Source organism: Microtus oregoni, unplaced genomic scaffold (genome assembly GCF_018167655.1).
Source record: "Microtus oregoni isolate MIOR12 unplaced genomic scaffold, Mior012 000073F_000, whole genome shotgun sequence".
Lineage (NCBI taxonomy): Eukaryota > Metazoa > Chordata > Mammalia > Rodentia > Cricetidae > Microtus > Microtus oregoni.
Window position 1 is genome coordinate 3,546,794 of NW_024543980.1, and position 144,179 is coordinate 3,690,972.

The window sequence follows — 144,179 nt, forward strand, 5'->3', positions numbered from 1 at the left end:
AGTGCCTAGAAGGCAGGGACAAACAAGGTGAGTTCAAGGTGTAGTAGTGTACACCTTTAATCCCAATGCCTAGGAGGCAGAGACAGGCGGATCTCTGAGAGTGCAATGACAGCCTGGTCCACAGAGTTATTCCAGGTCAAAGATACAAAGAACCTGTCTCAAAAAGCAAAAAATAAAAGTAAAAATAAACAAAATAGAGGATAAAATAAAGCGCACAAAGATGGAAAATACGCAGAGAATTTTGATACTGTATGCTATTATGCTCTCTTTGAATTATTTGAATGCTGAGGAAAGAGCAACAGCTGCTAAAAGACATTTATTTATAAATGCTGCTGAACTAATCCAACATAGATATTTTGAAAATGCCTTGACTTTGAAATTTGGATCTAAGGACATGATGCTTTGGAAAGGAGTTTCTTATTTTGTTTTCACAGAGGATGAGACCCTGTTCATTTCTTCTATTCCGATATGGTATGATGGACTACGCCCTCCTGAAGGGTTGCTGTGAACATCTTCAGAAAATTGCTTCGCTCAACTGCCAACTAAGATGAAACTAGCACACAGGTTATACCATGAAAGACCTCATTAATGATACCCCCATTCAGCAGGAAGCAGTTTGGAGAGAAAAAACTGTGCCCATGTTCCCACATATGGTTTATAAACGTTCTTTAACATTTAAAGGGGGATATAATATAGATATGAATAATTTGTATTAGTATAGATTTTGCTTTATTGATAGAGATTTAAGGTCAATTTTGTTATATGTATATGCATATTTCTGCTATTGATTAAGATATTGTGATTGTGTAGTTCATTAAAAAATGTACTGTATAATTAAGAAATATAGGTTAATGGATAATCATCAGTAATAGTCAAGCTTGTAGTCATGTTAGTTAAGATTTTCTAGATATATAGAGATATATTTCAGATAGGCATTCTTCATATCTCTCAAAGACTGCAGAATATGGCATTTAATGTTTTAATAACTTAGGACTTTTCATGACAATGAGACACTCTGCTCCTGGCAGCACCAATCTACTTCAAGAAGAAGATGGGTATCGAAGAGGATCCTTATGGAGTTGGATAGCCATTTGGGTAATAAACTGCTCTTGCCTGGACTATTGCATAAACTGGACACAGAGAACCCGCAGAGAGAGGACTACTGAACTTGCCTAAAGGTGAGATGATCTTTTGGGGTTCCTGATTCATGAAGGAGTCTGCAAGACATTCTGCAGGACACAACAGATAGTGACTAAACTGACTTTGAATTTTCCTGCTTCATGGAAATGTCTGCTGGATACTATGGGCCTGAAGGCTGAAGATGGATGCCCCAATGGTACAGAGGAACTTTGGGTGACTGTACAGGCAGCAAGATGTCTCTGTCATTTCTAGAGTTTTAAAAGTTGCTTACTTTTTGTTTGCTTAGGTAATATTGTATTCTTCTGGAGTCTTTGATGGAGTTGAAGAATAGATAGATAGTTATAGTTTTCCATTGTTATGATAAAAGATAAAATAGATATAAATATTGTAACTGTAATCTTGCTTGATAACTGTTTTGTTATATGTAATTTTGCTATGTTAAAGTTAAAGCCTTCCTTTTTTTGTTTAAACAGAAAAAGGGGAAGTGATGTGGGAGTGTCATATATCAATCTGTTGATTTCATTGGTTAAGCAATAAAGAAACTGCTTGGCCCTCATAGGTTAAAACATAGGTGGGTGGAGTAAACAGAACAGAATGCTGGGAGGAAGAGGAATTGAGCTCAGACTCGACAGCTCTCCTCTCTGGGGCAGACGCCTCAGAGAGAGACGCCATGCTCCCATCTCCCAGGCAGACGTGAGCGATGAAGCTCTGACCCAGGATGGATGTAGGCTAGAATCTTCCCGGTAAGCCACCTCGTGGGCTACAGCTGATTATTAGAAATGGGCTAGTCGAGGTGTGAGAGTTAGCCTAGAAGAGGCTAGATAGAAATGGGCCAAGCAGTGTTTAAATGAATACAGTTTGTGTGTTGTTATTTCGGGGCATGAGCTAGCCAGGCGGCCGGGGTGCTGGGGACGCAGCCCCGCTGCTCCAATTACTACAAACATTTGGATGCAAGACCTTATGTAACAAACAAAGGTGATATATGAAGTATGTAAATTGAATATAAAAGTGCTACTCTTAAAGAGTTGATGTAGAGTATGGCTAAACATGCATATGTACAATCTATTAGAAGAACTTAATCTGGCAAAAAAAAGAATTCATAGTACTGCTGATGGTTTGACTTTGATTTAAATGCTACACTTGTAAAACATATAAACTTGATAAGCAAAATTTCAGGGCAACAAACAAAATTTCAGGCATGTGAGCCAATTCTCCCCGACTTGTGGGAAAATCCTCTTCGATGACAGTTTTCATCATGGCTCTGGTTCACCCATCTCGGCTGCACTAAAATTTACTAGGTCTAAATTTTATGTTTAAAGCATTTTCTGGAGAAATGGCCAAGCAGTTGGCTTCTGTAGCAGAGGATCTGAGTTCGAGTTCACACAATTCACATGACAGATCACAACCACCTGTAACTCCACATCCAGGTGATCTGACACCCTCTTCCAGCCTCTTCAGTCACCAGGTATCATATGGTAGATATACATACATGCAGATACATACACATACACATAAAAATAAGAAAATCCTAAAAGGGGAGTTATTTAAATTGTAATTCAAGTTATTTTTAAAACAGGAAGATTGTTCAATCTAATCGTCTTGATTAGACTTACTATACTCTATTATTTTACAAATGAATGTGAATTAATGATATTTATACGCTGACAACACACTTTCATCTTGCTCCTTTTCAAACTCATGTTGATGCTAAAAGGTCTTTGCTAAGCCAGGTATGGTATCTCAAGACTTTTAGAAGGAAGAGCAGGATGGAGCTCTGTGAGTTTGAGGCCTGCCTGGTCTACGTGATGAGCTCCATGACAGTCATGGTTATGTAGAGAGACCCTGTCTGAAAATAAATAAATAATAAAAAAAAGTAAAAAATCACTGAGAATAGAATGCAGCAATCATCGTGGATGCAACACCAATCATTATGGTTGCAAAAGCAAACATTATGATACATGTAGCACACCCTCCTTAAGACTACATGAAAGTTTTGGGTACCTTGTAATATTCTTGGAAGTTTCTATAAGTAAAAAAATCCACGCTAAACATCCCCCACTGTGCAATGATATGTAAAACCAAAAAAATACTCCTTGAACAAAATCCATTTGTCAGTTTGTGAATTCAAAGTGTAAGATATCAACTGCTTGTTTCTGTACCACTTACATGGATCAATAATTGTATAGGAGTAAAAGATGTGACTCAAAGAAAATGGCTTTGAACACTCATTTGAACAACTTTTTCTTATTCTACATTGAAGTCACATATCTGGCACATATTTGTAAATCTAATTCCACATTATATTATTTATTGATTGATTATTCTTAGGTAATTTCATTATGCATATAATGTATCTTAATCGCATTCAACACATATCTCCCTTTCCACTCCAACATGCTAGAATGTTGATTGGCTTGATCTTGTGCAACCATTGTGTAGGTAAACATAGTTGTTCTGAGTTCATAAGTACAATAGCCATGTCTTGTCCAGAAGCTAGTATTTCACAGCATTCATTCCCATCCTTTTGCTTTTATATTCTGGTTGTCCTCTCTTCAGTGATTTTCTCTGAGGCTTGCGTGGTTGATATAAATGTGCTATTTATGGTTGATTTTGCAACAATCACTTATTCTCAGTTGATGTGGGAGTCCCATAACAAGTAAGGCTAAATGCAGATGGTTTCACTGAAAATCTTTGAAAAAAGTTGGGTTCAAAATATCATCATTCAAAATGGTCAAGAGACTACATCAAAGCCTGAAGGTTTATTGAGTGTTGTGAAGAAGGCAATGAGCCTCTAAACTGGGAGTCAAGAACAGCTGATGGCAGAGATGTATAGAGAACAGGAGAAGGAAATTGTAAGTTGTACATATTAACTGTTGATACAGTCATCTTTCTTTCACATTTAGCTTCCCAAATTCTTACAAAGGTTTATAAAGTTTTGCTCTGGGGAATCTAATCAATCCAATGGGGAGGAAGATGCTATTAGCATCAGAGATTTCCTAGTAAATCAGTCAGATCAGTTTCTATTGCCTCCCATAACCAAAATATTCTACTCCTATATACCAACCTGTATATTGTAGTCAAGTGAGAGATCATCCAATATGAGAAGTATGAAAGAAAGTGAACAAAACAAGCAAACAAGAAACTCAGGGAAAAGACTAATCAAAACTAAGAATACTTCCAAGCAAAGGTTTATCCATGTCTTCAGAAAGAAAGTGTCATATTCACAAAACAAGAACAAAATGGCAGTAAGAAGATTTGGAATACACTAAGAAGTTATTTAATTAAATATCTAAATATATAAGTAGGCATGAGGACAGGAGTTAAGATTGTTGTAATAGGAAGGCCGCTTATTGGTTCCCAGCTGTTTAGCCCCGAAATACTGTGTATTAATTAAATCACTGCTTGGCCTATTAGCTTTAGCTCTTTATTGGATAACTTTTATATATTAATTTAACCCATCTCCATTAATCTATGTATTGCTATGTGGCAGTGGATTACCAGGTAAAGTTCCGTTAGTCTCCGGCAGTGCTACATCGCTTCTCTCTTTTCTCTGCCTCCTTTCTCCCAGGATTCAACTTAGTTTTCCATGCCTAGCTCTGCTCCCCTATAGCTCTGCTATAGGCCCAAAGCAGTTCTTTTATTTATCAATGGTAATCACAGCATACAGAGGGACATGCCACACCACCCTATAACCCATATAAATACTGAGCAAATGTGGCAGCTCAGCCACAATTACATCCGAGTGGAGACAGAGAATTCCTGGAGGAAGCAAGCTAGCAAGGTTACCTATATGGGCAAGCTCTGAATTTGATGGAAAAACCCTGCCTCTGTGAATACAGAGAAAGAGTAATTGAGGATGATTCTTGACATCAACTCTTGCCTACACATGGAAACTTGCAGACATGCACATGTGAACATGCACTCACACACATGCAGAAGTGCTCATGCGCGCACACACACAGACACACACACACATACACACACCACTACCACCACCATTCATACAAAAGGATGCAAAAGGATGGAAGCAGGGCTGGAGAGATGGCTCAGTGGTAAAGAGCATTTCCTGCTCTTCCAAAGGTCCTGAGTTCAATTCCCAGCAACCACATGGTGGCTCACAACCATCGGTAATGAGATCTGGTGCCCTCTTCTGGCCTGCAGGCACACATGTAGACAGAATACTGAGAATACTGTATACATAATAAATACTATATATAATAAATACATAAATGTATACATAATAAATAAATCTTCAAAAAATAATGGAAGCAAAAATAAAAATTTGTTGAGAAAATACAAAATAGAGCAAAAATCATTAAGGATTATAAAGATAGGAGGAAGATATTTGAACAACTTTGTTAATTTGTCTAAGGAAACTAAAATATCTTAAATCAATTGATCTTACTTTGAAAAACAGTTGTCTTTTTATTTATAGTTTGGTTACTTAACATTATAGTGGTAAACAGTTTAAAAATTAAATAAGTTATTAAGACTTAGCAGAAGAGTAACCGTTGTCCCTCTATCCTCCTTCTTCATCCTCTAAACACAGAATCAGGAAAAGCAAAGGGTAAGACGTTGTAAACACTACAATAGAACAATTCCTCTGATTAAGATACTTATATAATGTTTGTGTGTTGATATATATTTACCATATTGCAATGTATATTTGTACAGTGTTTATATTTGGAGGTCATTATCCTCATCTATTACACAGTTGTTTATTGTCTTAGTCTTTAAGTTAGATAGATATTTACAAAACAGTACTTGATATCAGCAAAACTTGAGAGAGGAGGCTAAAGAGATGCCCCAGTGGTTAAGAGTGTCGGGTGCTCTTGCAGAGAACCAAGATTTGGATATCTGTACCCAAAATTTCAATATCAACATCTCTTAATTTGGATAGTAAGGGACTCACAACTGCCTATGACTTAGGCTCCAGGGGCTCTGACTCTCTCAGGACTCTGTGAGAAGCTGAACACATATGGACAGGCAGATAAATATACATCATCTTTTCAAAAATTGATTTCCAACCTAGATCTTACATACAATGAAACTGTATTAAATATGAGAACAAAGTAAAGCTGCTGACAGTCTTAAAATCTTTGCTTTAAAAAAAAAGCAAAAAAAAAAAAATCTTTTCTTTTTGTGTCCTTTCTCTGGAAATGACTGGATTCTGTGTTCACAATAAATAGTAAACCAAACAAAAAGAAGACTCAAGGCAATAGGACAGTCAGGAAGAAGGCCAACGTTTGAGGGATGGAAAGGAGACTGAGGGTGAAGCATTTTTGGCACAGAAAACAAAAGTGAATTTAAAAAAAGAAATATGTTTCCTCCCAACAATGAAAAAAAAAAGATCAAGTGAGCAGAGGAGAAAAAAAGGGTGGCTCCCTAATTTATTTAATCTCAATCAAAATCCCACCTGATTGTCTTATACGAATGGAAACCGTGATTCTAAAACAAACACTAAACAGTAAAGGATCTAAAGTAACCAAATAAAGTCTGTGGCAATACCTCAGTCACTAAAATGTTTGCCTTACATAAACACAAGTTGAGACTCCAGCATCCATGAGTGTAGGGTGTGGGGAGTGCGGGAAGCCTGACATGATGGGACATACTTGTAATTCCAGCTCTGGAACAGCAGAGATAGGCAGATCCCTGGGGCTCACTGGTCAGCGAGCAAGTCAATGAACGATCCTGTCTCAAAAGCAGAGGTTGGGACCTGGGAAACCACAGTAAAGGTTGTCCTCTGGCATCCATACTCATTTGCTTGCACACATACATACACACACATAAACATGCACAAATGCATACATATAAAAATAATAATAATAAAATAACCAAATAAGCTTCTCCTATCCTGCTGCAATCAGCCCAGCAGGTGTTAGTTTGTTGTTGTTTTTGTCAAAGTACTTTCCTGTGCTCAACCTGTAGCCTCTGAGAATATCCATCTCCATTCTAGCCAGGGAACCCTCCACAGACCCAGCAGAACAAAGGTGCTTCTAAACAGCGTTTACACTGAAACAACTCACAGAATTCAAGATGAAGTATCAAAGCAGACAATATCAATCACCGAGCAGGAGCTGGTCCATATCTGGGGAGAGGGGTAGCATTTCCTTCTTATGTTTCTGCTGAGACATCAAAAACTAACCAAACTGAAGATGAAGCAGAATACAATAATGTCATTAGTTAATCAAAGAGAGTCTCAGAAGAATAAAGGGGACCTGGAAAAAAGAATTCCAAGGAGTTCCAAGTGCAAATGTGATGACACAGGTTCCAGAGAAGGTTGTCATGGCAAGAAGTGCCAAGCCATTCCGTTTCAAGACCGGCAGTCTCAGTCAACTACATCCAAACCTTGGCACTACAGCTACTCCATGCCCTTGTGTTAGGTGAAACCTTACAATATTTCTGAATTTAGAAGATCTCAGACATCTTAAAATGAAGAAATCATGCAGCTGCCAAGCTAAAGAGACCTCATTTCATGAAATGAATAGTTAATCAGCACGCCTATCACTTGAGCAGTATCTCCACAGCCCAGCTCCTGTCCATCTTCTCCAGATGTTACCTGATGACAGAGACACTCTTTCCTCTACTCGAGGCTTTTTGTCACTTATCCAGTCTTCCACTCACAGGGCTTACCACCGGATCATGGGTGTGTTAGATGGAAATTGCAGACCTTCAATGGGTGCCACGTCTTATCCTCAATATGACAATATAAGACACAGCAATTCCACTTTCGACACAGCAATGGAAGCAAGTTTGGAGGAGATGACTGCCATGGATGCAGCTTCGTTGAGACGACAGATAATCAAGTTGAATAGACGTTTGCAACATTTAGAGGAGGAGAACAAGGAACGAGCCAAAAGGGAAATGGTCATGTACTCAGTTACTATAGCCTTCTGGCTGCTGAACACCTGGCTTTGGTTGCGCCGCTAGAGGTGACCTCAGTTCTCAAAACTAATGTCTTGTCATCTAGGAATATAGAGCTTGCAAACTTCTTTTTTGTTTCTGTCTTTGCTTTGCAATGCCATTTCTACAACCCATGCCTCCTGCTAATGAATTTCTTCCAGGAAGTAGGAAGGGAGCAGGCAATGGAGATATAGTCTGTCACTCAGCTGTATTTACTTGGGACCAGTTCTGTATTGATGGGATGTCCAGTTCTTGTTTTGAAGGCAAGAATTTAGTCATGAAGCATACAGTTTAAGCAGTTTATTTAGCAAAGTTAAGCTAATCAAACACTCCAAAGAGTATAGAGTGGACTTCCTCAGAGTAGAACCCACCGAGCTCTATTTTGATAAAGGTGTTTATGAATATTTATGAGGCTGGTGGCACAATTGTAAACTAAGTAAGGAAATTTTCCCTTCCAAATCATGATGGGCTAGGTCTCTCTTCTATGGTAGTTTTCGAATGATCTTTCCAAACCCAGGGGTCAAAACTGCAATGCCAGTGATATATAATGACAGCAGGTCTTTTGAGAATGCACATGTGTGAAAGAACGTTTTGTTGCCTTTCTGGAGTGAGAACAACCTAACTGGAGCTTCAGGGATTCTTAACCACAAAAGCTTATCCTGATCATCAGGAGACACAGCCACCAAAACATAACAGGAGTTTTTCTCAGTTGCCCCATATCTAACTTCTGGCCTACCTCATATCAGTAATATCAATTGTAAGAACTCTTCCTGTGGGTTTTGTTAGGGAGATTTAGTTTTTTTTAAGCACTTGCTTTTGTTTTGCCTCACCAATCTATACAACTAACTGAGTGGGACAGAAAGTACAGAAACAATAAGATTCAGAAAAGCAGCTGTAAAAGAAAAACAATATTTTGATCTCTTTCTCAGATATTTTGAGTGGTTTTCTTTTTTCTTTATTTTTCTTTTGTTTTTTGTTTTTCAAGACAGGATTTCTCTGTGTAACAGCCTTGGCAATCCTGAAACTAGCTCTGTAGACGAGGGTGGCCTCGAACTCACAGAAATCCACCTGCCTCTGCCTTCTAAGTGCTGGGATTAAACGTGTGCATTACCCCGCCCAGTGAATTGCTCTTATTAAATATTCTTCCATCCAACTTTTCAATATTAGCACTTTTGAAATTCTGATGTGTTCTCGGGTTTAATTTGTCTTTGAGAAGGAAGGAAAAGAAAAGATAAATGAGATGCAACTAAGGAAAGCATACATCTAAATTGAATTATTTTTATTCATAACATATAAAGATATATTCTTTTTCTTCTATTCTGCAGTATTAGCAACTAAACTCAAAGCTTTGTTCATGTCACACCGGTCCTTCCTGAGATGAATTCCTGGCTATTGGGTTTGGGGATTTTGTTTTGAAGTAGAGTATTGCTATGTAGCTCAGGATGGTCTTGAGTACTCAATCTTTCTGCCTGTTACCTAAGCAATAGAATCATAGGCATGGCACAGATTTCTGGGACTAAGGATGAAGCCCAAGGCTCTATTCATGCTGTATCTCTAGTTCCTAAAGAACACAATGAGAAGGATAATTTAATTATAAATGAGAAAAAGATTCAGAGATATTCACTTTAAAATACACAATAATGAGAAATAAATAAATAATAGAAAATTGGTAACTTTACTCACTAGAGAAATATATCTTAAAATCACAGCAAATGGCTGATAAGAGGTTCAGCTATTAAGATCGCTTGTTGCTCTTACAAAGGACCGAAGTCCATGTCCAAGAACCCACATGATAGTCAATGACCATAAGTTACTCCAATTTCAGAGAATCCAATGTCTTCTCTGGTCTCAGTTGGCAGGGAACAAACATTGTGCGTAGACATATATGTAAGCAAACACCCACACATAAAATAAAAACAATAATCTTTTAAAGTGAAAGGGTACCTTAACTACCCTTCCCCTATAAGCCAATTAATGACTACCAGCAATTGTCATTATAGTACCCTCATCCAGTAACTGATGGAAGCAAATGCAGAAATCCATGGCTAAACACTGGGCTGAGCTCTTGGAGTCCAGTCTTAGAGAGGGAGGAGTGATAATATGAGCAATGGGGTCAAGACCATGATGGGGAAACTCACAGAAACAGCTGACCTGAGCTAGTGGGAGCTCACTGACTCTGGACTGACAGCTGGGGAAGCTGTATAAGACTGAACTAGGCTCTCTGAATGTAGGTGACAGTTATGTGGCTTGGGCAGATTGTGGGGCCACTGACTGTGGAACCATTATTTATCCCTAGTGCATGAGCTGCCTTTGTGAAGCCAGATCCCTATGGAGAGATACCTTGCTCAGCCTAGATAAAGGGAGAAAGGCCTTCCTTGGTCCTGCCTCAAGTGATGTGACAGTCTTTGGTGACCCCTCATGGAAGGCCTTACCTTCTCTGAGGAATGAATAGGTGGAAGCAGGGAGAGTGGAAGGAGGGGAGGGAGAGGGAACTGGAATTGACATGTAAAATGTAAAAAGATTGTCCTGGTAAAAAAAATGACATCTTGAAATTTGCATGCAAATGGATGAAACTAGGAATTACTATCCTGAGTGAGGTAACCCAGACTAAGAAAGAGGAGCACGGTATGTACTTACTAATAAGTAGATATTAGACATAAGGCAAAGGATAATGAGCCTATAGTCCACAACCCCAGAGAAGCTAGATGACAAGGAGAACCCTACGAGAAACATACATAGTTTCCCTTGGGAAGGAGAAATAGACAAGATCTCTCCTGATTGGGAGGGTGGAATGGGGGTAGAAGGGAAGGCCCAAGGGGACAAGGAGAGAAGGGGAGAGAGGAGAACTTGAGGGAACAGGATGGTTGAGATGGGGAAATAACACAAACACACACACACACACACACACACAGAGAGAGAGAGAGAGAGAGAGAGAGAGAGAGAGAGAGAGAGAGAGAGAGAGAGAGAGAGCAAGGAAAAAGGTATCTTGATTGAGGGAGCCATTATGGGGATAGCACAAAAAAAAAAACCCTGGAACTAGAGAAATTCCAAAGAATCCACAAGGATGACCTCAGCTAAGACCCTAAGCAATAGTGGAGAGGGTGCCTGAACTGGCCTCACCCTGTAGTCAGATTGATGACTATCTTAAATATCACCATAGAACCTTTATCCAGCAAGCAATCAAGTCAGATGCAGAGAACCATATCGTAGTGTAACAATGAAAGGGCCTGCTTGTTTGTTGGGGTTTTCTGTCCTGCCCAGTTCTCCACAGCTGGTAAGCCCCAAAGAAAATCACATAGAGATCTCTATAAGTTATAAAGCTGATTGGCCCATTAGCTCAGGCTACTTATTAGGTTCTTATAGCTTATATTAACCCATTATTCTAATCTATTTTAGCCATATGGCTTGGTACCTTTTTCAGCTGGCAGGTCACATCCTGCTTCCTCGGTGATCTGCGCAGGACTGGGAGGAATCAACTTCCTCCTTCCCAGAATTCTCCTGTTCTCAATGCATCATTTCTACTTCCTGTCTGGTTTTCCCACCTATACTTCATGCCTGGCCAATCAGCTTTTTATTTAAAACATGATTGACAGATTACAGACAATTCCCCTGCACCACTTCCCCCTCTTTAAAAAAAAAAAAAACAAAGAAAAATATTCTTAGTCCATTTTGGGGGAACGTGGGCATAGTATTCCAGGCTACTTCCAGCTGGCTGGGGGGGGGGCTGATAATCTTATGGGGACCCAAAGAAAATTTAGAGTTATGATCAAGTCCTGACTGAAGTATCCTGTGAGTCTTGATCATCTCAGGCAGCAGTCTTGAACCTGTTCTGGATGAAGAACTCAGACATCTGGGCCATCTATTCCTGCCAGAGATTTCTAAGGTGTTCTTCCTTGATCAAAGCTGATTTTTCTTAACTCTGAATAAATCCACAGCCTCTCATTTTCTGTGGAAACAAAAGCAAAATCTCTTCTCCAAATTAACATACCTTTTGACTTCAATTTTGAAGTCAAGGTATTTTCAAAATACCTATCTTAGATTAATTCTGCAGCATTTATAAGCAAATATCTTTTTGTAGCTGTTGCTCCTTCCTCAGCATTCAAATAATTTAAAGAGAGCATAATAGGATACAGTATCAAGATTCTCTGTGCATTTTCCATCTTTACGTGGCTTTATTTTAACCTCTATTTCTTTTATTTTTACTTTTAACTTTTGGCTTTTTGAGACAGGTTCTCTGTGTATCTTTGTCCTGGAACTCACTCTGTAAACCAGGCTATCCTTGAATTCAGAGATCTGTCTGTCTCTGCCTCCCAGGCAAATCCTACTGGTGTGTGCCACCATAACTGGCTACTCTCTCTCTCTTTTTTTTTTTTTTTACTCAGAGAACTTTAACCTTTAGCCTGTATATATTTTTATCACGCTGTAAAACATTTAGAGGTTTTCTTCCTCTTTGAATCTCTCTTTATTATATATCTCTCTTTTTCTGACCACATTGGTCTTTAATTTGTTAAGGAATATGGAGAAGTGTTTTGCCACAACTCTATGGCATTTTAAGGTGCTTGCTATCAAGCAAGCTGCAACAGTGTGTCCATAAACAATACTCAAAAGCTCCTATGGCATTTCAAGGTCCTTGCCAGGAAGCAAGCTGCAACAGTGTGTCCATTGCTCCATAGTCAGGACCACCTGCTTGAAAGAGTCAGAGTTTTCCCTGGCAGGAAGGCCCAGAAAGATAGCATTTTAAAAGCGAGCAGCTTTTTTCCTGCTACAGCTGAAAACTGAAATGCTTTACTCTAGGCTTTACCTACCTTTCTCAGGCTTTCTGTGGATGCAGTTATCCACATGGGCACCATTTGTAACATGAGGTGTCCTGCTAGTTGGGGTTTCTGTCCTGCTCAGTTCCCCACAGCTGGCAAGCCCCAAACAAAAAAGCAGGCCCCTTCATTGTTATAGTGGAGTACTGGACAGAACTCCCAAAATTCAGCCAGAGAGGGAGGAGTGAGAATACAAGCAAAAGTGTCAAGACCACTATGAGGATACTCACTGAAACAGCCTGCCTGAGCTAATGGGAGCTCAACAACTCCATTCTGACAGTGAGAGAACCAGCATAGGACCAAACTAGGCCCTCTGAATGTAGGTGACAGTTGTATGGCTGAGGCAGACTGTGGGAACACCGGTAATAAGACCAGGATTTAACCCTACTGCTTGTATTGACATTCTGGATCCTATACCCTTTGGAGAGATACCTTGCTCAGCCTAGATATAGTGAGGAGGGTCTTGGTCCTGCCTCAAAGCAATGTGTTAGACTTTGATGACTCCCCATGGGAAGCAGTACTCCTCTCTGAGGAGTGGATGGGCCTGGAAAGGAAGTGGGAGTGGGAGGAGGGAAGGGAGTGGGAACTGGGATTGGTATGTAAAATGAAAAAAGAGAGCTTCTAAAATAAATAAATTTAAAAAAGTAAAATAAAAAAAGGTGAACACACACACACACACACACACAAAGTAATCAGCTGGGCAGTGGTGGCACACACTTTTAATCCCAGAACTCGGCAGGCAGAGGTAGGCAGATCTCTGTGAGTTTAAGGCCAGCCTGGTTTACAAGAGCTAGTGCCAGGACAGGCTCCAAAGCTACAAAGAAAATCCCTGCCTCAAAAAAACAACAACAAAAAGTAATTGTGAAAAACTACTTATGACCACTATTGTAACAAAAACTAAAGATGTTTCCCAATACCCAAGATCAGTATGAATGTAAACCAAATGAGCTGCTAAGCGTAGATGAGAACAGAAAGTGGTACTGTCATTCTGGAGAACCATTTAGTAGTTTCTTATAAAAATTCAAGAAGAGCTACCTGCTTATGATTTGTAGGCACTTTCCTAGAAGAAAAAGAAATATGTGTCTAAAGAGAATGAGAGCTCATAAAAGCTGTGTCATTGTTAAAATCTGAAAACAACCAAAATGTCTCCTGGAATTGGAAGAAATGAACCAATTATGCTAGATCCATGCACATACTTCTAGTCAACAAGACAAATGAACAAATGGCAGACAAATATTACATGACTGAATCTCAAAATACTATGTCAAGTCAATGCAGTTCAATTAAAAAACCTACAGATTGCAAATGCACATCTATATAAAATTCTAGACAAAGCATGGAACATAGACCAGTGTGTCCTGTACATGTGTGTGTATGCACTTCGGGAAGGGAGTAGTGGGAATGAACCTAAAAAAAGCACAAGGGAGATTTCTAGGATGATAAAGTGCTTCATATCTAGACTGTGACATCAATTTATCAAATTCCTTCAAATCATATGCTTTAAATTGCTCTACTTTAATATATGCAAAGTATACATCAATGAAGTTGATTCTCTTAAAATCAATGTAACTCACCACATTAATAAAACAAAGGAGCCCCAAACCAGATGATTATATCAGTAATACAGAAAAAGCATTAATTAAAATTAACTATCGACTCATAGTAAAAATTATCAGCCTCAGAAGAACAGTAAACTATACTGGAAATTCTGTTTTACAAAGACCCTAGAGTAAACATGACACTTGAGAGATACTAAAAGCTGTCCCTTGGAAATGGATGTAGATATTTTCCACTTACTAGTCTATTTAGCATTGTAGTAGATATCCAAGCTAGTGTCATTAGGAAATAAAATGAATATGATTAAAATAGAAAAACTAAAACTTACAGATCTGTGCCTGTAGAAAACCTCTAGTTCATTTTTAAAAAGTAAGTTTATCAACATTAATACAAATTTAACTCCTCCTGTATTTTTATATACCAGGGAAATCCATTACAGAGTGAATTTTTCAGTTAATGCAATGTACAACATCATCACAAAACATCAAATACCTAAATTCTAATCTAAAGGATGAGATGTAGTAAGTAACTCTACACAGAAAAGTGAAAGAGAGGGAGAGAGTAAGAGAGAGAAAGTTAAATACTACACCAGTAGAAAGATCCCAATTATAGCACATCAGGGAATGCAGTAAAATCTGATTACCACTTTTCTCAAACATATCACTGAGATTCCAATTAAAATCATAACTTTCTCAACAAAATTAAAAATGGAGTCCAAAATTTGTAACAAATGCAAAAAGCCTAGAATAGTCAAAGCAATATCAGATCATTGACTAAAGTAGCCATCAAAACTGTAGTTCTGATGATAAATACAATGTGGTATTGTGACAAGAATAGGCAAATAAAACAGGAAGACAGAATAGCTATTGCAGAAATACAAATAAACAGTCAAAAACATTAGATTTATTATGAAAGGTGTTTTGCACAGCAATGGGAAACATCTTTTCAACGATATTGGAAAAAAGTATTGGATTAAATTTCTATGGTCCCAATAAGGAGCAGAAGGAGGGAGAACATGAGCAAAGAAGTCGGGACCATGAGGGATGCACCCACCCACTGAGACAGGGGAGCTGATCTATTGAGAGCTCACCAAGACCAGCTGGACTGTGACTGAAAAAGCATGGGATAAAACTGGACCCTCTGAACATGGCGAACAATGAGGGCTGATGAGACGCAAAGGACAATGGCACGGGGGTTTGATCCTACGTAATGTGATGGCTTTGTGGGAGCCTAGCCAGTTTGGATGTTCACCTTCCTAGATATGGACGGAGGGGGGAGTTCCTAGGTCTTACCATAGGGCAGAAAACCCTGACTGCTCTTTGGACTGGAGAGGGAGGGGGAAAGGAGTGGGGGGAGGGGGAGAAGGGTGAGAGGAGGGGGGGGCGTAGGGTGGGAGGAGGGGGAGGGAAATGGGAGGCTGGGAGGAGGTGGAAACTTGTTTTTTTTTTCTCCTTTTCTCAATAAAAGAAGAGAAAAAAAACCAAAAAACTGAAAAAAAAAATATCATGACTAACACCCAATTTAAAAAAATCAGTCTCAGGAATGTCATAGATTCAAAAAATATATAAAGCTTTTGAAATAGAGAAAGATTTTAGGAAGGGCAAACAAAATTAGCATTTATTATTAAAGGGTTGATAGATTAGATTACATTAAAAGTGAAAATATTTAATTGTAGTGGTTCACTTACAGTTCAAACGTTCAGTCCATTACCATCATGGTAGGACAAGGCAGTGTTCAGGGAGATATGGTGCTGGAGAAGTAGCTGAGACTTCTACATCTTGCAGGCAATGGGATGTTGTCTGTCACATTGGGTAGTATCTTGAGCATAGGAGACCTCAAAGCCCATCCCCACAGTGACACACACTTCCTCCAACAAGGCTACACCTATTTCGACATGGACACACCTCCTAATAATGCCACTCCCTATGAGATTATGGGGATAATTATGTTTAAACTATCACAAATAACAGAAGACTTGTATCCAGAGAATTTATAAAAAATCCCTGTGTAACAACTCTACCCAATGTAAAAAGTGAGCAAGAGTTGAACAAATAAATCACCCAAGTGGATATTTAAATGACAAATACACATATCAAAAGTACTCAAATTATATATACCACCACATTTAGTAAAGTGCTACTATTAAAATGTTAAATATTAAAAATATTTTTAAGTGCTGATGAGAATGTAGAACAATAGGCACTCCCACCTACAGTCTGTAGGAATGTGAAGTATAATGATCACCATGCAAAACTGTTTGGAATTATCTACTAAGGATGACTTCGCCATAGCCCACCACCTAACAATTCTGTCTCCACATATAATCTAACACAAAGAGTGTATATGTACCATCAAGTTTCGACTGAAATATTTTTATCAAGGTTACTCAAAATAAAGCACACAACTGAAAACATGAGCTTACTAACATGGGGTTGTAGATGTAACTCATTGGTAGAGAGTGTGTGAGGCCCAGTATTCTATCTACTGCACTGCCATAAGGTAAACAGAAGTTTACTTATGGATTAAAATGGAGGCATGAAAATGAGGTTTAGATAAAATGATGCAGGTCACTGAAGGACAGCGGCAGGCCATGAGGGGTGGCCAGGTCCTACCGCCCAAGGCCTCTGTGGGTCCAAGGAGGGTAGGAGGCAGTGGGTGAGAGACCTTGGCCAGTTGGTGGGGTAGCAGGTTCCATGAGGAGCCACAGCAGGTGGGAGATGGATAGGCATGCCATGCAGAGAGAGGTTTTGTGGTGCAGAAGAATTATCTGTATTCTGTCAATCATGTATTTTAATAAAACACTGATTGGCCAGGCAGGTGGGTCAACCAGACAGGAAGTAGAGGTGGGGCATGAGAACAGGAAAATGCTGGAAAGGAGGAAGCCCATTCCTCCCATTCCAGCCCAGACCACCAAAAGGCAAGATGTAACCTGTTCAACTGAGAAAGGTACCGAATCATGTGGCTAACATAGATAAGAACAATGGGTTAATATAAGCTACAAGAGCTAATAAGAAGGTTGAGCTAATGGGCCAATCAGTTTATAATTAATACAGACTCTGTGTGATTTTCTTTGTGGCTTGCCGGCTGTGGGGTACCGGGCGGGATGAAAACCCCAACAAGCACACCCCTCATTGTTACAGGTTTGGGTACAGTTTAATCAATGGGTTATGGAAGAAAAGGAAGGGAGAAGGAGGATGGGAAGAAGAGAGACGGAGGGGGGGGAGAGAGATAGAGGAGGAGGGAGAGGAGATGAGGCAGCAGCCACCACTTCCAGAGAGAGAGAGAGAAAGAGAGAGAGAGAGAGAGAGAGAGAGAGAGAGAGAGAGAGAGAGAGAGAGAGAGAGACTGGCAGAGAGAGAGAGAGCTCACAGGCTGGAAGAGGAAGGAACATTTGCTTGCCTGGGCAAAAGCAGGGAGTGGGTGGGCTTGTCTCTTAAAGGGACAGGATAGACCATTACATTTCCATCTCTTTTTTTTATAATAAAATGGCAGGAGGTTAGGCACCACAGGTTAAAGGAATTGTGATGGCTGATTCTCAAGACTGATTCCTGCTTATTTGTGGGCATCATCTTGGAGGGTGGAATCCTGAGAAAGCTGGGTGCTGGTCACATCCTGGGGTAGCTGGTCTCTTTATGCCTGTCCAGGGTTTGTGGTATGGAAATGTCCAGTGTCTTTTAGGCCTGTTTAAGGTGGATCCTTCAATTCAGCTCCCTGTAAATCACAAGAATGTTTTGGGTTTGTGAAAACATAAGTTTTAAACAGCAGCATATTTATATCAGAATAACTGTGAGAGAGGAGGGGGGAGGAGGCTACAGCCACCTCTTGCAAAGAAGGACAGGGCAGAGAGAGAGCTTATAGGCTGGAAGAGGAAAGAAGATCCATTTGCCTTGGCAGAAGGGGGAGTGAGCAGGGCTTGTCTCTTAAAGGGACAGGACAAGTCTGTAGCAGTTCATAACATTCCCATCTCTTTCTTATAATAAAATGTTATGGTTTAGATAAACACTGCAGCTCCCCCAAGGGGCAGCAGCAGGCCATGAGGGGCAGATGGGTCACACTACCCAAGGCCTCTGTGGATCCCGGGCAGGTGGGAGGCGGTGGGTGAGATACCTCAACACATTGACAGGGCAGATGGTGAGAGACAGAGATGGATAGGCATGCCATGCAGAGTGAGTATTTAGTGGGTTATGAAACTAAAGGGGAGGGGGAAGAGGGAGAGAAAGGGGGAAGAGGGAAAGAAGGAGAGAGGGAGGGAAAGAGAAAGAGAGAAAGAGGGAGAGGGAGGGAGGGGGAGAGAGAGAGATAGAGAGAGGGGGGGAAGGAAGGAAGGAAGGAAAGAAGGAAAGAAGGAAAGAAGGAAAGAAGGAAAGAAGGAAAGAAGGAAGGAGAAAGAGAAATGGGGAGAAGAGGAGAAGAGGCCTCGGCTACCTCTTCTGAAGAGAGGGGGCATACAGAGAACTCATAGGCTAGAAGAGGAAGGTAGATCTGCTTGCCTCAGTGGAAGGGGGGAGTGGGTGGTGTTTAGTCAAAAGTGAGATCCCAGCCCTCTAAGATCCCTATATCCAAAGAGTCTGGAATGTAATATTGAGTTAGACTCCAATTCCCAGCCTGCCAAGTGTTTGGACTCCAACTCCCAGCCTGACAAGCACTGACCCCTCCCTGAGAAGGGTCAGGACCACTCCCACGGGGCATTTAGACTTGCACCAGAAAAAGGAACACGTGTTTGGGTAGGCTCCTCTCCCCACCATGCTGTCTCAGTACACCCAAGAGTGCCACATTTATTAAACAAGGGCATTTTCATTCAGACTAATCTGGTTTAATTGGAGTTCATTGTTGGCAGAGTGGCTTTTCTTAAGATTAAACCAAACAGGTCGGACTTGTATCTTAAAGGAACAGGACAGACCATTACAATACCTACAAACAATATGAATAAACCTCACAGATACTTTTAAATTAAAACTTTTTTATAGCAGTTAGTAATTAAACTCAGGCCATTGAGTACGGTAGGCTCATGCTTTACCACTGATTTACCTTCACAACACTTCTTTATCTTTTTTCCACCCCTCTCTCTTTTCCTGTATTTATTTATTTGTAACAGAGTCTCATAAAGTTCAGTCTGGTTATTAATAATCAAGAATGATCATCAATTTCTTTTTTCCTCTCATTTTTATTGACATGTACATATATATGATGAATTTTAATTGTTTATATCCCTCAATTCTCCCTCTATCCCTATCTCTCTCACTAAAACTTTTCTTCTCAACAAGTCCCCCTCTGACTTACTTATCTTCTTTTTGTGTGACCCATTGACTTTAGCTAGAGTTGTTTGCCTGAGGTTATTTACTAGAGCATGGCCAACTAATCTCTAGCTACATCACTAAACAAAATGATACCCCTCCATGAACAACCATAAGTAGTCTCTCAGGGAGGGATGGAGCATTTTGGGCCCTTTCCCATGCATGGTGAAATTTTGAAGGATTCACAACAGCTACAATGAGTTTATGAGTCTAATACCTATGCCATGTCTAGAAGACTGTGGTGAGCCCACAAGTATACAGTAAATGGCTGGCAGATCTATTAGACTAATCCACACAAAGTGTATACGTACATGTTCACACAGAGAAACCCGTTCAGCAGAGTTGTGGGGACTTATCTTTTGGAAAAGTTACTGTTAAATTTGTTAAAACCCTGTGAAGTCATAATTCTTCCCTTCAAAATGGGATTCATTCCCAAAATATCCCAGCAGTATCACTTCTGTCCAGGCAAAAGAATGGCCTTCCATGAAGCCTTAGGGTGATAACATTCACTCTTTGTTTCAGCAGTCAAATCCACATAAACTCAATCCCTCACAATTATCTTTGCCAACAAATCGTATAGGAATTTCAAAAAAATAGGAAGACAGCATCTGGGTTTCAGGGACTTTTAGTAACTTTATCTAATGGTTTGGAATGTCAGGTATTTCCCCTTGGATGCTGGCCCCTCCTGGGTAGTGTCACCCCGTTCCTGGAGTGCTGCTTTGTCTGGTTTTACCCGCCCTTTTTTGACTCTGAAATGCATATCATCATTGTCTTTGCCTATGGAATTTTTTTAACCATAACTGTAAAAACTAAAAGCTTGGTGAAGATCACCTCCTTTTCTTCTTCTCTTTGTTTCTTCTCCCAAAGGAATAAAGAACATGTAGAGGTAATGTACATGAGTTGATTTATTCTGTTTACCCTCAGATCCAATTAACCAGGTTTTCACTTGCCATAGGAAATCTTAGCTGGCCTTGAGGGGGTGCCGGGGCTGACACCCAAGGCCCTTAATAGAAGACATCTTTTTGCTGGACATTTCCTCAATCCTTTGGCTCTTACTTTCTCCCAACCCCTCTTCTGATATGTCTCTGAGCATTGCTGAGGAGCTACAGTTGTCTAATTTGAGGCTGAACACTCCAGCATCATTTATTTTCTGCACTTTAGCCAGAAACAACAGTATTATATTCCAACCTAGGGACAATGACGTCCCAAGCCTTGAGTTCTTAAATAAGATTATAGATTCAGGTCTTGGGGCGGGGGCAGGACTTGGGAATAGGCCTCAAATACAAAAAAATGGCAGTTTGTGATCCCCCCATAACAGTCATGACACTATTGTACTAGAATCTACATCTTGTCTGTTGCTATTGCAGCTTTCAAGTTTCACAGTTGAGTAATATTTACTCATTCTTCTACCTCAGCAGCCTGCATAACATCAGACCTTCAAGTTCTGATCTGCCTGTCTCAATAACCTTAGTGCTGAGATTACAAGAGTTGGCTGCCATGCCTAGTTTTATGCATTTCTAGGGATACAACCCAGGGCTTTCTGCATGCTAGATAAGTACTCTCTCAACTGAGCCAAATCACTAGCCATTACTTTCATTTTTGAGACAGGGTCTTACTAAGTTTCCTAGACTGGCTTCAACTTGAAATCTTCCTGCCTAACCTTCTCAAGTTTCTAAAATGATAGACCTTCACCACTATGCCCAGTTCAGCCAATTTCCAGCAAAATAAGTCAAACAAAAAATTATAAAAGTCTACTTACAGAAACTTCACTAACAGTCTTAGTGACTGCTAGTCTTCGAATTAAGGTGACAGTAACCTAGGAGTGCCCATAATGGTTGAGTTTTAAATCATATCATTATGTATCAATCACTGGAAGGTTCACTGATGTTTGGAACACAGACAATCTATACTAGGAAGTGCCATGGAGGGGCAGTAAAATCTGGTGACCCAACAACTTCATTCTGCATTATGTTACCTATTAACCATTTCCTACACAGAACAATAAATGGACATATATTTAAATGTTCACTATAATGCTGCTGGTGATAAAAGAAATGAGGCATAGGCTCCATCACTGGAAACAGGCACCCCATAAAGTCCAACCCAGAATTTGAAGCAACATGAATAAACATTAAAAACAGTGCTTAATTTGTAAAAAGAAATAAAATGAGAACTATCTAACACTGTACAACTCATGTAAATTAAACATTATCTGGACAAAATAGGGTACATTTATCAAAAATACACAGAAACTGACTGCATGGTGTACATTTTAAAAAGCAAGGAAAATAAAAATACAGAATGGGGGGCTGGAGAGATGGCTCAGTGATTAAGAGCATTGCCTGCTCTTCCAAAGGTCCTGAGTTCAATTCCCAGCAACCCACATGGTGGCTCACAACCATCTGTAGTGAGGTCTGGTGCCCTCTTCTGGCCTGCAGGCACACATGTAGACAGAATATTGTATACATAATAAATAAATAAATAAGTAAATATTTAAAAAATACAGAATGGTAAATAAAAGGAAAATTTTGGGTGCTGGTTGTAGTGGTTATAGTGCAATTATTTCACATGTACTAGAATATAAGACTCTAAGTTCTATTCCCCAGTACTGCAAAATAATAATAGTAAGGGGCTTCGGATATAACTACAAACAGATTATTTGCCTAACATATGAGGATTTAGCTGAACTCCTAGGACTACACAAAAGGGAAGCAGAATGGGGGAATGTATGAGGGATGAAGGCAGTATCAGATGGACATCTTCAGCAAACAGTCAAGGTTACTACTCCTGGTGGGACACATTCATATAAATGTGCTTGTAGATACCAGGCACTTAAGGACATAGCTTCTGTGGTACTGCCAAATGTGTAACTTAAAGTTAAACAGGAATCTTCTGGGCAAAATGAGGGGTAGTCAATGAAATAACTGTTCTCTATTCTTCCAAAATACCAGTCATTACAGACAATGAAAGGATTGTGAATCTGTTTCACGTTCAGGACTAAAGATCTGGTAGCTAAGAGGTGAACTGCAGATGAGATGCTAAAGTAGAAACAGGACAAGTCAGGTGAGTATAGAAATCTGAAGGAGGCATGTATGGCACCCTCATGTTAATTTTGCTTTCTGTCATGTACACATGATACAGACATCTGGAGAATTCAGAGCACATGGAAACCATCACACTAAAATTTCTGGTATAAACAAACTAGGAATTTTACCAACTCCAAGTCTCCAACTTCCCAGCACTAGGAGTCTGAGGCAGGAAGTCTGCCACAAGTTCCAGACCAGCCAGAGACACATGACAAGCCCATATCAAAAGAAAAGAACCCAAGATAAAAGGTGCAGGTTCTGGTACTCACAAAGCTTTCCAACCATCAGCAAAACATTAACTTCCAACTGTTCCTGGACAATTTCATCAATCCAAGAGAGCAGTCATCCTTCACTCCCTTCTATCCAAGCTCCTGAAAACCTGTATGTCTAGAGAATTGCTTACTGTGGCAATTGTGTATCAACAGAATTGGACAGTATATGGCTTTCTGTAACTCGTTTTCCTCAGTGAGCATGATTTTAAAGTTCACCCCCATTGCAGTCTAAATTTCTACTGTTCTTTTTGTTTTCTAAGATGGGGGACTCATGTCGCCAGTCTGACCTTCATCTCCTGATCCTCTTATCTTCATCTCCTACCAGACCCAGTTTATACTTTCTTTTAAGGCTAAAGTTTATTTCAGTTGATGGGCATTGGGGTTATTTCTATCACTTGGCTATATTGTAAATGTCAACATCATTGTTAATATGCATACTAGTATTTGACTTTGCTTTCAATATACTTAGGAGCGGCAACTGGTTTTTGTTAAGAATCACCATTTTTGCAGTTGTACCATTTTAAGTTTTCACTAGCATTTTTTAGTGTTTATATTTTGCAATATATTTTACGTATACACGTGTGTATCTCTCTACAGTTGTGCCTCTCACTTCTAGACAAAGCCACCAAACATTTGGTCTATTTTTTCCAGGGGTCTCACAGAGACAAAGGGGGGCAAGTTGGTGAAAAAGTGAGTCTCTGATCATTTGCACCCTTTAACCCTGTGTTTACTCATACCATTCTGATAAATGTGCCAAGTGTCTTGGACTTTCATGACAGCGGCTGAGTGTCTACATTTAACTCTACTTTGCTACCTTCTCCTTGGAGAAGCATCATATTGTAGACCATTCCTTCCCAAGGTCACGTGCTCAGTAGCACATCCACCAGAGGCTTTTTGAGCTTCAGAGTTGGAGGGTGTTCCATTAAATTCATTAATCAGGCAATAATGAATGTCACCCCCCATCCCCAATTCGTGTTGAAACTTGAGATCAGAAGTGTAAAAGTAGTAAGACTTTAAGATTTCAGGGGATACTAGGGTAAAATAAGTGTGTTAACAAGTGAAAAGGACATGAACAGGAGATGGAGTTAAAAGAGTACCATGGTCAAAATATGTCCCTTTTAAAAATTCCTGTTGAGACTCAGTGTGAAATACTGAGGTAGGTAGGTAGGTAAGTAGGGTATTCAGAAGGTTGACTATGTCACAAGCACTCCATGCTTATGGACATTATGGTTTTCTTTATGTGAAAATTGTGTTCAACTCTCTTTTGTATTTTTACCACATGAATAAACACCAAGAAGGTGGCTATCAGACAACAAATGTTGATGTCTTGGACTTATTCCCTGGAGTTGTTAAAAAATAAATTGTCAAGTCTTAGGTGTTTTGTTATAGCCACATGAATGGACTAAGAAAGTGATAACTGGGCTGGGAGGAGATTGTAGTAATGGCTCAATGTACTTTGGAGGCATGGTTAGGATCCACACCTAATACTACAAATATAGAAAAAAAGCGTCACTTATTCAGTCAGAAGAACAGGGGGCATGAAGCTCCAACCCACTATATCATGATGGTTTGGCATCTAGCCACTTTCTAAGCCAACCAGGTCACCCCACTCCACCACCACTTATCAATTAGCATATAAAAGACTGACTCAGTGCTCTAGACTCTAGTGACCTTGGGTAGTCTTGTGTGAGGATAGACCAACTACAATAAAAGATGCTCCTAGCATCCCTATTATTCAGTAGAATACAAGGGCTTCAGACACTGTACATACGTCTGAATATGTATTTCCTGTTATATCACCATATTTGGCCATACATAGAGCATCCATTCAGAATTGCTCTGTCACTTGGGAGAAGGAAATGAAACCTAGGGTATGAAACTCTTCACATCTGTCTCCGCAGGCAACACTTTGTTTAGGGATAGGCAAACAACTTCACAGAATTTCAAAACACTCTCCTTTTGAACACTATCAAAATAGTTTTATAATTATGATTTTAATTAAATAAATTCATGCTGTAGAAGCCATTTATCACACTTAAAATGTTGTCAAATACCTGAATAAAGCCCCCCCCCCTCTTAGAAGACCAGTGGCTTGGGAACACAATAGGGGATGGAATGAACTGGGATGTAGGAAATATAACCTCCCAAAGAACAGACAACACAATCTTTTAAATTCTAAGTCATTAGCTTCATTTTTATTGAATTCAGCACAAGATGACAAAAACACATTATATTACCATCATTGGCAATTAGTTGATTACATAGACATTTATCTTTAAATCACTTTTACTCCTTTTCCATTTTTAAGCATATTAATGTAAAATACATAATTTCTTACTAAAAATCTCCAGTTTATATAACAATTAATTAATACCCCTTTAAAACTATTCCTCTAGTGAGAATTTTAGCTTCACTTTCTACTTTCTAAAAATATTCATAACTGTAAATTTATTTACCAAAAGAGTAGGCAAATAACCCATATTATTAAACTTGTTTTTCTTCGAAGCAAGTTCCATTCTCTTCTTCCTTTCACCATGGAAAGTCATGCTTGAGCTCCTCAACTAAGCTCCTTCTCATTCCAACACACAGTTGTTCTTCTGCTTTCAGAAGGGATGATCGGCAATAGTGGACAGTCCAGTAAATTCTAGGGCGAGCTTTCAGGGAACTAATGACGGAGTGAGATGTTGAAACACATAAAATGTTCAAATTCTATTGAGACTGGAAAGTCCTTCATAAAAGTTTTGGGGCAATGATGTAGAAAGAACAGAAGTAAACCAGGCTCCTGTGTAGATAGAAAAGAAACCAAAATGAGGAGAAATGGTGAGGTAGGGGAGCAGTGTGCTAAGGTGTTTTACTCTCTGTCAGCAATAACAAATAGAAAACATTTATGATAACACAGTCTTTAAAAGTTGAGGCAAGAAGAGGACGGATGACATCACATCTTATCTTTGATCTCTTTAGCTGACAAGGTTGATGAGACTATTTTGGATGAAATCACAATGAAACCATTAATTGCTAAGGTGATCAGCTTCATGGAGGTCCTTTCGTCTATTCTTTTCAATGAGATAAGTCACACACTCATTTATGGCTCCTAGAAAAGTGACTCAGAAATATTAAAGATAAAATGTTGATAAAGTGGTTAATGGAGAATCGCTTCCAGGTAGCCTGAAACCCAGCAGACAATGTAGCTGTTCCCTTATAAACACAGAAATCTACATTGTATGCCAGGTTCATGCCCCAGACCTGGATGTTCAACCTGCAAATCATTCAGATTATTTCAATGTAAATGACTGTTTTAACCAAGAAGTTAACATTGATATCTGTCTTATTTACCACAAATAAAATAAAACAGAAGTAAAATTTACTGTGATTTACTTGTAGGTGAAATTTCTTCAAATAATGCTATTGGCTGTCATTCATTATGTAATCTTTAAAATGCCCTTTAAAGGTAAAGAGATATATGGAAGTACAGGCAGGGAGTTAGAAGGATATAATGTTAGGTATATGATACACAGATAGCTGAATAGAAAAGTGTATCTTCATGGAGGATAAGGAGGAAAACACACAGAGGCCTCACCAGTCATAAAACTCTTGAAATACAATGAATGATGGAAGATTCGACTCTGAAAACTGTGTTGTTCCAGATAAAGCTATCATTTCATTAACCTTGTTCTGGGTATCATAACTGACGCTAGATGATGCCACCAGAGACCCAGTAGCCAGATGTAGCTGCTGATTACCAAAGACAGGATCTACACTGGTTACTGAGTCACAGAGGGCACCCTAATCCTTCTGAGAGCTGGACAGTTTGTGGCCTTCTTAGAAGAAAATCTGTGGAAGAAAAGATGTCAATTACAGAAATTAATAAATCAATACCAAGAGTTTTCAGCTGAATATTTTTCTTGGGTTGTAAAAATATGTAGCTCTCAGGGTTCCCCGTCCTGTGGGAAGTTCAAGGAACCCCCCACCTCCATCCAGGTCTAGTAAGTTGAGCATCCAAACTGCCTAGGCTCCCACAAAGCCAGTACGTGCAGTAGGATCAGAAACCCAGTGCCATTGTTCTTGAGTTCTCAGTAGTCCTCATTGTCCGTTATGTTCAGAGAGTCCGGTTTTATCCCAGGCTTTTCCAGACCCAGGCCAGCTGGTCTTGGTGAGTTCCCAGTAGTGATTGCTTTTCGGACTGAGGGGGGGGGGACTTAATTAGGGGAGGGGGAGGGAAATGGGAGGTGGTGGCTGGGAAGAGACAGAAATCTTTAATAAATAAATAAATTAAAAAAAATATGTAGCTCTTAACTACCTCTAGATTCACTTACTAAATGTCTAAAACATAAAATTATTAAAATGTAACCGTTGCAACAATATTCAAAGTAGCACCTCATCTGTTTGTCATTTCCAACCTGTTCCCCTACAAGAGAATACAGGTCTAAATTACTAGCTAGTTTCTTATTGATCCAGCCATTCATTTATCTTTCTAAAAATACTTGTTAGGACCCTTTTCTGTATTTCAGTCCAGGACCCGAGGATACAATATTGAAAAAAGATCCCTGACTCTTAGAACTGAGAATTAAAGATGACAATAAGGGTAGAGAAAAACAAGAAAAGAATCCAGCACAAATGCAGCTAGTTCATAGAATAATAAATAGTTGAAATCAGTGGTACTGTTTCTAAGGTAGCTGAGCAGTGTGTGACTGACTGGAAGAAGAGAGGCATACATACATCTAGAGAAAGGGCCCTGAGGCAGTGTGTGTGTGTGTGTGTGTGTGTGTGTGTGTGTGTGTGTGTGTGTGTGAGAGAGAGAGAGAGAGAGAGAGAGAGAGAGAGAGAGAGAGACAGAGACAGAGACAGAGAGAAAGAGAGAAAGAAAGAGGCAAGTGTCTAAGGCATCAGGGCAGGAAACGATCCAATGATTTCAAGTAAGGCACTCTATCTCTGCTTTTGATCATCACAGGCAATCACTGTTTTCTACATTTAAGGTCATTATCAAATGTAAATATAAGCACATGCACCCTAGAGTCCTGCCTCTTTTTTTATTTTAATAATCTGCAGCATTTATTTAGAAAGATTTAGGAGGGTTCTCATCAGGAAGAAAGCTCTCAAAGGCTTACAACTTTCAAATAATACAAGTTTAATGGGTCCCATGGAAAACTTCAAAAAATCCAACCCGTTGCAAAGAATATAGGTTGTTCACCACAAACAGATAGAAAGGTCCATTGCTGAACACAACACTCATTGAAGATGGAGAGGATCCAGCTGTTGCCTACATACAACTCCAATACTCTGGTGTCTATGACACAGAAAGATATTCTGCAGGCTAGCAAAAGAGAAATCCAAACACTAACGCAGCCACAAAACCTTGATCTGTCCTGGGTGTAAAATACATGCTAGGGCAATGCTGCTACAAATCTTGTGGAAATGAACATCAATGCCTGATTTGACTTAAGATCCATTCTAGGAGATGGAACCTGTGCCTAATACTGCTTGAGTGATCGAAAACCAGAGACTAGATAAGCCAGACCTAGGGTAAAACAAAATATTACTAGTCTGTTTTAAAGTACTGATAAAATGACTCATAGTGATAATCTGCTATATTCAGGTATTATTCAGCCATGACAGAAGTTTTCTCCTGCAGCAGACAGAAACTAATACAGAGACCAACAGCCAGACAGGGAGAGCCTCAGAACATACAGCTCTACTGGGTTGTCTTCAACAAATTCCTCCCTCCCCTCAGAGCTCAGGGAACCTCATGGAAGAGGAGGCAGGAAGAATGTAAGGGCCAGAGAGGATGGAGGACACCAGGAAAACAAGGCCCTTTAAATCAATTGAGCAAAGCTTACAGTAAGCACAGGGCTCAGTACTAGGTAGGTCCTCTGCATATATATTATATCTTTCAGTTTAGTATTTTTAAGGGACTCTTGAATGTGTGAATGAGTGGGTCTCTGATTCATTTGCTTTCCTTTGGGGCTCTTTTTCTTCTGTTGGTTTGCCTTGTCCAACTTTGATGTGATGGTTTTTGTTTTATTTATTTTGTCAAGCTTGGTCGTTATCTTTTAGAAGCCTGTTCTTTTCTAATGAGAGACAGAAAGAGTGAGTCTGAATAAAAGGGGATGTGGGGAGGAACTGGGAGACAGATGGATAGGTAACTAATTAGAATATATTGTATGAAAAAAGAATCTGTTTTCAATTAAAAGAAAAAATTGGAGGGGAGAGCATGGAGGTGTATTTATTACTATCTAACAATAAAATTATTCAAAATGTAATTAGTCCTATTGTGCTTAAAATTTCAAACAAAGGATGATAAAATTTTTTCCTTTAAATTCATACAGGCAATGCATGATAAACTATAAATAAAACTTTACTCAAGTTTATTTCATGAGTAACTAACCACTAACAAATGCAAAAGTGAAAAGAGTGATATAGAATTTTATGTAACAGTACATTTTAAAAGTTCATAAAATTCAAAGAGAAGAAACATTATTAAACTACAAAGTCAAGTTACATAACATTATTACCTAATAATTAAACCCCATATGAGAAAAAACTGTAATCAAGGGATCCGCTGTCTGAATCCAACACACACCACAAAGAGACAAAACACAAACAATTAACACACAAAAGTCTCCATTCTGGCTGAAGACCATTAGTTTGTGGTGGGAAAAGAGAATTTAAATGGAGACAAAGACTCACAGAGAGCTTGTTTGGAACCCTATTACTTGCAGTTACCCTAGCATTTGAAAAGCCTACACTCCACAATTAAACAGGAGCAACCTACAGGCTGAACTAAAGGCGAAGTTGCCAGATAGAACACTACACTTCCAAAGTTTCCCTAGAAATGAAACAAATACTGCTTGGAGGGTCATTCAGCTAAAACGAGAATAGAATCACTCAACCTCTTTTGAAAGTTTCTTTCCTCAGGCAATTCTATTTTGCCTTCAAAAAGTGTCTCCAACTTTAGAAATGACAGCTCTGGGAAGAAATTTTGATCCTGAAGACTATATGGGAAATAAATGCAGGAGGGCCAGCTACTAGCACAGCACTAGCAGAATGAGACTTTGAAAGTGTTCAAAGGACTTTTTAAAAGTTAAAAAAGAGCTTCTAAACACTTGTTAGTTCTGTGATTTTTCTAATCCTAGTGGGTTTGTCCCACATCTGTCTCCAGAAGCCACCCTAGTGGCTTGTCACACGTAGAATTTGTGCTTCCAGCCTTCCATTAACTAAAGAATGCAGTCAATTTCTGTCCCGAACACATTGACGGCAATAAAAGAGCACAAGTCAGTCCAGTTGTTAATTTAAAAGTGAATAAAAATGTCTCTCACTAGATGGGCTTTATATTAAATGTTCTTTAAAAAATAGACATATACAAGGTGAAGGGGGACAGACAAAGGGAAAGAGAGGGAAAGAAACACACTTGATTATGGGTGATTGCAATTATGACATTCCATATGTTTACATATATTCACACTCATCAACTGCCCACATGAAATGTGCTACTCTTTGTCATACTTTAATAAAGCTGTTTAAGAAAACCCATGTGCCTCTCCAATGGTAAAGAACAAAAAGTCTATTTAACCCTGAGTATAGACCAGTATAGCAATGCATTCATATACAAACAGTGTGCCACAGGGCTAAATTATTCTGGAGGAGAAATCAACCTTTTAAATACAGGTGTCTAATTAAAGTACATTCCTGTGAACTTAGATTCTTTCTGCATTACGATAGAGCCCTTGACTGAGGCTATCACCATAAGCAGGCACGTGGTGGCAGCCGGTCTCACTACGGCATACCTGAGGTCCTGTGACTACATTGACCAAAAACATTGATACCAGCTGATGGTCACTTGATCCTCACATCTCTCTATTTAGTAAACTGTTCTACAAGTTTGAGGTAAACATTTTCTGGGACATTCCTGCTCAAGACACTTTAAAAAAGACAATCTCTGCCAAATAATTCTAGCCTGAACAGGCCTGGGAAGGGCTGGGTTGGCACAAGATCCGAAACACGATTCTAAGGGTGAAACCTCTTCCAGCTAATAAAGACAGACTCAGACTAGTTCTTAAAAATAATACTTAGCAATTAGATACATGCTTTTAATACTTATGAGTAGAAAAAAAATCAATTTTTTAAACAATTACAGGATGAAAACATAGGTGGGTTTTGCTCACAAAATACACTGAGAGAAAAATGATAGCTGTTACTTCAGTGACACAGTTTTTTGTGTGTGGATAAATTCCAGAAATTAACTGTCTTAAATCCATTTTCTTCACTCTCTCCAATCTGGAGAAAACATTTATGGCATTTTCTAGAAACAATGTTAGCAATATGTAAGGCAGTGTCCTTAAAAGGGGAAATAAAATTATTTGCATCCCATTAATGATAAGAAAATAAAGACATGAAATAACCGCTTTCTGAACCTTTAAATAGAAAGAATAAACAAGCAAACAAACCAGTCAGTTCCTCAAAAAATAAATACCTTGTATTTTGTTTAATTTCTGAAAATATCTAACATCATAGGCTGTAGGCCTCACTTACAATATTAACCACCAAGCCTGATTTTGCCATTGTTCAACTTTTACATCATCCAGTATTTCCCATGGTGCTGAATTTTTAGTGCTTCTGTAACAAGTTCTACTCAGCTCAAACAAGCTAAAAGAGAAGCAAGTGGTAGGCCCTCTGTGTGCTGGTTGTCCAGCTCCGCCTGCCCAGCACTAGGCCTCCTCACAGATGGGAAGAAGAATGCTTCTTTAGGGCTTGCTCACTGATAGGTCTGTGCTGCTCAGAAACAAAGTCATGCTAGTTGTTTAGAAATGTGGCTCCCTGTGAGAACACAGGTGCTTTTAGGTAGTAATCAAGTCTTACTCTTTTCCAAGTCCCTAGATGCCAGAAGCATTTTGTAAACATTTTTCACCAAAGTCAATCAGGCCAGTCAACTATAAAATGTCTATAATAATAACACACTTCAAAGAAACCACACACAGAAAACCCTGAAACCCCATGGATGAACATCTCCATTCTGGATAGCACCCATGTATGTCTTTGTACACGTAAGAGCACTGAAGGGTCCTAGGGTCAGGCAGGGAGAGCTATTAGAAAGCCTCTTAACCTTCACTACAGCCCTTAGCACAACCATGGAAGCCTACCAAGTCAAGCCACACCATATGCACCAACAGCTAGGGTTCTGTGGTTTATTAAAATCTAAGTCTATACAAATGGCTCCTACCATAAAGGAAAAGAAGGAAAAATGAGCTACCTGATGGAATGTGAAGATTTGGAAGCACCAAGTCAGATAATCTGAAAAGGGTAAAAGGCTAAATTTGCATCACCATACACGCAGACCCTATTTGATAAGCTGTCAGCTACAACATGCAATGCTCAGCGAAGAGGAAAAGGGAAGAAAATGTGAATTCTAGTGTAACAAGGACAAAATGTGAAAGGTAATGAGACTTCAAGGAGCAGTCGTTTATAAACTGCAGGGAAGGTGAGAAAGACAGGAGTACACAGTCCGAACTTATGATCAAGTATTTGCTGCCAAACTGCTTGAGGCTGGTTGTCACACAGTGAAAATGAATCCATTTCTTCAACTGGTCAGAAGAGCAAGTATTTTGTTGGAAGCAGCTCAGTACAAACCAAGGACCTTGCCACATCTTGCAACCGCATTCTTCTTCTGCCCTCAATTTAGTTGTAGAAGCGGGATTGTGTCCCTGCTGACAGGGGAAGGGTTTTCAAAGCATATGGCCAGTTCTATAGAACACAAACAAGCACTTAGAGAAAACCACTAAGCCAGTTAAAACTCAAAAGTCAAAATTAAGATTAAAAAAAGCAAAAAAATCCAAATTAAGACTAAGAAAAGTAGGGCTGGTAAGATAGTTAAGTCTGGAAAGTACCTTACCATAAAAGAATGAGGACTTGGATTTCGTTCATAGCACCAAAGTTTGAAAAACAAGCCAGCAGCAGCAAGGACAAAAGCATATGCTGGGGTTCAGCTGTAATCGTAGCAATGGAGAGAGACAAAGACAGGTGGACTCCTTGGGCTTGCTGACTAGCCAGCCTCCTCTACTTGATGAGGGCAAACATAAGAAGCTGCCTTAAAACAAGACAGATAGCATTCAAGGACAACACTGGTGGCTGACCTTTGGCCTGTGCACCATATGAGATGAAACATTAGAGGAGGCAAGGATGAAGGGAGGGAGGAAGAGAGAAATCTGTTTTCAATTGAAAATCACCTATTTTTATGTTGCATAATATGCAAGATAACAAGGAAGGCAGATACTAAAAAGGATCACTACTAGTGACAAACTACAAGGAGAAGGGATGACAGTGCAGTAAAACCAGAAACACGGATAAGGGAAGCAAGGTCTCCTGACACTCCTCAGTGGGGTCATCAGCTTCCTGAATGGCTGCTCTTACCTATATAGACGATGAGAAAACCTGAAAGGCCGGAAAGAGGAGTGACTTTGATCAATTTAATGAAAAAGTTTAGAGTCTGGAGACCACAAAAAAAGGAAGATTATTTCTAAGCCTAGGGGAAGACAAGAGATAAAGGAAGGAAGTCTTTCTTCCTGTGCAGAGGAACAGTAGCCGACTTCATTACTAGGATGAAAGGGGAAATAACACGAATAAAATTGCTATTTATATTGTAAGTAACACAGGGGAAATCTGGTTCCTCTTTCTATGAGGGGAAAAAGAGGTCAGGGGAGGTATGCCTTGAAAGGATTAGCTAAAAGTAAAGCTGGATGCGACTGTTAAAGTGCCCTAGGGTAAGAGGGCTGGGATGTAACTCGGCAGCAGTGTCCACCTATCATGTGTGAGGCCCTGACTTCTAGGCCCAAGTGCTCCCTCTTCCTGAAAAGGCTCTGCATTCTCCTGAGCCCCTGGCTCCAAGCCTATAACCTCATATCCTATCAAGACTGTTTCAGATTTTCATGGAAAATTACAATTTGCTTTCTGACATGGTGTCTTTTGTAAGCCTTAATCTGATGATAAAATGGTGTAATTTGGGGAACGAAATAGGAGGAAAAATTCCAAACATGCTCATTCTTTTACTTTCCCATCCTAACAGTGGTAGTGCATACAGGGAAATCCAAGATAAACTGGAGAGACCTGTCATGCCCGTCACCACATTTCTTCCAGAGCTGTCCCTAAGAAACTGGCAGGGACCAGAATCATTAGTGATAAAAGAACTGTAGCAGACTTGACCAAAATGAAACAAAGCAATAAACTTCTCCTTGACTGAGTTTCATATCTAGACAGAACCTAACATTCTTTGTTCACCTTTATTACTATAGCCCCTAATGCATTTTTTTTAATTGAGAAAAGGAAAAATAAGTTTCAGCCTCCTCCCAGCCTCCCATTTCCCTCCCTCTCCTCCCACCCTTCTTCCCCTCCCCCTCCAGTCCAAAGAGCAGTCAGGGTTCCCTGCGCTGTGGTAAGTCCTAGGTCCTCCCCCCTCCGTCCATGTCTAGGAAGGTGAACATCCAAACTGGCTAGGCTCTCACAAAGCCAGAACATGAAGTTGGATCAAAACCCTGTGCCATTGTCCTTGGCTTCTCATCAGCCCTCATTGCTCGCCATGTTCAGAGAATCCAGTTTTATCCCATGCTTTTTCAGTCATAGTCCAGCTGGCCTTGGTGAGCTCCTAATAGATCAGCCCCACTGTCTCAGTGGGTGGGTGCACCCCTCGTGGTCCTGACTTCTTTGCTCATGTTCTCCCTCCTTCCGCTCCTCATTGGGACCTTGGGAGCTCAGTCCAGTGCTCCAGTGTAGGTCTCTGTCTCTATCTCCATCCATCACCAGATGAAGGTTCTATGGTGATATGCAAGATATTCGTCAGTATTGCTATAGGATAGGGTCATTTCAGGTTCCCTCTCCTCAGCTGTCCAAGGAACTAACTGGGGACATCGCCTTGGGCTCCTGGGAGCCCCTCTATGTTCAAGTCTCTTGCCAACCCTAAGGTGGCTCCCTTAACTAAGAATTGTGCTTCCGTGCTCCCCTATCCACCCTTCCTTTATCCCAATCATCCTGTTTCCCCAAGTTCCCCCCATCCTCCCCTTCTCACTTTTCTCTCCCCATCTCCCCTTACCCCCATCCCACCCCACCCCCAAGATCCCAATTTTCTCCCCAGCAATTTTGTCTAAGATGATATCTCAAAGTTGTTTTGATTTGCATTTCCCTGATTGCTAAGGAAGTTGAGCACGACTTTAAGTGTCTTTTGGCCATTTGAACTTCCTCTGCTGAGAATTCTCTGTTCAGTTCAGTGCCCCATTTTTTAATTGGGTTAATTAGCATTTTAAAGTCTAGTTTCTTGAGTTCCTTATATATTTTGGAGATCAGACCTTTGTCTGTTGTGGGGTTGGTGAAGATCTTCTCCCAGTCAGTAGGTTGCCTTTGTGTCTTAGTGACCATGTCCTTTGCTTTACAGAAGCTTCTCAGTTTAAGTAGGTCCCATTTATTCAATGTTGCCCTTAATGTCTGTGCTTCTGGGGTTATACATAGGAAGCGATCTCCTGTGCCCAGCTCCTGTAGGGTACTTCCCACTTTCTCTTCTATCAGGTTCAGTGTGTTCGGGCTGATATTGAGGTCTTTAATCCATTTGGACTTGAGTTTTGTGCACGGTGATAGATAAGGGTCTATTTTCATTCTTCTACAAGATGATATCCAGTTGTGCCAGCACCATTTGTTGAAGATGCTTTCTTTCTTCCATTTTATACTTTTAGCTCCTTTATCGAAAATCAGGTGTTCATAGGTTTGGGGGATAAAATCCGGGTCTTCTATACGATTCCATTGGTCGACTTCTCTGTTTTTATGCCAGTACCACACTGTTTTCATTACTGTAGCTCTGTAATAGAGTTTGAAGTCAGGGATGGTAATGCCTCCAGAAGATCCTTTATTGTATAGGATTGTTTTGGCTATCCTGGGTTTTTTGTTTTTCCATATAAAGTTGATTATTGTCCTCTCCAGATCTGTGAAGAATTTTGATGGGATCTTGATGGGGATTGCATTGAATCTATAAATAGCCTTTGGTAGAATTGCCATTTTTACTATGTTGATCCTCCCAATCCAAGAGCAAGGGAGGTCCATCCATTTTTTGGTATCCTCTTCAATTTCTTTCTTCAATGCCTTAAAGTTCTTGTCAAATAGATCTTTCACTTCCTTGGTTAGATGTACCCCAAGATATTTTATGCTGTTTTTGGCTATTGTGAATGGTGAAGCTTCTCTGATTTCCCTCTCTGCTTCCATATCCTTTGTGTATAAGAGGGCGACTGATTTTTTGGAGTTGATCTTGTATCCTGCCACATTACTAAAGCTGTTTATCAGCTGTAGGAGTTCTTTGGTGGAGTTTTTGGGGTCGCTTATGTACACTATCATATCATCTGCAAATAACGAAAGTTTCACTTCTTCCTTTCCAATTCGAATCCCCTTGATTCCATTATGTTGTCTTATTGCTACTGCTAAAACTTCAAGCACTATATTGAAGAGGTATGGGGAGAGTGGACAGCCTTGTCGTGTTCCTGAGTTAAGTGGGATGGCTTTGAGTTTCTCTCCGTTTAATTTGATGTTAGCTGTCGGCTTGCTGTATATAGCTTTTATTATATTTAGGTATGACCCTTGTATCCCTAATCTCTCCAAGACTTTTAACATAAATGGATGTTGAATTTTGTCAAATGCTTTTTCAGCATCTAATGAAATGATCATATGGTTTTTTTCTTTCAGTTTATTTATATGCTGGATTACATTGATAGATTTTCGTATGTTGAACCAGCCCTGCATCTCAGGAATGAAGCCTACTTGATCATAATGGATAATTTTTCGGATGTGTTCTTGGATTCGATTTGCCAGTATTTTGTTGAGGATTTTTGCGTCGATATTCATGAGTGAGATTGGCCTGTAGTTCTCTTTCCTGGTTGAGTCTTTGAGTGGTTTTGGTATCAGAGTAATTGTGGCTTCATAAAAGGAGTTTGGTAATGACCCTTCTGTTTCTATCTTGTGGAATACATTAAGGAGTATAGGTATTAGATCTTCTTGGAAGATCTGGTAGAATTCCGCATTGAAACCATCTGGTCCTGGACTTTTTTTGGTAGGGAGGTTTTTGATAACCTAATTCTTCGCGACTAACAGGTCTATTTAGATTGTTCACCAGGTCCTGATTTAACTTTGGTATATGATATTTATCTAAAAAAGTATCCATTTCCTTTACATTTTCCAATTTTGTGGCATATAGGCTTTTGTAGTAAGATCTAATGATTCTCTGAATTTCCTCTGTGTCTGTTGTTATGTCCCCCTTTTCATTTCTGATCTTATTAATTTGCAAATTCTCTCTCTGCCGTTTGATTAGCTTGGATAGTGGTTTGTCAATCTTGTTGATTTTCTCCAGGAACCAGCTTTTTGTTTCATTGATTTTTTGTATTGTTTTCTGTGTTTCTATTTTGTTGATTTCAGCCCTCAGTTTGATTATTTCCAGTCTTCTACTCCTCCTAGGTGAGTCTGCTTCTTTTTTTTCTAGAGCTTTCAGGTGGGCTGTTAAGTCTCCAATGTGAGCTTTCTCTGTTTTCTTTAAGTGGGCACTTAGTGCTATGAACTTTCCTCTTAGGACTGCTTTCATAGTGTCCCATAAGTTTGAGTATGTTGTTTCTTTATTTTCATTGAATTCCAGGAAGACTTTAATTTCTTTCTTTATTTCTTCCTTAATCCAGCTATGGTTCAATAGTTGACTGTTCAGTTTCCATGACTTTGTATGCTTTCTGGGGGTAGCATTATTGTTGAATTCTAACTTTAATCCATGGTGATCTGATAAGACACAGGTGGTTACTAATATTTTTTTGTAACTGTGGATGTTTGCTTTGTTACCGACTATGTGGTCGATTTTCGAGAAGGTTCCATGAGCTGCAGAGAAGGTATATTCTTTCCTATTTGGATGGAATGTTCTATAGATGTCTGTTAAGTCCATTTGATTCATTACCTCCACTAATTTTCTTATTTCTCTGTTAGGTTCCTGTCTGATTGACCTGTCCATTGGTGAGAGAGGAGTGTTGAAGTCTCCTACTATTAGTGTGTGCGGTTTGATGGCTGCCTTGAATTTTAGCAATGTTTCTTTTATGTACGTGGGTGCTTTTATATTAGGGGCATAGATGTTCAGGATTGAGACTTCATCCTGATGAACTGTTCCTGTTATGAGTATAAAATGCCCCTCTCCATCTCTTCTGATTGATTTAAGTTTAAAGTCAACTTTGTTAGAGATTAGTATGGCCACACCTGCCTGTTTCTTAGGTCCATTTGCTTGATAGGCCTTTTCCCAGCCCTTGACTCTGAGTAGGTGCCTGTCTTTGTGGTTGAGGTGTGTTTCTTGTAAACAGCAGAATGTTGGATCCTGTTTTCTTATCCAATCTCTTAGCCTGTGCCTTTTTATAGGTGAGTTGAGCCCATTGACATTAAGTGATATTAATGACCAGTGGTTGTTAACTCCGGTCATTTTTTTTTAGTCGTAGAGTTTGTGTGTTTCCCTTCTTTGTTTTGTGTTGGTGAAGGGTCTCTAGATGTCTGAGTTATTGTGGTCATTGTTGGACTCCTTGGTTAGTGATTTTCCTTCAATTACTTTCTGTAAGGCTGGATTTGTGGCTGCGTATTGTTTAAATTTGTTTTTATCCTGGAAAATTTTATTTTCTCCATTTATAGTGAATGAAAGCTTGGCTGGGTATAGTAATCTGGGCTTGCACCCATGGTCTCTCAGTTTCTGCAGTACATCTATCCAGGACCTTCTGGCTTTCATGGTTTCCATGGAGAAGTCAGGTGTAAGTCTGATAGGTTTACCTTTATAAGTAATTTGGCCTTTTTCCTTTGCAGCTCTTAATATTCTTTCCTTATTCTGTATGCTTTGTGTTTTGATAATTATATGGCGAGGGGATGTTTTTTTTTTTGATCCAGCCTATTCGGTGTTCTGTATGCTTCTTGCACCTTCATAGGAAAATCTTTCCTTAGGTTGGGAAAGTTTTCTTCTATAATTTTATTAAATAGATTTTCTGGACCATGGAGCTGCCCTTCTTCTCCTTCTTCTACTCCTGTTATTCTTAGGTTTGGTCTCTTTATTGTGTCCCATATTTCCTGAATGTTTTGTGATGAGAGTTTGTTGGACTTGCTGTTTTCTTTGATCAGTGTGTTTATTTTCTCTATGGTATCTTCAGAATCCGAGAGTCTTTCTTCTATCTCTTGTATTCTGCTGGTTATGCTTGTTTCTGTAGTCTCTATTCGTTTACCTAGATTTTCCATGTCCAGACGGCCCTCTGTTTGTGTTTTCTTCTTTGCCTCCATTTCAGTTTTCAGGTCTTGAACTGTTTCCATTATCTGTTTGATTGTTTTTCCTTGGTTTTCTAGGGTATCATTCACTGATTTATTCAATTCTTCAAACTTTCTGTTATATTTCTCATCCATTTCTATAAGGGCGTTTTTTACATGCTGTTTAAGGGTGTCAATCACTTTCATGAAGTCAATCTTTTCTCCTTCCTCTTGATTAAGGGGTTCTTGTCCTCCCGTTGTGGGGTCGCTTGTTTCTGGTAGCTTCATGTTGCTTTTCAGCTTGTTGGGCGAATTCTTGCCTTGACGTTGGCCCATCTCTTCTTCCAAATGCTCCCTATGGATCTTCTTTTACCGGATTAGGTCTCCTTGCCTACCAAATGCTGTCTCTCCCCAATGTTGGCTCTCCCAATGCTGGGTCTCCTGGCGCCGAAAGATCAGGCCTCCGTGCTGGTTGGGCAGCTCGCAGACAAAGCGCCTACCCCGCTTGGTGCAGGCAGGCCACAGAAACAAAGGAACTGCTGCCCCCCGGGAGCCCCGGGTACTCGGACCCAGCGCCCAGATAGGCTGGGCTGGGCGATGCCACGCCTCTCAGTTTCTTAAACTTACTTGCCCACAGAACTCTCCTCATGTCTCCTCAAAACATGTTTGCTTAAGTACCATCTCCCAGAAAGCTTATTCCTTAGAGTTTATCACATACGGTGATGACAAGTTTGGATGGCAAATTATGTAAGGAGTACTCTGGAGGCAATTTCCTCAAAACCACAAGTAGGAAAATGTATGAGACAATGAAGGGCATTTAAAGTGGCAGGAACCTGGAAAATAAATATGCTATCAACATAACCCAGATGCAAAAAGATACCAGGCATGGTCAATCTTCCAGGGAAAAAAACTTCAACAGCATCTGCCTTTACCTATGATTTTGTGGATCACTTGAAACCAATTATTTATTATTTAGTGTCCTTGTAGGAAGAATTGGAAATGAGCTGAGAGTCTTGACCAAATAGTCAATGATACAAGTTTGGGAAAATAACAAGGTGTATATAGCAAGTAGCAGGAGAGAATGGTGAGCTTTCTCACCAAAGAAAGTGACACAAGGGTTCCATGATCCAGGAAACAGCTTGGCATTTCCTGTGCTTGTTTATTCTTCAATCAAAGGAAAATAATACTGATCTACATGACCACAGAAAGGCTTGCACACAATGAAGTAGGTACCTTACAACCTGAGGCCAGCTTCCAAAGCAGCAGCCTTGCTGCATAGGAGCCCAACAACAATGGTGTGTAAGTTCAGGTTCATAAGGCAAGCAGGCAGCTGCTCTACCAATTTGGGAATGGAGAGAACATTTTGTTAAAAAATACATTCATTTAAATGAGAAGGGAGTGGTGAAAGATGGGGGTGGTTACAGGCTACATTCACTGTTCTACTTTGGATGCTCACCACAAAAGTTCTATTATTTCTATACCAAAACCATTGAAACTCTATCAGGTTTTCCCTCCCTAAGAGAGTGTAATCTTGATTTTACCTTCCATTTTACTATAATGATGATCTTGTTTTCTTCGGGTTCTTCAAAAAATCAAGGAATAACCAACATGCAATAAACCACACATAATTAAATTAGATAATCAGGAAGTCTAGAAAATAGGATCACCCATGAAACAGCAACATAAATAAGAAAGTGAAATTACCCACTAGATCTAGTTTCCTTGTGCCCCTTTGCAACCCTCGCCTCTTGCTATATATACGCTTCTGTTCTCTGCTTGATACAATAACTTTTCTTTCTGTCATTAACAATTTCTTTGCATTTTCCAGAAATTTATGTAAGCAGCATTATATTTAGTATATTCTCATTTTATTTAAGGTAGTAACTTTTTCTATTACTAAGCAGTGGCCATTGAAATACAGTGATGTATTTTTCCATTAAGTTGCAGTTGGACATTTGGGATTTTCCTCTTCTTGATCATAACTAATAAAACTGATATGAACATTCAGGTATACATGGCTTTCTTATCCCTCTAAACAGGACAGATCACATGGTAAGTGTATTTTGACATTGTAAGAAATTCCCAAATTGTCTTCTAAAATATATTTACCACTTCACATTCCTTCATAAATGTCTGAGAGCCAAATCCCTTCATTCTCAACTTCCACTTGATAGTCAGCCTTTTACATTCCAGCTGTTCAAATAGTATGTAGTTTTCATTTACATTTTCCTAATTACTAATGATGTTAAACACCCTCGTGCACTTATCTATGCAATATGGGTATCTTCTTTAGAGAAATGTCTGTTGAGATCCTTTGTCCATGTTTTAATTTTGTTGGCTTCTTATTATTGAAAAGGTTACCACGTTTCACAAGTGGTTGAAGCAAACTCATACTTTACAGAACTTATAGTCCACAAGTAAATAAAAATTCCCACGATATTTTCTAAAGCCCATGTTCTATTTATGATAAACCTGAAACTCTTTCACAGCTTGAAAAGAACTTAACTATTTACATGACCTAACTATTTATATGACTTAACTATTTACATAACTACTGCTACAATGATCAGAACTTAATTAGTGAATGAAGTAACCCTATATACTACATGGTAGCCCCCAAAACCTCTTTGTTACTCCTTAGAAAATTACCAGTTTTCATCCATAAGTCACATTTCATTCAAATCTTTGAACTATATGCACGGATCCTAATGATTCTATTTTACAAAATAATAATTTCTTCTATTCAAATTCAGGCCCATATTAAAAAGCAAATAAGGTTAAAACCAAGTTACACTGTTTGTGTAAATGGTGGCAGATGAGCATGTGACATGCAAACAAGAACATGAATTCCCAATGGAGATTTGTTAACAACAGCTAAATGTGAGGGCAGTTCTAGGCATTGCTGAGAGAAAACAGTCCTGGTTCTGTTGTGTGGCACCACCAGGTTGTCGCTCAATTGTTACAGTTGATGTGGGTTTCCTTTTAGATGCCTGGAAAATGACTCTGCTGACCACATCCACATTCTGAAATACTTTTTGAGAACTTGTAACCAAACTGCAGGAACTGACTCATTTTTGCAGTGCCCAGCCACCACACAATCGTTTCAAAGAGGCTCAAGTCGAAGGCAGAAACACCAAAGTTTCAGAACATAGGCAGAAATCTGTCTGGATTTTTTTTCATGGGAGGAGGGGGAAACCCCAGGGCAAAGAGAACAAGGATTGAGTCCAAGAGATTAAGATTAGGTCTTGGAGGAAAGTGTGAGCAACAAAATCCTCATACACAAAATGTGCAAGAAGTAATCTAGTTCTAGAAAGTAGATTCAGTGGAAGATGTACACAGGGCGATTTCATACAAAATGGTGCCTTTAAAGCCATTCTTGAATTCCTCACTCTTTTCATTTCCTCAAGCAAAGTGATGTTCAGTCATGAGTACTCGCTTGCTTCATAGGCTATAAGCAGTAATGGACAGCATAGCATGCCCAGGACACCAGGAAGAATGAAGGGCTGGCACTAAGCCCCTGGGACTCCCCTACCTCCTCCCCTGTCCATTTCTCCATCTTCTTGGCTCTGTATGCAACACAATCAAGATGGGTGTGCGCATAAAGCTCCAAGGCTCTCTGTATTCACACTGAGTTCCTGAGTCAGCTCAGGGAAGGAAGAAAGGCAGCAAATGGAGCCCTTCTCCTGGACACCACACTCTTCCCAAAGTACTCATTTCTCCTTCCGCTCAAGTGAAACAGATCAGTCACTTTCAGCAAGAAGCAATGATGATATATGGCCCAATTGAACCAAATTTTAAACAACAAAACCAGCAATTCTTTTATGCAGGTGAGCACCTTGCTAAAAAAGAATATAAGGGTTAACAGGAATACATCACTAGCTAGTCCGGCCAGATGATAAGAAGTTTTGATAAGGGATCAGGTATCAGGAAATAAGATCCCCTTAAGTAAGATCTATGAGTGGCTATCAAGCCCCATTTATTCTAAGTCTGGTGTCCACACAATGGTATTTATATGCTTTATGTCTGGTCTCACGCTTGCCATGCAAACTCGCAAGTGTCACTAACTGCCAATCTTTAATGCACAATCAAGACTTTTGGTATTAGATTATAAAATAGACAATAGGGAGTATTTATGGCAGTTACTACTCTACCTTTAATGAATTGCAAGTATATGTTTTCAATATAACTGCAAGAAAAGTTATAAATTCTTACCCTTCCCAACTGACCAACTGCCTTCATTTTCCTAGGTTCCCTTTTTGTCTCCAGTTGTAAAATCAGTAGGATTGTATAATTTTCTAACCTGGGTTAAACAAAATTTTCTAATAAATTAGAGGGACTTTACTAATTGACTGAATATAAAATAGAACTAGTAAAAAAGCCTAAGTTGCAAACAAAATGTAAAAAGCCATGCCCTATGGGAAGAGAGTTACAGGAAACATACCACCATTCAATAGTCAGGCCCTCACATCTCTCTGAATACATGGGATACCCACATTGAGCTCTTTCATTTTTCTTTACTAGCTTTAGAAGACACATCACAATTAAAATCACAAAAGAAGCATTTTTATCAAAAGAAAGTCCTGTACAATTTGCACCCACTTTGATTTTATAAGGTGCAAAGACGTTTGGCTCTCCAAGTTCCCTATTGCCAATACTACCTACCCCTCCTCTAGTTAGTTTCTACCTCATACCTTTCAGCGCTATCTTACTATGGAGAACAGATTCCCAAATGGTTCATCTTGATGTGTCCATTGCTGTTCTCCTTTTTTGATTCCCAAACTTCTCTTCCTCCAGCTACCACTGTGGCTGTGTCAGATCTTTCTATGGGTTTCTCTGCACAAATGTCACTACATCAGAGGCTTTTCAATCAGCTCTAACCCCGCAGCACTCCCTATCTGTCGGAGTTGGTTGTGTTTTCTGACATAACATTTACTAACTAACACCTGCCACATATTTATTTCTTCCTACCTACCATGTAAGCAAGGACTTCATTCACTGCTGTGCTCTTAGACTGTGAACACTAAAATGAACCTTTTTCTTTGTGGTATCTCTGCCTATTAATTCTCCTCCATACTTACCAAGTCCAGTTGGCACCTGAAACAACTTTTATTAACACCTTACCAAAAAATCCAAATTTTAAGGGTCAGGAGTACAGGGTCAAAGAATGATCCGTTTAGAGAAATTGTGCATAGAAGATAGAATAGCTGCTCTATAACCTCCCCACCACTCAGGGGTAGAAACATAAGAGGGAGTATTAGGGTATGGATGCCAAACAGAATGTGGGAAAGTAAGAAACACTGTGTTGACCAATTTGTTTGCTTAACTTTGATCTACATTATCTTTTTATCCCATTGGACCATGTGCTTACTTGGAATGTGGACTTCAAAAGTCACACCGAACTACATATTCTCGTCAATGTCTTTGTGGCTAAAAAAACACAGGTCATTCTCTTTCCTTGAGACTAATTTGAATAGCTATTTTTAAAAGATCTGTGGGTAGGGAAATTCATGTTAAATTTACTACTTAATTACAAGGAAAAGTAAATTGTCTTCGAGAGAAGTATTCCCAATGGCAGAGTGGCGACAAGTAAGACTTTCTCTGGAGTGTTAGTAGTCTTATATCTTCCTCTCTCCACAAAGAAAAAAAATATCACTCCTTCCTTACTTGTCACAACTTTACTAGATATTAAAAAACAAATAACCACCACCACAACAAAACAACCAAAAAACCTTGAACTTAATTGAGGTCAGAATCAGAGTTCAAGTCTATTTTAAACTACTTTCTAAGATATCTTTGGGGGGGCTCTTGTTAAGATTTACTAACCTTTATAGAAATGGTTTGAAAGTTTAGGTGTTCTGAAATCACATTTGGCCAAAAAGAAAAGAAGTCAATCAACCCACGCAGCTCCCAAGCTTTTTCTTCCATTTAAGCAAGGAAACTAGTTGACAGAATAAGCTTAAAGACTTGGTGTCAGTCTGGGAGAGGTATATTGCCCCCAATGACAAGTATCAAACAAAAGACCTTTACTGGGGGAAAAAGGACAAAGGAAGTTTCCAGTTTCTACTTCTCTCTCTAACCCCATTCCAAGGACTCTTATTCTGTCCTTTCTTTCCTTTTGTCTTCAGGAAGAGGATGAAAGAGGAAAAATAAAGATAAATGAATGAGCACAAAAATGATGGAATGAAGGCAAGCACCATTTCATAGCCTCCTGGGGTTAGGCCCAGTTCAAGACCAATGAAAAGTTTTAGATAATTCCAAGTACTCATGGACTTGGTTGGGTTGCCCTCACACACCTTCTAAATCAAATTTCAGCAAGTGCAGTAAGAAGAAACTATTAATTTTCAATCTGAAAGTTAACTCCTGGTGCAAACATGAAGTTTTTCTTTTAATGGGCATCAGTGGCTGCTTCCAAGTTCTGTTCTATAGAGAAAGTCTTCAGAACTAAGTGGAGATAAAATTAAAAGACATTCATGAATACAGATTCTCATTCACTAAACCTTCCTACCAAAAGTCCATCCTAGGATAACAGTACTCACATAATTCTCCCCTCCACCCCCACCTTCAAAAGAAAGCTTGAGAGGGAAAAACAGGGGAAGTTAGATGAGTAAATGTATTAGTGATTTAGATCAACTGAAAACAAGGAATTCCCCTCCTGGATTTCAGTGGCCTAATTAAAACTCATAAAACACCCATGACTAAGACCGTTCCTACTGATTTGTGATATAAGAAGTAGCAAAAGTCAACTGTGTATTTCAATATTGAGAGACCCAGGCCGGAAAGATGTGATGCTTTTTAGACAGAATTAAGAAGATCACTGCTTTCAGCTTCAGTCAACTTTAACTCTGCCTTTGAACCCAAAGGACTTCCCATCTAAGCTATCAGCAGTCTATTTGGATTCAGATTCTGTTTCTACAACAGACAAAGTGGCCCAGAGTAAGTGCCTTTGTTTCTCTGTGCTTTAGACTCGTCACTCATAAAGTAGAGGAGACGGTGGCACCAACAGCTAGCTATGAGCATCAAATGGGGTACTGCCACTGGAGTACCCACAGGAGCAACTACTCAAAACATACTAAGTGCACAACAAATGGCAATCAGAAACTTGTTGCTATTTTAGTTAATGTGCTGTGCCCAAAGTCAAATAGGTTAGCATAAACCCATAGGCCATGGCTTAACCCGAAAGGATTTGGGAAAGACAAGTGCGTGGGGCACCATTACTCCAGGTTCCCTAACAGGTACACTGCTATGTACGACCAGGTGGAAACACCAGAACTCTCCTCAGGCTCTGTGGTTTACAGAAACCAATGGCGTCACTCAGGTACGGAGGGGCAAAGTACACTTAAAGCACAAGCACATTTGATCCCCAAGCTTGGGCCTCTTACAGAATAAAAAGTTCAGATTTGGAGATAATTTTTGCACGCAGGTAACCAGAACTGTGAAAGCTCTCAGCAAAGTATTTCTCTACCTACATAAATTCAATCAAGTTTTCTTTGTTAAAAACTAAGCTAAGGTCTTTATATGTGTATGGGAGGAGGATATCAAAAGAGTCTCTTTTAAACAATATGTTATCCATTAAAAAGAACAAAGGCAGAAAAGCTACAATAACACCAATAATAAGGTCCCCAAGCAGAATAGCCAGGTGCTTCAGGAAAGAATTCTTTTTCATGGCAAGAAGGAGACAGAGACGTGCTTTAAAATGAAATCTTAGTCTGGACACACTGTAGCTTAGAAAATTTACATTTCTTTTCTTTTTTTGGGGGGGGGGGGTTCAAGACAAGGTTCCTCTGTAAAAGCTCAGGAACTCACTCTGTAGACCAGGCCAGTCTCAAACTCAGAGACTTGTGCTGGGATTAGAGGCATGTACCACCATCCAGTCTCTGAAAGGTTCAATATATATATATATATTTTTCTTTGTAGTTACTTTTTTCTTATTTTGATTTGAGATTAATAGTTTTAAAGTGGTTTCAAACAAAATAGATGTTATTTACTATAGCTAAGAAAAGCAAATGTTTCGGTTGCTATACTGACTTACAAAAGCATCAAATTCAACTTCTATATGCATCAAATCTGTTCCTTTAGAAAAATTAAAGGAAAGGAGCTATAATGATGTATTTACATAACAACATAATTTACAGCTAATAGCATATATGGTATGCCTTACTTATGTCTTACATTAGTCTACACACTTTAGAATGTATAAATTAGAATAAATGGAGTAGTGAGAGATTAAGTTATAGCATGGAATCCTAAGGATTTGAACTAGAAGATGCTAATATTAAATCACTTCCATTTTTAATATATAGTATAATAGCAGTTGTTTTATATTGACTATTTTCCAAAGAAACAAGGGCAGTTTAGTAGGTAAGTGTTGATATTTTACCTGAAATACATGTTCTAATTTTGCTGCCCATCTTTATAAATTGAAAGTAGTTCATAAAATGATTTTACTTTGCATGTTCTCCTTAATATTTACTCTTCTTGATAGCAAGAAAATAAATGGCCAATCATCTCATTTCTAAATTTAAAAAATATGTACCTAGTAAGTCCATTTGAAATTGGTTCAGTTTCCCCTTCTGAATAAAAACATCTGTTCTCCAAACCTTGACCATGAAATCTACATGGTTTGTTTAGGAGAAATAAGTTTTCAGAACTATTAATAAAATGGTAATAGCAAAAAAAAAAAGTTGGTGTCAGACTAAACACGGCACTCAGGAGGCAGAGACAGGCAGATCTCTGTAACTTTAAGGCCAGCCTGGTCTACAGAGCAAGTTCCAAGACAGACAGCCAAGAGATACACAGAGAAATCCTGTATGTATCAAAAGACAAGGAAGACAAAAGACAAAAGACTAGGAAGAAAGGAAGAGAGGGAGGGAGCGAAGGAGGGAGATAGGGATGGAAGAAGGAAGAAAGTCAGCAAAATTTCCCCCCCCCCCATCTACAGTAGTTTGAAATGAGCATAAGGGAAGTTAAAAACAGAGATCAAAATACATATCTAAAAATCTTTTCGTCTGTTCAAAGCAAAGAATACCAGGAGTGGTTGGCTAAAATGTCAAGCAAGGACATAAAATGCACAATATGCCAAAAGGAAATAAGAGCTATAAAAAAAACCTAAGTGGGGATGGAAGGACAAGAAAGTAAAACAGGGGAGGGCTGAGAAGAATTTTTTAATCACTAGAAACACATAGGTACAAGAGAACCACCTTAGACATATTTTTAAGAAGCACTCCTTTTCAGGATTCAGTAATGCCGTTAAATTTCCTGGAGCCACTTACTGTGCCCAGCATAACTCCCTGAGGTGACCATTTCTCCCTTCACATTCTAGACCTCCTTCTGGGTTAAAAAAAAAAAAAAGTCCCAGAAAATAGCAATGGAAGAATTTTGTTTCTAACTGTGTAAGTAAATTCCCTTGGGATTAAAAAAAATGTATTTTTTTTTCTCTTAGTTTTTACCAACTAAAGAAGTCAGGTTGATTCACTGATAGAGGTTAGATCCCTTGAACTCCCATAATCCCACCACAGACCAGTTTAAAAAAAAACATTTCACACAGGAACATAGTAATAACCACAGTGATGATATTATCACCTTCTGATGACACTAGGTATAGGATAACCAAGAATGAAGAAAGCAGGTGATACACCCCTCGGACACAGCCAGGTTTCCGTGTTTGTAAAGCCTTGCTCTATTATTCTCTTCTATGTCATTTCGGGCAATTTGCTTCACCTCTCTATGCAGTTTTCTCTGCATAAAATGGAGTAAAAATCTACTGGCATTTCAGTTAATACATGTAAAATATTTGATACTAAAATATATCTCCTGGGTAACTATCAGGAACTGACAAGCACTGTACTAGATGCCAGGGATATATTTAGAAAAGTACCTAACACATAGCATGAGTCCAATAAATGTTAATTCAAGAGTCAGAAACCCTTTTCTGGCAGGAGGCACTCAGATTATTATAAATCTTACAAAGAGGGTGATTACTTAATATATGCACATATGTATGTAACTACAGGGGAGGTCTGGCATTCTATTCTAAAAGCAAGTATGCAAATATTTCTGTGATAAAACATAAGGACCCACTGAGCTAAATAAAGACTACAAGTGGCCTCCTGTAAGCTCAGGTCAGGACTTGCTATCAGTTTGTGACAAAAACGTTTTCCCTCACTAGTTAGAACCATTTGGATTGAGAAAAAAAATGGTAGAATTATATTTATTAAGTAAGGGATAAACCTTACTGAAATCTTTCCCTCACTAATTCTTAAGATACTATTGGCAAAATAAATTGCCAAAAACATTGAATAATAGAAAATGGGAACAGAAAATGCCTTCAGGCAAGGAATATGCACAAGTGAATAATCAATCTAGGGACATTATTAGTCTAAACAGTCTCTTGCTGATACAGTGTTTCCTAGATTCTCAGTCTGCCAGTTCACTTCCATAAACAGGTCTCAAAAACTCTTCTTAAAGTATGTTGAGTAATTTTTTGATGTAATAATGCAATCCTGTCTATTTCATGGGAAAAAGACATAAGCTAGTAAAGCTGTGCTAGCAGATGCACAGTTGGTTGAAAAGCATGTTGCAAGAACACAGAATCTTCTGTAGTCAGCCTAGGGAAGAGGAATACTATGCCAAAGTGGTAAGCCACCTACCAAAGAATTCTCTTCACATTGCATTTGAATGTTAGCAGCTCTTGTAGAGCCTACAATTTCTGGTTCAAGATATTCTCACTGCTGCTCAGCGCTCAACAAAGATGTGCACAACTTCATGTACGCTGACTTATTACTCCATGTTGGTACTTATCTCTCCCAACTTTTCTCATAAGATTTTGTATTTAAGTATTGCTATCCTCAAGACCTATATTCCATGGTGATCCCATACACAAAGGCAAGTCAAGGAGACATGAAAGGAATACAGTGTTTCCTACTTATGACACTTCATGCTTTCCCCTTCTCCTCCTACTCAAAGAGACTGCAACAGAAGGTTTGAATGACATTTATGAACTGAGATCTTAAAGCTAAAGATCAACACCCAGCTACTCAGTTGTCATAGGAACAACATTGCAAGGCTTATCTGAGTTCTAATAAATAGCCATTCATTTCATTAGTGATTAAAGCCCCCCTTCAAATAAAGCTTACACAGAGAGACAGAGACAGAGACAGTGATTACCTCAATAAAATTTAATCATAAGTCTCTCAAATGTCTTTCACGTTGTTTTGCAAACCCACAGATACATGTCATTAATATATCTTACCAAATATACCAAAATACCAATACTTTCTGTAACTCCAGGAAAGAACTTCTTTTAGATGTATTTTTAGATGTATATTTTAGATGTATTACATGCTTTTAGATGTATATTTAAACATAATACATTGAGAAAAAGATGACAAAGTAAATTTAAAAATGAAGCTTTTGGTAATTCTTCTGGGACATACTTTGTAACATTTACTATCCCAATTTACATTATATCCCATTTTTATCACTCACGACAATGGCTTCTGATTGCCTAAAGAACATTTAAAGGTTTTATAGTCTTTTTCCTATCCAGCATGTATTTAGCTTAACATTAAATCATCATGTCTTATCCAAGTATTTACATGAAATCCAGACATGAAAAATAAGTATTACTCCCTGCATGCACACTAGCAGTAGAATATAAATTATCTAAAAATATTGTCATGCTTTGTCACCATTTGTCTGTCTCTCAAACCTATAAATTCATGTGTGTCAGGAGGGCATACTAAGTCAAATGGCTTGTGACACTCACACAAATTTGTGATGCCAATGTACTGATTTGTGGCTGGGTCTGCACCTCACAGTCATGCTTGTCTTCCAATTTAAATGAACGTCTTGGGAGCTACTTATGAGCTGTTGAAAAATGATCTTCAAACCCTCAAAGTATGTAAAGTGTGTGTGTGTGGGGGGGGATTTACAGAATCTACTGTACTCATTTTCCTCCTCCCCATCCGTACCCCACTCAACTAACAGCGAGCCTGTAGTTTTGCTATCCTGTTATAACTTGCTTTTTTAAAGTTGGAAATTTTATAATTTCAAAAGCAGCGGAATGAGAACCAGAAGTCAAACATGTTTGCCCGACTTTTAATTTAGCTGGAGATACTTAACACAAAATAAACAATATTACACTCTTTAAAATTCAAAGCACAATTCTGTTCATAGGACATAATTACATGTTTACATTCATAAATGAAGATTGCCAAGAATACCTATATAATTACTGACACTTAAAATATTTTCTCTCTAATTCTATGTAAGTATATATCACATGATTACTTCAACTCACCAATAAGAAACTGGCAAAAATCAAGCAGCCACCCACTATCTAATCTTTGCTTGTTGTGCTTAACCTTTCTCTACAATTTTTTTATTCAGCAGAGCCAAGCAATCAAACATTCACATTTAATATAAAACTGTGCCATCTTACTGTTTTTAGGAATATAGGTATTCAAAGGCTATTGTCTTTTTCTGAAAACCTTAAGCATAGGAAAAGCTCAGACTCAAAATCTGAAAACTAAATTTCAGGTTTCAGAGAAAGGAAGCCAAACACAAAGGCACTACACAGCTAAGAGTTGCTCATTACCAACTTCAGATGTTATGGACTATATGGAAATAGGCACCCTTTTGCTTTATTAATATAATCAAATAGAAGAATTTCAAAATTGGTATATGAATGCAAAGCAAAATCCACGACCATCAGAATCTACCACTCACAATCAGATGCTTCAACTTTCATTTTGTAAAGATCTAGACAAAGCACTCGACACAATGGAGAGGGAAAGGAGCAGACTAATTCTGAAAGTATCTCTTCAAATTTCAACTTGCTAGTCAGAATGAATGAAAATTTTTATCCATGGAAAGTTCATGCAGCAACTCAGGCCAACAGCCCATTGATTTTATACATTCCTCCACTGAAAAGGAGCCCAGGTTCAAAAATTAAGACCTAGTTACAGTACGTATTTGGCTGCACTTGTAACATTCAGCTCATTTTTTTAATTACCTGGTTCCTTCTCAGCCTTTATGCTATACTGTAGGGCTGCCTGCTTTTAAAATTCCTACCTTTCATGTTATATTTTCTGTTCTACACAATTGTTAGGAGTCTGTGAACAATTTTGCAATTCTCCCACACACCATATGATATTTATTAGGGACAATGCCACTTTTCACTTACCGATTCTGGAAAATGCAGTGTTTCCTGGTGACAGAACACTGCAGCTTCCGTTTGCCCGAAACTCGCTCTCAGCTTGGTAAATCTGATTATAAAACGGCTTTGTTCTGATCACACGAGGAGCTTTGCCTCGAAAAGTTTTCTAACGACTTATCTGCGTTTCATTCCTGTGACAAAATGAATCAGACAAAGGGGAAAGAGGAGACAGGGAATAAGTCCACACAAGTTCTTGGCACACATTTTCAGTTACATTTTTCTCAGTTTAATCAGTAAGCTACATTAAAGTGACAGTTACCAGTTCAGGAAGCCAGTTTGATCAAATCAGCCACAAGTAATCTGAGTGTCTTACACTGGTGTGCAGACCCCGGGGCAGCAATTACTTCATCATCTATCATAGGAGGAATCAGTAGACAGATCCCACCTGCACCCTACCCATCTTGAGCAGTAGTCAGGGGCTGAGTAGACAGTGGACAAAATCGCCTGACCCGGGACTTCTTATACGGACCCACCAATTAGCTGCTGACCAATCACAACTAACACCTAGTACCTAAGTCACATGACAGGGCAGTCCCTATGACTGTAGGATTTCTGAATTACTGGGGTTATACAAAGGACACTCATTCAGGAAGGGGGTGGGGGCAAGCTGAAACAGAAAACGCCCTGGCTCCAACAATTCAAGCTTTAAAACAAGTAACACCCTAGCTTCACACAGACAGAGAAGAAGCTGAGACCCAGGCAGGCTAGAAATCAGAAGAATGTCTGGCATGTATTAAAAAATAATCCCAAAGCAGAGGCTGAGTTTAAAAACGCACTTCAGCTGCAAATGTACGGCTCATCCTGCCTCTGTCAGACTCGCTGAAAAGTTTACGTTCCAAACTTCCTTCTGTACAGTTCTACAGAGCCTCGGAGAACCACTGTAAGGAAATGGGGAAAGGGCATAGCCTCTCTTTCCTTCCCTTAAAGGGCCCAAGAAAAGATCCTAAGGCAAACATGTTTTATTAAAACAGTTGTAAACCGTAAGCAAGTTTAAGTATCATCAGAACAAATCCTTATGCTAGCTACAAATCATATCCCCCTTCCCTGTCCATTTTGTTCTGTCCATACAAAGCACACTCTTAATAAATAAACAAGCCCACTTCGTGAAGTAGCTGCCGATTCATTCTTAATACCTCCAATTTCTCGTAAATACCACCTCGGGAAGAAATTCAACCACGAACAGCCTTCCATTTCTCCATTCTCTGAAAATGGTACTTACAAGTGTTCCTTGTTCGGATCTGTCCATTTCCTCTCCCCCTCCACTGACATTTAAAGTCAAAAAATGTGCTTAGCTTCATCTGTCCAAACCAGACACCCCATTTTGCTCCAGCAAAGCTGCAACAGTCATTTCTCCGAGGCAAGCCCAGAGCACTGTGCTGCTTGCCATTCCCAATTTATGGAAGGAAGCATATGTCAAACAAACCAGGTGATGACTCACTCCGCCTCCCCCGGCCACATTTTCCCCAGAATGGGAGGGTAGTGTAAGCACAGCCGTTTGGATATGAGTCAGTTTTATTAGACTAGCGGTGGCAGTTGATCTGACAAGCTCACTTTTTTTTTTCTTTTCTAACGTGTACATTTAAAGATCACAATGCACGTTCTAAAAGATTTCAAAGTCATGTAAACAAGAAAGCTCCAAGATTACTTTTGAAGCCTCAGTGAAGCTCTGGCCCCACTCCCTAATATGTAATGTTCCAGAACCATGTGCTGTCAATTTTAGTTCACACAGTGGGGAAATGTGCAGCCTGCCTCACGTCTTCACCAGTGGAGGAACCCGGTTTAACTCTCATGTTGGGGCCCATGTGGCAGCTTCTTCAGGAAGTGGTCAGGGACGTGAGAGACATGTAAGAGGCTTTCGCTTTCGTATGCACTGCAGTTCCTACTCTAACTTGAGTCACTCACATAGAAACACAAATGTGACAATGACCCCGCCCCGCCCCAACATCTCAGTCTTTTAATATCAACTTACTTAAAAGCCAAAGGCAAAAACTTGAAAGTCACCAAATGGTCTCTGGGAAAAATCCCAAATAAACTGCTTAAAAATCAACTTTTCAGTAAAAGGTTCAGTAACTAGCATGATGGGAGTGGCATTCCATGGAGTCAATTGGTACCAGGTATTACGTAGACAGGAAGAAGTGGAATAATGAGTGCAATTCCCTACACACAAAAAGTCTGCAAGGCTCATGCAAGCAGCTGAACTACAGTTATCTCTTTTCAGCATACTTCCTTTAACCTTGACCAAAGTCGACAACTGCTTTGACAGAGGCTTAGCATTTACTGTTGATTAAATCTTGATGGATAACTAGTTATGTTAGGTAGGACATACATTCTATTTTTACAACATAACACAATATTCAGATATAAATTTTCCAACTCATAGATGAAGACACAGAAAACATACACACACTTAAATAATACTTTTTAAAAAGCTAATTCTAAGGTTGATCACTCACGTTATTAAAAATCCCCCCGAAAGACTTCACTGGAATAAATACCACTTTAAATTTTCATATAGAATCAGTATTTAGAAATTAAATTTAAACAGACTACTTGGAAGTGTATTTCCAATTTATACTTTTCAAGTCTATTTTAACTACAAGAGCATTTCTCAACTAGTTTTTAAAACTTGTTCATATTTCAGCAGGGATATATTAATCTAGCCACTGAAAAACAGTTACCTCCCTATGGTACACAGACAGCATCAGGTCTATAATTACATAGCTTCCCATGGAAATACAGAACTTTAATAACATCATACAACCAAAACTCTGGTATCTGAAGAGACCTTTAACATCTTTTAAAAGTCTGGAGAACGGCTAGTGTTTCAGTCCTGATTCGCTCATCCCTAGCTGTGCTCCTGAACTGAAAAGCCTTGGAAACAGTGTTTGAGACACACCCAGCAGAGTTATTCTGTCATTAAAAAAAAAAAAAAAAACACATAAAACTACTTAATATTGATGATGAACACCTGACCAAGCCTTCACTTCAGCAGAGCATTTCAGTATCTGTTTGTACTTTTCCCACCACATTTTCTGGGATCTCCTAAAGTCACTGCAGAAGGGAGCTAGGAACCAGATGGAACCAGTCAGAGAAAGGTCATTCAAAATCTCCCGTCACAACCAAGCATGGTGGCAAAAAGCCTGCCATCTCAGTGACTGTAGGAAGCGGGAAGGTTGTAGGACTGTGGCAGGAGGATAAGGAGTTAGTTCAAGGCCAGCCTACGTGAAACCCTGCCTCAAAATTAAAACAAAACAAACAAACAAAAAAACAGAACTCACATTCTAGTTGGCCCAGATGGGTCAAGATATTAGCACTGTTACCAGCCAGGAAAAGATAACTGAGTCAAGGAACTGGCAGGATATTAATAGCCCGGTTGAGGGCAGAGCAGAGCGCTGTCTGTTACCTCCAAACAGCACCCAATAAGGATAAAGAAGAGCACAGACCCAGGAAAAAGTACTCATGTCTTCTCCTTTGCTTTATGTTTTTTATCATAAGACCACAACACAAAAGCCCACTACATTTACCCTAAAGGAAACTCGGGCAGTTGGGTGGAAAGCCTCAGTATACATTCTCTGTTAGATTAGCTTTAATTAGAAAATTGTACAAGAAGCTGAATGCTTCTTGTGTAGCAAGAAAATGCTATGTGTAGCAGTTTAACCACTGCACGAGGCCTCAGGTACCAAAAGCTAACAGTTTCCAGTCAGCGTGTGACATAAAGAATGCTAACAAGGACAGCAAGCACCTGAGGTGTGAGCGTACTGTACAAGTAGGCAGATCCTCAACTACCCTGCTCTGTTGAAGGTCAAGCAACTGCTCCAACTTCTCTTTAACATGATGGGGGAGAAAGAGCAGAAGGAAGAGAGGGTGGTTTGAATTACAAATGAATAGTGGGAGAAGGCTCAGACTCACACCTTTGCTTGGCAGCTTGGGTCAGAGGCACAGATCTCTTTAAACTCTGCACTAAAAGTTGATCTGGAGAAACAGCATAGAGTTGCCTCTCTGTCAGCAACTCAAATTACCAAATAATCTGACATTGTCAGTTCCAGAAACCTCAACTATAGTTCAAGATGAACACAGACAGTCAGAGATCCAATACTGGCCCTGGGAGAGCAATGCCTGAAGGGATGTGAGATTTACTTCCTTTCTGTATTTCATCACCTGAAGAATGGACGTAAGCAAGAAAATATCGGGCTGAGGAGGGAGGGGGACTTGATTGGGGGAGGGGGAGGGAAATGGGAGGCGGTGGCGGGGAAGAGACAGAAATCTTTAATAAATAAATAAATTAAAAAAAATAAGCATAAATGTTGGAATTTTAAAAAAAGAAAATACAAGAAAGAAATAGAAATCGCTGTATCCATAATGCTCACCACATCACCATGGGTAAGCAGCCACCCCCAGTAGTTGTTTTCCACTCCAAGGGTAGGAAGAACAGCCTCAAGCTTCTGAGTGATACTGTTCATTTGAAGGCAAATAATGCCAGGTATGATGACACATGCCTATCACTCCCTGCCCTGGGAAGCAAAGGCAGGAGGCACACAAAGTTCAATAGTACCCTGAGCTACAGAATGAGATTCTGTCTCCAAAAGAAAACTCACTGTTTAGCAAAGTACTCTGCTTTGAGAGCTCATTAGCTTCGTATATAGTTTATATAAAATTTCCACTATCAGAATCTCAGAGGAGCTTGCCTCCATGGCTATGCTATGGGAACAACTCTACAAACACGCACACAAACTACACAGATTCATGTAAGACACTGGGATCATGTCTTGATGAGGGCTGGACTCAGTTCCAAGCTTTTCGTGTCATATAAGGAACTGCCTGTCTTCTTGAAATGATTTTACACAGAAGCCGCATACTTCACTCAGAAAATTTTTTATTACTTATCTCCTGCCCCACCCGTTTAAGAACGATCTGACTCATTTCTTTGATGACAACAACATCGTGGGTGGGAGTGAATACGAGAGTGGGTAGGGTAGGAGGAGAAGGGCGGGAGAAGAGGAGAAGGAAAGAGGAAGGAGCCAAAAGCTGAATCACAGCCATGTGAGTAATCTTAGGGTTATTTTTCTTCTTCCTAAGGATATAAATCAAATTAAGCTTGTTTTGCTATGAGTGAAGGAAAGAGAATATAATAATATCATGAATCAGAGCAATTACCAACTATGTGACACTCACTAAAAATTAACTACAATCACTGTTTTCTCACCAACTGTCCGGAAGATGCAAGAGCATTGGTTAATCAATACAATTTGACAAAAATTCCACAAGTTTGAACTCATTGACAACCTTCTTCTCTGAAAAACATTCCATTTACACATATATTTCAGAAAAAAAAACTTTATATCAGAGCCCACTGTAAGATAATCTTTGGCCCTTGGGAGTTAGTGAGAAAAACACAAGGGCAATACTGGGTAGAGACCAGGTTACACGCTATGTAGTCAAGACCAAATTCAGAATTTATAAGAACAATCACTCAGAAAATGATTATAGCTTCTGAAAAGCATCCACTGGAACTGATGAGTGCACTTGTAAAGCAAAGGCCCAGAAGAAAGCGGGCATCTTTGTAGTAAGAAGAAAGTTACCATAGGAACCTTAGACCGAAATACAGGAGTCCCCAGGAATGAATGAATTTACTAGGAATAATTAGATAAAGATGGACTGAAGCCAAATAAAAATCAAGCATTAAAAATGTATGCAAGACTATTACATGGGAGGGGGATCAGCTCTCTTGGGCATACCTATAATCTCAGCACCAGGACACAAAGACAGGAGGACTCCTGAGTTCAAGGTCAGCACATATATACAGCTTTTCTTTGTTAACAGAAAAGTGGATAGATTAAATAAAAGTTTTCAAACAAACACATTAATATTTTCTACTCTTGGGTAAAATGGAGTTATTAAAAAGTTAAAAGGGAATTTTCCCTCTTAGCAATGTTGAGTCTGGAACCCAGGTATTCAGGCATGCTAGGCAAGAGCTCTATCACCTAGCTGCTTGCTCTTGTTTTTGCTAAAGCACGGAGCTCACTAGACCTAACAAGACAGTGTTTTCTACAAATCCAGTCCCTTACAGAATGATCTAGAGAGCTCAAAAAGGATGGCGCTTTCAAAGAGCAGTCAGGGTTCCCTGCCCTGTGGGAAGTCCAAGGTCCTCTGCCTTCCTTGGAGAGGGAGGGGAGGGGGAATGGGGGAGGGGAGGATGTGAAAATTTGTAATAATAGTAATAAAAAAGAAAGAAAGAACAGTGCTTTTATCATATTGCTAGCTTTTCCAAAGTTCATTTTTATTTATAGGATAGTAATTTTGTACTAGTACCATTAATGGGGTCTCTAATAAATTATTTCAAAACAGCTTCGAATATGCCAAGGCTTTTAAGCTTCTTGGGTTCTTTGTACTGTTCAATTTGGAAATTTTAATTAGTAATGAGTTCTTTGTGGATGACAATTTATTTGTATATCCGAGTTTACCTATCAGCAAATCTGCCTGAATAATAGCGATAAATCTTAACCAAGATAAACTATCTATTAATGTTGGGTTTATATAAAATAAACCACATCTGTTCTCAGACTGGATGACTTAGCTTCCACATCCTCAGCCTTCAATTCAATGACTCTTCCAAGTTACTAGGACTTATTTTTCAATCAGCATTCTCCAAACTCATAATCTCAAATTTCCTATGTAACAAAAACAATATTCTCCAGCCCAATTTTGCCACATCTTGTTCTGTGCCTACTGTAAAGCCTAAAAGAAATTTCCAATTCATATTTAATTCTCTCTCTTTCTCTCTCAAAGGAAACAAAAGGTTCTGTAGCTGAGTAGATGGTTCAGTTCAAAGGTACTTCATTTGCAAGCACAGGGCCTACATTCATTCAGAGCCCATGTAAAGAAAGTCAAGCATTGTTGCACCAATAGGTAATCGCAGTGCTGAGCAAGCCAGAACACCTGGCTCTCTAGGACTCACGATGAGCATGGTCTAGCCTAGTCTACTTAAGACAGCTACATGCCAGTAAGAGTCCCTGCATCAAAAAATTGGATGGTGCTGGAGAAGTGACAAGGCCATCCTCTGGCACATGCACACGTACCTGCACACACATACATGCACCATGCAGATGTTCTAAATATTAACTCAAGGGGTAAAAGTACCCTAAACAGAAGAGCCCTTGATTGAGCACTCTGTTTAGGTACTTTCTGTTCCCTAATCCACTAAACATTTGGAGTGGGAGCAAGGGTGGGTACAGGGGCTGCCGAGCATTTGTCAAGTTGTGGGAATCACAAGTTTCAGAGGCACCACAGATTTTAAGTGTTTATAATCAGTCATTAAGTACGGAATAAGAGAGACGAGAAAAAATGTAGTTGCAAAGACATCCTGGAAAGCAGGACTCTGCTCAAGGACAGCGGATGTGCAGGAGGGAGGCCTACAGAGCACAGGACAGAGAGGCATTCCAGGTTTCCCTGAGGGATAACTTTGGAACAGAGGCTTCAGGAAGAAGTGGGTAGTAGAAGAGATGAGTGAACACAGACAGGTCAATTGCAGGAGCCTACTCTTTACATCTCTGATAAGGCAAAATGAGAAGTTAAGTCAGAGCAGCCTTGGAGGTATATTGGTACATGTTTGGTTTCCTTCCAAGCTCATCTACCTTCTATATCACAAGTCTGTTTAAGACCCTCTCTTCAGACTTAGGTAATTTCATCTCCTGTATGGCTGCTTATTGTTGCTGCTGCCACACTGGCCAAAGGGAGTCAACAACCTCAATGCACGTTTTATAAGGCAATGCCACAAAAAGCTTTGTTGGTAATATAACCCAGAATAATCTAATAGGTTATGGCTATAGACTGAAGTATCTAGCAAACCTTAAACTGCAAGTGGTCAGCAGAGCTGTGAGCAATCAGTGAATGGTGCTTAGCTTTACTAAAAAAGACAAACTCTGAGCAAAAGCACATTGATAACTGAAACTGAATACTACTTCAGAGACACAACAACCAAAGCAGCATACATTACTTGAAGACACCTAGGTATATGACTTATTCAAATCTGTCTCATGAACTAGAGATTGAACATGTCTCCATGAATGACCTTGAGGACTCCAATAAGCAGGAATAGCACTAAGGGGTACCTCCCAGAGAGTTGGCAAGCACCAGGTAGGATCCATCTGTAGCTATACAACAAAGTCTGAGCAGAGGTTTTGGTAGCTGAGGACATCAAATCTTTCCAAACCAAGCATCTTGAGGTCCAGAAAGAATGTACTGCACATGAAATTAACATTTTTGACTTTAAGAATGCTATATTCCAGGTATTGGCTATGAAAAGCAGCCTCCAAATTCTTAGGTTAATATCAAGGACACACATACAAAGATGGGGTACCTGAATTAGTTAACCCCAGATAAGGACAGTCAAATGGGGTTCAGAACACAGAATGCTCAGGCCAAATGCCAGCTCTACTCAACCCTACTACTGACTATAGGATGTGTAACCTTGGAATTTTCCAGAATTAGAATAAAAACTTTTCAGGAAAATCACAAAAACAGAGCAGAGGAATGTTACATATCCTTAGAATACCAACAGTACTATAAAATTTGAGGGCAAGAAAAGCTAAGGTGCTGCCAACATAGCTATCAAGAAGATTAGAATCAGAATCACATTTTAGGAGAAGGCAGAAACTGGAAATAGATTATATGCTTGCCCCAAGCCCTTTTTGTCCCCATCACCTCTGAGGTTATCTTCTGGAACTCCAGAGGGACAATGGCATAAAACACTGTCTACTGGATCACTGAAGACATGCTACCCTGCAGGAAAGAAAATTGCCCTATGAGGATTCTCCACTATGAGAAGAGACAGACTGAAGCAAGCTTAGCAAGAACAAGGAGTGGGTTTAGAAAGTGAACCAAGCGAGGCTATCAACTCTCAAATTTTGCCATCTCTGCACCTTGTCGTGGGATTTTGGAGCCTCTTGAAATTACACACAGCTATTCAATGAAGTTGTGTTACTGTGTAGGTACAGTATCTTTTCTTTCTTTTTCTTCCATTTGGTTCTTTGTTTTGCTTTTGTGGGTTTTGAGGCAAGTGTCTATAGTGTTGCTAACGATAGTGTACTCTAGGCAAGTGTCTGACCACTGAACTACATCCTTAGCCCTATAAGTTATAGGTGCCATAAAATCACAAGAGCATACACACATAAAAATGGATAAATAAATCATTTTAAAGGAAATGTTTTTAACAACTGGCCTATAGTAAAGGCATGTGATGTTCACAAAGCAGTGTCCTTATAGTATGATATAGTTCTGTCTCTGCCATCTCACTGGCTTTTATGCTCACTAACAATCTCTTTAGAGCTTTGTGTTATCCAAGGCTTGGAGGCAATTTAATAATGGCCTTTACGTACCTCATGCAAATTATACTGAATGCAGACTTGGTCACTAGCTAATTATCACCTCATGACAAAGAGCTCTAGGCAAAGTGGAAGAAACCCAACAGATGACTGGAAAACAGCTTGAGAAAAAGTTCATCATAGCCAAAAAAACTTTTTTTTAAAGGCAGCTCATGCCTAAATCCTTAATGATAGTAAACTTCAGTTTCTATTCCTTGAGATTTGTCTTCCAGGCACCTATTTCCAAGGCACACTCATAAATTCCAAATATGGCATTACGTCCAAAATAATACAACTAAAGATCATACTGCTACCTTCTAGCATTTTTCTCAATAGAAGAAATGGTATTCTTAAGTTTTAGAAAGAACCTGAAGTAAATAAATGCTTCAAGTGTCTTTATCACTTCAATGAACACTCCCAGGCAGTCATAAAAATACAGCACCTTCAATAAGGATGCCTAATAATAGCAGCTCATATGCACCCCCCCCCAGTACTTAGAAACGCCTACCCTAGTTTCTATGGTGATTCTCACTCCTCTCCCTCATTCCTCCCAGCATATTGTATAATTTATTGGGGAGCCATAAAAGACTGAACATTTATAGTTTTTCATAATATATTTTTCTCTCAAAATTAAGAATTTAGGTAGGCCGGAGATCTTTCTGAGATACTAAATGCATAAAGGAAGTGTAAGAACTCTAAACTGATTTTTCTAAGACCCTTCACATTTTATACTCGGCTTTGACTTGAGCCATTTTTAGCGCTTCCTAAATGTAAAGTTTAGCTGCTGTAGAGTTGAAGTCACCAGTGAAATATTAATTACAGTTGAAATCTGACATTCTCTCCTATGTTCCTTAGGCACAATAAATTCCCATGATTAAAAATACATTCCATTCCTCTAAGTGCAAATTCAGTCTGTCAAACTGCATGACACCATAAAGCTGCTGAAATTCTGAAACTCAACCCACTAAACATTCTGAACAGCCCTTCTCTAAGGAAAAGTTAAAAAAAAATCTACTGTATCCTGTACAGCCATCCACATCTGAAAATTACACAAGGGTTTTTTAAATCATCCCCAATAAAACTGCTGAATAGTAAAGGACAAATTCTCAATCTAAACTTACATCTCCACACTTGTTGTAAATGGTATCCAAATAAAAATTTCCCTTTTGCTCCTAAGAACACAAAAGATCAAAGATCTCTGTAAGAGCCCTGTAAGCAGACACTGGCATAAGACTCTGGATACTGTAGGTTGTATCTTTAAAAGGTGTCAAAGGAAAGGAGATGAAATGCTATGATCTCCACCCACTGCCACTTAAGACTTACTGCCCACGCACTGTACAGCCCATGCCAGCATCCTGCATCCACCCTCTTTCAATCCTTCTACATTAGACCATGGAAACTCAGGATGTGTGGCCAGAGGCTCCTGCTTTGAATCCAGCTGGTCTGCCACGTGGCGTGGCCATGACCTTAGACACACTTCCCCTGACATCCTGTGAGTGGGCTCAAGTTGGAGCCAGACTATCCCACTGTACAGCCCGCCCTGCTCCTGGAAATGCAAATCCTCACTCCCTAAAAGATTCCATTCTCACTTCCACAACCGGGCTTCCTGCCCCCAACCCAGGAACAACAGGTCTTTGACTATCCCTCACCACCCTGGGAACACCTAAAACCATTTCCCCGTTCACTGCTAAGGGTGGGATTTCCATCTTACTTGAAACTTTGAGAGAAGCTTATTCCCAGATACCCACTAAACTATTTTAGTTATGGTCACAATAATCACATCTAAAGAAATTATAAGCATATTTAAAACTCCAAATCCCAAACAGGACTCTCTATATAATTTATGTACAACCAAGCTCTTCTCGTGAAAGAGGTACCTGTTCATTGCCAGAGAGTGAATCTGCTGGATTGGATTTGTACAGAGCATCATCTCCATGGTCCTTCTTCTAGGCTGGAATGAAAAGATTTCAGAAATTCTTAACTTTGCCTGGGCTTGATTGGTGCATGCCTACAGACCCAGCTACTTGAAAGGCTGGACACAAAGATCCTAAGTTCAAAGGCTGCCTAGGCTAGAGCAAGGAGGATCGAGTCTCAAAAAAAAAAAAAAAGGTGGTTCAATCTTCAGTGAGGCATTAGAACAGAAGGAGGGAGAGAGAGAAAAAAATCTCTGTATAATTTTTCACTTTGAAAAAGTCTCTCCCTCCCCCACCATGTGTGTGTGTGTGTGTGTGTGTGTGTGTGTGTGTGTTTGCTCTGAATGAAATAAAGGGCTTTTTGGCATGTTTGCTTTTTTGCAAGAATTCTACCACTAAGCTACACTCCTGGTCTCTTTGCTTAAATGAACAGGTAAGAGACATTAAAAAAATAACAAACTTATCCATTCCAGTGAGGTTTTTAAGGTTTTGTTTCATGGGCTGATGGACTAGGGATGTTTGGGGATAGCAGTACCCACAGCTTTACCCATTTTTTTTAAAATGTAGATTGTAGAAATGCTTTTCAAGCAAAGATGTAAAGCTTGGGAGAGTTAGAGTCAAGGAGTAGTTCATGTCCTCCATATGTCTCACACCATTGTCAATCTCCCAATCAGCACGCTCTGTCCCCTGTCTTAACCAGGATTTACAATTACAAAACCTGGAGCAATTACATGAGGGCTCTGCAAAGTCAACAGTAGCGGCAGCCCTAGGAAAGACAACCAGAACTTGAAATACCAACAACAATGTGTGTGCCCAAGTCCAGGCTTAACACGCTGTTGCCAGACACTGGCTGCTGGCAGAGGGAAAAAAGATGAGCTGCCCAAAGTTCTCTGGCTCTAGCCATGAAAGAGAATTGCTGATATTTGTAGCATCCATTGCTCTCCTTCCCCCTGCTGTCTCAGGCTTCTATCCCCAAGTATTCCAGCGGTGTAGATGACAGCCAGCCCCAAGAGAAGTCTGCAAGGCTAAAACAAAACCTTTCTCTGGGTTCAGCAGAACCATGGTTCCAAGAAAGTGGGGCTGAATCCCATTATAGTTTGTTGTCCAGTCATTTGGCTACAGAAACGTAGACACTGTTGTGCAGTTCATGCCAGAAGACAGCAACTAAAGTCCAAAGTTTCTGGTCAAATGCCAAAAATATAAATAATTAAAAATTAAAATTAAAAAAGATGGTAGAACTGGAAGGATCTCAAAAAAATCATCAAGAAGGAGGAGCTTAGGAAACTAACCACCCTCTTAATTGTTTATAAAGCCCAAGGCCTAGATCTCAGGCTTGGACATGTAGTTCTCATCAGAAATAACCTACCAAAGAATTGGCAGTGAATTGCTGAGACTCCAGGTTGGCCATCAACAGCAGACATGCAAATGGTACTGGCCACAGCTTACTGAAGGTAAAATAGCCATTGCTCCTGGGGACTAATAACCCTGTCAACTGTCAACTGTGGGCTAAAATGAAAACACAATCCTCTATAAGATCTAGTCTCATAACATAATACTCAAAATATCCCAGATGAAATTAGTATTATTCAACACAAAAAGATAACACATGCCAATCAGAAAAGTAGAAAGATATAAGGAAGAACTGTTGAAAATTTGAGAACCTAACAACCAAATAAACAAAATCTGGCAGATCTAAACGTTAGCTCATCTGAACAGTAAAGAGATAAACTATCTGAAACAAAGCAAAATAAAGGTTCAAATGTCAGAAGGTCTGCCACTTTGCACAGGAGAGAGGTGGAGAGAAAGGATACTGTGCAGTTCAGTTGAGAAAAAAAAGCTGACAATATATTGACTGAAAATGTTTCAAAGCTATATAAACCCACGATTTCAAAATATATTATTATTACCTTATATAGGATAATCACAAAAGTTGAATTAAATTAATCTATAATAATCCCAAAGAAAATCAAGTTGAAAACTAGATGAGGCTAACAATTGAGTTTTCTATTGCACAACTCTATTTGAACAAATCAATATTCTACCCTCAGTTATACAGAAATAGGAAACTACCAATAAACTGAACCTATTACTTATAAAACACTCAAACCAACAAAAACAGAATATGCATTCTTTAAAAGGAAAACAAAACCCTTAACAAGATAGACTATGCTTTGAAAACGCCTTATAAATTCAAGATAATTAAACTAATACAAAGTATGGCTTCTGTTCATGATGAACTTAAACAAAAACAACAGAAAGGCAAAAGGACAATGTCCAATTACTTGGAAATTAAACATACTTCTAACATATGGGTAAAGAAAACAATTTTGAATTGAACAAAATAAAAATATAGCATGTCAAAATGTGATACAGCTAAACTTGTGCATAGAGGGAAATGTATAGCATTAATTCTTTCTATGTGAAACAAAGGAAGACCCCTAAGCAATGATCCGAGTTTCTACTTAAGGAAACTAGAAAGGAGCAAAATATAGTTAAAGCTAGAAGGGAAGAAGGGAATAATCAAATAGTAATAACTAAGAGCTGAGAACAATGAAATGGAAAGCAGAAAAATGGGAGGAAAGTATTGAAACCAAAAACCAATTCTTTTACACACAGCAGTTAAAACACCTGACAAAAATGGTTTTAAAAATACACACATACATGCACATGCTCACATGCACATACACACACTAAAAAAATAAGTAAAAACCCCTCCACCTATTAATCCCAAGAACAAAAAGCAGGAGCATCATTACAGACTTCTAGATACTAAAAATGAAATGCTATGAGCATATATTTGGCTAAGACTGTTTTTATGTTCATGAAAGATATTGGTCTTCAGTGTGTTTTAAAATAGGTGTTCTTGTTTCCTTAAATGTTTTCACTACTAAATTTAAGCATTAAGATCTTGAGATCCCCTTTGAAAGATTTTTAACCATGAACTACAATTATTCGTGCTATTTGCAATGGTTAATTTTGCTTAATCAATCAACTTGACTGATTCACATTCATGAGATTAAAACAAAGCACAGCTCTGGAGAGCTCTTTGAGGACATCTATATAGAGGCCTCTGTGGTTGATCCACTGACTTAACACATTAACAAAATTCAAATCTCAAAAGACTATTGGGAGGTGCTAGGATAGGGTAAGGTGGGACTTGGTTAGGGGACATCTAACACTCGCCTTGTATCCTGTAGGCAGTATCTTGCCCTGGCCCCTTCATGTTATTCGTCCACTCTGCTTCCTGGATGCTGTGTCAAAAACTGCTCTGCTCTGCTAATACTGAAATAATGTGTCAAATGAACCCTAAAGTTGTTTGTCAGGTAATCAGTCACAGAGTTGATAAAACTAATTGTAATGCTATTTCATCAGAAGAAACTGCAACAAAGAGTGACAAAACCCAAATGAATTAAAAAAGACACCTCTCCACCTGGTATCTTAATTATCACAGAAAAATCTCCAGTCTTTTAATAGCAATCAGATGGTGTGGGGAGGGGGTGAAAAAGGTAAAGGAACTAACACTATATACTACTGTGATTATGACTATAGATAGCCATTCAAATCCTTACAGAGAATTTGAAATGGTCTATGAAGTGAACTAGTATCTGTGTGGCTGGAGGCAAGGACAAGAGTAGGTGATGCTGGGCTGGAGAGATGGCTCAGAGGTTAAGAGCATTGCCTGCTCTTCCAAAGGTCCTGAGTTCAATTCCCAGCAACCACATGGTGGCTCACAACCATCTGTAATGCCCTCTTCTGGCCATACACACACACACACACAGAATATTGTATACATAATAAATAAATAAATTTTAAGAAAAAAAAAGAGTAGGTGATGCTACAAGAGGAACAAGGTCTAAGAATAAAGCAGGTCAAGAAGGCCAAGGAATTCTTTCTATACCTTCTCAAATTATAAAAACTACTTTGTGAGACTCTCCAGCTCTCTAGCCATTAAACATAGCTTTTCTCTATACATAACAAGGAATTTATTAAATTCTTTCTTCCTTTGAAGGTAATTCAACTGTTCCAGAAGAAGTTTGAAAACCACTGCTCTTAGATGTCCCAAAGGAGATGACTCGGGATTCTGGCATAGCTTCCGCAGCAAAGCTATGGGCCAGCCATTCCCAACCCAAGGCAGGAACTTGTAGAGTCAACTGAGGTTGTGAAAGAAAATCATGGTATCCAACTGACTGGCTACTGTCTTAGTCAGACCCAAATAGTGCCTCATAAAGTTGAAAGCAACCTCATAAATCTCCATAGCCATACCCTTACTTCACAGATGAGGAGACTGTGATCTGGCTATAGAAGTGACTGCATATCTTGCTAAGGAAAAACTGAAACTGAGCCCAAGTCCCAGGGTCTCATCACAGTATCCTTTACACTACAAACAGAAGTAAGCAGTGATTGAATAGCTATTAAATGGGGCAATATGCTGGGGAGAGGGGATGCTGCTATCACAGAATTTAAACTGTAGTGAATATATCCAAACTATTACACAAAAAAATTTAAGAAGGAAATGAATGTTAGATTAAGGAGGAATGTGGAGTGCAAATAAATTACCAAAACAAATAAATCTTCAAAAGACTTAGCTGACCACCACCAAAACAGGCATAGTGATCCAAACCGAGAAGTCACTTTAAGAACTAAGGGACAAGTAGAAAATCATTCTGTCACAGTCTGAAAAGAGAACCTGGAAGTGGTAAAATAAGGAGTCAGATAAAAAACAATGACCATGCAGAGAAGTAATGATTCTAAGCACAAGGTTTTGAGACCACGACCAACTTTGATCCAGACATTGCTGAGATGATAACCTTGGAGCTGGAGTTAAGAAGTCCTAAGAACAGGGCCCCGCAACCAGAATGACAACAGTCCAGACAAAAGGGACTCTCAATAGTTCTCTCCTTAAACACAGGAAGAGCAAAGAGAGGAAATGATGAAAGTTGCAAAGATAAAGCACCTCTTTTTTAACTAAACCCTAATACAACTAACACTTCTAATAGAAAATTTCTAGCCAGGTTTAACAAGTTATTTCTCTAGAGGTGCTCTCAGTGGAATACATTCTGACTCTCTAATGTTCTGCTATGCCTTCAAGAAATATCTGAAACTTGAGGGGCAAGTGGCTGCCATTAATATTTACATATGGTAAATTATGACACGGAAGACTTTAAGAAAACAAGTCTCCAGTCTGCAGTACATAAAGCAATTCTAGTACAACAAGCTTTGATGTAGGTGGTTCTTCTATCTGTTGTTTCATTGGTTAATTAATAAAGAAAACTGCTTGGCCTGATAGGTCAGAACATATGTAGGCGGGAAGACAAAACAGAATGCTGGGAGGAAGAAGACAGTGAGGCAGCCACCATAGCTCTCCTCTCTGAGATGGACGCAGATTAGAATCTTCCCGGTAAGCCACCACCTCGTGGTGCTACACACATTAATAATTAATTAATTAATCAAGATGTGAGAGTTAGCCAGTAAGAGGCTAGAGCTAGTGGGCCAAGCAGTGTTTAAATGAATACAATTTGTGTGTTGTTATTTCGGGTGTAAAGCTAGCTGTGCAGGAGCCACGCGGGAACGCAGCATACTGCTCCTTCTACAATTGGCGCTACAAAGCTAATCAAAACAAGATGTGGTAGCTCAGGTACTCTGGAGACGGAGATTAGGAATAGTTTCTGCAACAGAGAAAATGAGGCTAACCTGAGCTACATGAGACCCTGCCTCAAAACAAAAACCAAAGTTTCCAGCTTTGTTATCCACAGCTATTAACAGATAAACAAAACTTGGTACCTAATCCCTTATGAAAAGTAGAAATTTCTGAAAAAATAAATAATCAAGTTACCCACAGGTGGCTGAGGCACTCAACAAGAAATTCCTGGAAGTGTCTAAAGCATATTGAAAACTGGGGTAAACTGACTTCTATCAGTTTGAAAAGGAAAATAAACAATCAAGCAAACTTGTTAAATCAGATAACCAGTTTGGTACTGGATTCAGACCATACTAGCGCTAAAGGTTTATGACCACTCACCTGGGCAATTTATTTGTTCATCCTTCCTTAACTTCTAATACAGTTTATTTATTTTATTAAAACATAAAATGGAAGATTTAAAATCTGGTTTGGTGGGGGCAATAAGATCTGGGATTGTATTCAGCAGGAGCCCAGAATATACAATGCCCTTGGTCCCACCACCAGCACTACAAAGATGAGTAAGTGCTTTCCTTTTCCACACATCAGTTCTAAAACTGCATTTGCTCCAGTTAGCACTGCTGGGACAAAAATAATTTATCACTACAGGCAGTAAGGTTCCTAAAGGAGCAACTACCACAATGACTTAATGGAATACCTCCCATTTGAAAATTATTAATCATAAATTGGGTTAGGCTGTCATTCTTAGACTCTCATAAACTGTCTAAGAAAATTCTAAAGTATCCAATATATTTCAGTTTTCCAGAGAAAACAATAAATGACAATGATTAATCTTAGTCCCCATTTTAAAGCCTTAATAGTGAAAAATGAAATGCATATATATAACATTCTTCAGTTTTTAATCTCATAATCTGGTAAAAAAAAAAAAGACAAATTTTTGTGCATGATCACCACTGCATCCCCAAGTTCTGTAACAGGGTCAATATATTTTTTAATATATATGCAATCATACTATTACACAAAAATTCAGTAACACTAAGAATCAGCTTTGTCAAGTACAGGGACTCACACCTACAATCTCAGCTACTGGGGAATCCTAGAGTCTAGAAATTTGAGGCCATTCTAGTTTTAGTGATACCTGTCTCTTAAAAAAAAACAAATAAAGTATACTGATACACACAAAACAAAGATATCAAACACAATGCCCTTGCTCAGATGTTTTTTCTTGATAAGGGTTGGTGAAGTTAGATGGGTGAAACACATGTCTCCTTTTGTTTGCTATTGATGTGGATTTCAGACATGCCTCCAATGTCTCTTGTGTGTAGCTATAGCCTTATTTCTAAACAAGGTCTAGCATCTTTTCCTCTCAATGTCAAGGAAGGAATAAAATGTAGTAAGAACTTTTCTACTTTTCAAAGTCCATCAATTAAATACTAACCAGTGAAATGCCATGAAACTGTGTCTGGAGTTGGAAGAAACATCTCTTGTCATCATCTATCCTGCTTTCTGAACTCGAGGTTCTTTGCCTGTTACTACAGCAAGAACTTTGGATTTGACTAGAAAGCCCCCTCTTGGCCAGGTGTCTCATGCTGTGACCCTCGAGGGGAAAGTCAGACGGAAGATGAAGCTACCCAAGAAAATGTTTCACCTGGCCCCAATCACCCAAACCATCCAGAAGCTCAGGTATTTGGGGAACACCAGCAAAGCAGGGTCACCTCAGAACTCAAAAGAACACAAGCTCTGCTCCACCAAAAACAGGCATCATTAGGCAAATTAATGAAAAGCAGCTTGGAGATTGTGAACCATCATTAGACAGGAAGTTTGAATACATTGATATCTGAGATGTCAAAAAGGAAATCTGAAAGTTTGCTCCGATCCATAACATATGGATAGACAAAAGTGCTGCTGAAGTCCTTCCATTTTAAAAGCATAATATATGTATATTTTCAAAGCAAGTTTAACATGGTTTTATTTTTTGGTTTTAGATCCTGAGTGATATATAATCAAAAGCTTGATACTCATAAAACTGAGCAGCACTGGACCTTTGAGAAGGTGTCAATCAAGTAGAAGTATCATCTTGACCTTTTCTTAGGCTGCTTAGTGTTACTTAATTTCCTGGGTAACTTCAAACATGCTGAAACCTTTCAGGACTCAGTTTCTCCATCTGTTTATCAAGAAGCAAAGAGGGATAGATATAGCTAGCTGGGAATGACTGGTACCTCTTATAAACCATGTATTTTATTGGTAAATATGGTTTTCTTCAAATACGTAGCTCCTGAGAAAAAACAGGTTTTAAAATTACATACAATAATTCAAGTCCAAAATGGGCTTTTTCTAGATGCTTTCTGCAACCTTAACAGGAAAGTCCATTACAATAACTGCCTTTCCTTTTAACAGAATGTCTACTAATTCCATTTCTCTAGTGCGTTAAACCTTTCCTACTATTAGCCAAGTGTTTCTTCGAATGAGTTTAGCTACATGCTGGAACTCGCTTACTGAGTATGTGGTTGTAATAATCACTTAAAATGAGTATACCATCAATGTGATGGCTTCACACTACAGATGACAGAAAAGGAACCCAGCCTTGCTCAGCTCCTTTATATTCTAAGGAATATAAAAGACAAAAGGAGTATGACGATTTACAGACCATTTTTTATCAATGAGCAATTCAGTTTGATATATGCATTACAACCAAGCCACCAAACCAAACATCCTGTTCGAGAATTTTCTCAAACAATGTAAAAAGGTCATGAAAACCAAGTGTAGCCAAAACCAGTCTATTTTAAAAGTAGAGGTACTTTAGAGTCTATAAGAAAACACAAATTTATAGTACTTTTGCAAAAATTGATTACTTTTAATTAGATCAATCAGCAATTTAGAGAAAACATTGGGATTTGTTAAATACATGAATTTATCACATACATATTATTATTATTAGATGTTTAGGGAAATCAGTTTAGCCATAGATTATAAATTAATAACTGCAGTTAAGTGACCTACGTCTTATAAAACAAAATGCCCAAAAAGCACATTAAAATAAGCACTCTAGAAATCAGTTTCCTCCCCTGAACAGCTGTGTTCTATGAAGCTCTTGCTTTGCGGTGAAATGAGAAATTATTATAACCAAAAGGTTAACAAAACACCCCCATTGAAAATCAACAAAAGAAACTTAATTAGGAGACATTACATTAAAACAGCAACCTTCACCTTTAAATTTCTAGGAGAAAGACAAACTCATTTTTTTTAATCTAACTAGTGTCTTTGGCCCTCAGCACTGTACCTAAAATGTCTAACCTAACACCATTTCAAAGAGGTTGTCCTAGAAAAACATGAAGTCATTTTTAATTATAGACAACCACAAGAAGAACTAATAAAAATTTCAACTTACTGGAAGAGAAGAAATATCTAAGGAGAGCCAAAATGTTACTGAGGTGCTTAATGATAAACTAAAAGTGCCAAAATAAAATGGAGGTTTGTGAAATACAATCACACCTCTCAGGAGCATTAGTGTTAACTCAAACAAACATTTTAAAGTTCAACCAGGATGAAGCACAACTGGAAGATTCTTTGTTTTACTCATTTCCCCAGAAGGTTCTTATGGCTCAGAAGATGTAATATGACCTACTGCATTGTGTAAAATTTGGAAGGCAGCCTTTCATACATAATCCTGAAAGATGCTTGCTTCTTGTGTTCCCAGAGGCAAATTTTATAATTTGTAGTTTTTGTAAAATTTATTTTCTCTGATTAGAGGCACTGTCAGGGTCAAGTCTAGTAGTATGCGGAACAACAGAAAAGAACTACTTGTGCAAAAGCCTACAGAAAGACCTTGGCCTTCAGTCTTTCAGAATGAACTCAAGGCTTCAGTAAGCTTCTATCTTAGCTGACAGAGATAATCATTAACAGTCACAAATACCAACAAACATAGAGCAGGTGAAAAGAAACAACCTAGCTGGGTTGCTTGGGTAACAAAGAAATAAGAGAGACAGAGACAGACTGAGAGAAAAGATAGGGTTGAGAGTCCTAATGTTTGGTGGCTGCAATCATCTTCAATTTTGACTTGGCTGGACTTACAATCACTTAGGAGACACACATCCTGGCACGTGTGTGAGAACTTTTCTAGAGGACCACTGTTCATCCCTCCTGTTTTCTGTCCTTACGTACATGTATAGGTTAGGACAAATTAAAAACGGGTCTGAAAGAACAACACATTTGCATTTTCCAAGTCCAAAAAAAAAATAATTGGAGAAAGCAGACATTAGGACAAGAACTGGCAAAGGCACTCTGCCCCCACAGTTTGCCTGTTTCCTAGGCTGCCCATAGCTCCAGGCCTGTTGGCATCTTGAACTAGGGAAGACGCATCCTTCTCAGTCATTAACTGATGGCAAGCTTTCCAAAGTTTTGTCCTCTGGCCCAGGCCTTTCCTGACTCACTCTTTATCTGGGAGGCAGTTTCATTTCATACCGCACCACCACCTTTAATGGAAAGGATTTTGGATTTAATAATAAAGGAAATCAGTATACCCTCAGGAAACATCAGACCTTTTCATAGGTTTCAGATATATGAGAGTTCACTATGGTCAATATCTTCAGTGGAGACTTATAAAATATGGGATTGTGAAGAATGAAGCCACAAACTACTAAAATGACCACAAAACGGTATTTTACCTGATTTGCTATTTTAATTTCTGAAATACAGCTTGGAGACACCAAAACTAGGTAAAGACCAAAGTAATCTCTAACGTTCAATAAAAAATTATAATGAAAATGTTTTAATAATGCATTAGTAAAGTTTAGAACAATTAGAATAGATGGTAAAAATTATTTAATAACCAGACCAATGTGTATATTGAAATGTTACAATTATTTTAAATATCTGAAACACATACCTTGTATTTTAAAAAAATATTTTGGGGCTGGAAAGATGGCTCAGCTGTTAAAAGCACTGGCTGCTCTTCCAGAGGACCTAGGGTCAATTTCCAGGGCCCACACAATGCTTATGACTATCTGTAGCTCCAGTCCCAGTGGATCTGAAACCCTCTTCTGACATCCGCAGGCACCAGGTATGCATGTAGTACACATACATGCAGGTAAAACACTCACATATAAAAAATAAACCTAATTTAAAAAACCTATTTGATGCATTAAGCGGTGCCATTTTAGAAGATTTCTCTTTTATTTTCCAATTTTGATTACCACCAGAACAAAAACTACTGGCCATCTGAGGTTTACTATGCAATGGTTTTGTAATGTCTTCCCTTTTACCTGCTGTTGTACACGAGACCAAAGATCAAAAGCAAAATGTAAAGTTCCAAAGGCTCAACTTCCTTTTTAAGAAACAATGATAAAATTGTGAAATATGAGTGACTTAACTTTTCAAGACAAGCACAACTTAGAGAACCCATTGCAAACATAGAAAAAGCTATTTAGGAGAGATGTGTACAAACAAGGTCAAAAGTCTTGTCTCATTACTATACCTTTGCAGTTTTCAAAGTTTTGGCTATCTTCAAGGAAATTTTCTAACAGTCATAACCCCAATAAGTGTTTTTAGTAATAAGCAGCCTTTGAACTGATAAAGAAGTGTTCAGATTTTGGAGCCTAAGTAGACATGAGTAAAAGCACTGTGAGATCCTGGATGAGATCCTGGAACAGAAGAAGGACTGAAGTGGAAAAATTCATGAGTCTAAATTGAGTCTGGAGGTTGGAATTTTTGTACCATGTTAAATTTCCTGGTTGTGCTAAGTGTGTATACCATGGCTTGCTAAGGAAGCTAGAAACTCTCCACTATTTCTTTAACTCTTCTACAAATGTAAAATCAGTTAAAATAAACAATATTTAAAATTGAAACATATCAGAGAACAAAATCATTATTTAGAGATGGCTGTGCATGTTAAGACCACTGGCTGCTCTTCCAGAGGACCCAGGTTGAATTCCCAGCACCCACATGGCAGCTCACAGCTGTATGCAACTCCAGTTGCAGGGGATCTGACACCTTCACACAGACATACATGCAGGGAAAACATCAAAGCACATAAAATAAAAATAAAAACTTAGAACCTAAATCATGTGGAGGTGTGGTAATCACATGTCTTAAACTTCATTTTCTAAGGCAGAGTCAGAAGGCCACTGCAGGTTCAAGTCCAGCCTAGGCTACATAAGGAATTCCAGGCACAGGCTACACAGTGAGACTCTGTCTCAAAACAGAACAAAATGAAGCACCCAAATCTTCTGAGAACTTGCAACAGTGCACATGAGTGAAATGGCTTCACTCTCGTGGCACTCTATTTTCTTCAGCGCCCAAAGGCCTTATCCATCCCAATAGAATTTTTTTCTCTAGCTTATTCTTAGCACATTAAATAGGTGCAGTTCTTTATATAATATTCTATGAGCTCACTGACTATACAAAATAAGTTTCTGCTTTATTCCCGAGAAACGTCTTCTTTCAAGATCAACCTTCATTATCATGTCAGAACACTAGTATGAACACAGTAAGCCGTTCCTTTGTGCTGCCATCCTTTGTACAGTCTGAAGAAACATTCCTTTTAATGTTTATCAACATAAGAACTTTCTGTCCTCCTACAGACTTCCAAACCCTTCCCCATTCAGACAGTAAATCCCTGTAAAGTAGCAAGTAGCCAGCCTCTTTCCACTTGCTTCCATTCCAAGTCTCTTGGGATGTAAGACACCTCTCCTGGCCAAAAAAATGATCAGTAGAGATCAAAAATAATAATTTAACCATTCCAGGGTATCCCAATGAAAACAAAACCATCCATGCTATTCCTCTACTTACCTTCCAAAGGCCTAAACTTGAGTGAAATGGAAAAGCGTTCAATCTCAATTTTACAGATTAAGCCACTAAAGTACTTAAAGATGAACTGGAGATTGAAGACATGAATCAGCTTTTCCAGAGGACCCAGATTTTTTTAATTCCAAACACCCACATGGTGGCTCACAAACATCTGTAAGTCCAGTTCTAGAAGATCTAAAATATTTTCCTGGCCTCCGAGGGCACCAGGCATGCACATGGTGCACAGATATGCATATAAGCAAAACAACTACACACAAAATAATTTTTTTAAATGAACTGGAGCAAGGTAGTGGTGGTGCAGGCCTTCAATCACAGCACTCGGGACAGAGGCAGGAGGATCTCTGTGAGCTCAAGGCAAGCCTGGTCTACAAAGTGAATTGCAGGACATCCTTGGCTATTACACAGAATAATCCTGTCTTGAAAAAAAATAAAAAAAAATGAAAAAAAAAAGATAACTGGAATTTGGGTACATTAGTACAAGGCATAGACTGAGGCAGGGGAATCACAATATCTAGCCTTAAAAAAGTTTTAATAAAGCTGAACCTGGCTGTGGAACAGAGAATTACTCAAGTTCCCCAAAGAGAATCCTTTCTTGTGACCAACAATTTGGCTACCTTTTATATAAAAGCAACCTTTAAATAGCTCCCTTATGCTTACAGCCCTTCTAAATTCATTACTGTTACTCATTACTAGTTCACCAGCATTAGTCAGCACAAGTTGGTTAGTCACCAGTTTTAAACCACCAACCATCCCCTCTCCTTTCTGTTTTTCCTTTCCCTTTGGTATTTAACAACATTTGAGAGGATGAGTAACTATACCCAAGAAACCCTGCTGGGCTTTTCTTGTCCATCTGTGGTCTAAACTGCAACCTGAGCCCAATTAGTAAAAGGAATGCAACTCTTCTTGGTCACATGCTTCTCCATGAAAAGGAGGACACCTGGGTTTTAGGGACTAACCTTCAGATTCAGAGTTTCTTCTGTGTGTTTTATTAGCAACAGCTTGCATATTCATGTGATTTATCACTTTTTTCACGTAGTAAGTATTTGAGTCCCATTCTTTCAACCGGGGGGGGGGGTGCCCTACTCTAGGAATGGGAAATGATCCATGACAGGGTTCCTTCCGGTTTTTAAAATTTTTGGTCAAGTAAGGTTCAACAAAACCTGCTCCAACTTAACTTTTCATCTACAAAGCCTTCCCCAACCCTGTCATTACCATATCCAGCATACTGGAGTGAAAGAAAAGGGCCCGACGATGAATAATCCCTAGAGACCTTGTGGGGTATATCTGCCTCAAAGCAAATGCTCCACCAGAAACAGAAACGGAAGAAAAACTCCCAGAACCACAGAAGTTACCTATCAGTTTCTCTACTCTCTGGAATCATTATCCTTCCTAAACCATCCTACACCCTCTTCTCTCCCCAAGGGAGACCCCAACCTAAGGTTAGCTATTGTACTCTCAGCACCTAGCATTCGGATATACACACTAAGTATTTGCAAAGCCAAATCTTGACCTCCCACCTTCCCTTTAAGAAGACTGGGAGCAGGTTCTTCACCTACCCACACTCGTGGTTCCTTTTCTACCATCCCAGCAGCCTGGCACAGCAAAGGTGTGACAGTGAAAACAAATGACGATGCAATGTTCTCCAGTGAAAGCAGCGGTAATAAAAGCACTATCGAGAACTCCCAGTTTTCCTAATGTTTACAATACTAAGGCAATCTGTTATTGCAAGGACATCACTTAGTTCTACATGGACAAATGCCATCATGAACTGCATGGAATTGTAAATTGTGCTTTAGGAAAATGCTATATTGAACCAAGGGAGGATTTTCACATGTTACAACACTATGACAGGACAGTTTCTCCTTACATGTCTTAGCATACATAAAACCTGCAAATAGCAAAAAGCAAGAAGCCCCTTCATGTGAACTCTAGCAAAATATTCAATTAATTGCTCGTCTCTCTCCTGAAATAAGGGCTAAAATAAGGGTAAGCTGTAAAATAAGACAAGAGGGTAGAAATCTATGGTGAGATGCACAGGCATTTGTTAAAACAAGTCTATATATGACAGCAAGGTAGTGGGGCACATTCATACTCATAGAATTCTTCAAAGATTGATCATGTATTTTTTTAAAGATACATACACATAGCCAGCCATGGTGCATGCCTTTAATCCCAGCACTCCGGAAGCAGAGTCTGATCAGCCTGGTTTACAGAGCAAGTTCCAGGACAGCCAAGCTACACAGAAAAACCCAGGCTTGAAAACCAAAAAATAAAAAGACACATACACAAAATGCAACAGACTTAGTAACTATCTCTCTAATCCAGAAGAGATGGCATACACTCAGGAGACTGACGTACAAATCAAGTCTGAGGACAGTCTAGGCTACATAGTAAGACCCTGCCTCAAACAAAAATAAATGACTCTTCGAATTATTTCTTCTGGGCCTATCATGGGCTCATACCTGTAATCTCAGCACTTGGAAACTGAAGCAGGATGATTGCTCGGAATCCGCAGCCAGCCTGGATTACAGTGAGACAGTGTCTCAAAGGAAAGTTTCTTCTGGAATACATCAGTCAATGGGGCTCATGGCTCCTACCTATCACCCTCACTTTGGAGGATGATTGGTCATGATCCTCACCTGACTGGAAGAATAAGAATCAGCTGACTAGCCTATCAGCTGTCAGGGCTTTAGGAAAGCATTTTCTCCTTCTCGTTGTCAACAGGAACAAAGCAGGTATCACTGCCACAGACTTGCTCCTACTGTGACCCTGGGAACCTTTTGCAACTTTCCTACTCCCTCAATGATTTGGGGGAGTCCCTGCCTTGTTATTATCCTAGGAGGACATCGAAAAAGAAAGGCACACAGTCCAGACAGGAAGAAAGCATTCTCTAGCACTAGCACAACCTCACCTTAGAGACATCCCATTAAGCAGCACAAGGAAAAAGTGGCCCTCCAGCACTCTAGAACCGCATGTGCTTCCCCAATAAGAGACAGAGAGGACAAAGGCAGATTTTTCTCACAGATTCTATTTGCCAGGCACTAAAGTGCCTGGGAGAACAGGGATCACCCCAGATGCTATAAGAGCATGCCTAGTCCATTTGCTTATAAAATGCAAAAAAAAAGTGTAGAAATAGAGAAAGGGACAGCATTTCAATTCTTCCCCAGTGGGTATGTTTCTTGAAGTTTTTGATTCTGTAACAACACTTCTCAGACTTAAAATCAGATCACAGAGCCTACTATCAACATGCTTTCTTTGGAGGCAGGCCTATCTCTTCTCTGAGTTGGAGATAAAATCCATACAGAAGACTTGTGAAAAAACCCCACAGCACCCAGTGGGAAAACCCAGTACAAGCCCCAATGAACTCATAAGTCACCAATCCTTTCCTGGCTGCAAGAGCCCCTATTCTTGCCCTGTCCCTTTGCCTCCTATTGCCTGCAATACATTCTAGTGAGGCCCAGACAACTGCAGGAGAAAATATCACCATTTATCATGCTCGCCAGGTAGCAACTGAACTGCTTTCATCTGCCCCTCTAGCGTACAGTCTGGGAAAATGTAATTCTAAGAAGAGCCCAACAGGCATGTGGGGAGATGGATATGGGAGGAATGTGAATCTAAACCACTTACACTAGAATTTCAGATAAGTGGCTTCCATATTATCCAAGCAGGAATATCCTATATTAAAAATCACACACGGAAATTCCATTTATCATGTGTGACTCGATTTGATTTCTCTATGTTCTCTATATGTTAACTTTCCAAGAAAGGTTTTCAAAAGAACATTTGAGAAAAAGCAGCAGTAACTTCACAAATGAATGAAGAAAATGTGGTTGAGGGTACACACCCATGAACACATCACATACACATACACAGTGTGGGGGGATTGTACTCAGTCTTAAAAAGGCAGAAATTTCATCATTTTCAACTAACAGATGAACCTGGAAGACATCATGCCAATTAAAACAAGCAAGACAGAAGCAGACAAATATGCATGATTCCACTATAACGAGAAATCTAAAGTAGACACTCATTTAAAAACAAAGTAGAATGTGGTTGCTAGGAGATTGGGGGAAAGGGCTTTGTTTAAAGTGCACACTTGATTTTGCAAGGTGAAAACATTTTGAGATCCATGGCCCATCCAGGTGAACATGAAACATGATTATAGTGTACATTCAGATGACAAATCGACCTTACATTTATCTGTCATGGTAAAAGAAAAAAGACAAAAAAGTACCACCTTTGTTCTCCATTGTAGATTTGCTAAACCTGCATTTCAACATTTTGAAATTAAAAAACAAAAAGACAAAGATATTTGGCTGATGTCTTCTTGAAAATGAAACAGTAAGAATTAAGTTGCTTTGAAGATTCAAAACAAATCATTATAAAACATATGAAACTACTGCTTGGGACAAACTTTGTCATTTTAAGCACACATGACATTTTTACAGCAGGAAGAAGCCTGACATTTTTCTCAAATGGTATGCATGGTATGCTGATTTGGATTCTCAATCAAATGTGGCTTTTAGAAAAAGGATACATCACAAGACAGTCTTGGAAAGTAAACACTGTTGCTATTATAGCAAAGGCAGCAAAGTAAATCATTCATTTGTGGACAGAGAGAGGGAGGGTTAGTCAAACATTATTAGCCACATTCCCACTGTTTCATTGCTTCAAGCCTGGGTTCCCCCTCTACCACACCTCTTCACTGAACACTGATCCATCATGCATTTCTCTGAATTACACAAGTCACTCTTGTTATGAACAATAATCAAGAGCTAGTGGAGCAAAAAAGCCAAGCAAACTTACCTAAGCCTTCCTCTTGAGACTTCAAATTGCTTGCTAGATCTTGGCATGCTCTATGCTGTTGCTCCCGTCACAGCAATGTTGTACACATTTCTATAGCCTAGAAATCACAAAATAAGTCAGTTTCCCAGTAGACTGGGAATCCCTAGCATTGGGGTTCTAAGATTCACAAACACACTCTCCAGAACATTTACCCAGATTACTTATTTAACTATGTGAAGCCATGAACAAGACAGGAAGGGTATTTGCTTAGTTTGTGATATGTACACCCCTTATTATGTTGTAAGACAAAACACCGAAGTAAAATTGCTTTCTGATATGTATATATGGGGATGCCATGATTTTTCCTACTTCAGCTCTGTCTCAATGAAGAAATACCCGCTGCCACTCCCAATAATATGGAGCTCGGCCCCAGAGGTACAAGAGAAAAAAACAAAAGCCTATAATGGTATTACCCTGGAAAGCCTTCAGTGGAGATACTAGCACAAGAAAAAGCTGTAGGAGGTGCCTATTGTGTATCACACTACCAGGAGTCTGAGGAATAAAGACAGAGACATGGAGAACAAGGCTTAAGGATGCAAAATGAAATGCTGAGGATGTGGGTGACTGGGCAAGCACTTGGATGACATGCACAAGGCCCTGCTGGTTCTCTCCAGCACCAAAGTACAGTAGTATATGATAAACAGTTCAAAAATTAGGAGCAACATGTGTACCCCAAAGCTGCAAAGAGGAAGGAGGTTGTGTCCCTAGAGATACTGTTTAAATTACTGACAAGAATAATTCGGGACAATTTCTGCTGCTTATAGCCAGCACTCCAGTGCTTGAGTAAGAGCCTTGAGTGAAAGAGCAAAGTCCACTCTGGTGTCATCTCCACTGAGGAGGCAGAGGTAGAAACACTATAGAATTCAAGGCCAGCCTGGGCCATAATTACATCCAAGAATGTCTCAAAAAAGCCAAAACTAAGGAGTAAGGAGTTGGCGACAATAATAATTCTCCATCTTCCTATCAATAGCAAAAGAAATCTCAGGCTTCCTCACTTAATGGTTAGAGTATGCACAGCTTCATCAGGGGGATGATGTACATGTCTTATTTCTTAATTTTTTAGTTGTCTGATAAAACTGTTATCTATCCTATACAGCATCATGTTCTAAAGTACACATCCTGTGTAATGGTTAACTATAGTTAGTTGCCAAATGCCTTTCTTTATACAGCTAGTAGCACTTTTGTGGTGAGAACACTAATTAACATCCATGCTCTTTGAGTTTTGCATTACAGCACCCCATCTACAATAGACTCCATTGCCTTGCTCTTCCAATCTAGCCACATGACTCTGGTCATCACTACAACCCATTAGGCACCTAGGCAGCCACCGGTACATTCTACTTCAGTGAGGACTATTTTTCATGCTGGGTGATTTAGAATTTACAGATCTAAATCTCAAGGTAACTTCTGGATGTGATAATTAAACAAACTCCTCTTCTCTTCCCTTCTTGCCTGCTGGAAAGAGGTCACCTCACCATAATAAAAAAATAAGAAAAGCAATTACCAAGAATGAACAAAAGAGTTCACGGTCACCCACTGATGGCAGGAACAAATGACTTCAATGGAAGTACATGAGGGGAAGAAATAAAAGGAAAAGAAGAGGAGGTCACCATGACATGGACTGAATGAGGACAGGAATGAACAGGGATGTATACAAGAAACCTTGCTTTTTATGTTGAATGAGTTAATCTATCTTGTATCAAATCTTTCCTCAGGTTCTTCTGCACACAAAAGTGCTTTGAAACTTTAACGCACCCACCATGTGATACAGTAGGACCTCTCCGTACAGTTCTCAGTTCTCAATGTCAAACTGACCTCATTTTTTAAGTTATTTAATACCAAGTAAGCACTCTGGACAGTGAGACACCAGCATGGTCATCTCAATGACTGTAGCTATGACCACCATCCTCAAGTGAGCTACTACATATTGACCAGACAACAGTAGGTTTTACTGGCCCAACTTCTCTCTCCTCACAGCTCCAATGCCTCTCGCTGTCAGCTTAGCAGCTAACTTTCCTTAGCCAGGTGCATCACTACAGACTTCTTAACCAAAAATAATAATGGGGAAAAAAACCCTCAGGAACCCAATGGATGAAGAAAGTAGCAGATTAGTCTAGAAAAAAAAACGTATTTAGAATGAATGAGAAGGAAAAGAGAAATTAAGCAAAAGTTCAGAGAAAAGGGGAAAGAAGCTTAGCTCCAAAGCCAGGCACAATAGTCCAGGGCTCCTTGTATTTGTGTCCTTCTGTAATCCCCTATTAAATGCTTTTGCTAACTTTAAATGATTAGAGCAAAAGTAACCTGCTAGTTATAGGCCTAATCTTAAGAAAGGTTGGTGGGGTGGTGAGATGGCTCAGCAGGTAGAAGTGCTTGCCATTCTATCCTGATAAGTCTTGAACACACACACACTTACTTACATGAGTAATACATTTTCAACTGTGCTTTATTTATTCAATTTTAAAAAGGCTGGCAGCTTCCATTTTTCTGCAAGCCTTTGAAGAACTCTGCTGAAAAGATCACATACGAAGGCACAATTAGTGGGTTTTTGGGGAAGGGGGAGATTTTGAGACTGGGATATCCTGTTCCCTTCACTGAGATCAGCCTTTCTTTCAGCAATCTATATCAATGGCACCAGGCTTATAGATAAGTCCCAGATGCTACGACTGCAGCCTCATGATAGACGCTAAGAAAACCAAGCAGAGCAGGAAGATGATTCAGTTAATAGCTTCTCACCTAAGTCATAACCCACGTAAAAAGATGAACATGGCACCAGGAAAATGCAATCCCAGCACTGGGGAGGCAGACATGGGTGGTTCCCATAAGCCAGGTCCAGGTTCAGTGAGAAATAGTGTCTCAAAAGATAAGATGGAGCACAGTCGAGGAAGACACAACCTCAGCTTCTGGCCTCCACATGTCTGTGTACACACCCTCATCACAACATGTGGAATATGCCTCTTAGGAAAGTGCAAAGACTTTAGACGTTAAGCAGCAAGAGTACAGAAGGAACCTTAATCCTGACTGTGCACTATAAAGACTCAGGCAATTTAAAAGTGCACTTCAAAACACACAGACCCCATACCCACCTTGGTGGTAAAATCATCAGAAATTCAAGGAGCAGTGTATTTTTAGCAGGCTACAAAATCTTAGATGGACCTAATTGCAGTCATGAGATTAGAACATTAGGAGTGGATGACATTGAAAAGGAAGGGGGTAGTCACATAGCTCCAGTGGTAATGCCCTTGCACTGTATGAAGACCAGAGTCCAATCCTTAGTGACACACACACAAACAAAAAGCATAATTTTATGTAGTTTAAAATCAAAAGGGATTATGTGGCTCCCCAACCTATCAAAAAAAAGAAATAAAACTCAGGTGAAAGACACCCCAAGATTCATGTTGCTTCTTGTTTGTTTTAAACAAACTCATGACCAAGGGCTACTTGAGGCCTGAGGTTATAGCTTAGTGGCACATGCCTTGCATGTGTGAAGCTCTAGGCTCAAATCTCCATCACCTATATAGAGAATGAAAGCAATACAATTAGTGCTGAATTTCATCTGAAGAACATACTATGGAACTGACATATTATGAAGAGAAATGGAATGTCATTGCTTTTTTCAACTTCTCTAGTGATTTTATTCAAACCCAATAATGGAAAAATCACTCAAGACAACATTTTAAATCACACTTAACAAAAAGCAGTCTCAGGGCCTGAGGCTTGAAACTTAGTTGGTAGGTAGAGTGCTTGCTTGGCAGACATGAACCCTGGATTCCATCCATGGCACCACATACAGCAGTCATGGTGGTGTATATACATAATCCCATCACTCTGGAAATGGAGAAAGGGAAATTTAAAGAATTCAAAGGCATCCTCAGCTAGTTAGTTTGAAGCTAGCCTGAGCTATGACACTGTCTCAGAAAGGGAGGGAGGGAGGGGTCAGACAAGACTTTTGTTTCCCTTATTTTCCATTTTCTGTGCAAAAATCATTTCTTTTTAAGTGTCACTGCTTCTTGCTTTATTTTTCAATTTCTTTTCCTATAGAAAATAGGTTGTTACTATAGCAATATTTTTCCTACCCTGGTATAATTTCCCACTCATTTCTTCTAGGAGTTTCTGCACAGAGCAAGCACACAAATCTGTTCCAAGCTGCTCACAACATTAGGATCCTTGGCAACATCTAGAGATGAATATATCTTCAAATTATGGGAATGGTTAGCCAAATGCCACAGTTCTGAACGTCTCTGAAGTACTATCTGGGCTATATGTATCCCAGATACGTCAATTCTTAAGGCATCTCTATCCTAAAACTACAGAAGGCTCCAGCAGTTAACTTGCTAAATGAGCTCGTCAGTCCTCCAGATTGAAGCTAACTCCATTAATTCCCCGAAAACAGTTACAAACAAAAACAGTATAATCTTTACATGATTTTGAGAGTGTCTTTAGGATGACACCAGGAAGAAGTTATGTATTCACATGTACATGAACTTCAGTTTCAATTCCTAGTGACTCAGAAAAAAAAAATAAAACAACACACATTTGACTAATAAAATTACACCTTTGTCCAATAAAGCCAGTATCTGGTAAGAACATCACCTTCAGGACTATAAGAAGGATCCATTAGTTGGAAGAAACAGATGCACAAAGCAGCAAAGGTCATTTAACCAATGGTCAGGGCTTTTATACAAACACATAATTTGGCAAAATATTAAGTGGCCTCTGTTCTAAAGAAAAAAAATCAAAATGTACAAAGTTCTTTTCCCAACCATACATGCACACCTACAGACCACTTCCTATCTATACTATTGGTACCTGGGAAGCTCTACCTTGCAGCACAGAATACCATGAATAGCTGCTTCCAAGTACATACCCATTTGGCTCCATATAGCATAGTTTGTATTAAAACCAAGCGGAAACCTTAGGATGGCTGCGTATCTGGAAATTTGTAAAGAATTTAAGTTTTATTCATTCAGTGTCCACACTGTCCTGTCAGTGAGCCAAGTCTCTTGACCAACGATCAACACAGAGAAAACAATAACAAGATTACTATCAAAGACAAAGAACAAATACAAGGAAAACCTTATTTTGCAGTTCAACACTGAACAGATCTGTTTCAAAGACTCAAGTATCATGTGTTAAGCTACTTTGACTGCTAAGTCTGCTCTTTTAAGTGTTCCAGTAAAACAAGCAATACCAAACACCAGCATGAATTCACTTTTTAAAAGCTTTTTTAAAAACTGCTTCTAAATTTTTACTGTTACAACTATGCCTAATTCTAAAGGTTGCCCATAGCAAGTTTTTATGATGTTAACTACTAGTATTTATTATGGTCACATTAAAAGAGGCAATGACACATCTGAAATTCCCACGCCTGAGTGGTTAAGGTAGGAGGATGACTTTGAGATCTTCTTAGGCTACACAGCAAGTTCCAAGCCAGCTAAGGCTTGACAGCAAGACAGGTTTATAAAAAGGCAATTATTTAAATCCAAAACGAAAATGTTGTGGGAGTGTATCCAGGGCCTAGGTTTGAATTTCTAAACCAAAAATATTGTTTCCTAAGAACCACCTATAAGCATGCTATCCAGACTTACTATGCATGATGTTCTTAAGGATGTTAAAATGCAGAAAAATGCATTCTGAAATGGGCCCCATACAAAAAAAAATAATGTAACAAAAAAGCTTATTAAAAACACTTTAAATAACAGAGACTATGTAACAATCATCTGACATCATTTCAAAGCTGTGTCTCTCCAAACTTTGACTCAAATGAAAATAGAATTGAAAAGCGGGCCTTTCTGATGTTTAGGACCACCATCATGAATGCTATCATTATTCCTGACATCTGTTGACACTTTTGGTCTTTAGCAGTGTGGTGATGAAGTAACAGGGCGCCAACTAAGGAGCAAGAAAGAGAGCATGCCTCAGCAGAGGATCCATCAGTACCTTGATTTTAGACTTGTCATTTTCTTATTATTTACAAATTCCCGATATTTTCTTTTTTGTGTAAGTATGTATACATGTCTGTGTGTGTGCATGTGGAACAAAGCTCAACTCCAAGTATCCTACTCAGTTCTTTTCCACTGTATTTTTAAACAGGGTCTCTCCCTGAACCTGGAGTCAGCTAGGCTGTGTGGCCATTCAGTTGCAGGGATGTGCCTGTCTTCATCATCCCAGCATTTAGGATTTTGATAGCAGTCCTTGGAACTTGGTGCCAGAGATTTTAGATCAGTTCCCAAATAAATACATAGTTTGTAGAAAGGTTTATACTGAAGGTGTAGTTCAGTGACTGAGGGCTTGCTTAGCAGTATGACGATAGATCATCTCCAAAAACACAGCAAAAAATGAGTTTTATGAATATAATCATCAAATTCAACCTGTCTTTTGTGATTAGAAAATCCACAGCACTGTGTACATTTGAGGTAAAAAACCTAAAAAAAAAAAAAAAAAAAAAAAGTCAAGGTTCATCCAAATAGCAGCACCAAAATAGCACACTCAATTCCAGGGCAAAATTACTTCTCTGGAGGGAACTCACATTTGCTAGCTCTGTCTGTCTATCACAATGTGTCAGGCAAAGTGCACACTTCCCACAGAGTGTCTCCTCCATTTCAGAGGCAGCAAGTACCTGTGGACAGAGTCCCATTTCAAGATCAAAATCTGGATTCAAAACCAACCGGCTGGTAGCCCATACCAAGTGTGCTGTACTCCATGTTACTGAGCAAACAGCTGAGGTAAACAATGCTTATGCCCAGGAACTTGAAGCCAGCCTGGGGTAACACATTGAGACCTTGCCTCAAAACACAAACCAACTGGACAGCTGATTAGTGTTTGTTACTTTGTGTATGTGTACCTATTATTAGGTGTGTGTGTTTGCACAACCAAGCATGCATATAGAGGCCAGAGGTTAATGTTCAGTGTTTTCCTCAGTCCCTTTCCTTCTTTCACTGAACTTAGAAGCTTGAAGATTCCGCTAACCTGGTTGGCTAGCAAGCTCCAGGGATCAATCTTTAGTCTGCCTTTCCAGTACCGGCATCATAGGTATGTGTCACTACACCCAGCTTGTATGTGGACACTGGAGATTGAAATCAGGTCTTCATGTTTGTATAGCAATCATCTTATTGATGAGTCATTTACCAGACCCCTTCTTCTTATTATTTTATGTGTGTGTGAGCACATGTTGTGTACATGTATGTACAGGTCAGAGGGATAAACCTTGTAGAATTGGTTCTCTCCTTTTACCTCTACATGGGTTCTGAGTATCAAACTAAAGTCTCCAGGCTTGCATGGCCAGCACCTTTAATGCTAAGTCATCTTACTGGACCCTTAATCTTCATTATTTTGAGACAAGTTTTCTACATAGTTCAGCCTGCGTCAAATTTGCCATCCTCCTGCTTTATCATTCTAAGTGCTGATATTACAGACACATGCCACCATGCTCTAGGTTATCACTCAATAATGTCTCAGATTATCTTATCCCCTCCAGGTAGCAGATTATTAGTTTAACTACTGAGTTTCCTGAATTGAGTTGGACCTTTCTGATACCCTTTTTCCTTTGCTAAATTGTTTATCCCAGACAAAAGCTGTTTATTTAGCATTATCTTGACAATATAAAACTCAGAAACAACCTATGAGCTACATGATAATGATGAGAAAGACCCCTCATAAAGCAAGAAAACACAATGTAAAATTCAAAGAGCAGATCACTGTGATTACAGCAATGGGAAACTATAACATATACATGTAGACAAGTAAGAGATTACAAATTAAGATTTTGCTGGAATTAATCTTATTTTATCCTTTCTTATGAGTGTGTTAGAATCACACTGTTTCAATTATATACACAGTTGTCTTCAACTTTCAAAATGCAATGAGGGACACTTTGTAAAATAGTTTTAGACCTTATAAATTGGCAAAAGTTCAAAAACATACCTTAGAAGTTTCCTCTTTATTGTGCAATAAAGCCTCAGGGTCATTGGTTACTAGCAGCATGTCCTTGTGGAAGCTAACTACTCTGTACTGTTTCCTCATCCATAAAAAGATTTACTGTCTGCTTCTTGACCCATTTAGCACATTAAACAAGGCACTATAGAGAGCACCCGACTCATAGCTTTCTTTCATTGTAGCTAATATCACAGAAAACAGAAGTAATCATATCTCTTAGAGAAAGGACGTCAATGAAGCATTCACTAGAGCTAATAATCAAGGTAATTCAAGATTCTCAGCAATTCTTATAAAAGACAGGAGGACTGTGAAAGCACAAACCACTTTTAAAGACCCTCATGATTATACTGGGCCCACTTATGATATCTAAGATATTGTCTTTTAAAAGAGGAGGACAATCTCTGAGGAGAAAGATGTACTATTATCAGAATGGGGAAAGAGCTATGAAGTAGAAAAGAGAAACTTAACATTTCAAAGAATTGGGGGGGAGATCTATGACCAAAACCAAGTCCTGTGAATACCAATAAATCCTAACTCTTGGGATGCTGAGGTGAGAGGACCATGAGTTTAAGTCAAGCTTGAGCTAGAGATGATGTTTTAAACAAAACAAAAACAATTAACTACAAAAATCAGAGTTTCAACTACAAGTGCCTTAGAGGTTGCCTTGCCTTGAAGCAGTCATTGCTACTACCTCTGTAAGTCAGACTTCCTAAACTTGCATCTTTGAAGAGTAAACTGGTTAATATGATCCCACTATCCATTCTGGCCCTCTACTTCAATGGTTTCCAGGAGACAGCTTGTCATTTGAATCATGTCAGCTGGACCATCAAAACAAAAACAACAAAAAACTTGAGGTGTGAATGAAAGTGAAGGTGTATATAATTGAAATACCCTTGGGCCATTTTCACATCTTGCTTTTGCCAGTGACAGCCACAACAAGCAGATGGCTGTGCTGACAAGGACTGTGTCATTAACCCTAATGATAATTGATGATTTTTACAGCTGTTTACAAAGAGACTTCACACATGAAGAGGTTCTACTTGATCCCCAAAGCAGACTGAAAGGAAAGACTACTTATAACTAGTCTATCCTTTGTTCAACTGAAGAAACTAAGGTTTTTAAAAGTGGAGGATAGGGGCTGAGTTAGGACAGCAGTTAAGAGCACTTGTTGCTCTTCCAGGTCTGATTCCCAAACACCCACATGGCAGCTCACAAGAGTCTTTAATTCCACTTCCAAAGACTCTGACCCCCTCTTCTGGCCTCTGCAGGCACCAGACACACATGTGGTGCACAGACACATATGCTGGCAAAACACCCAATCAAGTAAAAAAGAAGTGAGAGGATTTGCCCAAAATCCTATAGTATAGATAAATAACAAGCCTAGGATTTGAATCCAAATGTTTGAATTCATAATTACTATTTCTTTTGGTTTAGGCTTATTCTGTTTCTCAAGACACTAACATACCCTGCCATGTTTCCCATTGGTGTCACAGAAAATTGAAATGAATTTTAAAAATTTGCATACTAACATTCTGACTTGATACTGACAATATATTTTGTTGAAATCTAAGAACAACCTTAATTTCCAAGTGATAAATGGTTCAATGAAATCTGAAGGCCGAAAACAGGATTAGAAATTACCAGTCACTTGTCCTACAAGGAAGTGTGTGTCAAAATGGAAGCCAAGAAGTCCTTCCAGTCCTCAGTTTAACACAATGCATTTTTACTCCCATGTGTGGCAATGTGGTGCTAAATAAACCACTGGCTGCCAGTCTAAAAGTATCTTGGCTAGATCACCTTGCTTTATGTAAGATAACTTAGGATGTTTACCAAATTGACTAAAGTCACCTAATAACATTTTGCAGAATTTACTTCAGAAAGCAATAAATGTATGAGTGTGTATACTTGAAGCAGCAGCATCCTCTTTCAGGGAAAAAAGGCTGATGGGAAGCAGAGCAAAAAACTGGAACACAAAGCCTTCGTCAACACTGAGCACTTACCTGGCTAAGTGCCCAGTCTCAAAATGGAGACCCATTTTGAGGCCATCCAGTGCTGCACAGCAGGACCCTGTCTCAATGAAGTGGTTCAAATGTAAGTAATGTGGGGGGTTTTGTGCTTGGCTTTACACACATTCACACCATGTACACTGCCTGCTAATGGTACTCAAATTTGCTGGAGCAAATTCCCCTGACAAATGGGAGGGCTTGTAATGATTCATGCCTCATTTTAGCACAAAGAGAAATAAGTGTATACAAAGAAAGAATCCATCAGCTGAAAGAGCCTCCATTACCAATCTTCTACCTACAAACACCATTCTAGACAAATTAAAACTAGGAAACTAAAAATATTAAAGAAAATATTTTGAAGAAAACCATACTGTCTATCCCCATTTTCCTCCTCTGGAAATATAGTAATGAGCCAGCAGGTGCTTACCACCAAACTTACATTTTATCACAAAGTTGCAAACTTTTTAATGTTTAAACAGAAGACTTCAAGGATAGATAAGAACATGCAAATGATACATATTAGGAAACTGCATGTCCCATCTGACAGTACGCAGGAAAATCTCATGAGGTTGACTGACATGCAACAATTGAGGTATTCAAAGACACAAAGGACAAAAGAAAAAATGAAGCCCTTTTGAGGTGACCAGATAATCCCATTTCCTTCCTTTGGGGCATATGGGAACGTCAGGCTCACACTGCTGTCTGCTAAGAAAAGGGAGAACTCATAGTAAGGAAGAGAATGAGTGAAGCCTTATGGTATACACAGAGGCTAAGGTGATGGAATTAGGGAAACAATTTAGTCAGTAAAGTGCTGCTTTGCAAGCATGGGGACATGAACTCAACTGCTAGAACCCTGCTTTTTTTTTAAAAAAAAACTTGTATGATGGTAGTACATGCTTATATTCCCATCACTAAGGTAGAAAGGAGCAGATCCCTGAGGCTCAATGACTAGCCATCCTAGCCTACTTAGCAAGTTCTAGGCCAATAAGAAACCCTGTCACCAAAACAAGGTGGAGAACCCTTTGACCTATTTGCACACACAAGGAGGCAAGGTGGGGGGTATACTAGAGTGAAGTATAGGAGAGTGCCAGGTGCTCAGTAGAAAAGGTCTGAGTTATAAGGCTAGGAGTTTCTAGAAAGCAGTGTGCACTGGATTTCCAAAGAAATATTTTATTTAGGGGTAGTTCCCCCAAAGTCCATGCCTAACTGAAAGAATCAATCATTTAAGTTGTCAGTAGGCTACTAAAAGGTAGCAGTGAATCTCCCCAGTGTTTTAGGGAGAAGCTCTGCCATCACAGGTCCAAAGGTGCCAGTTCTAGAGGATGACATGATCTGAAGCTAGTATAGCTCCTTGAGACATGGAGGTAGTATAAGAAGCATTAGAAATATAATAAAATAGAGCTAATATTTACGATGCTGGCACTGGAATTAGACTTTGAGACAAGCTTTTGGTTTGGTTTTGGTTTTTGTTTTATAGAGACAGGGTTTCTCTATAATAACCTTGGCTGTCGTGGAAGTTACTTTGTAGACCAGACTGGCCTCAAACACGCAGATCTCCACCTGCCTCTGCCTCCCAAGTGCTGAGATTAAAGGTGTGAGCCTCAACCACCCAGGGAGGCTTTCTTTTTGCATGCACGCATTCATGCATTCTAGTGATCAAACTCAGGTCATTGTATTAGCACAAGCACTGTACTGCCCGAAGTTTATCTCCCCAGACCCTATAACCATGTTTTGAATCACAGTAAGTTTTATGTTGACATATTACTGAAAGGACTGGCAGGAAACAAAAAACACAGCACTAAAACTGGCATTTGTCAGAATTAGAAGAGACTTTGGAGATTAGAATCTAAGGCCTGTGTGAGAAATGGCAATGCCAAGGACCAGTGTCACTTTTAATACCTGTGAGCCTTCTTTCTCCTGGGTGTGTGTGTGTGTGTGATGTTTTCATTCATTAGAAATAGCTATAAAATACACCTGGTTTTCACAGCAAAGAAACCTATGTCAAAAAACAAAGGTGGAGTCTGGGACTGTCATTTGAGCTCCATTGGTCAAATTATTTCTACCATTCTAGAGGAAAGAACAGTCAATGACCACACATTATATGTGTATCATGTCACTAAGGCACAAGCTGGCCCCTCAGTGCACACAGAAGTTGACTTTATACAGCTGTTCCAAGGGATATTATCTATCCTTTCTATCCTAAACAAACCTGAAGCTTTGACATTGGCTGAAACCAGCAAACCGTTCCTCTAAAGCAAATTTATAAAGACTTCATTGTTTTCCTTCACTATCACTTTCCTGGTCAAATACCTGCCAGTTTGGGGTTTGCTGCTATTGCCAAAATACAATTCAAGCGCCTCCTGCACACACAACTGGGCTGCTGGGTAGGCAAGCAATAAGGAGCCACAGATGCCAGGCTCGGATAAACCTGTGCCTAGAAACCCACCACACTGACAATGGCACAGCACTGACAGTGGGGATGAAAGTTAATGTAGATCATTAATCCGGAATAGGGATAACAAACATACAAATCGGCCTCTGTGTCATCTAATGTAGTGTTCAAATTATAGGAGAGCCATTAGCATCGAATCCATCTTAAATGTGCATTCTTAAAACTATGTAGCAATCAACAGTAGGCCTGTTAACTATACAATATTAGCAAAGGTGCCTTCTGAAACTACCACCTACATTCAGTAAACTCACTAGTTGTCTCTTATATTTAACTTCAGGGAAGGCTTTGATAAATAAGAGACCATGAATGATACAACTAAACTGGTAACCTGACAAAATTCAGTCCTGGTTCTCTATCGACAAATAGCTCTGCATTTTCTTACAGCTATAGCTAGAATGTTGAGACCACTGCTTTGGTATAGCAATCTTCAAGGCATAACATGACCACTGCCATCATGTAGGAAGAGACTGTTGTGGTGACCTACAAAAGAGCTTTGTCTCAAACTCAAGGCAATGAAACAGGCAGGTTACAGTGATAGTCAAATCTATGGTAATGACAAAAGGAATAACCTGACCCTCAACTAAGACTCCATTAAACAGTCCCTCCTGCCCACCCTCAGCTGGATCTGACCTTGGGGGATTTAAGAATGCACACGGGCTAGAAGATTAACTGAGGTGAAAGGACACTAACAAGGTTTGCTGAGTGTTTGGTTACCTATGATCTAGCGGCTTTCTTTCAGCCACGCAAAACAGGTTCTATGGGTGCCCTTGCTGTGGTGAACATTCCTTCCCCTCAGGAAAAAGAAGCCATTGATTACAAAGACTAATGCAGAGGCTAAACTGCATTACAACCTGGTCACCCCACAAAGTGTGAACAAGCATGAGCTCCATGGTCACAAACTAAAAAGCTTATAGAGTAAGTAGTTAAGGCCAGAAGAAAAGCCCTCCTCCAAACCACTCAAGTCACAAGTGAACATCAGAAAATATACTTAGTTCCAAATAATCCTGGCCTACCCAAATTTTGTACTGCTAAAATCAGGATCTAAGGATGGTGGTTTTAAAAAAAAAAATCACCAATTAAACTTGGTAGTTTGATAGTTTGTTAAGCAGTAAAACCTAGCTTAGATAATGTATTCTTCATCACTTCACTTTATAAACATTAATTAAATCTTCAATATTTCAAGGACAGAGAAGGTGGTTACTTGGAATATAAAGATTAGCAAAGAACAGTGCCTGCAATTCCAGTCATTTCCCCTATACACACAGAGGCAGCATTAACAAGATCTACTTAGGACGGCCAAATGGTACAAAAAGGCCACACTAGAATGGTCATAGTATTACACATCTAGAATTATGTCAGAAAGATGATGTGTTCAAGACCAGGATGAGCTACTTAGCTAGTTCCAGGTGAGACCTTGACTTTTAAAAAAAAAAAAGGTACATTTGAGCTGATTTTAATAAGCCAAACACATTTTGACAAGGAGAATGGACCTTGGAAGTAAGTAGCTCAGTGGTAGAACACTTACCTAGCATACAGTCTGAGTTCTTTCCCCAGTAGAAGAAAAGGAAAACAAAGGAGAGGACAGAGCAAAAACAGAGATACAAGAAAGAACTCAAGGAATGTTCTAGGAATGGCAAATAATTTAGGACAGAAGGACATAGTCTATATCTTGCTGTGGAATTTGAATCCCTCTTGTAAGACTGGGTGCTACAAATTGTCCATATGGAATAAATGGAATAATTAGATCTGTTATAAGAAAGCTGATAAGTGCAAGACAGATTAGACCCAGAGTCCAATTCAGGGAGATCATTTGGCATTTGGAAAGCAATTACTACATTCTCAAGGGGCAGTGAGTATGCGGGAGAGAAGAGACTTTCAGAGACAAGAAACTTACTTGTTCAGGAGAATTGACAATCAACTAAATATAGACTGTGATGGTATGAACAGGGAATCATACCAAGGCTCTATTCCTTTGGAACCCCAGAAGCATGGTAAGTAGATTAATTAAAAAACAGAAGAGGGGCTGGAGAGATGGCTCAGAGGTTAAGAGCACTGATTGCTCTGCCGGAGGTCCTGAGTTCAATTCCCAGCAACCACATGGTGGCTCACAACCATCTGTAATGAGATCTGGTGCCCTCTTCTGGCCTGCAGGCAAACATGGAGGCTGAACACTGTGTACATAATAAATAAATAAATAAATAAATAAATAGATTGATTTTAAGAAAATGAACAGAAGAGTAGACTAGAAAGGAATGCCCATGTTCCCTACAAAGGTACTTGTGGCACTTTCTCAGAAAGACAGACAAGAGGCCACTAATAAATGGTCGACATCCAGACCATTAGTAGAGAAATAGACAGTAGAAAATAAAGACCTACAGTATCTTATTATGTTGTTTGAGTAAATTTTATTATTTTGTTTTGTTTTAAAGATAGGGTCAAAATCAGACATTGGTTGATTCATACCTTTATTCCCAGCATTTGGGAGGCAGGTAGAAATGAGTTCAAGGCCAGCCTGGAGTACAGAGTTCCAGGATAGGCTATAGAAAAACCTTGTCTCGAAAAACAACAAAACAAAACAAACAAACAAAAGAAACCATCTGGAAAAAAACAATAACAAAAACGAAAAAATAGGGTCTCATAACACAGACCAGGCTGGCCTCCAATATCTGATCTGCCTCCCTTTAGTGTTGAGATTGAGAGCTATCTTAAACATTGGGAAAAGAGAAAGTTCAAAAGATGAAAGCAAAGGTGTGAATGCAAAACATTCAGGAAAAAGATAAAGATGCAGAAAACAAAAAGCTAATGGATGACAAAATCCTGAGGGAAGTATCAGTAATAATGATTGGGGACAGCGGGAAGCCTTGAGGCATACACTTTACCCATTTTCTCCTGTAGTTATCAGTCTTTCCCGTGGATTCCTCCAACTGTAACTGGTACTTAAACAAAGAATCAATGACAATAATTAAGACTACATGAGTGACAGAATCTGTCACTTTTTCAAAGAACTAATCATTTTAAATTGTTTTATTTTGATTTTTGATAGGGCCTCATACATCTACCAGGCTGGTATAAAAATTGAGCTAATCCTCCTGTTTCTGCCTCATGAGTACTGGAATTAAAAATATAGTCAGTGAACCAAGAAAGGAGGGAAGCACATACAACTTTTTAAATCCCTTTTATCCCACCTACTACAGCAATGCATACCAGCTTTGGTTCTTGGGGCACATATTTGTAATGTGCTTATAAGTTGATCAATGTAAATCCATACTCAGAAATGTTGCAAAATCTGAAAACCGTCATGCCTGACCTCTCATGACATAGTCACAGTGAGATAGATAGATAGATAGATAGATAGATAGATAGATAGATAGATAGATAGATAGATAGATAGATAGGGTTACTGTTAAGCAGTATGAATAAGTTACATAAATATAAATGCGTCATGCTTAAACTCAGATCTCATTAGGTAGACAAATAGTCTCAAGCCCCTAAAGCATTTTAGATACAGGTCTAAACAATTTTGTAGCTAGCTTAAGATGGCAGCTACCAAATTTATTATCTTCATGTGCTCTCGGCAATTAAAAAAAAGAGCCTTTCCAAAAGCAGATCCCGGTTATACCAGTAAAAAACACAGGCGTAGGGGGTGCAGCCTGTGTGGCAGGGGCTGATAATGGGAACACGCTGTGCTGGGACAAGCTTGTCTCTTTACAAGGTTGTCAACTGTTCATCAAAGAACGCTCTCTCCTCATTGCCATCTATGTAGAGCGACCTCAACATTAAACAGAGATTTCTTCCTGATGGTCTGCCAGCTGACCCAGGCAGCTGGCAACCAGCTCCTCCTACCACAGGTGGCTGGAGCTAATGAGCTCCCTTAAAAGCAATAGAAGGCCATCAGGGTAGTGAGTGGCTGTAAAGCTAGCATTCAGGAAGCTAGGGCAGAAGGATCTGCTCAAGCAGGACTGTTAGTCCCTGTTTCAAAAATAAAATTTAAAAATAAAAAAAAAATCTGAAGCAGGGAAAGATTTCCTAGCTTGAACAAAAGGCAGCAGTCACAAATGGAAAAAGTGAGGACACTTTCTTAAAAATACCAAAAGACGTGTTAAGAATAAAAAGGCATCTCAAAAAAACAAAAACAAAAAAGCGAAAAGACAAGCCAGGTTTAGAGAAAGAGGGGTTTTTGTTTGTTGTTTTTTTTCTGAAGCAGGGTCTCACTAGTGGCCCAGGCTGTCCTCGAACAATCTTCTTACCCCCAGCTCCCAAGTGATAGGATTGTGGGTGTGTATCACCAAATCCATAAATACACACACACACACACACACACACACACACACACACACACACACATATATATATATATATATATATATATATATATATATATACATCTGACAAGGGAGTCAAAAGCAGATTATTTCTTACAATAAAATAAGAGGGATTCAAAGTGAGTAAAAAGTTGGGCATGGTACTTCATGCCTTAAATCCCAGCACTTGGGAGCCTGTGGTAAGAGAATGACCAGTCAGAGGCCAGCCTGAGCTACATACCAACTACAAAGCAAGCCTGACCCACCGCCTTAAAAAAAGAAAAGGTAAGATTTTAACAGGCACTCACAAAGGATATACAAGTATCAATGGCATCTACAGCATTCAGCATCACTACTCAATAAAAAAAAATGGTTTTTAAACCCACAAGGATCACCTCATACTAATTAGAATCAGTACTACTGGGAAAAAAAAACAGAAAATAACAAGCTTTGGTAAAGCTGTGGAGAAATCAGAACCTTCACATTATTGTTAGGAATGTAAAATGGTCTAAACACTATGAACAGTAAAGCAGTTCCTTAAAAAATGAAAAATACAATTCTTCCAGTCACTCTACTTTGTGCAGAGTGCAGAGCCTTCAGGAAGCATCTGTATCCTCACGTGTACAGCCGCGTTACTCTCAGTAGCCAGGTGGCACCACTCAAGAATCTCTGGACAAGCGAATATTCTACTCATAAAGCACCTACAGTGTCAAATTCTTAGCAGAAACTAGAATGTTGGTTGCCATGACAGCATGAGGGAATAAGTCATTACAGTTTATCAGAGTTTTGCTTTTACAATAATTCTTGTAATGCATAGTATGGATAGTTATTTAATAATGTGTTGTACCTAATGTCATTACCTATATACTAGAAAAAACAGCTTAATTGCATGTATATATTTTATCACAGTTTTAAAGTATGTATTTTTAAGCCTACAAAAATACCTCAATTCCCTCCTCAAAAATAGGCAAAATTCACTATAAAAGATGATGTGTGACTATAGTCTCCTGCTCCGGAAGCTGAGGATCACTTCAGCTCAGGCATTATACCCCAGGCTCCTCAGCAAGAACAAATACAATGAGAGCATGCCTGGGGGAGAGGGAGAGGGAGAGAGAGGGGGAGAGAGGGGGAGAGAGAGAGAGAGAGAGAGAGAGAGAGAGAGAGAGAGAGAGAGAGAGAGAGAGAGAGGTGGGGGGGCATTGCTCAAAATGTACAAAGGAATCAGAACTCTTATGCCCCACTGGTAGAATTTATATTGGTACAACCATTTTGGAAAACTGTCAACATCTTCTATCTACTGAATCTCAACACTCCAATCTAAGCATAAGTACCATACTCTCTTTACTTTGTGTTTGCAGAACTGGGGAATGAAAATGTGAACCAAAGAACACAAGCAATAATGTTCAAATATGCTTTATTCATTTTAGCCAAATCCTGGACACTATGCAAAGATATAACAGAAAACAAGTAAATTATCATTCAATCTATTCAAAGAAACTACTTATTACACAACCTGTGAAAGAACATATACACTAGAGTTCCTATTGTATGATATTATTTATATGGATTGTAAAACCAGATTAAAGCAGTTGATTAGATTTTGTTGTTGTTTTAATGGCAATTTAGTTACCTTCATGATGTAGTTGAGATGACTACTGAATAGATTGGGCAAGAACTCTAGTGCTGGAAATATATTAGGCTTGATCTGTCAGGGGCTGCATAGTCACAGAAAATGTTAAGTGAGCATCAATCATACCTTCTATTAATACACTTTATACTTTTTGATGTATGTTTGTTATATCTCAAAGGTAAATTATTCGTAAAGCATGTCAGGTCTTTCAGTTGGGAATCTGATGCAAAAGTTAACAAATTGCAACCTTGCTTTTTCTTTTTCTGATTTAGACGTTTAGATCCTATTGTACCCAAACTTACCAGTCTCCCAAGTTACCTGACGAATCTGAAGCCTCCCTCAGAGCAAATTTACGGCTCTTCTGTTATAATAACCTGTTTTTATTTAGTCTGTACTTGGAATCTACACCTCCTGTTTGCTTTCTATCGGTCAAATGACCAACTTGACATTATTCATCTTTTGGGTTTTAGTTTTTCGAGACAGGGTTACTCTGTGTAGACCTGGCTGTTCTGGAACTCACTCTGTAGACCAGGCTGGCCTTGAACTCAAAAGATCTACCTGGCCCTGCCTCCCAGGTGCTGGAACTAAAGGTGTGAGTAACTACAACCTGCCCTGCAGGGTGTTTTTCTTCTGTTTTGTTTGAGACAGAGTTCACTACGTAGCAGATTCCACCTGCTACTCCTTCCCAAGGGCAAGGCTTAAAATCATGGCTCACCATGATAGCTATGTCTATTCAAATTTTCAAAATATCATTTTATTTTAATATATATTTGAAATATATATTTATATATAACTATAATATATTTAAAATATAGCTCATGCCCCGCCAAGGCCCTGACTTGCATTTCCAGCAGCATCTCCCGCCTCCCACCCAAAACTGTGTGCATATATTTATATGATATATATATATGTATATACATACATATATATATATAGGCATATATATATCATAAGGTGTTATCAAACATGGGGGAGGTCACACCTATGCTAAGTCAGTCCTGCTTATTCATCCTCAAGAAGTCAATTAAAGGAGCCAAGATAAACATGGAAAGCAGAAAAGGGGAATTTATTCAAACTGGACACATTAGGAAAAGAGACAAAGAGATCCAGTATCCTTGAAGTCAGTCAGAGTCCTGAAGTGAGATCAAAGTTTAAATCCACATCAAAGGATATGCATATTTAAGCATCATTAGATGGCTGTAAGGTGCTCTGACAAGTTGCTATAACCATGAAATCTCTTTCCCAGGGATAAGTCATTGTGCGTCCCGCTGCCTCACCCTCACCCACACTGACTGATGGCTTTTCCTTCTCTAAGCGTGAGATTCCCTGGGAAATTCCCATTTCTTCGGTGTCTACTGTTTCAAAAGTCTGATAATCTGATAGACATATGTCTTTTTAGAACATTTTCATTGCTGCCAGGCAGGTTACAATATTATCATACTTCAGTATTTGATAAACGTGTGGCATCCCTCCAATACCTATCCTTTCCACACACCATCTACCCACTCTAAGAAGAGAAACCTTCATTCTTTTTATAAAGGGACATTTTATTGACTGGTCCCTAAACAGTCAATTAGCACAGATAACATGAGCTGTTCAAAAAAGAAAAATAAAGGGTATTGGCTTTCCCCACCTCCCCTGGCTCCCGCCATTAGTAATAATGTGAATATTAAAGACCTTAATATGCAAAATCTTACAATGTAGTAAGAAGAATCAAATCTTTTCACTGTCACAATTTTACAAACTTGATTGCCTCTAACATGCCCTTAGCTTAGTCAAATAAACAAATTAGTGGGAAGGTAATAACTGTGAAGTGATGAGAAGGTATTAAATACAGAAAGGCCAATGTAAAAGAAACTTACCAGGCTGTCTTAACTGGTAGAATGCTTGCCTTTCATACATACACAAAAGCCCCAGGATAAACTAGTAGTGGCTGCACACATCCATGGGAGGCAGAGAAGCAGGTAGATCAGAAGCACAAAGAAGCCCGATCAATGTGATATGGAATTAACAGCAACAGTTTTTACATTGGCTCAACAAGACAAGTCAGAAATGCGCTTACAAAACATCGTTTGAGCAGCCGGCAGATTCAGTTTCAGGAAAAAGGTTAACAAGGATCAGGCCACTCCTTAAAATGCACCGTGTGGATACAGTGAAAAAGACTGGGGTAATCTGGTATACTGCATTTTTTTTATTTAAATGTACTAACTGAAATAGATTTTTCTGAGAGAACATCAAAATGTGTTTCACTTCATAAAAGTCAATAGAAAGAAATGTAAAAATATTTAACATAAGAATAAATGGGTTTGTACTACTGGAATGCAATAATCATAAAGCTGGATAGGTGGATTAATTGTCGTACATACCTGTGGATTTTCTGGATTCCTGTGTTTGCTTACTCATGTACATTCAAGTCTTCTTTTTTAGAAACCACTTCTGGAAGCTTTTGGCTTCGATACTGCCACCTGTAGACATAAAAGAGAAATAAAGCATGTTTTATTCATCAGCATTACATCTTTCCTAGGCATCTAACAGAGAAAAACGGGAGGAAAAGTGGCAAAATATTTGCTCCGAAAGACCAACAAAGTGTTTTCTCTCCCAATGCAACTTACCTAAGGCATCTATCTCCTTCCACAATGGTTCAATAAAGTAGTTGATAAGAAACTGAAACATACTAAGTCCCAGGTCATCAACCAAATCACCTTCTGAATAGTTCATTAAAAGATATGGGAGTTCTGCTCACCAACGCTTGGGTATATAGAGAAGGAAAATGAATTCGCATTTGAGACCATCCGGGATACCTACAGGGTTCCAGGCTAGGCTAGGGAAGAAAGGTGGGGTGGGGGGAGGTGTGTGTGTGTGTGTGTGTGAGAGAGAGAGAGAGAGAGAGAGAGAGAGAGAGAGAGGGGGGGGGGAGAAAAGGAGGGAGGGAGGGACAGAGGGAGGGAAGGAGGGAGCAAGGAAGAAGGGGAGAGGTGGGGGGAGGGGGAAGAGAAAGCACGTGCCAGCATAATTTACAGCCATTTCGAGACCTACCATTTAAAATTAGGAGTCAATTTGCCCTGTATAATCTGAGAATAAAGAATTTCATAACTTAACCTGATAAAAAGATAAGGGACGCACGCTAACGTTACTTTATTCCAAGGTCATAAGGTATCTATTTAAAAATAAAAATTCCAGTCTGAATCTGAACAGAGCTTAATTCAATCTAAACAGATTTTCGGTGGGGTGTTTTCGTCATAGTACCCTGGGCCTGATTTGAACATAAACAAATCCGAAAAGATCTTTCCCTACCTTTTATTGATTAAAATACAGATGGATCCTTTTTTCCTTAAAAAAAAAAAAGTCACGGAAAGAACAGAGGAATAAAATATCCATAAGCAATTACCAGAGAATCCAAGCAGCCATAAGATAAAAAGAAGGGTTTGCATCGCAGGGAAAGATAAAGACAAACCTTTAAATTCTGTAGTTAATTGAAAATGAGGAAGCGCCTTGCCCGGGCAGTTGCACCGCAGAGGGCCAGCCCTTCGGAGTGCCCGTCTTCCCAGGACAAGTGGCCGCCTCCTCCCAGGCTCCAATATGTTAAACCAAAGACACAAGAAGCACTTCCCGCGCCCACCCCCTGCTGAGACAGCATTAGACCCCCACCAAACCTGCCTGGCTTGCTACCCGGCCAAGCCCGGGCTTCTTTGCCCACACCACAGACGCATCCCACTTACCCATCGTTTACTTTAAAGCTCGAAAGCTTGTTTTGTTTTACGGAACTGCGCAAATCCTGGAAAACCAAGTCTCCCTGAGACCCTCGCCTCCTCCTTCCTATGATGTTCATTAAAAAGAAAATGAAAAAAGAAAAAAAAAAAGATACCAAAAATCTTCTCCCTTTCCAAGCCCGATCGTATGCTGGGCCATCCCAAAGAAGGTCTTTGAGTACCCTCTAAAGACCAATACCGCTCCCACGTGCCTTCTCGTGCAATGCAAACGAGCACGAGCTCCTGAGGATTGTGTGCGCGGCCAACTCTCGGGGAGGGAAGTTCCGCACACTTATCACCCCAGCCCCCACCCCAGCTCGGACAGCAGGAGGAAGACCCTGGGTGTGGCGATGCGCTGGTACACAATACTCTAGTAACTCCAGCCTTCCCCCCTCCAATCCCCCGCAGTCCTGCCACCAGTCTCCCTTCACCCAGTCCCTTCAGTCCCCGCGGGCTGGGAACAGGGGGCGTCCTGATGGCTGTTAGGTGGGGATCAGGAAGGTTGGAGCGACAGGCTACTACCACCCAGATCGCGAGTGGGTAAAGGGCGTCGTGGTCGCCAGATGCAACATGGAAGCTCAGCTCCTCCAAGGAGTCGAGGTGAGGACCGCTCCCAGAAGACCTGAAGGAGCGAAATCCCACAGGCGATAATTCTCCCGTACCTCTCCCCACCTAGCTCAAGCGCGCGTTCAAGCGCGCACCCTACGGGGCCGAGCACCCTCCTCTAGCAATTGGGACCTGGCCGGCCCTTGCCCACAATGGCCACAGAAACTCTGCTTCCCAGGCCACGGCGACCCCAGAAACGGGCAAGGCGCCACTGCTGTTCGGGGAACCCACCTGAATGCAGGGTGCGCCCGCCGTTGCGCTGTCTCCAGCAGTGGGAAGGCGACGGCCGGGAGACCGCGGGACCCCCCAGGCAGCCTCGCTCACTCGGAGAAGCAGACGGAGCTACCTTAGAGCCAAGAGCTCTGTTCGTCCACCTGGCCTGCAGGTTCTGCAACTGGGTCCAGCGACCAGCCCGAGCCGAGCCTTCATCTCCGCCCCTTTCCCGCCACCCGCGCAGTGCTGCGCTCCGCCCCCTGACCGCCCTCCCCTAGCTGCGGGGGGGGGGGGGGGGAGGACACAGCCCTGGGCTGCCACGCTAAGCCTCGTGTAGCAGCTCCCGGGTCCCAGGCACCCTGGAGGACTGGGGGCGGCCCTGGGATCCGCCCCGACCCCGATCCTCCTAACCTTCCCGCGCTCAACGAGCCGCCAAGGCTATGGGCACTGCAGGCTCTGCCCTGTTCTTCCGCTGTCTCTTCACTCCCTGCCTGGCAACTTCCACCGCCCGGCGGTGACTGCCTCAAGCTTTGTGGGAAGCGGGGTAGAAGTGCTGAGGTGGAGAATCAAGTAAAGAGGAGTAGAATGAACCAGTAAGAGGAGGCAAAGAAATAACCATGTCAACTGGCAGGGGATGGATGCAAGTTGCTGCCTGTGGTTTCTGTTACATTAACTACCTGGATATGCCGCTGTCCTTGTTAAAACCGCAGTAATGTTCAGAGGCACCAGTCTAAAGATTTTCATGCTAATTGGTATTGGGCTGTTGGCATTTGGAGGGGGGGGGCGGGTGGAAGATGATGGCAGACCATAGGCTCCCTCGTTTTTAAAAAAGTTGCATTTCTTATATACGTTGTATAAGCCACCTTTCTCATTTAAAAACAAAAAAAAAATAGATAGCAATAGTTACGGTCTACAGAAACAGATTCAGTGCATATGTATTATTTCAATCTACTGTAATTATATTAATTGGCTCTTTATAAGGTAGATTTTAAGTATTTCATTAAAACAGGCTCATAATTTTGGGATCAGGAATCCCAGTGATTTCATTTGATTTTTGTCTTTATTTCTATCTAAGACGTCATTTCATGAAGATTACTAAATGTAGTTATACAGAAAAATAAATCCTTTTTCTTCTAGATTAACGGTATGTTTAGATCTGGCAAAGAACAAATTGTTTTTAAATCCAAGAAAAACTAAGATTCCCACTCATTAGGGATGATCTGATGATAGCTTTTTCTTTCTTTCTCCTTCAGGCAAACTCCCTTTCTTTTTTGCATTGTCCTTCCAAAATTGCCCCTCAAACATAACTGAGCCTTTTTGAGATTTTATCTTCTTAAAAGGAATAGGAAAATTCCTGATCATTTATTATCAAAAACCATGTGAAGCTCATAATACTAAACTTTCAACCCTGCTTTTAATCATTCATTTAACCTGATACTTGGGAATGAAGGTTTTTCTGTCATAATTGTTTTGAGACAGAATTTCGCTATAAAGCTCAGTCTGGCTTTGAACTCTGGGTTCCCCTACTCCTGAGAGAACCAAGAAATGGTTTGTTTCTATAAGTGCACACTTTTTAATTAACACTGTGAACCAAAATTAAATTTATTAAATTGATTAATAAAAGTACTATATATGTTTCTGTATAAAGTAAGACAACAAGGATGATAAACAGTCCTAAAGCAGACACTCTGAAGTAAAGAAAACAGTCTTTAGCAAAACTGAAGATACCCATTCTGTAGAAAGCATGACAAACATCAGTAATTATGCAAAGAGTGACTGCTGCCTCTTCTCTCTTCGGGTTGTGGTTAGGCCTGCATTTATCTCTTTTGATCATAATAATAAAAATAAAGAAATTCAGCATTCTGGTGACATTGCCTAGTAAATTAGCAATTTTTTTAAGATTTATTTATTATGTATACAACTTTCTGCCTCCATTTATACCCACATGCCAGAGGAGGGCGCCAGATCTCTTTACAGATGGTTTGGAGCCACCATGTGGTTGCTGGGAATTGAACTCAGGACCTCTGGAAGAGCAGACAGTGCTCTTAACCACTGAGCTACCTCTCCAGCCCGTAAATTAGCAATTTTAAAATGATTTTATTACCTAATTAATCCAAGTAAATGCCTCCAATAAATTCAATTTTATTCTAACATTTATTTCTGCTTCCAAAGAAACACTTGGAAGAATTTAAAACAGTTAAGGTAAAAACTAGTAGCAATTGCAAGCCAGATTCTTTGGTTGGATGTGTGATGCTGAAGTTATTATTAAGTGACTTCTGCATATTAAGTTATACGTCAGATATTGGTTCTCAGCTGTTCATTGGCTACATCTATAATGAGTTCTGGTGTGGCCTTGTCTATCCTCTGGAAATGCATTTCATTTCTTTCTATCTACCTTATTGATTCTATCTTTCTCTAAACTATGTCCATTGAGTTTTCAAGACTCAACCCCCGATCTATATATCTCACTTAGCAGATGTCCTTTAGGTTGAATCTCCCTTGAGTTCTTGGTTTAAAAAAAAAAAAAAATTGGTGAGATTAAACATCTAAATTTGGAAAGAGTACTTCAGGCAAAGTTCTCTTTTTAAAACAAAATAATTCGTTATTGATGCTTTGGAAATTTCATACCATGCAACCCAATCCTACTGACCTCCCAGTCCCTCCATATCTGCCCCTTGCCCCTGCAGTATGCCCCCAAAATTAATTTAAAAAATAACAAAAAGAACAAACAATCAAAAAACCCACCTTCATCCCTCCATCCTTCCAACACCTCTTTATCCATCCTAGTGGCATGAGGAGCTGTGGTGTGTCACGCAGTATATATCCCTTTTGTCCAATCAGCTCCACCTGCAAAATGTTCAAGGTCCGGTTCGAAGACTCCAGTTTCTTATGCATCATTGACACTGGACCCTCACCAAAAACTCTTCTCAGATATCCTGCTCTTGCTAAGTCACGAAGATCTCGCGGTTATCATTATGCAGGATCAGTCCCTTCACGCACTATGTCAGGTCATAGATGAAGCCACTGTTAGGGAGGGCCACACCCAAGGCCCAAGATGTAGGTCTGAGTGATAGCTGAGCTGGTTGGCCCTGGACATTGGGACCACCCGCGCAAGCAAGGGGCAGAGCCAGCGGTCCAAGGCCCATACCATTGCGGCCATCTTTCCTGAGTGAGTGCTGGGGTCAACTCTCCCATACTGCAGTGTCCAGCGAGGGACAGAGCCAGCTACGGCCCTCAGATTTCAACACACATGGTTCTTATGATGCCCTGTGGTAACAGGAGTCGTGGACATAAGCCCAGACTCTGACTGCTGTTGGGGCACTGACCCAGAAATGGCCTTGTTCCCAGGGGACAGAATGTCATCATGTCCCCTGGTGGCAGCACAGGCCACTCAGATCAACATGGTTCCAGTGGGGGCACAGCCCTTGGACACCAAAATGGCCACACGTGGCAGTCCACATCCCTGACCCTCCCTGTGGCCTTGTTGCAGCGTGAGTCATGGATGTCAACATTGACCCTGGCTGTCGAAGACACATATATGGCTGTCGAAGACACATATTTGGCTGTAGGCAGCAGCCCAAACCTGGATGCCACCCCCATTCCTCACAGCTCCTGCTTCTTCAGAACTGCCTCTTACCACAGTACACAAACCATTCTGCCTCTCTTTTCACCACCATCTATAAAACACTTGCTCATTATATTGGCACCTGACCCCAGGCATGTAAATGCTTCAGGCAAGCTGAATTGTGAGGACCTAGGCTGCCCCATGGGTGTCTTTAGCTCACCTGAGCCACATAGCATCAGGGGTTCAGGCTTCGTTCTAAGAGATAATAGTTGACTTTCTCAAAATCAGGAAGGTGTGACACATCTGAATAAAAATGATAATAAACCAACAGATCAATTTTGTTCTGGCCAAAATTAAAGCACGATCTCATGATACGTAAAGGGTACAATTCAAATAATTTTCCCTGTGTTTTCTTTCACTGGGACAAACCCTTTGTCCCACCAACCAAGGACCATTAAATTTCTTATTTAGTTCCTGTGCAGTTGAAAAATTTTCATTGACTTTTAAATAAGAATGTGTACTAGATGCTTTCACTGTCCTCAAAAAAATCCAATGGACTCTCTATTTGGTTTTAGAAGTTTTCTTGACATGCCTGCAACATAGGTGAGAACAGACGTGAGCATCCTCAGAGCCCTGGAAAGAGAGTTCTAACTTGCAGTTCATGTTCAAAACAATGGATTAAAACGGGGCATAAACTGTTGTTCTGACAGTTTAATCCCATTGATGTCTTCTCGTCCCAGTTCTCACACCAGCAGAAAGCTACTAAGTGTGTTAGCATTCCCACTTGAGAAGATGTCACCTGATAATTGTTTTGTAAATTTTGTCCATTTACCACTTAAGCCATAAACCTGAACATAATAAAGTATTCTCTCCTTTTTCCTTGTCATTGAGAATTGATTTACAAGACCGTGATGGGAAAGCTTTTTTGACATTTGCCACTCTGGCTCTGAGAAAAGCACTAAATTTCTTTACTTTGGATGATTAGGATAAGTGGGCAACATCATTGATTTAAATTTGCAGAATGTGAATTACTTTAATTGGTCTCCTCGTGTTAGGGAAATAAGTCAGCAGTTACCACACAAGACAATGAGGATAGAGACAGTATCACCCATCTATTTCTCAAATTGAAATGTTACTGCTTTCAAGGAACTTCAAAATAGCCAAAAGCCAACAGTTGGATTTAAAGCTTATTTTTTTATTATTTATTTATTTATTAAAGATTTCTGTCTCCTCCCCGCCACCGCCTCCCATTTCTCTCCCCCTCCCCCAATCAACTCCCCCTCTCTCATCAGCCCAAAGAGCAGTCAGGGTTTCCTGCCCTGTGGGGAGTCCAAGGACCTCCCACTTCCTTCCAGGTCTAGTAAGGTGAGCATCCAAACAGCCTAGGCTCCCACAAAGCCAGTACGTGCAGTAGGATCAAAAACCCATTGCCATTGTTCTTGAGTTCTCAGTAGTCCTCATTGTCCGCTATGTTCAGCAAGTCCGGTTTTATTCCATGCTTTTTCAGACCCAGGCCAGCTGGCCTTGGTGAGTTCCCGATAGAACATCCCCATTGTCTCAGTGTGTGGGTGTACCCCTCGTGGTCCTGAGTTCCTTGCTTGTGCTCTCTTTCCTGATGGAGGAAGGTCATTGGCTAATAAAGGAACTGCCCTGGCCCATTTTATTGGTTAGAGGATAGGTGGGAGGAGAAAACAGGACAGAATGCTGGGAGGAAGAGGAAGTGAAGTCAGAGACTCACAGCTCTCCTCTCGGGAACAGACGCCTGAGAGAGACGCCATGCCCTGCTCCCGGGATGAAGCTCCGACCCAGGATGGACATAGGCTAGAATCTTCCTGGTAAGCGCACCTTGGGGTGCCATACACAGATGATTAGAAATGGGCTAAATTAATATGTGAGAATTAGCCTAGAGCTAAAGGGCCAAGCAGTGCTTAAAAGAATACAGTGTCTGTGTAATTATTTTGGGGCATAAGCTAGCCGAGCAGGCGGCCGGGGTGCTGGGGACGCAGCCCCGCCGCTGCCCTTATTACTTCACTTTCCTTCTGCTCCTGATTAAGTGGGAAGGAATTTATGCCTGTCACTGTAAACCAGACCAATTACTAATGGCTGGTGAAGTCATGAACCCTAGAAGAGAACCAACTATTGCCATTTCCTAAATCAGTACAATTTCTAAGTGAATTCTAAATATATATCCACATGGCCCTAGCTCCTCAGCAAAGAAACTTCTTTTAGCAGGAGACTACTATACAGAGATCTACAGCAGGTCAAAATGTGGAGAATACTGACCATGGAGGTTCCCATCTTCAATTGATATATCTATCCCACAATCCCTAAATCTAAGGCTCTTGGAAAATGAGGGGCAGAAAGATTGTAAGAACCAAAGGACTGGGAACTCTGCTGCCAGATAGTGTTTTCTGTATGTTACAGGGAAGCTGCACCCGTGCAATCTCAACAGCATAGTCTCCTGAGAAAAACCTGCAGAACAATGGTACCCAGTTGACATCCAAAAATGGATGGATGAAGGACATCTCCCAAGATCCCAGACCTAGATCAACAGCTACAGAAAATTACCCCCCTCCTTTTCTCCTCTCCTCTCCTTTCCTCTCTCTCTCTCTCTCTCTCTCTCTCTCTCTCTCTCTCTCTCTCTCTCTCTCTCTCTCTCTCTTCCTCTCTCTTCCTCTCTCCTCTCTCTCTCTCTCTTCCTCTCTCTCTCTTCCTCTCTCTCTCTTCCTCTCTCCTCTCTCTCTCTCTCTCTCTCTCTCTCTTCCTCTCTCTTCCTCTCTCCTCTCTCTCTCTTCCTCTCTCTCTCTCTCTCTCTCTCTCTCTCTCTCCCTCTCTCTCTGTGTGTGTGTGTATGTGATTTAAAGAAGAAGAGGTCATGAATTTTGCTTTCATTTTTGTAGGTTTATTTTTGAAGGGTCTCGTTATTACACACAGTATTGGCCCACCTGGAACTCAATTTGTAGAACAGACAGGCCTCAAACTCAGAGTGATCCTCCTGCCTCCGCCTCCCTTGTGCCAAAATTAAAGATGTGTGCTATCCATGGCTAGCTTGAGGTAATGAACTTGAAAGGCAGGTGGAGGTATGAGAAGAGTTGTGGAGGCAGAGAGGATATGATGGTGAAAATAATTTAAATTACATGAACAAAGGAGTTCAAGATCATGATAGGGAAACCCTCAGAGACAGCTGACCCCAGCTAGTGGGAGCTCATGGACTCTGGACTGACAGCTGGGAAACCTGTATGGGACTGAGCTAGGCCCTCTGAAAGTGGGTGACAGTTCTGAGGCTTGGGCTATTTGTGGGACCCCTGGCAGTGGGACCAGGATTTATCACTGGTGCATGAACTGACTTTTTGGAGCTCACTCCCTATGGTGGGATACCTTGCTCAGCCTTGATGCAGAGGGGAGGGGTTTGGTCCTGCCCCCATCTTAATGATATGCCAGTACTCCCCATGGGAGGCCTTACCTTCTCAGAGGAGTGGATGGGAGGTAGATGGGAGTTGGGGGAAGGGAGTAAGAAGAGGGAAGGAAAGGGGGGCTGTAGTTAGTATATAAAATGAATAAAAAATAAAATAATGTAAATATGGAAAGAAAGAAAGGAAAAAGGGAACAAATGAAAAATAAAGAGGCCAATAAGAAGTAGTGTACATTGTATAGCAATTTGCTACAATTTAAAACATCACCTCCTGGAAGGAGATAGGAGGGTCCAAAAGCTCAAGAGTTATGGAAATACACATGATTTAGAAGCTCAGAAAGTAACAAGAATGAGATGCATCTCCCCAAAGTTATATTAGTGGTAAACAACTCAGGGTGAGGGACACCTGCAAGACTCTGCTACCCAGGGATGCATCTTTTTTTGAGTACTTTTGGTGCTGGGGTGCCCTTTTAGGAGATACAGCAGCAGCCTTGGAGTCATCCATGCTTCTATAATTAAGTCCTCTCACACTCTATTATGCCCTCTAACATTCTACTATGGGTAACATCAATAAATTCATTAGTTCAACAAGCTAGACTTGGGTATAACCATGTTTTTGGCCTATTGGGAGAGACTAGAGAGTGACCTCTCTGAAGCAAATACACATTTATTCATGTTTATTCACGTATACTCAGGAAAGTCATGCAATACTGTAAAAGGTTGGTTATATGTATGGCTCTTTGGTACAACTGGGAAGCCTATCAGTTTAGTGAGCTCACGATTTCATTCCATTGTGGACAGTTTTGCTTTATTCTTTTTCATGATTGATAAATGTATTGTTGGTCCCTAGGTGTTGTGTATGGGATTGTATCCCTTACAAAGATAAGATGAAATTGTATTCTATGGTACCTTAGAGTGTGACCATATTCAAAAAGAAGATGTGATTATGACATAAGTTAAAATGAGGTCACAAAGGTATAAAATTGCCCTTTATTCAATTTTACTGGTGTTTCTCACAAGAAGAGATGACAGAGTGAAGTTTCCCATGTCCAGTCAGAAGGACACTAGAGATTGGGGTTACATTGCCACAAGTCAAGATAATTAGAAATCAGAAATAAGAATTGACTCTCCTCTTCTAGGACCTTTAGGGTGACACAACTCGGATACCACCTTGATTTGGGACTTCCAGTCTCCAGAACTATAAAACAATATATTTCTGCTAGTTTTAGCCACTCAACTTGAGATTCTTTGTAGCACTTAGGAACCAAAACATCAGGGACTCATCACCAACTTTTGGTGATACCTGTCCATCATCTTCTACATCCAGCTTTCAGTAAATGTTCAAGGGTAGCATGCTTACAAATGACTGGCAAACTCCTGGGAGAATAGCTCAGTTAGTTAACTACTTCTGGACATGACTGTGAACCCACAGCACCAACATAAGAAATGATGTGGCATACCTGCACCTAGAATTTCAGGACTAGAGAAGCAGTTACAAGGATTCTTGGGACTTATTGGCTAGTCAGTCTCTCTGAGTTGGTAAGCTCTAGGTTCACTGAAAAACCCTTTCCCCAAAAAAGGAGTTAAAGAGATGGTTCAGTGGTTATGAGCATCTAAACACTCATGTAATAAGCCTGAAATCCCTGCAAATCCTGTGACTTTAGCTCCAAGGAGGTTTGCTGGCTTCTAGCCTAGTCAAAATGAGAGCCCCAGGTTCAGGGAAAAACCCTGCATAAATAATAATCAACAAAGAGTGACAGAGGAGGACACCTACCTGATCATGAACACACAGATTTGCATGCATGTGTACACATATACCTAGATAGACAAAAAAACCTATAAGTGATTGAACAAATGAATGAATGAATGGATATTTTAAAACAAAAGTAGAGAGCATTAGAGGAAGATAGTTGATGGTGACCTTGGCCTTCACGTGCAAACACATACATGTACACACACTGAGCATATGTATACACCACATACATACACAAACAATGAGAGGCAGAGTCAATTTTGTTCACAAAAAAACAACAGCAGGTAAAATCATCTAGAACTTGGAAAAATCTTAAGAATTTATCTAATCTAATGACTCCTCCAAAATAGAACTCTGTTAGAAATTTAGAATCACAGACTCTTAGCAGGTTTAAAGAATTTTAGAGATTTTTCTTTTTTTTTTTTTTTAGAAACACATGGCAGGAGTTACGACTCTAAAAAAACATAAGATGGGGTTATCTCCCCAGATTGTGCAACACCAAAAGTATGTCTCACTTTGATAGTTTGATTGTAATTGGCCCCCATAAGCTCATAGGGTGTGGCTTTGCTTGAGTAGGTATTGGAGGAAGTATGTCACTGTGAAGTGGGCTTTGACTTCTCAAGCCATTTCCTTTGGCCTTCAGGTCAAGATGTAGGACTCTCAGTTCCTTCTCCAGTACCACATCTGCCTGCATGGCCCCATGTTGCACCATGATGATAACGGACTAAACCTCTGAAAATGTAAGACACCCCAATTAAATATTTTTCCTTTATTAGAGGTTTCATGGTCATGATGTCTCTTCACAGCAACAGAATCCCTAAGACACCCCACTGATTTGACTCCATCTCTAGCTACTGGGTTGTGATAGTGTCTTTCCTAGGAAACGAAAGATATAATGATGAACTGAGGACTGTTCAAGTTGGGAATTGATGTTAGTTCAGTCTGGGAAGCCTTCCAGATCCATTTATATTTTAATTTGGCAATAGAGAAGACCAAAAGCTTCTCAATACTTAAGAAAAGACACTCAGCACATAGTGTTTGCTCCATTAATATGTACCAGATTAGCTGAGAAGACAAAACTAACAAGAAGTAGACTGAAGGATGCGGTAAGCAATTCCTTAGTCTGTTTATGCTGCAACAACAAAATAACTGAGACTGGGTCAGTTATAAGAAACTCTTATTCTTAGTTTAAGAAACTAAGAAGCTTGAAATCAAAGTACTGAAAAATTAGGTATCTAACGAGGGCCTATTCCTCATACAAAACCTTGTGTGGCTTTCCATGATGGAAGGAAGAAGGGGAAAAACCTAACAAGCTCTCCCAACCCCCTTTCCTTTTTTATTTCCCTTTGAGACAGGGCCTCTAGCTCAGGCTGGCCTTAAACTCCCTACAAGCAGAGGATGACTTTGAACTTCTGATCCCAATGGCTACACCTCCCAAGTGCTGGGATTGCAAATGTGCATGTCACTTCTGCTTTTCTGTGGTGCTGGAAATCAGGCATCACACTTACTAGTTACTCTATCAACTGAGCAATAAAACCAACCCTTTTACAGCACACTGTTCCAATCCATGAGAGCAGAGCTCTTCTGGCTTAATCATCCCCTAACATTCTTCTCTCTTAATACTATTGCTTTGGGGGTTAGGGATCAATAGGAATTTTGGAGACAACAGCATCATTTTCACCATGGAGGATGCATGGAAGACAGACAAAGCAATGAAAGAAAAGAAAAATCTAAGACAGACTTGTCCTCGAGCTAATTTAAAAGAAGCCCCAGAAAGGTGACGTTCTATCCAATTTTGGTGGAAACTTGGGACTGTAATATGGGAGCAAGAGATCTCTCTCTTAGGAGCCTCATTCTTTTTACTCCTCCCAGTCTAGTTAGCCTTTGTAGACATGAAAGGTCAGCAAAGGGTCTTTCACTCCCTCTTAGAATCTCCACCAATTCTGGATCCCTCTTCAGCCATCCTCCTAAAATATCTAAGTTAGATAATAGTGTGGGGTATGCTAGAATTACTTGAAGCACACTTTTTAGTGCTGGCTCCCACCTCTTAACTCCAATCACATACAGTGCCTATGTCCTATGCCCTTCTTTAATAGAAAAATGCCATTGCTAGCGAGAACTCATTTTGAAATGTATGCCTGGGATAGACCCCAATATAACCCAAAAAGCAATATCTGAAACCCAACCCTTTGTATATTACCCAGAAAAGAGAACTGAATGCTTTTGCAAGGAGTCTGCACTACTTGAAGATGCATAGTGTGACTTTTCAGACAGAAGTGCCAAGAAAATTAGAGAGTGTCAATTCTCTGAAGAAAGAGAAGCTGGAAATAATTCTCTATATGCCTATTGTTCAGTCTTAATACCTAAACCCTTAAAAACTTTCAGTCAGAAGCCATTTGGAACTTGATCAAATTTACTCTCACAAAAATGTACAAAAGTATTTCAGCTAACGCCCACAAACTGAATCAAAGTGTTACAGTAAAATGAAAATGAATTTGATATTAGCTTGTTTTTCTCAGAATCATCCCTGTGGGGAAAAAATGTTAAAAATTCAAAACTTGGTTGTCTGCTCATGGTGTTATAGGTTGTTTAGTTTGGGGTTGTTTGTAGTGCAGGCTGGTCTCAAACTTTGTAGCTAAGGATGACCTTGAATCTCTAATTTTCCTGCTTCCACCTCCCAAGGGCTAAGTTACAAGCACAGGTCTGGATGTCCTGAGTGTTTTTGATGTGGTATCTTAAGAGTCCTTCTTTACCATGCATATGAATTCCACCAACCATTAAACCAACCAATCAGAATATTAGTAGGGAAGCTGACTCCATCTGTGAAAATGTTGTCCAGCAATTGGGTCCCAGTCTTCCTTAGCCTTAGGGCAGTGATAGCCAATATCAGACAAAAATTCTCCATCACTCAAGCACAGCAATTATTTAGATATTATTGATCTGGAACCGCAAACCCTACCCTATCAGTTACTTTTCTATTGTTGTGATAAAACACCATGACCAAGGCAACTTAAAGAAGAGTTTATTTAGGTTTACTATTCAAGAGGGATAAGATTCTATCATAGCAGGGAAGCATTTCTTGGTAGCATAGGTCTCCATCAAATACCCTTTATCTTATGTTTTCTAGCATCCATCTTTCCCCAGCAAACTAACCATTTGTTGAGAAGAGAAATTTTTGTTTATTTTGTTTACAATTATGACCTGGCACCTAGAATTGTGTCTTGTATATTCTAGATGATTTATAAATATTTATTGAAAGACTGGTTGGTACAAAATTAATTTTTATTACATTTATTTATTTTGTGCATGTATATATGTGGGTGTGTACAGGTGCAGTTAAGTGGGAATTTGTGGGAGTCAGTTCTCGCCATCTACAGTATGGGTTTTAGCAATGAAATCTAGACTGTCAGGGTTGGTGGCAACAACTTTTACTCACTGAACTAGTTCACCAAACCCAATACAAATACAGTAAGTTCATATGTTACACTGAATAGGATCAAAGAATGTTCAGATTTCACTCACTTATTAATAAGAAAGCCAATTAGTGTTCTGATTAATTTTATCTTATTGAAGCAAAGGCTTGATAATAATCAAGAGTAAAAGTTCATGATGAATGCTTTGTGCTCATTCTCTTCACATGTACATTTCTTCTTCACTTATATATGCATATAGATAGAGAGTCTCATGTAGCCTAGACTGGCTTGAAGCTCACTATATTGCTGATAGATTTGAACTTCTGATCCTTCTGCTTCTTTCTCTTCATACCTGGATTACAGGCAATTTGGAAGCACACCCAGCTCTTATTTGTGAATATGTTAATGTGGATCTACCTGATAATGCCTGAATGATAAGACCTTCTTTTTATACAATCTCGGCTCTTCTCCCATTTCTGTGCAGTAACTCAGGTGATTCAAAGACAGAGATGGGGAAGGGAGTCTTTGACTAGAGGAACAGAGGAGTCAGGTGACATGCCCTAGAAGAGAGGAAAAACAAAGAAAAAGATCTAAGCACTGGGCAATAAACTAGGAAAACTCCCTCACCGCTGTAAGTGACCAGCATGACACCAGTAGAACACCAGGGAAGAAAAAAAGCACTGCACACCTCCATCTCCAACCTGAGATCTATGTTACAGATGTCACGGTAGGCACCTTCTTCATTAAGGCTCCCACTACTTGGGCCCGTGGCAAGTATCTTTTGAGATGGCAGGTATGCCAGGCAAGAGGATCCACTAGGAAAGTGGAGTCCAACATCATTGAAAATAAGAATCTGCTAGATTTCAGAAAGTCGAGGTTCCCTCATGCACAGACATTGTCTACTATTCACTGGTAGCATCATCCAAGGCTTCAATATTAGTACTTCAATTGTGCTTCTTATTCAAAAATCACCTGAGATGCTTTAAGGAGCAAACACACTTAGGAGGGTCAAAAAAAGAGGACCGCTGAAGGTTTGAGGCTACATAGTTTTAGGCAAGCCTAGAATGAAGGGCTAGACCTACAAAAAGTCCTGGGAGTTCACATTTGCAAACCCAGCACTTGGGAGGTGGAGACAGGAGGTCCTGGAGTTCAAGGTTATCCCTGGGCCAAAAGGCCAGCTTATCTCAGAAAGAATGAAGGGGAGGGGGGAAGAAGGGGAGGAATGGAGGAAGGGAGGGAGAAAGGAAGTAAAGAAAACAATCCCCACTCAAACAAAATTAAACATAAAACATAGCAAAACAAATCAATAAAATCCTTAATACACAGACCCAGGGTTTCCTACATAACTTCCAATGACCAGTGCAAAATGGAAAAGCAGGGTTGTTTGCTTAAACAAAATCACTAAGACTTTCATGACACCAGAGTATTAAATCAAGTGTGTGGCCCCTTCTAATTGAATCCCTGTGCAACTGCACAGACCTCTGGCCCATGAAACCAGCCCCGTGTGCTCCCAAAATTCAGTTTTTATTGGGCTTGTACATGATTAAGTTTAATTTACTAAATACTTTTCTGTATGAAGTTAGGCTTAAAAACTTTGACTTTAGCACAGATAAAAAAATAAAATATAAAAGATTTTTAAAATTGTAATTGACACCTGCATCCAAACTTACCTCTAATGCAATAACTTAAAACCCTCACTCTGAAGCATTTCTAGCCTCCCCAGGGTGAAATCATCATGACAACACTCTTTAGAAAACCTTTCCATCCACACATAAGTTATAAAGTATTGTCATGAATCACCTTTTTATTCCTTTTTTAAAAAACAAAACAGTCATGACACGGCATGTTTTCTCATATAGAAAATTGATATAATTTGAAGTGTTAATCACTCATTCACATGAAACTTTAAATAAAGCTAAACAGGATTATTGCTAAGTGGAGATTTATTATCACATCAATAGAATCCATGATGATATCTGAAAAAATTAAACTACTGTCAACCAGCCTCTTCCTCCCTTCAGCAGTATAGAAAAAGAAGCAAGTCTACTGTTCTGACAATTTCAACCTCAAGACAGGTCCAACCCCCCAAAGCAATCTCACTACTGAGTATCTCTAGAGAATCTGTATACCCTCTCCTATCCTAAGATCTTCCTCGGAATGGATCTTGAAGAGATAGTCCCTATCCCTACTATCCTGAGTTATAATGGCCATGGCTCTACTTAGAGGATAACTAAAGATCCCTTCCCTTCACTTCTTCTTTTTCTCCTGGTGGAGACTCATTTCCTTCCAAAAGAAGGATTCATGTTCCCAGGTTTAGTTCTGGACGCCAGTAGGTGCTACTTCTAGTTTGCTACACGTCTACATTCACAACTGGTGGGTTCTGCCTGACCTTGATTTTCCACGAGATGATCTGATCAGTTGTTTATGGAGTAGTCCTTCAGATAGAAGAAGTGAAGTAACCAAGCCGTCCTGAAAATCCATTATCTTGGAACCATCCCTCATCTTTGATACTGGATATCACTACAATCACACCCAGAACCTGAAGTCAGGTAGTTATAGAAAGTATTACAGGTTTCTTTTTCCCTGGAATTTTAGTGTATTTCTAGTAAGGGCTGTGTGGAGGATGCTGCTGGTGCTCTTGTCAGATCACCTAGCTCAGTGGTTCTCAACTTCCTAATGCTGCAACCCTTTAATACAGTACTTCATGTTGTGGAACCCCCAAACATAAAATTAGTTCATAGCTATAATTTTGTTACTATTATGAATCATAATGTAAATAACTGATATGCAGGATATCTGATCTATGTCCCCTATAAAAAGGTCATTTGACTCCCCGAAAGGGGTTGTGAGCCACAGGTTGAGAACCACTGCTCTAGGCTCTCTTTCATGTGTTCTGTACTTTGCTCCTAACACCTCATACCTGCAGCTGTCTTTGGAAAACTGCTGTTAGGCTACTGTACTATTTCCCTTCACTGGCCCTGGGAAAAGCTGGATGGGTGTATATTCACACCCATACCCCTTCCCATACTGGGAAGCTCTTAAGAAATGACTAGCTGGTACAGAATTATGAAGACTCCCAAGCCTTAACCAGAGAAACAAACTTAGGTACAATTAACACTTCTAATCTAATTGTATGCTATGGTTTCACTTTGAAATGTTGCCTACATGCTTGTGTGTGAATGCTTCTTCCCTAGATGATGGAACAATTTGGGGGAGCTGTGGCACCTTTAGGAGGTAAATGTAAGTAGTAAGCCACTAGGGGATGACCAGTCCTTGAAGTCTTTGTTTTCTAGTAAGGCACAATGTGAGGAGCCTCAGGCACCCACTGTCATGCCCTGTCCTGCCTAAATTTCTTGCTATGACAGACCAAAGTCCTTTTGAAAATATGTCAGAGTAAACCATTCCTTCCCTGAATTATTCCTGTCAGATACTTCATCACAGCAACTAGTGCCATAAGCAAAGACCTGTATTTTCTGACCTGTATTTTTTTATAGCCATCTTAAGTTCACAAGTTAAGTAGAATATTCACCTTTGCAGGGCAAGTTCCAGATCTAGGAAATTAACTTAGTACCTTGTCTCCCTGCAAGACCTGCAGGCCCCAGGATTCAGAAGCAATTAGCATTTCCTTTGTTAGTTATTATCTCTTTCTCTCAGCCAGAGAGGTCCCCAGACCTGAATTCCAGCAGACCTGACACCCTCTCCCCCACCCCCACCCCCCGCCTGTTTGCTATATAATAGCTCCTGAGGAATAATAAAGTGGCAGTTTGATCAGAAAGCCAGACTTGCTGTCGTTTCTCGTGTCTCCTGCCTCTCCATTCCTCTTCCTCCTCCAGGTTTACCGGGGTCCCATTCATGTCCTGCTGGCCAGGACAAACAGGGAGCTAGTGCACCCAGGGAATGAACTAAGGATTGGGAAATCACCTGAACTCACCACCTTTGGATTCTTCCCCTTTCTTTGTTCTGCTCCCTGCAATACCTTACTGGATTCTTCTGCAAGCACGCCTTCCCACTTAGCTTGTACCCAACTTAGTCTTCTTCTTAGCCTATGCTCTGAAGAACCTGACCTAAGCAGGTTGGATTCAGGAAAGACTTATATGATGATGGTACAACCAACACTGATAAGTAAAGTGAGTCTTAGAGAACCAATATGCCCAGTTTTCCAAAGTTATACAATGATAATAGATCCAGCAGTGATTCCCTCTTCATGTTGCTAGTACTGAAGATTGCTGTACCCAAGCAAACCAGCACTAGGGCAATTCCTTCATGGTTGTAGTGCTTTGAAAAAGAATGATCCCCATAGGCTCATAGATTTGAATGTTTGGTCATTAGGGAGTGGTGCTACTTGACAGGGGTTGAAGAAATACGTCATTAGGAATGGGCTTTAGGGTATCAAATGCGCAAGTCAGGCCCAGGTCTCTCCTGCTACCTGTCAATCCAGATGTAGAACTCTCAGCTACCTCTCCAGCACCATGTCTGCCTGCTTGCCACCATGCTTGCCACCACGACAATAACGGACTAAGCCTCTGAAACTGTAAGCCAACTCCAGTTAAATGTATTCTTTTATGAGACTTACTGTGGTCATGGTGTCTCTTCACAGCAATAGAACATTGGCTAAAACAGTGGTCTTAATAGAGTGTTGTGTGCTCAGTAGCTATTGCTGTCTTGGCAGATTAGAAACCACTAAAGGCAGGTACAAAATATTTTTTTTCTGAATCACAAGCCTTACACAATAAGATGATTTATAGCACAGAACACAGTTTATATACTATGCAATAACACCTGAGAAATGTTTAGAATTTTCACAACTCTAGAAAATATTCTGCTCACTGACTATTATTCGGGTTTTAAGAAGAGGAAGAAGATGACACAGGTGAAGAGAATTCTGAAGAAAGTTATTTAACAAGTGACTAGTTATCAAAATGGAGGTGGTGAAATGAGGACCAGCAATGAAAATAAGCAGTTTGGAACTCTTACTTGTGAGAAGCTGACATTATTCTTAGATCTGAGTGGAAAAGAAGAAAAGAGAACCCACGGGAACTCAGAACCTAGAAAGTTCCACTAGACAAGAGCACAAGACTCCTGTAGAATAAAATCACTACCAATACAGTGGAAGTTCAGACAAATAAATACTAAGATGTTTCTCTCTTTTCCTGCTCTCAGATCACTTTCTGATGACTTGCCTTAGCCAAACATAACGAGAAGACCCACGCAAGGAAACCTTAATGTTGCAATCTAAAGTAATCCAAATCAAATTGGGAAAGGCTACAGAATGGTCTGGAAGAACAAGTGGAAAATAACTTTAACACTAAACAATAATTCAAACTCTAGACCATGTATGTCACTTGATCCCAGTATTACGCAACCATAGATAATGATAGTTCTTGTTTTAGGAATTTGCCCCAGAATATTTCATATTTACAATTTCACATCTATTTCTGTTCCTGTTTCTCTGTTTTCTGGTTCCTGGCTGTGTACTTACTCTTGCATTTTAGCTTTGACATTGTTCAAGAATCCCTTCCCCATGTTTGTCCCTTCTTTATAAGATCCCTATGGTAAATCAAAGTATGATTTCACCAAATTCACTCTGAAGAATCTATAAATTTATTTAGCTTACTTAAAGATCATGGCTAAAGGTTTACTTATAGCTGCTGCACGGGAAAGTCTTTACCTGTGAATGATGGCCTTCCTCATAGCCACATAGATGGAGATTCTCCTCCAGCTACCTTCCCACGCTCTATATACTCCAGCACTGCCTATATACAATTAGAGCACAATTTCACACAAATGACTGAGAGATGCCAAAGAAATTAGATAGAAAACTGAGGTGAGGGTCCAAAGCCCCTCTCCAGACCCACCTTCTGTGAAAACATCAGCAGGCAACATGTCCACTCCTTGCAAGCAGGCACAGCCAACCTGATGAAGATGGAAGCTGTTTCTCTCATAGGCCCATTTTTTTTTCTTTTCTTTTTAAAGCTATATTTATTTATTATGTATACAACTTTCTGCCTCCATGTATACCCAAGCGCCAGAGGAGGGCGCCAGATCTCATTACAGATGGTTTGGAGCCACCATGTCTTTGCTGGGAATTGAACTCAGGACCTCTGGAAGAGCAGAGCTCAGTGGTTAAGAGCGGAGCCATCTCTCCAGCCCTCATAGGCCCATTTTTGTATCTTATACAGTTTCGTGGACTTCAGCTATCTAGTAGAATCCTAAATTTCTATGAGAAACTCTCATTTTTGTGTTTTCTGAAGTTTCTAGAAAAAAAATTCTCATATTTAAATCAGCTTTGTGGTGCTGTACTCCCACCCACTCTGTGGCCAGTTGCCCAACTGCTGAATATTCAGTATTCAAAGAAATACAGCTTTTACGGTCATTAGCAGACCCAAGTAAGATGATGCCTTTGGTATGGTGCATGTGCACAAATGGAGAATGCTTAGCTGTTGAGAGGGTCATCTATTAGAAACAACTTGGCCTAAAGTTTCTGTGTTTCTATTGGACAGAGACTAATCAATAAAACTCCTTTTCTGTGTAGTCAGGAAATGGGCCTAATTTTTCTAAAGGGCAAAATAATGTGAACACTCAAATTTCCATATTTTTGTATGTATCCCTTAGGATGTGGAATACCTAAGAACCCTCCATTGTGTGGCATTGAGAAGTGGATTGTTAACTTTGTATACTGGCAAATAGAAAACAGAAATTCTCTGCAGGACACTTAACAGATGTCATATGAAAAAGGGAATGGAATCATGAAACTTGGCTCAGCATATGTTGAGACAGGAACTGGCTACTATGATCAGTCACTGGGAAAAAGGTAAAGACAGACAAAAATCAGAATAGAGGCAATGACTCTAGCCAGTCCTGGTCAAGGATTTCAGTGAGGTACTAGTGAAAGTCATGTCGGGACCATACCATGACAAACTGAGATATTTACAGTCCTTAAAAAAAATGAACTCACGTCTGGCAGAGAAGCAGTTTGACTGCCTGCAGACCCTCTCCTTTTTCTGTGTTCCCCCAAACCCAATTCCCTAGTCTTGTCCACAGCACGGCAACAGAACACCAGGTACAGCCTTCCCTCCCCTCTGCACACATCTCCTGTGGATCCCACAGACTATCCACTCCTAAACTCCCCACCCCCCAATTCTTGTCTGTATCTCATCCTCCAACTCCAGCAGGCACCTTCCACTAAACCACAGATCATGCCTGTCAGAAAACCAGGTAGGCTGCCCAAAGACCTTCTCTTCTCCCTGTTTCCCGAAACCCAGTCTGCCAGTCTCATCCCTAGCACTGCAATAGGAGACCAATTGCATCATTCCCTCTCCTCTGCCATATCTCAAGAGAGGTCTCCATCAAATCTCTCCCCTTAGAGCTCAGGGAATACAGAGGAAGAGAAGGCAGAAAGAGTTTAAGAGCTGGGGGAGATGGAGAATGCTCTCTTCCTCCTGTTGGGTTGCTATGTCCCAACATAGTAAAATAGTTCTTGCTTCATCTTATTATATTTCATTTTGTCAAACAATAAACACACTATTGGAGAAAGTCCTTTTATATGCATCAAATTTTACCATTTGTGACACACAAGTGTAAATGATGTTACTTCAATGGAAGGTCAGTGGCTGATCACCCCCAGTTGTCCAGAAATCACTTTTATTTATTTTTCAGCATTAACAAACACCATGCAATAATTACACTAGTGTAATGAATGTGCACAGAAAGGAAACACTCTCTTAAGAAAACATGGCTTGGATTGCTATTTTCAGCATAAAGGCATCACCCGGTCAGAAGTAGATTCATACCCAATGTTTTCAGTGGTCATACAGAGATTTAACTCATTTAACACACATTATTCGAAACTTTGCTCTGTGACAGGAGCTGAGCTATAAAATATAATTGTCCTAGAAAATTGTTATGATGAATTAAGAATTCAGATCAGGGATCTCTCACAAGCCTGGCAATTTGAATTTAAACTATGCTATACTAAAACCAAAATTAAACTGATAATTATGGGATGGTAATAGCATGCAACTTTTAATAAGAATCATAGGAGCTGGAGACATGACTCAGTGATTTAGACTGCCTGGTGCTCTTGCAGAGAACCAGAGTTTGGTTTCCATACCTGTTTCAGGTGTCTTACAATCTCATAACCACTTATAACTCCAGTCCAGGAGATCTGACCTCCAAGGTGCATGCCCATGCACACACACACACACGGAAGGGGAGAGATTTTTAAAAAAATCTGGTGAATAGCTCGTCAGTGAATAAAGGAACTTGCCACCAAGTCTAAAAACCTGAGTTCATTCAATTCTCTGCACCTTCACTGTGGGAGGAGAGAATGGATTTCTCCAAATTGTTCTTTGACCTCTGCACACATACATGTATACAAGTAAGTACACATGAAACAAAAGAATCTTTGAAGCGAATCAGGCATGGTGGTTTGCACTTGTAATTTCAGTACTCTTCAGACTGATGCAGGAGAGAGAGAAAGAGAGACAGAGAAAGAATTTTATTTGATTTAAGAGTATATTCTTGGCCAACGAATCAGAACACTCTCTCCAATATTATAATTTACAGTACAAAGTAACCACAGCTTCTTCTGGTTTGAAAGAAAATGGCCCCCATAGGCCCAAAGGGAGTGGCACTATCAGGGAGGTGTGGTCTTGTTGGAGTAGGTGTGGCCTTTTTGTAGGAAGTGTGTCACTGATGGGTAGACTTTGAGGTTTCAGGTGCTCAAGCCACACCCAGTGTGTCAGTTCTTCAACATCATGTCTGCCTGCATGCTGCCATGCTTCCCATCATGGTGATAAAATATTAACCTTCCTAAACTGGAACCCAGCACCAATTAAGTGTTTTCCTTTGTAAGAGTTGTCATGGTCATGATGTCTCTTCACAGCAATAGAAACTCTAACTATGACAGTTCTAAAGTTCCAAAGCCAGGCAATCCACAAGTCAAAGATGTCCATATCTCATGCCTTGAACCTGGGAATGTCTTACCCTTGTAATATGTTTAAGATATTAAGATTTTTTTACTAGATCATCAAGGCGAGCTCAGTGTAATTACAAAGGTTTTTATAAGAAAAAAAGAGGAAATCAGAAGGGATAAATAGTTAAATGTTACCAACTTTGCAGACTGAGGGAGTTAGGCACCAGAGAATGCAGGCAGCCAGTGGAAACTTGGAGACAGAAACAAATAGATTCTCTCCTGAAGTTCCCTGAAAGGAAAGACCCTGAAATGATTTTTGGACCTCCATAATTGCATGTTTGAAGTGACTAAGTAGCTGCCTGAAAAATGTTCATGGTAAATAACAAGGAATTTGACTGGATGGATAGTGACTACAGCCACATCAAGCCCCAAAGAAGTGCTTGAGGCATAACAATTGGCAGTGTGACAATTTTAGAAAATGGCCATAGGACCTGCTTTTGAAGGTCATGGACTATTTGTCTTACCTTGGAATGTGAACCCCATACCATCTGGATTTTGGTGACTCCTATAATGTAGAAATGCTAGTCTATAACGTTTAAGGGTGGGTCACAAGAAGCCACACAAAATCTAGTGAGAAACATGACTCTTCTGTTCTCTTTTATTTTGTACATATAATTTAATGGATGGTCATATCTTTTAAATAAAGTGTCAGTATGGCAAAATGTATTTTAGTACAGAGAAAGAACTTGAGCTGCACTGAGGTTTAAAGATTAAAATGCAAACAAATTATGAGACATTTCCATCTTTTATGACATTGTACCATTATTTGGACCCATATTCTCACTGGCTTTGGATACACTCCTTCTTTTCACCCCATGTTTTGCTGTTTTGATGTGACAAGATTTTGAGCATGATGTCCTTCATTTGTTATTCCAAAAAGAGAGGAATACTTTCCACTCAGCAATTCTGAATTTAGCATTCAGGGTTGGCTCTAGCAATGATGAGTTGATACATTATTATTTCTGAGTGTTCTCATCATTCAGATGATATCATCTAAAATGTTTCAGAAAACAATAGCAATGAAAACAACAAGCGAATGTAGATGCACACACAAACATACATACCATAAACACACACACCCGCACACACACATACTGAGAGAGAGAGAAACAGAAAGAGGAAACTAAGCAAACAGGAAAAAATACATTTTTAGTGAATCAAGGATATGTGAATGATGCTGAAGTTTGAAATTATATCAAAACTTAAAATTTCAAAAAGTTTCTGCTTAAATCATATTCCTTTCAGTATTCACAGTCATAAATGACCTGTAGATGCCACATTTCAGAAGCCTCTGAAACTGAACTGCATCTGCTATATATGGCAGTTCAGATGATTTTGCCTATTTGCTAAACAAACTATTACCTCCCTGAAGCTCCAAGCAAATTTCATCTCTTCAGTTAAGCAACACTGTCATTAGAAATAATTTTGGAATTGCTGATCAGTATGGCCAATTGGTCCCACAAAACATGATTGGCTCCCACCGGAAAGGAATGAGAATACAAGGTAGACGTGAGCATTCATGTTTAAATGACTGTTTAGAGGATGACTCCTTTTTTTTATTTTTATTTTTCCATTCAATTATTTACACTCCCTTCCCTCCTCCCAATCTCCTCTCACTCCCCCACACCCCCTCTTCCCTTTCTCACCCTACTTGAGAGGGCAGGGACTCCTGCCCTGTGGGAAGTCCAAGCCCCCCCCCCCCCCCCTACATCTAGGCCTAGGGATATGTGCATCCATATAGACCAGGGTCCCAAAAAGCCAGAGCATGCCGTATAAACAAGTCCCAATGCCTTTATCAATGGCTTCTCAGTCAGCCGCCATTGTCAGCCTCAATCAGAGTCCGGTTTGATCACATGCTCATTCAGACCCTGATGGAGGAAGGTCATTGGCTAATAAAGGCACTGCCCTGGCCCATTTTATTGGTTAGAGGATAGGTGGGAGGAGTAAACAGAACAGGACGCTGGGAGGAAGAGGAAGTGAGCGCAGAGTCTCGACAGCTTTCCTCTCAGGAGCAGACGCCTGGGAGAGACGCCATGTCCCGCTCCCAGCATGAAGCTCCGACCCAGGATGGACTAGGCTAGAATCTTCCCGGTAAGACCGGTTCTCATAGATTATTAGAGATGGGTTGATCGGGATGTGAGAATTAGCCTGTAAGTGCTAGAGCTAAAGGGCCAAGCAGAGTTTAAAAGAATACAGTGTCCGTGTAATTATTTCGGGGCATAAGCCAGACGGGCAGGCGGCTGGGGTGTTGGGGACGCCCCTATTACTTCAGTTGGCGCCCCACGTGATGGACTAAACCCACTTAAAAAACCTGAGAAGGCTTAAAAATAAGGGAGAGAGAGTTTAACACAGATTTTTGCTGTTTGTTGGTGGCTTGCTGTAGAGAGATTTCCTGATTCGGCAACAGTAGCAGAAAAAATGCTATGTCATTTTAAAGTGTGACTTCCTGGGGCTGTGCCGCCATTGTGATCTCTGTCTGGCTCCTGCGGGAGACAGAGCTTTTGAATAGAGCATTTGGAGTAAAGTGCTACGATTAGTTTGATGGCAACTAGACTCGCTGTGTTCTCGGGTCTGCTCTGCTTGTTAGAGGCAAGCAAGCGCCTCATCTAAGAGAGGCTTCCTGACTCAGCTTTAGCTGCAAAGCCTGCAGCTCATTAAGAGTCCCTGCCACAAAACACTTAAACGGTGTTGACGAAAAGCTGAACGCATGCTTTTTGGTTTTCAGCCGTAGCAGGAAAAAAGCTGCGCCATTTAAAAATGCCGGCTTTCTGGGCCATCCTGCCAGGGCAAACTCTGACTGTTTGAGGCAGGAGGGCCGGCTACCGAGAGAGGACTTGAGTGTTGTCTGTTGTAGCTCGCTGGCTGGCAGGGACCTTGACATGCCATACAGTTGTTGCAGTAAACATGGCTACAGCCTGTATATCCGCCATGAGGCTGGAAAGCTAAGGAATGGACTGGATCTAGCTGGCAAAGCCACGCCTTTAATCCTACTGATATTGCTTGGTAAATTAAAGACTCATGTGGTCAGAAAAAGAGAGATATACAGTAAAGAGAGATTCAAAGACTAAGAAAAATTTTAAATGGTTTACAGTGTGTTAAAAATATATGCAGACTAAAAGTTGAAGTTCTTAAAGTAACAAAAAAAAAGGAAGAGAGTTGTTGTGTGTGGTACACACCTTTCATCCCAACACTTAGTAGGCAGAGGGAGATAGACCTCTGTGACTTCAAGGTGCGGTAGCACATGCCTTTAATCCCAGTGCCTAGAAGGCAGAGACAAACAGATCTCTGTGAGTTCAAGGTGTAGTAGTGTACACCTTTAATCCCGAATGCCTGGGAGGCAGAGACAGGCGGATCTCTGAGAGTTCAAAGACAGCCTGGTCTACAGAGTTACTTCAGGTCAAAGATACAGAGAACCTGTCTCAAAAAGCAAAGAGTTGAAAGTAAAAATAAACAAAATAGAGGTTAAAACAAAGCTTACAAAGATGGAAAATACACAGAGACTTTTGATACTGTATGCTATTATGCTCTCTTTGAATTGTTTAAATGCTGAGGAAGGAGAAACAGATGCTAAAAGATATTTATTTATAAATACTGCTGAACTAATCCAACATAGATATTATGAATTTGGATCTAAGGATATGATACTTTGGAAAGGAGTTTCTTATTTTGTTTTCACAGAGGATGAGACGCTGTTCATTTCTTCTATTCCGATTTGGTATGATAGACCACGCCCTCCTGAAGGGTTGGTGTGAACACCTTCAGAAAATTGCTTCGCTCAACTGCCAACTGAGATGAAACTAGCACACAGGTTATACCATGAAAGACCTAATTAACGACGCCCCCATTCAGCAGGAAGCAGTTTGGAGAGAAATAACTGCGCCCATATTCCCAAATAATGTTTATAAACGTTCTTTCACATTTAAAGGGGGATATGATATAGATATGAATAATTTGCATTAGTATAGATTTTGCTTTATTGATAGAGATTTAAGGTCAATTTTGTTATATGTATAAGTGTTTCTGATTTTGATTAAGGTATTGCGATTGTGTAGTTCATTTAAATATGTACTGTATAATTAAGAAATATAGGTTGTTAATGGATAATCTTCGATAATAGTAAAGTTTGTAGTCATGTTAGTTAAGATTTTCTAGATGTGCGTGGATATATTTTAGATAGACATTCTTCATGTCTTTCAAAGATTACAGAATAGGACATTTAATATTTTAATAACTGAGGACTTTTCATGACAATGAGACACTCTGCTCCTGGCAGCACCAATCTACTTCGAGAGGAAGATGGGCATCAAAGAGGATCCTTATGGAGTTTGATAGCCATTTGGGCAAGAAACTGCTCTTGCCTGGACTACTGCATAAACTGGACACAGAGAACCCGCAGAGAGAGGACTACTGAACTTGCCTAAGGTGAGATGATCTTTCGGGGTTCCTGATTCATTTTGAAAGAGTCTGCGAGACATTCTGCAGGACACAACAGATAATGACTGAACTGACTTTGAATTTTCCTGCTTTATGGAAATGTCTGCTGGATACCATGGACCTGAAGGCTGAAGATGGATGCCCCAACGGTACAAAAGAACTTTGGGTGACTGTCCAGGCAGCGAGATGTCTTTGTCATTTCTAGAACTGAGTTTCTTAGTTCTTGTTTACTTAGGTAATATATCTTTCTGGAGTCTTTGATGGAGTTAAGAATAGTTAGTTATAGTTATAGTTTTCCTTAGTTATGATAAAGATTATTGTAACTTTTACTTGATAACTGTTTTCTTATATGTAATTTTGCTATGTTAAAGCCTTCTTTTTGTTTAAACCGAAAAAGGGGAAATGATGGAGGAAGGTCATTGGCTAATAAAGGCACTGCCCTGGCCCATTTTATTGGTTAGAGGATAGGTGGGAGGAGTAAACAGAACAGGACGCTGGGAGGAAGAGGAAGTGAGCGCAGAGTCTCGACAGCTTTCCTCTCAGGAGCAGACGCCTGGGAGAGACGCCATGTCCCGCTCCCAGCATGAAGCTCCGACCCAGGATGGACTAGGCTAGAATCTTCCCGGTAAGACCGGTTCTCATAGATTATTAGAGATGGGTTGATCGGGATGTGAGAATTAGCCTGTAAGTGCTAGAGCTAAAGGGCCAAGCAGAGTTTAAAAGAATACAGTGTCCGTGTAATTATTTCGGGGCATAAGCCAGACGGGCAGGCGGCTGGGGTGTTGGGGACGCCCCTATTACTTCAAGACCCGGTCCATGGTATGTACTCACTCATTTGTGGACTCTAGCCATAAACCAAGGTCATTAAGTCTATAGTTCACAAGCCCAGAGAAGCCAAATAAAAACGTGAACCCAAAGAAAAACATATATTGATTCTCCTGGAAATTGGAAGCAAACAAGATTGCAGGGCAAAAGTTGTGAGCATGGGGGTGGCGATAGGGGTGGGGTGAAGTTGGGGGAAGGGGAGAGGGGGAGAGGGAAGGGAGAAGGGAAGGACTGGCAAGAGCTTGGGGGAGTGGAAGGGTGGAGATGGAGGAAGGGCAGATATAGGAGCAGGGAAGAAGATACCTACATTAAGGGATCCATGTTAGGATTGGCAAGAGACTTGGCTCTAGAGAGAATCCCAGGTGTCCATGGGGATGTCCCCAGCTAGGTCCTTGGACAGCAGAGGAGAGGGTGCCTGAACTGTCCTTGCCCCACTATCACACTGATGACTATCTTGCATATCACCATAGAATCTTCGTCCAGCGATGGATGGAGATAGAGACAGAGACCCTCATCGGAGCAACGGACTAAGCTTCAAAGGTCCAGTTGAAAGGCAGAAGGAGGGAGAAGACGAGCAAGGAAATCAGGACCACGAGGGGGTTGGTCCACCAACTGAGGCAGTGTGCCTGTTCTAATGGGGACTCTTTAATCTTATAAAAGTTTATCGAATGTGTCAAAAGGCATAGAGCAGCAGTTCTCAATCTGGGTTGCAACCCCTTTGGGGAGTCAGATGACCCTTTCATAGGGGTCACCTAAAGACCACAGGAAAACATAGATATTTAAATTATGCTTCGCAACAATAGCAAAACAGTTATGAAGTAATAATTTTATGGTTGGGGTTACCACAGCATGAGGAACTGAATTAAACGGTTGCAGCATTAGGAAAGCTGAGAACCACTACAGTAGAGGTTTCACAGACATCCAAAATGACTTACATTTTGTCAGATTTATTTTATCGTTCTCTATATGTGTTCATGTATATCTATATGTTTGTCATTATTGTTTGTTAAAACATTTTCGAATATGTTGCTAATATTAGATCTTGTCACCAGGATGTTTCCAGAAGCAATGATATCCTTTTACCTAGAAACAATGTATTTATGATTTAAAAAGGTTTTTACAACCTGAGCCCTCATAAAATTCTCAATATCTTTAAAATCAAATCTTGTATCTTCTTTTGAACACATCACTATAACCAGGACAGTGTTGTGGGCTTTTGATCCTAGGACTCTCTGAGAATGGAAATCTTTCCTCTCCCATATAACAGATGGACAAATTTAGTCCTGTTGCTTTTGTCCCTGCAAGGAGTTCAAGGGGGAAAGGAGGGAAAAAATTTCTGAACTCAAAATGGTTTGATTGATGAATTCAATTTGTGCCTGTGTCACTACATTCTGGTATGATCAGGTTTTTTAAAGAATGATTTCAAATGGACCTAAAGTGGGCTTAGCTCTTTGGTGTGTCTACACAAAACTTAGAAGACAATTCCTTTCTTTTTAAGTGCTGCAATGTGCTCTTTAGGCACTTAAGAGTTACATTCTCTGGACCTAGAAAAGTACTCTCTTTCCTCCCCTGATCTGTACTATCATCCTCCAGGAAAACAGTGACAGTTTTAGTTTTCTACAGCTCTCCCACTTAGAGCTTGACTCCCTGATACAGTATTTCAGTTATTTCCATTCTTATTTGGATATAGAACTTAATTTTTAATGCAATTTTATCGGCTCTTTAGTTTTACTTGAGTTTCTTATTCACCAGAATCATTAGACATCACTATTTACAATGCCCCATGATTTTGCTGTTTGGGAACTTAATAAATTCTATCTCCCCAGAAGCAAAAATATAAAACTTTAAGATAATCATTTAAATAGTAAGATGCAGCTGTTTAGCACTTAATAAAGTGAAATCTTTCATTTTTCTTTGTATAAAAGTATATGAATTGGGTGGCTAAGTGAAGACATTTGTTAAATAGCAGAAGTACAGGAAGTCAGGACCGCGAGGGCTGTGTCCACCCACAGAGACCGTGGGAATGATCTATTGGGAGCTCACCAAGGCCAGCTAGACTGGGACTGAACGAGTATGTGATCAAACTGGACTCTCTGAACGTGGCAGACAATGAGAGCTGACTGAGAAGCCAAGGACAATGGCACTGGGTTTTGATCCTACTGCAAGTACTGGCTTTGTGGGAGCCTAGCCAGTTTGGATGCTCACCTTCCTAGTCCTGGATGGAGGGGGGAGGACCCTGGACTTCCCACAGGGCAGGGAACCCTGACTGCTCTTAGGATTGCAGAGAGAGGGGGAGGGGAAGTAGGAGGAGGGGAAGAGAAATGGGAGGATGTGAGGAGGTGGAAATTTTTAATAAATAAATAAAAAATTCTAATAACCAAAAAAAAGTACAATCTGAAGCACAGAGTAGGGTGTGTGTGTATATTCTTACATTTCACTATATAGCCCAGGCTGCCCTTGAACTTGCAGAAATCCTCCTCCTCTATCTATCACCAATTTGCTTTGGATCAATTCTGTGCGTGTACTATCATGGTCAACTTAAGAGTATTTCAATTCTGAATACAGATGATGAAAGCAACTATCTTTCGGTTGTTCTGTTCTTGAGATTCAGCATTTCACAGTTATGTATGATCTTGGTCATAGACTTTTCAGACATGTTCTTGGTTGGTTTTCAGAGGATTCTGTTATTCATAGTTTTCTTAGATGACCCATCAGAGGATGTATAACTCAAGAAGTACTTCAAATAATAAAATTCAAATAGCTTTGGGAAAATTGGGAATATGTAAGGCTACCATATTTTTATCTAAGAGTCTTAAGTAAACCCAAAGCAGTGGGCACCCTTCTTCCTGCCTTCTGAACATTGCTGTGGTACTTCTTAGTTCCTTTGAATGAGATACTTTCTAAGCAGAAGGTATCCATTATTTTAAATATATTTCCACACAAAACGTCTTAATGCACTCTGCTAAAAACCCAGACAAGTACCACCTAAGACCAAAGGCCCTTCCAGTTCTTATAAGTCATTCTTTCCTCTTACCACAAGTCGTACCTCAATCTAATGAAGAAAAGGAAAATAAAGGAAACAAAAGGAAAAGAATTTCTCAGCTATTCTGCTCTAAGGTGCCACTGTAGACAGGGCTTTTGTGGACACAGTGTTGGTCTGAAAATGTGTGGGTATCATGCTGGTGGTATAATAAAGATGCTGGAGATCTTGATTTTGTTCTGTACCCCATCCCTTAGCCACTTGACATAGAAGAAGCCTTCCTAGTGATCTCTCTGACTTCAGTATCTTCATATGTAAAACATGTGAATACCACCAAGATATGAATGTCAAGGACTTTTTGACCTTTGGAGTACTATTATTAGCAATTAAGAAAACTATACATACAAAAATATTGATAAAGGGCTCTTTGGTGGCACAGAACCATAATCTGAATATTTGAAAAACGGAAGAAGTAGAATCCTGACTTTGAGGCCAGCATGAGCTACTTAGTCAGAGCCTGTCTCAGAAAAGAAAAAAAACAAAAACAAAAAGAAAAGTGAGATGTTTACAAAATGATGAATCTGCTACATAGCAAATGCAAATACTCTGTGCAACTTTCTACTGGGTACCAAAGTCACACTGAAGACAAGCTTATCAACCTAGGTTGTGATATTTCATATTGATTTAATCTTCTCTAAGAACTGTCTCCTCAACATCACCATCCCTGACTTCAAGCTCTAATATAGAGCTACAGTAATGATGGAAGCAGATGCAGAGATCCACAGCTAAGCACTGGACTGAGCTTCCGGAGACCAGTAGAAGATGGGAGGGGCAATAATAAGAGTAAAGTGGTTAAGATCATGATGGGGATACCCGCAGAAACAGTTGACCCGAGCTAGTGAGAGCTTGCTGACTCCAGAGTGACAGCAGGGAACCTGTATAAGACCAAACTAGGCACTCTAAATATGTTTGACAATTGCGTGCCTGGGGCAGTCTATGGGGCCACTGGCAGTTGGACCATGATTTATCCCTAGTGCTTGAACTGAATTTTTGGAGCCCTTTCTTTTTGGAGGGATACCTTGTTTAGCCTAGATACAGCAGGAAGGGCCTTTGTTCCTGCCTCAAAAGGATGTGTCAGGCTTTGTTGACTCACCATGGGAAGCTTTACCCTCTCTGAGGAGTGGATTGACAAGGAAAAAGCATGTAAAACTCTCCAAGTCATGGTGCTGCCTAGGAAGAGGTGAGAAAACAGGGTCAAGGGATTTGGCAACTAAGCAGTCTCTCACTTTGATAAAGAATAAAGAAAAGGCAACATAGCTGTATTAATGGAGGTGCTTAATCTGAGTAAATTTTCTGGGTACCCACAATGTTCAATTAATATGAAAGAAAATAGTTGGGCACCAGAGTGGTGCAGTTAACAGTTCCAAGTTACCTCCTTGCTCTACTGATGCCTACCAAAGCCAATAGTCCTAGTTTTCTGACACAGTATACTTTTTCTGCAACTCAATGAAAGTAACTCTGGTAATTTTTTAATATTGTGTGTGTGTGTGTGTGTGTGTGTGTGTGTGTGTGTGTGTGTGTGTGTGTGTGTGTTGTGGTGGGGGTCTGTACATGAGTGCAGTACCCACAGATGCTAGAAAATGGTGTCATATCTTCTGGAGCTGGAGTCATAGGAAATTGAAAAATGCCTATTTTGTGTCCTGGGAATGAAACTTGAGTCCCTTGGAACTTCTGAGCCATCTCTCTAAACCCTAACTAACTCTGGTAGTTTTAAGAATAAATACTTTTTGACACTCCATTGCAGATGTCTATGTCACTCTCCTTCAGATATTGTGATCTTGCAAGCTTGTAACTGAACTGTTAGAATCCATCAGGAGTGATTCTATGTGGCTTTCAAGGATATATCCAAAAGAATGCTAAAGCTTCCACTCTGTATGCTGGAACTTTACCTCTTAGTGTTCTGAGCCATCATGTAAGATGTGAAAGTATTATGAGATAGCTTGTTCTGAGAAGGCCCAAGTCATATGACATGGTCATGGATAGATGTTCCAATTATCATTTCCAGTTCATTTCCACTTCTAAGTTTTTTTCGGACTATATATCAAACATGTAATTTTAGAACCTTTCAAAATATATGTAATTCTAATTCTTAGCCACGCCCAGCCATAAGAATGTACCACTGAGATGGCAGACTTTGTGCTCCCACAAGATAAGATACTTCTGATGCCTCCTGCCTGAGTTACCAATCCACACAATCATTAACATAATAAAATATCTATTTTTTAGGTTTGACTAATACATTTCACAGCAATAGATAACTAGAATGCTAACCAACAAATGTGATTTATTCATTTTACCTTTGTAAGACTTTGCACATTCAAAAATTTTTAAATCAAATCTTTTTTCTGCAAGTTTCTCCCAATCTTATACTTAGGAGGTAGGAATTCTATTATCTGCCATGGACCATATTCCCCCAAATGAAAACACATCATAAGAGTCAATGACTATGTAGCTATGTCAACCAGCTAATATCACAAGCAACACAGTACAAGGCAAAGACAAATTTCCTTTCAGAAGGGCAACTGACCTAGATTTAGGTACTATGGAATTGTATTCATAAGCACAGTGAAACACCCAAAATTTAGATTCAGACTTCTTCTCTTTTAGTTACATGCCTTTAAGTAAACTATTTAACTCCTTTGTGCCTCTGTTTTCTCATCTGTAAAATGAGAGCATCAATATTACCTTCTTAGTGGGAATTTATGGGGATTAAATGAGACACACATAAAGTACACATACTAAAGTCTTAATAAATGTCACCCTTCACCATTACAAAATGTTTGAGAGGGTGATCATGAGGTTAGACACAGGCCACTCAGGCAAATATTGACTAGTTTGGGATTATGGCTTGATAAAGGGCTTCACGCTGACATCTAAGTAAAATCCCAAGTCACTCATCTCTTCAGTCACCTTGGGCTCTCACTTTTCATGTAGCTATGGGTGTGATAGAAACACTTGAATTCTAGAAGCAGAAAGATGAATGAATCTTAATCTTGACACTTAGGCATATGAACCTTGGCTAATTAGCTAGTTTTCTAGTTTCTTCATATCCACACTAAGAAGCAAATACCTACATTTATGGAGTGTTATGAGAATGAAAAGAGATAATCTACTGTAGTAGCACTTGATAATAGCTCCTTTCAAGATGGGACAGAAGAGAGAAGGTTAAGGAAGATGCTTTAACTATGTTTTTATAATGCTTGTTTATAAACAAGATATTCTTGAGTTATTAGGGATCAAGTCTAGGACCTTATGCATGATAAGTTAGTACTCTACCGATGAGCTACATTCCTAGCCTTGTATATGCAATTTGCCACAGATAGACTACCTCTGTTTCCTTGATTTTTTTTTTTTTGGTTCTAGATATGAACTCCATAGCCTTGTATGTGTTATACACATGCTCTACCACTGAGCTAGATCCCAGGCCCACTGGTGGGATTTATTATGTCCCAAGTGTACAGTGTTGTTGTGTTGGCCTTTGGTATGTTGGGACCCATGAATATATGTGAATATATGTTTACTTTCTCAGGGAGAACAGTATCTAGACATTCAAGCTTTCAGGCTTGACTTGACATAAAAAAAACTTTAGTGCATTTCTTTCTTTTTTTTTTTTTTTTTTTTTTTTTTTTTTGGATTTTTCGAGACAGGGTTTCTCCGTAGCTTTTGGTTCCTGTCCTGGAACTAGCTCTTGTAGACCAGGCTGGCCTCGAACTCACAGAGATCCGCCTGCCTCTGCCTCCCGAGTGCTGGGATTAAAGGCGTGCGCCACCAACGCCCAGCTAGTGCATTTCTTATAGACATAATGTTGAGTGAGGAAAAATAGCACAAAAGAATATACACTGTGGTTCAATTTATAGGACATTTGAGAAAACGCAAAACACTATGGCAACTCAGGCAGAATTGTGATTTCCTTTGTTGGGTGCTGCCTGGGGAAGGAAATGAGGAAGGCATTGGGAGTACTAGAAATTACCTAAATCTTGACCTGGGTATGGATGTATTTGAAAACTGGAGCACACTATACTCACACACTCTCCTGCATGAGTGCTAAATCTCATTAAAAATGTCCCAGAAAGGTGCCTCAATTACTCCCTTGCTTTAATTTGAAGAAAGGGAAGATGAGAGCAATACAGAGGCTTTTACATGTGTCTACTCATAGACCAAAGCCTTCATTTTGGTAATTACTTTTAATTTAGTAGAAAAGGGTTGATGTGGCAACAGCACTGTGATTTAGCTCCCTGCTTTCCCACAGCACTCTGTGAAATGAAGGCACAGTAGGGAGAATATATATAATTCTTTTCTTCATCTCTAAAGGGTTTATAAATTGGAATACCAAACTCAGTGCCGGCCATTTCCTGGGGAATTAATAGCCAGCTGAGGTTAACGGTCCTTGGTGTGACTTTAGACCATCAAATCTTCTTGCTTCTCATTAATTCACAGAAAAGCTCTGTGCCTTGATGGTTATTGTTTAAATACATTAAAATAAAGTTGAGGGGATGACTTAATGTTTAGAGGTGATAATGTAAAACACAAGGAAGCATTCCCAATAGACACATTCATTGCTGCACATTTTTATTTAACTCATTTCTTCCATGTTTGTGAGCAGTATGATGCGATGGTGCACATAGACATTCTTGCAGATGTTGCAGCTGTGTGGTTAGTGTGTGTTTAATGCTCAAAACTCAGCACAGAAAACCTATGCAGAAGCATAACTAAAAGCCTTTATAATTGGTTCATTCTATCAGTGAACATATTTTATTTGAGTCCAAGAGAAATGACTTAGACACAAGAGAAAAATAAGTTTACGAAAATAGGGATTCAGTAAATTAGCTGCTCTTTATGAATTTGGCACAAAGACATTTACAAAAGCAAGAATTGTATTTAAAGAGGCCCATGAGAAGCCTTTAAAATGCGGAGGAGTCCTTTAAAGCAGCATTTTTTTTCATTTGTCTCTTTGGAGGGTAGAAAGAACCTTTGCTAAGAGTCCTCTGTTTATTGCTCCCTAATGGAGGCAAACTGTCTTCAGGCAGTTCCAAGCAATTCTTGAAACAGAAAAGCACACGCACTTCTAATTTTTAAAATACCTCTTCACTTAATTCAATAAAATGAACATTTGTTACAAGTGACTTCTATGTAAAACTGAGAAGGGAAGAGGTAGTAGACCATGAATTCCTTGTCATCTGAGGTTCATAAATAAGTGCAAAAGAGAGAGAGAGAGAGAGAGAGAGAGAGAGAGAGAGAGAGAGAGAGAGAGAGAGAGAGAGAGAGAGAGAGAAAGGACAGATAGATCCCAGCTGCAGTGTAGACTGTTCATCCCTCCAACAAAGGCAAATTGCACTTAGGACTACTTCAAATTTACTCTTAATTTCCTATACCTCAGATAATTCTTGGCATAATAGCAATGTACTCAATAATTAAAGAAAAAATGTTAGGGTCTCAATATGTACCCACGGCTGGCTTGGAACTCATATGTTCAGAAAACGTATGGAGGACCAAGGACTCAGAGTTCACTGCTAGAGGAAAGGCCCTGGATTCCATTTCTACCAATAGCACAGCAAAAAAAGAGAAAAAGAAACTGTTGTAAGAGCACGGCCCCTTTGTTCCATCCTGCCAGGCTAGCTTACTCCCGAAATAATCACACAGAAATTGTATTAATTAAATTACTGCCTGGCTCATTATCTCTAGCCTCTTATTGGCTAACTCTCACATCTTGATTTAACCCATTTCTAATGATCTGTATTGTCACTTGACTGTGGCTTACCAGCATGAGTCTAACCAGCATCCGTCTCTGGCAGGAGAACCATGGCATCTGCCACTCTGCCCTTCTTCCCAGAATTCTGTTCTGTCTTTCCTGCCTACCTGAGTTCCACCCTATCAATTAGGCTAAGGAAGTTTCTTTAATAACCAACAAAAGCAACACAAATACAGAAGGACCTCCTCCACCAAGAAACAATGGAAAAGTCATTGTGAGCATAAGAGTTATTCATTGGTCAACCAAATGATAGTACTCAAAGCATTTGAACTCTTTATTCCTCCTACCAATCAGGGCCCTCCCCATCCCATTAATGGATATTACTAGACTTTCAGGGCCCATAAAGGACACTTCCTTGGAAACTATTCTGAGAATGATATGAACCTCTCAAACTAATTCTTTGAATGTATGCAGTTAAGGCAGTGGTTCTCAACCTTCCTAAAACTGATACCCTTTAATATACTTCCTCATGTTGTTGTGATCACCAACCAAAAAGTTATTTTTGTTGCTACTTCATAACTATCATTATACCACTCAATCATAATGCAAATACTTTTGGAGATAGAGGGTTGGGACTTCAGGGGTTGTTATCTAAAGGTTGAGAACTGCTGGCTTAGGGGATAAGGAAGTTGTCAAAAGGTCAAATTCATCAGCCCTCTCTGAGAATTAAGATCAGAAGATCTCAGGGCAGAGTTGGACATTTCATATGAACTGACTTCCCTGGTCAGTTTTTATTGTGCTGCAGTTTGAATTCCCTGAATGTGAGTCTTTCAAATTAAAAAATACCTTTTTTTGCCTCAGGTAAATTGAAAAGGTTTTAAAGTCATAAAGAAACCATCGCTGCTACCTACAAAACAGTTTGTCTTGAGAGAAACTAAATTTTTAACATTCAAACTGCCCATAAATACTTTATAACTTATTTTATCAATTGAGAATATTGTTTTAATTATTGCAATTTAGGACCACTTCAAATTCACTCTTAATTTTGTAAGGCTCAGATAATTCTTGGCATAATAGTGATGTGCTCAACAAATTAAAGAAAAGTATTAGGGTCTCAATACGTTCCAAGGCTGGCTTGGAACTCATTATGTAGCTGAGGCTGCCTGCCAAATCCTGAGATTACAGGTGTGTTTTCTAATAAATATTTGATCAGCAGAAGAATGAATGAATTAATACAAGTAAATTCATATTTCAGTGACCAGTACTCCTCTTTCAAAATATTATCATGATCAAAGTAGCATGGAAAGGAGACAATAAACTGGAAATGATCTAAACTCCACAAGACTGGTAAGTATTAGGGAATGTATATATGACCCAAATCTGTTGACGGAGAGAGAGCCTGCTTTTCGTCCTGGCCGCCCAGCTAGCTTAACCCTCAAAATAATCACACAGAAATTGTATTAATTAAATCACTGCTTGGCTCATTATCTCTAGCCTCTTATTGGCTAACTCTCACATCTTGATTAACCCATTTCTATTAAATCTGTATATCACCATGTGACTGTGGCTTACCAGTAAGATTCTAACTTACGTCTGTCTCAGGCAAAAGATTCATGGTGTCTCCCTGTCTGTCTTTCTTCCCAGCATTTATCTTTGTTTACTCTGCCTACCTTAAGTGCTGCCCTATTAAAAGGTCAAGGCAGTTTCTTTATTCAACCAATGAAAGCAACACATAGACAGAAGAACTTCCTATACCACAAATCTCTGGTTTAGATGACACTCTTGGTAGTGGTTTCTTTATATATAATATCTAAAATGCATGAAATTAACTTGCAACATCTGTATCAGTAACATTAAGGAAAGTTAATTGTGACAACAAAGAAAGATGCCACTGGGATTTGTATTAATGTGAAATTTAAATGTTTACATAACAATTGAAAAATAAATTCACATTACAGATTAAATATCCCTCATCTGAAGTTTGAGGCAAGATACAGTTTGGATTTTAGAATTTTTAAATTTTGGATTATTTGCATATACAGTCAAATATTTTATGGATGAATCAAATTCCAGATATGAGATTAACATGCATCACATGTACCTTGTACACATAACCTAAAGGCAATTTTATATAGAGTTTTAAAAACATTTTTGTATAAAGAAGTTTACCATGTATTTTCTTCCACTTGTAGCATCTGATTGATGCTAAAACATTAACTTAAGATCATTTTAGACTTCAGATTTAGTAACTAAGGATATTCTCTCTCTCTTTTCTTTCTATATCTTTTTCTTTCTATTTCTTTTTCTTATTTTTCCCTATAAACTGTGGATGGTAGTTATACTTTTCCTGCCTCCAAGGGTTGAGGACCACATAATATAAATTAAATTTCTAAGTGATATGGCATTATATAAATACTAATGTTTGTTATCACTTTGGTTTTCTATTGGTGAATATGTTTACAGCAACCACGTAACCTATGGATCTTTCTTTTCATAGCACACTCCAAGATGCCCATGACCTTCACTTCAGACTCTCTCTAGGATAAAATAAGATGATTTTTAACAGCAGCCAAAGACAAACATAACGAGACAGCAATACTAAGAGGAAAAGACTTTTTAAAACATCTTTTCTTAAATAATATACACATTTCATTTTCTCAGCTAATCAGCAGTTATTCTCCAACTCATCCCATACTGGGCTCATAGCCTGCATAGGTCTCACCAGAAAGAATAGTGCTGTTCAGCTGCTGTGCTCTGTTCTCCTCCATTTCCCGATGGGTTTTTTTTTCATTTTTTTTCAGCTAGCCCAGTTATTTTCATCATGCTCCCTTTTATCTTAAGTTCACATAACCTCTACAACATGAATCTAGGGCAAAAGAGAAGAGATTAGATCTAACACTATCAATTCATTGATGTGAGCTCTGTTGGTTTTGATTTTAGAAGGTCAAGGCCCTATGGGCCAAATTTGTTCAAAGAACACATACACACAATAATGATATAGGGCTTCCTGCCTTCAAAAATCCAACCACTACTGTTTAAATACAGGTATCAGTGAAAAAATGTAACATGGCCTTTAAAAAGTAAGTCTCTGCATAGATTAGAGCAATTCTATAATTCTGTTTTAAATAAATGATGACCTTTTAAAACATATAATAATCATTAATAATAAAAATAATATTGTTGATACTTCAGCTAAATGGTTCCTGTTTCATTTTCAATGTGTCATTAGCTTACCATTACTGAAAATTTAACCATGTTTTTAAAAAACTACAAATGAAAATATTATATTAGTAATTTACTATAGAGCAATGCACTTCCATTACACTTATTTAATAGTGCATTAATATTGTGAAAATTCCTTTGAATGCAAAATTATCACCTAGTTGGGCTGATCCCATGTGATCTTATTGAACTTTGTGTCGGTTATCTATTTGCCAACTTTTATTCAAGTTTCTTTTGTGTCCTTCAGGTAATTCTTTGAATTAGTGGTTCTCTTGATAAATGAGAAAAAAGTAGATCACAAGCAACTTATACCAGAAGTTGGTCACCTGGAAAGGCTTCAGGCATCAACAGCTCTACAAAGATTTCCACATCTGTGTTCAACTGTGGACAGGGTACCTTGCTTTCATTAAAGTCTAAATAAAAGTTTAGGAAAAAATTAGAGATTTTCAAATTCTGCAAGATGAAGCTAGTTCAAGGACAGTGAGAAAACGGGCAAACTAAGGCTTGTAAAAGAGGTACAAGAGAAACACAGGAGAGAAGAAAGGATAGGACAAGAGATGAAAGGGAAAGAAAAGAAGGAAAAACAAGAAGCTGGAACAAAGGAAAATAGAAGTCAGTTCAAATGGAAATAGGAGAAAGAAAACAAGGCCCCAAAAGCTTACATAACATTTTTTCCTGGAGCTCAGGACACCAGCAAGTATCCCCTCCCCTCTGGTAGTGTCCCCCAGCAGAACTAGCATCTGTCCCACACAGCTTGTCTTCTTCCCTTCTTAGCTCTTCCAGGAACAGTTGTCATGCAGAATTTGAAAGTGCTTGGTGATCTTGTCTGCTTCCAATTTCCAGGAGGATCTATATATGTTTTTCTTTGGGTTCACCTTATTATTTAGCTTCTATAGGATCATGAACTATAGGCTCAATGTCCTTTGTTTATGGCTAGAATCCACTTATGAGTGAGTACACGCCATGTTCATCTTTTTGGGTCTGGGTTATCTCACTCAGGATAGTGTTTTCTACTTCCATCCATTTGTATCCAAAATTCAAGATGTCATTGTTTTTACCGCTGAGTAGTTCTCTAATGTGTAGATATTCCACACTTTCTTTATCCATTCTTCCATTGAGGGGTATCTACGTTGTTTCCAGGTTCTGGCTATTACAAATAGTGCTGCTATGAACATAGTTGAACAAATGCTTTTGTAGTATGATTGGGCATCTCTTAGGTATATTACCAAGAGTGGCATTGCTGGGTCCTGAGGTAGGCTGACTCCCAATTTTCTAAGTAACTGCCACACTGATTTCCAAAGTGGTTGCACAAGTTTGCATTCCAACCAGCAATGGATGAGTGTTCCACTTATTCCACATCCTCTCCAACATAGGCTATCATTGGTGTTTTTGATTTTAGCCATTCTGACAGGTGTAAGATGGTATCTCAAAGTTGTATTGATTTGCATTTCCCTGATGGCTAAGGAAGGGGTGGGGATGGGGGGAGGGGAGAGAGGGAGAGAAAGGGAGGAAGGGGAGGGTTGGGAAGAGCTTGAGGGAGGGGGATGGTTGAGATGGAGAAAGGACTAATATCTGAGCAGAGAAGGAGATATCTTAATTGAGAGAGCCATTTTGGGGTTGGCAAGAGGCTTGGCTCTGGAGGGGTTCCCAGGAGTCCATGGGGATGACCCCAGCTAGAAACCTGGGCAGTGGAGGAGAGGGAACCTGAACTGGCCTTGTCCCGTAGTCAGACTGATGACTATCTTAAATATCACCATAGAACCTTCATCCGGCAGTGGATAGAGATAGAGTCAGAGACCCACATTGGAGCACTGGACTGAGCTCCCAAGGTCCAGTTGAAGAGCAGAAGGAGAGAGAATATGAGC

General features: G+C 39.7%; 1 long non-coding RNA gene across 6 annotated transcripts; it reads right to left on the bottom strand.

Annotated features, from left to right (window-relative positions):
• Positions 1-25,236: 25,236 nt before the first annotated feature.
• On the bottom strand, positions 25,237-104,205 carry LOC121441023. Of its 6 annotated transcripts, none has more exons than XR_005973418.1 (8): positions 104,006-104,205; positions 101,786-101,884; positions 87,625-87,714; positions 87,036-87,520; positions 81,060-81,156; positions 63,776-63,849; positions 52,507-52,670; positions 25,237-25,845 (listed from the first exon to the last, which is right to left on the bottom strand). It is a non-coding gene; the product is annotated as an uncharacterized LOC121441023 (long non-coding RNA). The 6 variants fall into 6 exon arrangements; XR_005973419.1 differs by lacking the exon at positions 87,625-87,714 and adding an exon at positions 101,282-101,352; XR_005973420.1 differs by lacking the exon at positions 87,625-87,714.
• Between the last annotated feature and the right edge of the window lie 39,974 nt (positions 104,206-144,179).